This window comes from Prosopis cineraria, unplaced genomic scaffold (assembly GCF_029017545.1).
Source record: "Prosopis cineraria cultivar Desert tree isolate PC_DT_omini unplaced genomic scaffold, ASM2901754v1 PC9, whole genome shotgun sequence".
NCBI classification, from domain to species: Eukaryota; Viridiplantae; Streptophyta; class Magnoliopsida; order Fabales; family Fabaceae; genus Prosopis; species Prosopis cineraria.
In genome coordinates, this window is record NW_026555340.1 from 30,790,059 (window position 1) to 30,926,111 (window position 136,053).

General features: G+C 33.8%; 16 protein-coding genes, 2 long non-coding RNA genes and 1 pseudogene across 27 annotated transcripts; 8 read left to right on the forward strand and 11 right to left on the reverse strand.

Annotated features, from left to right (window-relative positions):
- Positions 1-1,670: 1,670 nt before the first annotated feature.
- On the reverse strand, positions 1,671-7,678 carry LOC129319230 (probable methyltransferase PMT26). The gene is made up of 9 exons (XM_054964230.1): positions 7,384-7,678; positions 5,220-6,184; positions 4,857-5,006; positions 3,815-4,085; positions 3,391-3,501; positions 3,132-3,306; positions 2,550-2,822; positions 2,263-2,457; positions 1,671-2,176 (listed from the first exon to the last, which is right to left on the reverse strand). Exons 2-9 carry the CDS (start codon positions 6,150-6,152, stop codon positions 1,900-1,902), a joined length of 2,385 nt encoding a protein of 794 aa, XP_054820205.1. The 5' UTR covers positions 6,153-6,184; positions 7,384-7,678; the 3' UTR covers positions 1,671-1,899.
- Positions 7,679-12,649: 4,971 nt separating this feature from the next.
- On the reverse strand, positions 12,650-15,491 carry LOC129321049 (uncharacterized). The gene is made up of 3 exons (XR_008595889.1): positions 15,287-15,491; positions 14,819-15,156; positions 12,650-12,788 (listed from the first exon to the last, which is right to left on the reverse strand). It is a non-coding gene; the product is annotated as an uncharacterized LOC129321049 (long non-coding RNA).
- Positions 13,113-16,192, forward strand: LOC129321048 (protein trichome birefringence-like 14). The gene is given in 6 exon segments (XM_054966774.1): positions 13,113-13,379; positions 13,906-13,959; positions 14,044-14,241; positions 14,970-15,165; positions 15,305-15,717; positions 15,720-16,192. Coding segments are annotated over 6 exon segments (1,440 nt in total). The 5' UTR covers positions 13,113-13,213; the 3' UTR covers positions 16,133-16,192.
- A 5,281-nt stretch (positions 16,193-21,473) lies between these two features.
- On the forward strand, positions 21,474-22,585 carry LOC129319249 (NAC domain-containing protein 104-like). Its single transcript, XM_054964250.1, has 3 exons — positions 21,474-21,680; positions 21,796-22,067; positions 22,168-22,585. The coding sequence occupies exons 1-3, from the start codon at positions 21,518-21,520 to the stop codon at positions 22,345-22,347; spliced, it is 615 nt and encodes a 204-aa protein (XP_054820225.1). The 5' UTR covers positions 21,474-21,517; the 3' UTR covers positions 22,348-22,585.
- Positions 22,586-26,861: 4,276 nt separating this feature from the next.
- Positions 26,862-31,460, forward strand: LOC129319469 (2-oxoisovalerate dehydrogenase subunit alpha 2, mitochondrial). 2 transcript variants are annotated; one of them, XM_054964543.1, is made up of 9 exons: positions 26,862-27,187; positions 28,529-28,666; positions 28,776-28,958; positions 29,138-29,295; positions 29,408-29,507; positions 30,161-30,272; positions 30,365-30,504; positions 30,594-30,779; positions 31,012-31,460. In XM_054964543.1, the coding sequence occupies exons 1-9, from the start codon at positions 26,966-26,968 to the stop codon at positions 31,177-31,179; spliced, it is 1,407 nt and encodes a 468-aa protein (XP_054820518.1). In that variant the 5' UTR covers positions 26,862-26,965; the 3' UTR covers positions 31,180-31,460. The 2 variants fall into 2 exon arrangements, with proteins under 2 accessions (XP_054820518.1, XP_054820519.1); XM_054964544.1 differs by lacking the exons at positions 28,529-28,666; positions 28,776-28,958.
- Positions 31,461-37,314: 5,854 nt separating this feature from the next.
- On the forward strand, positions 37,315-39,433 carry LOC129320533 (U-box domain-containing protein 26-like). Its single transcript, XM_054966038.1, has one exon. It carries the CDS (start codon positions 38,055-38,057, stop codon positions 39,255-39,257), a length of 1,203 nt encoding a protein of 400 aa, XP_054822013.1. The 5' UTR covers positions 37,315-38,054; the 3' UTR covers positions 39,258-39,433.
- Positions 39,434-47,125: 7,692 nt separating this feature from the next.
- LOC129319763 (ras-related protein RABC1-like) lies at positions 47,126-58,726 on the reverse strand (annotated as a pseudogene).
- Positions 58,727-61,105: 2,379 nt separating this feature from the next.
- LOC129319969 (probable polygalacturonase) lies at positions 61,106-64,999 on the forward strand. Of its 2 annotated transcripts, XM_054965085.1 has the most exons (6): positions 61,106-61,972; positions 62,868-62,988; positions 63,194-63,368; positions 63,695-63,765; positions 63,904-64,362; positions 64,435-64,999. In XM_054965085.1, exons 1-6 carry the CDS (start codon positions 61,559-61,561, stop codon positions 64,536-64,538), a joined length of 1,344 nt encoding a protein of 447 aa, XP_054821060.1. In that variant the 5' UTR covers positions 61,106-61,558; the 3' UTR covers positions 64,539-64,999. The 2 variants fall into 2 exon arrangements, with proteins under 2 accessions (XP_054821060.1, XP_054821058.1); XM_054965083.1 differs by having other exon boundaries at positions 63,904-64,999.
- A 337-nt stretch (positions 65,000-65,336) lies between these two features.
- On the forward strand, positions 65,337-66,657 carry LOC129319970 (germin-like protein subfamily 3 member 4). Its single transcript, XM_054965086.1, has one exon. The coding sequence runs from the start codon at positions 65,660-65,662 to the stop codon at positions 66,356-66,358; it is 699 nt and encodes a 232-aa protein (XP_054821061.1). The 5' UTR covers positions 65,337-65,659; the 3' UTR covers positions 66,359-66,657.
- A 402-nt stretch (positions 66,658-67,059) lies between these two features.
- On the reverse strand, positions 67,060-71,187 carry LOC129319968 (uncharacterized). 2 transcript variants are annotated; one of them, XR_008595572.1, is made up of 7 exons: positions 71,019-71,187; positions 70,413-70,730; positions 69,462-70,113; positions 69,167-69,366; positions 68,838-69,082; positions 67,497-68,639; positions 67,060-67,267 (listed from the first exon to the last, which is right to left on the reverse strand). XR_008595572.1 is itself a non-coding variant. In XM_054965082.1 (6 exons), exons 2-6 carry the CDS (start codon positions 70,679-70,681, stop codon positions 67,846-67,848), a joined length of 2,160 nt encoding a protein of 719 aa, XP_054821057.1. In that variant the 5' UTR covers positions 70,682-70,730; positions 71,019-71,187; the 3' UTR covers positions 67,060-67,845. The 2 variants fall into 2 exon arrangements, 1 of the variants encoding a protein (XP_054821057.1); XM_054965082.1 differs by having other exon boundaries at positions 67,060-68,639.
- A 3,934-nt stretch (positions 71,188-75,121) lies between these two features.
- On the reverse strand, positions 75,122-76,684 carry LOC129319253 (transcription factor MYB54). Its single transcript, XM_054964254.1, has 3 exons — positions 76,581-76,684; positions 76,231-76,396; positions 75,122-75,986 (listed from the first exon to the last, which is right to left on the reverse strand). The coding sequence occupies exons 2-3, from the start codon at positions 76,373-76,375 to the stop codon at positions 75,256-75,258; spliced, it is 876 nt and encodes a 291-aa protein (XP_054820229.1). The 5' UTR covers positions 76,376-76,396; positions 76,581-76,684; the 3' UTR covers positions 75,122-75,255.
- A 2,995-nt stretch (positions 76,685-79,679) lies between these two features.
- On the reverse strand, positions 79,680-82,554 carry LOC129319256 (probable gamma-secretase subunit PEN-2). Its single transcript, XM_054964261.1, has 2 exons — positions 82,156-82,554; positions 79,680-80,382 (listed from the first exon to the last, which is right to left on the reverse strand). Exons 1-2 carry the CDS (start codon positions 82,406-82,408, stop codon positions 80,222-80,224), a joined length of 414 nt encoding a protein of 137 aa, XP_054820236.1. The 5' UTR covers positions 82,409-82,554; the 3' UTR covers positions 79,680-80,221.
- A 1,879-nt stretch (positions 82,555-84,433) lies between these two features.
- Positions 84,434-88,754, reverse strand: LOC129319252 (GDP-mannose transporter GONST1-like). Its single transcript, XM_054964253.1, has 8 exons — positions 87,966-88,754; positions 87,739-87,878; positions 87,162-87,291; positions 86,430-86,528; positions 85,748-85,902; positions 85,418-85,534; positions 85,163-85,260; positions 84,434-85,068 (listed from the first exon to the last, which is right to left on the reverse strand). Exons 1-8 carry the CDS (start codon positions 88,182-88,184, stop codon positions 85,010-85,012), a joined length of 1,017 nt encoding a protein of 338 aa, XP_054820228.1. The 5' UTR covers positions 88,185-88,754; the 3' UTR covers positions 84,434-85,009.
- Positions 88,755-89,581: 827 nt separating this feature from the next.
- LOC129319254 (NAD(P)H-quinone oxidoreductase subunit O, chloroplastic) lies at positions 89,582-91,173 on the forward strand. Of its 5 annotated transcripts, none has more exons than XM_054964255.1 (7): positions 89,582-89,899; positions 90,004-90,059; positions 90,149-90,214; positions 90,306-90,358; positions 90,460-90,511; positions 90,613-90,672; positions 90,932-91,173. In XM_054964255.1, the coding sequence occupies exons 1-7, from the start codon at positions 89,668-89,670 to the stop codon at positions 90,959-90,961; spliced, it is 549 nt and encodes a 182-aa protein (XP_054820230.1). In that variant the 5' UTR covers positions 89,582-89,667; the 3' UTR covers positions 90,962-91,173. The 5 variants fall into 5 exon arrangements, with proteins under 5 accessions (XP_054820230.1, XP_054820234.1, XP_054820232.1 ...); XM_054964258.1 differs by having other exon boundaries at positions 89,641-89,899; positions 90,009-90,059; XM_054964259.1 differs by lacking the exon at positions 90,932-91,173 and having other exon boundaries at positions 90,306-90,347; positions 90,613-90,668.
- A 183-nt stretch (positions 91,174-91,356) lies between these two features.
- LOC129319251 (uncharacterized) lies at positions 91,357-95,327 on the reverse strand. The gene is made up of 4 exons (XM_054964252.1): positions 94,719-95,327; positions 94,517-94,622; positions 93,965-94,176; positions 91,357-92,957 (listed from the first exon to the last, which is right to left on the reverse strand). Exons 1-4 carry the CDS (start codon positions 94,905-94,907, stop codon positions 92,001-92,003), a joined length of 1,464 nt encoding a protein of 487 aa, XP_054820227.1. The 5' UTR covers positions 94,908-95,327; the 3' UTR covers positions 91,357-92,000.
- Positions 95,328-97,659: 2,332 nt separating this feature from the next.
- LOC129320293 (mitogen-activated protein kinase kinase kinase 3-like) lies at positions 97,660-103,559 on the reverse strand. Its single transcript, XM_054965668.1, is given in 12 exon segments — positions 97,660-98,253; positions 98,344-98,447; positions 99,465-99,701; positions 99,807-99,914; positions 100,019-100,078; positions 100,655-100,730; positions 100,952-101,112; positions 101,247-101,309; positions 101,469-101,556; positions 101,751-102,068; positions 103,000-103,312; positions 103,315-103,559. Coding segments are annotated over 12 exon segments (1,926 nt in total). The 5' UTR covers positions 103,451-103,559; the 3' UTR covers positions 97,660-97,991.
- An 8,771-nt stretch (positions 103,560-112,330) lies between these two features.
- Positions 112,331-114,087, reverse strand: LOC129319370 (uncharacterized). Its single transcript, XR_008595487.1, has 3 exons — positions 113,790-114,087; positions 113,062-113,127; positions 112,331-112,513 (listed from the first exon to the last, which is right to left on the reverse strand). It is a non-coding gene; the product is annotated as an uncharacterized LOC129319370 (long non-coding RNA).
- Positions 114,088-116,281: 2,194 nt separating this feature from the next.
- Positions 116,282-128,744, forward strand: LOC129320264 (callose synthase 5-like). 3 transcript variants are annotated; one of them, XM_054965614.1, is made up of 41 exons: positions 116,309-116,558; positions 116,632-116,732; positions 117,023-117,144; positions 117,238-117,334; positions 117,448-117,558; positions 117,647-117,775; positions 117,892-117,984; positions 118,077-118,168; positions 118,305-118,431; positions 118,563-118,700; positions 118,791-118,867; positions 118,969-119,047; positions 119,127-119,252; positions 119,589-119,703; positions 119,818-120,182; positions 121,272-121,324; positions 121,431-121,491; positions 121,567-121,648; positions 121,729-121,778; positions 121,873-121,959; positions 122,153-122,275; positions 122,353-122,646; positions 122,724-122,884; positions 123,219-123,342; positions 123,425-123,519; positions 123,618-123,735; positions 123,839-123,990; positions 124,290-124,399; positions 124,468-124,593; positions 124,676-124,744; positions 124,940-125,129; positions 125,210-125,321; positions 125,407-125,526; positions 125,610-125,725; positions 125,821-125,904; positions 126,272-126,384; positions 126,454-126,683; positions 126,906-127,700; positions 127,795-127,845; positions 127,944-128,129; positions 128,246-128,744. In XM_054965614.1, exons 1-41 carry the CDS (start codon positions 116,378-116,380, stop codon positions 128,474-128,476), a joined length of 5,886 nt encoding a protein of 1,961 aa, XP_054821589.1. In that variant the 5' UTR covers positions 116,309-116,377; the 3' UTR covers positions 128,477-128,744. The 3 variants fall into 3 exon arrangements, with proteins under 3 accessions (XP_054821590.1, XP_054821588.1, XP_054821589.1); XM_054965615.1 differs by having other exon boundaries at positions 116,282-116,558; positions 126,272-126,683; XM_054965613.1 differs by having other exon boundaries at positions 116,308-116,558; positions 117,023-117,334.
- Positions 128,745-129,915: 1,171 nt separating this feature from the next.
- LOC129319211 (uncharacterized) lies at positions 129,916-130,536 on the reverse strand. Its single transcript, XM_054964213.1, has 2 exons — positions 130,369-130,536; positions 129,916-130,281 (listed from the first exon to the last, which is right to left on the reverse strand). The coding sequence occupies exons 1-2, from the start codon at positions 130,519-130,521 to the stop codon at positions 130,147-130,149; spliced, it is 288 nt and encodes a 95-aa protein (XP_054820188.1). The 5' UTR covers positions 130,522-130,536; the 3' UTR covers positions 129,916-130,146.
- Positions 130,537-136,053: the final 5,517 nt, after the last annotated feature.

Here is a 136,053-nt window from a genome sequence, read left to right on the forward strand (position 1 = left end):
TTATCTATTTGTAATCTACTTTTGGAAAGTCTCTTGAGACATTTTATGGGTCTGTTCAATTCGTTGAGGGGTGAGGCAAGCCAACAAGTAACAATTGAGGGGCTATATATGATTTCTCTCTAATGTTGTCGGACACGATAACCACATCAGTAACCAAATCAGAAGACTATTTAAGTCGCATCCTAACGTCAGAATTAAACGTATTTAAGTTTTACAAGATTATGCAGAAATGTCATCACTTCATAGAAAGTTAATACTTCACTTGCTGAAGCAATTACATAACTGCGTCTTTATATTTCACAATTTGACTAAGAATCATCAAACATTGACGCTAGCAACATTGTTGAGTCCGGTTCATGCTGCCTAATGTGGCGTTGCTGATTCCTCATTGTAACTTACTAGTAGACTGGTAGTAAAAAATTATCATTATTAAAAGACCATTATAAGAAGAAACAACATTTGTAGACTAATAATAGGATATTAATAAGATATATAATTAAAATGACACAATTATGTCTTCTCTGAGTACTCCACCATTAACCTTGAAACTGATAAGGAAGAAATCCAATCTCTAAGGCTGAAAACAAACGAAGCATGTCACTACTGCGGTAATGCTGCCGCGTTGATACAAGAGGAACATGAGTATTATCTTCTTCTGATCATATATGATCATATGAGCATCAATTTTAAAAGTTTAAAAAAATATTGTCGTCGTATATACGTCTGACATTTGGAAAACCAGCAACAGTACAACATATAAACATATCGAAGAGTTTGCACTCGGACTGAATAAAGCTGATCAGGCTGCACATTCCAATCTGAGGCGGTACTAACGCCAGCTGGCTGATGCAACGGCTTGGGCCATCACATGTGAATGGTGATTGATTGAGATATGCTACGTCCATGTGACACCATATTATATCCCTGATTCCCTTCCCTACGTCCACATTAAATATAAATCAGATCGAAATAGTTTTCCTATTCATATTAAATATTAATGCTCATTCTTGAAATGAAATTTAAACCATTTAAATTTTAATTTAGATGGTTTAAATTTTAAATATCATTATATAATTTTATATTATATTTATTAAAATAAAAATTGTAAAAATTATAAAATAATTTTAATTTTGAGGATCCAATTTAATTTATAAAATAAATTTAATTCATATTATATTATATTTATAAATTTTTTATTTTTTATCTGATTTATATTTAATTTAGAGAGTCTAATTTGATATACATTAAATTATAAAATTTTGATTTTCACCAGTGTTATAAAAATTCTAATTTTCATCAGTGTTACTCTTTTTTAAGCCAAGACTTGTTTCATCAATCATCACACTTTAAAAAAGTGCATAGAATAAAAGCTTTGAAGCTTCATTTAAGATCTAAGAGCCAATAGGTGATGATTTCAATAATTTTTCTCTCGTATTAATACTTCAGCTGGTCTTTCAGATCCACTAATATCGCTCCGGCGCTACCTTTGCTTTCTTTAAAAAAAAATATTGAAGAAACCACAAGTCTAAGTATCTAACATGAAAACCACCACCCCGCTCTTTGAAAGGAACACGAAGTGCTCCAATTTGTACCAACAACATTAACATATAAACCTTCCAGCGTCTGAGGTATTTTTATCAGGGCATTGCTCGAGATTTGAATTCAAGTAATAAACCCTAACCAGTACCGAAGAATTTTACTAGGCTTCTAGCAACCAAAATGGGCTTTACAATTGCAAGAACGCAATCAAACTGACAGCAATACCAACAACGTTAACGAAAACAAGAAAATAACCCTCTAAATCGAGGAGATCCAAATCGACAAGCTTCTAACAATACTTATCCTACCAAATCTGCACCCAAAATAAAATTAAATAAATAAAACAAAAAAGTCACCCTCCTACGGTATCACCTTGTCGATATTTTGATCACGTTGAAGATCTTTAGGGAGAGCAAGAGCATATAGGATTGTCTCCCTCTTCTTAGGCCGCCACGTGGACTTCTGAGCGCATAAAAATCCATTCTTATTCTTAGAGTAACTAGTGAGGATCTCCCAATGCAAAGTCTTCACCATCCCCTCAATTTCCTTAATCATCACAGAATTGTCGCGAACAAGGAACTTTCCTCCTGGCCTCAGAATCCGATCAACCTCGGTGACGACACCTGTCAAATTACAACTGGACAGGACACCATATACAAGATTTATCAAAACTAGAGAAAACAAATTTGCTATTGATCTAAGAAATAAAGAAGCTCTACCCACCTCTTCTTAAGCTTCGAAAACAGATTATTGGCATGGAGGAGATCATAACTCCTAGGATAAGTGCTGAAAGATTCGCACCAATCATGATATATGCCAAAAAGGCCGCGTTCGTAGATAATAGGAAGAGTGTCAGCCGCGTCTATTGAAACCACATTCATGACCCAAACGTCTAAATCCCTTAAAGCTGCAGCGAAACTGCACGCGAAAAACAGTTAGGCAAGAATCAAAGGCAGGCTGTAGTGACAAGATATCGTGAAAAGGGAAAAGAAAAGAAAAGTCTTGCTTACCCTCCATAGACAGATCTCATATCCATGACATTCCTAACTTTTGACCAATTAACTCCAATCCCATTTAGATAAGACCCGGATACAATATTTTTCCAGTTTTCATAATCAGCGGTAAAATCTTCAGAGGCAGGCTTTCCATAAACTCCAACTTGGGAACTCAACAACCAGTAAGGTGGTTTGGACAGTCTGGCTGGCCATTCCTCTGGCCATTTATATCCACGCTCAGTTGAATTCTCAGGTGCTTTGTGCATGCAAGCCTGTAATGGAACGTTCCTGTCACATTAAAGGTAACAACATCTATTATAAACTGGTTAAATGAACTTTGGCAGATAAAAATTATAATGCAAACATTTTTCATTTCTGGCAGAAGGAAACATGTCTCATTTTTATAGGCATGTAAAAATGTCTCTTATAGTAGTACAAATGTTCCTAACGTTTAAAAAACCAAACAAGAAAAAAAACACCTGACAGTCTGTTTTACAAAGTTTTTTTCTGCTATTGCAACCAACGTATACTTCTTTTACCCCAATTGAGACCCGATCAAAAAACTACAAATATATCATTTAAAGAAAAGAAAATTACCATGCTGCATTAGGATCATCAAAGTCTGGACAGAGACTAGGCTCATCCTCTAAACGTTTCATGTAGCACTCATTAGATTTTGGCTTCCTGTAAATAGCTATACCCACCTTATTCAGTCTATCCCTTTGGATTGACACAACTTCCCAGCACATTCCTTTTGTTAGCACTTTCATGGCTATAAATAAATTAACAAGACAAAAATGTCAGAATAAATACACCTTCAAGCTAAAAGAGGCAGACAAAAGTTATTTTTACCTACCTTCCCATATTTCAACATCTTCAGCTTGCCTCTGATAAACAGGAGTAGCAGACCACAAAAACAAGCCACCAGGTCGCAATACTCGATTCAGCTCCAAGAGAAGCTTACCACCTGCAGTTGCACCAAAGGAAGAAAAATAAGCTTCCTAAATAAAAGCTGTCATGGACTTACCAACATAATTATCTATGCAAGGAAGTAATCCTAAAACTAAATACCGATATAAAGAGGATGAAAAATGCTATTGCTGTACCGAAACATTAAATTTGAATGAACATTCATCTGATTGCCACCATAAGCACATAAGAAGTAATCAAAATAAATGCCTAAATGAAGGTGATTAAGACAATTCTATACAGAAACCTCAAACTTGAATTGATATGAGTTCATCTAATAACTAAAAACAAAAATTAGGGCATTGAAATACCTTCTACATGCCATGGCACTCTACAGCGTGCGCAATGGACAGCATCGAATACTTTTCCAGGGAAGGGAAGCCTCTTTGTGCCCATGACAGCTGATATAGCGGGAACTCCTCTTTCAAGTGCAAATTGTACCTGAGCTTCATGTTCATCCTTTGGCGCAAATGACATAGTGAGTACATCCCTCTCAAAGAGAAAGCCTCCAAAGCTGGCAACACCACATCCAACATCCAATACCACACGTGTGTGTTTCCCCCACTCAACTTCAGGTACAGACTGCATCAAACTTCCTTATAGTTAGCAAAATGCACAAAAACACAAGAAAAAAAACTCAGAACTGTCCATGAAAGAAAGCAAAAAGATTTCTTACCATGATATGTTGCCTATTTTTTCTTATTGTATAAGAAGGTTTTGGAGATTCTATTTTAATATTTTCCTTTATTTTGTCACCACCAAATGTGCCACATATGTATACATAAGGCAGTAAAGGTGTCATTTCATTCTATCAGTTCCCAAAGAAATTCATTGCCTTTTCCACATCTTGTTTACTTAGCATCTGAAATTTTCTGGCTCTAGGAACGATATAAAATTAATAGAAAACATCAAAGAGTATTTCAAAAGGTGATAATAATACCAATGTTTTTCCACAGAGGTAGATAAATAGTCCAGGCTAAAAATTTTCCAAATAAATGGCCATAAAGTCTGTGCATCATGAATACTACAGCACATGATATATAAGGTCAGTTGGGGCATATATCCAGCACTAGCAACTCTGAACCTTTTCTTGTTTTTCCTTTATTTCTTTTACAACTAGATTTCAATTAGAAGATAGATATGAAGAGCAAGAAAGAAAAAGAAAAGAGTTGTGTAATGGGTGAGAAATTCGAGCAACAGATCAAATAAGAGGATGCGCCATTTGTTACTGAGCATGTGATATGGATTTATAGAACATGCAGCAAAATGCACTCCAGGTCTATATTGATGGATATTAACCTTTAAAAATGACAGAGTCAATGTTGACAAGAGACATGAACATGAATATATTACCTGTTGTATAAAGTCAATGTAATGAAGTGCCCCATGCTGGAACTGAGTTCCACCGCCAGGAAAAGTAAGGTACTCGCCAGCCATTTTTACCCAATTCTGGTGACCCTTGTATTGCGCAAGCATCGTATGCGGAACATTGTGATACCATATCTGCAGGAGCAGAACTTATTATTTCAGGGAGGTGTAAACAACCAAATAGAGAACAACAATGAACTAGGATTTGAGTAAATCCTGGCGCCCTTAAATTCAATGGGCAAAGTGCGTAGAATATGGGTGAACCCACAATTGAGGGGAGCTTATAACTTAATAGGAGAGTATGCCGTCAAACAAAATGATAAAACTGGCATATTAGTAAATTTATACCTTATCTCTGCTTCTAGGCCACTCAATCGGAGTTCTATATCCTTCAGGAAGAGGAACAAGGCAGGTAGGAGATTCTGCAGGACAATGTCTTTCTCGATGTTCATAGTGCTTGGTAGTCCGGAGATTTCTAATTGCTTGCCAATTGTCAAGGCATGGGATGAAGTCAGGACCAGAAGTGACATTGCAAAGTTTCCAATTGTATACACTAGAAGGCTGCTTAGATAAATTTTGAGACTCTTTTACACTCTTTGACTCTGATGCCTGAGTTGAAAAGGACCCAATTCTAGTGGTACTTTCATTCAAAAGTTCTGACTGCACTCCAGAAGGGTACACTGCCTTTGAACTCTGGCTCTGCACATAATCATCTGTTTTCTTCTCACTAGAACTTTCATCAGACTCATTGTTAGTCCTTTGTTCTACCTTCTCTTCTATCTTACTATCTGTTGTTTCACTTGGACCATATGATTGATTTTCATTTCCATCTGAATTGAACTTTCTATTATCAATAGAATCAGACTTATTCTCACCCTCATAGGAATCAGATTTCTTTTTAACTGTATTATCTTCAGCCTCTTCCATATTAGAAGTTTCCTTCTTATCTTTGTTGCTCACTGTGTATTCAGGGACATTAGAATTACTTTTAGAGACATCATCAACCATGGTTGTATCCACAGGCAAATCACTTTGATCATCTCGAAATTGTTGAGAATTGCCCTTGTTTCTGTCATTCACCTGTTTTTCAACCTCAGTCTTTTCGCTTACTTCATTCTTACTCTCATGAGTCGAATCTGCATTTTGGACAGGAACTACAGAGGATGATGTCATCATCCAAACTCCAACCAAGCATAAAGCCACAAACACAACAGTCACCGTCGACCAGTAACTTGATGATGATCTTCTATTGTCTATTCTCAAATATTTCCCCGAAGCCATTTGGAGTGCACTTATTCACTGATAATTTAGACCTAATCATGAAGAAAACATCAATTAAACACCTCTCACATTGTAGGCTCAACTGCAGGCATCACTTGGTTGTGAAAAATTTACACAATTAGCTGGCAAAGTGGTAAAAGAACATCACATGAAGTGCATTCAATAAGATTTGCATCAGATTTGCTTGAACAGAGACTCAAATAAGATCAAACACATAATGTTTTTAAATCTGAGATGGCTTGCTCTTCAGCTTGGCATAACATACGAATAATCTTATAATATCATTATATTAAAAGGTAGGTCTGAAAGATTTGCATCTCCCACAGAATGCTGTGGCTTTTCAAAAGTTATGTTGTAGAATTTCAGGCGTTGTGGAAGAACATATTGAATGTTGTTTGGAAGAAACGTTATGGAAAACTACAGCAAACTACTTTTTGCATTTTTGATTAATAATGACTTAGAGTAGATAATGTTAAAAACCGCCCTCGGTATCAAAGTTACTTAATGTATATATATTAATTGGTTGAAAAGATATGGTTTAAAATATGGTCAGGATCATAGTTAGAATTAGAATTTAGAAGAAATCAAAGTTTTTTCCCGTCAGGTCAACAGAAAGTGTAGCTTTTAAGTTGTTCTGGAATAAAACATGTTTAAAAATAAAAAAAGAAAAGAAAAGAAAGGACATTGTTTCGACGTTTATTGTCAATAAGCACTCTAACCCAAACGCCTCATAAATTAATTCCGTACAATTATTAAAAAAAAAAAACTAAAATTCGACGGAGATGCTGGAATCAAGCTTAGATACGAAGTCATCACGGAAACGTGATGAACTTTACAGATGAAACAATTTGCGAGTAGGGTAAGAAATTTCAGTTGGAAACGACAACAAGGATATACAAACGGCTCGAAAGAAAGTTTAACAGAGGCACCAACCTTATGCCGAAATGTCCACTATAGGTAGGATGTAAGACACATGAGAATCAACTCCAAAAAAAAATTAGAAAGACAGGACCAGTACCACATTGTATACCAACAGAAAATAAAAGTGTAAAAAAGTCCAATTCGGAGCACCAAAGCAGAGTTTAAACCAAGATATAGACATGACAAAGAAAAGAACAAAAGAAAAGCAAGATTAAATGACAACAGAAAAAGAAAAAAGAAAGGAAAGGCAAGCAAACAAGATAAGCGAGAAGTGAAGAAACAGAGGAAGAGAAAAAAGACTCCCACGAACCTTGGGTTGCTGGGTAGCACGCAGATGAATCCAAGTAGGATGAGAAACGGCAACGGCCGCTATATCTCCATTGCAAAGGATGCAAAGAGAGAAGGATATGAAAGGAAAGGATAGGCAGGAAACACGGGAAGGAACAGACAAAATGGCTGGGAAGATATGCGATTTTATAGCAAGAAGTAATTGCACCATATATGGTTGCGGGTAAGGACATAAAAAATGATACTCCAAAATACAAGCTTGAAATGGATGAGAGAGAGATGGAGGTGCGAGCGTACCTCTGCGACTGAAATTGAAAGTGGGACAATGAGAGAGAAGCGGCCCCCGTAAAGGAAAACCGAGGGTGCGGGTAAAATATTAGGGAACAGTAATTTTGCTCATCGTTCCGTCTTTGATTCTTCAGGGTTATGCAATAAGAGAGTTTTCTAATTTTTAAACATTTAAATAAGAATGACTTTTTTAGTACATGGACTAGAATTTTTTTGTCAACCAATGTCCTCGGATTCTCACTGCTGAAAGACACTACTGAAGAATATTAGAAGTCGCACTTGATTCACGTTAAAAATAGATTTCTCTGGTATTGTTTAAATAAGATGTAACCTGCCGACCACTGCCAGACCGAAGACGTCCTTATGAACAAGTATAAAATCAAGTGCGATCGTGTGATGGTGTGTTTAGTAAAGAAGAAGGAAGATTGTGTGATAGCGTGATTTCATATCATACCAGGATCGTTCTACTTCAAAACAAATTGGTGACTTCGTTGGAGGTATGTTTGATCGTTAACGTTGTTATGCCCAACAAAATTATACTTGTAGAAATCAAAACAAGTTGTTTACTGAACATGGTATTGTCAGATTAACTTTCTTCGGTGGCGCAAAAAGGGGAGGGAAATCACTTTCTTTTCATTTGATGGGTTCGGTCGTATTGGTAATGGCCCAAAAAAATCCGTCCTGTCTCGATCTGTCTTTTTGAATCTCGATGTTGACTACGGCAAACGACAAAGTAACGAGATTAGCCCCAACTTTTAACATTTAGACCCGAACCGAAATGTTAAGTGCTGCACCCGTGAGCCGTGACCTGAGGGGCCGGGCCACCCATGACAACAACTGCTTCAAGGGACACCACACCGTCGTTCATGAAATTAGGGCTGTGCAAAAGTTTTTCAGTCTTGTCTGATTCAATCCAACTCGAGATGGTTTCAGTCTTGTTGGTGTATAGTCACTGGTCCTTCAGAACCAAAAAAACTAAAAAGACCAGACTATTTTTTCAGGTTGGACTGGACAAGAGACCAGGCATCCGGACCACTGTCCGTCAGTCTATAATTTTTTTATTATAATTATAATTAATTATTTTTGACAAATGTTAAAGTGTAATTGATGCTAAGGAGATGATTGCATAAAGATATTAGTTTGTTTCTAATTGTTATTGTAATATAGTGTTATTAAATTTTGTTAAGTACTGTTTTGTTAAAGTTTATAAATTTAAATAATTAGACTATAACAAAAATATTTTTTTTCTTATTGTTAGAAATTATTATGGATTTATTATTATTATGTTTTTACTATCTTAATTGAGTTTATTTATTGGATGGGTTATTGCCTCTCATGGAATAAAAAGAGGGAAAAAAACTAAGTGAGTATTGGACTGACACCAGTCCTCCTTTAATCTTCGGGTTATCACTGAATAAGACTGGACTATGAGTTGCCTAACCCAATTTTTTTCATGAAAGAGACCAGACTTTAGGTTAGGGTGAAATCCAATACCATCCTGTCTTTTGTGCAGCGATACATGAAATGCCGTCGTTGGATTTATTCCTCACGTGTCCCCACATGTGATGTGGATTTAGGGCCCGGTGATTCAGGGTACATACCCTACATTTCTATTTATTAATTATAGACTGAATAGCTTTGTCCAGAGTTTTTGACTTTTAAAATTGACCGTGATTCTTATAAATAATTTTTAGAAAAATTCTATCATTAATCCATGTAGCTTCGTCAATTTTTTTTAATTTATTTAACATTTTCAAGCTTTATAATTTTAAAAAATTTTGGTGACCCTTTTTTTTAAGTTTTATAATTTTAATTTTTTAATATTTTTAATCTATATAAAATTTAAAAAAAAATTTCAAAAATTAAAAGTAGAAATAGATTTAGGGGGCTAGCAGGGGTGTTGACCCCCCACAAATACTCATCTCTTTATAAAAATTTATTATTGTGTTTTATAAATTGATTAAAAAAATTGTGTACATAAATCTTGCCCCCCCTTAAGTTGAAGTGAAAAATTGGCCACCAAAAAATAATCCCAGATCAAAAATTATATTTTTTTCATTATTTTTACCAACAGATTTTTTTATGAATTTTATTTTATACATATGGATAGATAAATATGTTCTTGGACGTTGAATTATACTGAAATAATAATGAGAATGGATAGAAATTTCAAAGTTAGACTTTTGGGATTTACAATACGGAATCTCAAGAACCCAACAGGGATTCAAGTGCAAAGGACATAAACGCGGGTGAGTTGGACGAAATGATGGACATGCACGAAACCACCAAGCTTGCGTCTCAGGCATTCACATGGCGGGAGCTTCACTTGCATCAATGATCAATCAAATTGCCTTTGAATTGGTCATTTAAACACTTCGTACTTTGTCATTATAATTCCTGCCATCGGCTTTAATTTTAAATATTGAAACGGCAAAAGTTATATGTTTAATCTTATATATTTAATGTATTTTTATTTTATCAATCAAATTAAAACAGTGGATTTTAATATGTTAATATGATATTAATAACAATTGAAAATGATATTAATAAATTTTTTTGTTATGGATTGAATGATCTATAGATAATATATATGTTTTAATTTAATTAAAAATAAATATTTTAAATATATAAGGTAAATATATAAATTTTTCCTAAATTAAAAATGCTTTAACCGCTACTAGTAGAATTTTCCTTGTTGTAAGCCTTTTGCTGCCTTTCAATTAGGCTGCAGGTAAAGAAACTGGTTACTTTTTCGTCAGCCAAAAGAAAAAAGTTACTTTTTCAGTCAATTTATAAATCAAATTTTTATATTTATATGTTAAATTTCTTATAAGTGAAGGAGACTTGTAATAGTTTTTTTTTTTTGGTCTATAACTTACATGTAAAATGCGTGATATTTTTTATGCAGAACACGAAAATTATGAATACAAACAAAGAAGACGAATGAGAAGTTAAGCTCTTGATGGCTCGAAGAATTAGCTACCCCAGATCCAATCAAATAGGCAGATTAAAAACTCTATATTGAGTTTAACCATTGATTGCAGCTATTTTAATGATAAAAATACTAAGACAAGGGAAAATCTCAATTTAACATAAACTTTAAGGTTAATTACAACAAAGCACTACTTTAAAACCCAGACAGCTAGAATAGTTAAACAATCACCCAGAGCAAAAAACAATTTAATTCAATCATTTAGCCTATTTTAATAGTTGATTCGGTTAGCTCATTTTGATCAAATAAAAAATCAAGACCCAGAACGGTTAAATTGCTTTAGCTCCTTTTTTTAATACGTGTGTGTATAAATTATTATTTTTATTTAATTATTATGTTAATAATTTAACCACTATCTAACTAATTAACCCATGAGACTTACAACCAACTGATATTTTTTGTTCATTATCTAGTCCAATTTTTAAAACATTGTTTATTAGAAAAGCAGAAAGTTGATCTACGAAATTCACTGAAGGTGCTGAAAATGCCTATTTGAAGTTCCAAGTAGCCATTCTGTTATTTTCTGGTCAAGGAAAATACAAAGGAAGCAAAGGTGACAAATAAAGAAATTAGTAACCTTTTCAGTGAATTTATAAATCAGATTTTTACATTTATATATTAAACTGAAAAAAAAACTTAAGGTGTTTGTTTTTAATTTAATTAAATAAAAACATGTATATCTATTGCATATTATTTAGTCTATAATAAAATCTTGTTATTAGTATTATCAACATAATAAAATCTATATGTCTTAATTTGATTGGATGAAAGTATATTAAATATATAAAAGTAAGTCTTATCCCACTAAATTTTAGTATCTATAAGTGAAAGAGTAAATTTTTTTTTAATCTATAACCTATATGTAAAATGTGTAATATTTTTTATGCAAACTATGAAAATCATGAATATATAAAAAAAATAGAACATATAAAAAAATAATATTATTAATCACGAGTGAGGCGGGCAGTATATATACTGCACATTTTTATTAAAGAAACCAACAAAATTTGTGTTTGTAGGTCCGTCCCTATATCAACAAATTAAACATGTAGGAGGACTTTTACATACATGGGAAGTATTTTTTTTAATCTCCTAATTTTAATATCATTAGTTTTAAATAATTTTTTTGTGTTAATTATTGTTATTTTAAAAAATAAATTTCATATGTCAATTTTTTAGAATGTTTTGCTAATATTGAGAAGTTTAATGTAAAATTTTTGTGCAATAAAATTAACGATATTAAGGTTAAAAGGCTGAATAAATTTTACAAAATTAAAGAATTAAAATAAAATATTATATAAAATTAAAAGATTAAACATATGCTTTAGCTAACAAAAAGTTGATATATGTTTTTTTTCCACACGTTTTATGAAAAATCTGAAAGATATTTTCATGGATTATAAATAATGTAATTCATTATAATAATAATAATAATAATATAGAAGACAAATGTGCATGTCAAGTGCAAAACAACTTTAATACAAATTTCTTATACGACTAAAATTAAACTCCATACAAAATAAAATTACTATTAAATCTTCTAATTTACCCTACAAAAGGACTAAAACCTACGTTTAAGAAGACAGTAATTTGCATGGAAAGGAAATTAAGTTCCATTTCTCTAAAGCGAATCGCGGAAGTACGTTGGAAACCAGAAAAAAATGGAAGGTTTTAATTTTGATAGTAATTTTTATCTTGAATACATAAATAAATGATTATAAAATGTGATTGAACATGAAAAAATTAAAATAACTACTAAAATCTCAGGACAGTTTCATATAGTGAAAACTTCATCGAAGATAAATTATCGATGAAAACAGTGATCACGTCCGAATTCCTTCTTGCATTATCAGTTACGCAACAAACTTTTAATACATCGGCGAGATATTTGATCATTTCAATAGATGCAAATAAATAAATAATCAGATCATGGCCTTGATCATTTCACTGCATGACCAACATATATTCCTGCTGATCAATAGGTCAAATTTTAATCGGCATGCCTGTTGCCTGATGAATCTGGACGCTCCGACGTTTACAAGAGAACCAGCCAACAAGGTGCATTCAGTTCTTCTCCTTCCGGCTAATTCCTTTTCCACTTATATGCTATGGATCGTTCTGTGATTACGAAAGCGGATTTACCTAAACTGAACCACCAACAAAACGATCAGGAGGCTACAAAAAAAATTCTGGCATTCACGCTTCTTAAATGTCTGGTCAAAGGAAAAAAAGCTTCTTAAATGTACATAGTCTTGTAGTTAATGTCGCATTTCCAAATTTCTAGCTCGTGGATGCGATTTTTAACCTTCATTGGTTTGAATTTTAGATTTTGTTCCAATCAGATGGCCACGACTATATATATTGTTTAATCTCGTCAGAATGCAAGAACAGAACAGAAACTTATTGCGCTACAGAAGTATGCTGATTAGAAATGTTTGCTATTAAATTTTCACTGAATTTATAATCAAGCTCCGGAAGGACCAGAAGAGCATCTAATGGTGATATTTCGTGGTGGCACTGATGAGCATTTTCTAGATTGCAAATACCAGTGGGTGCTGATGCAGTGGCAGAGATGACAGGAGCAGATATTTATGGCTTGAGAGGGAGGCTTATTTCTCTAGCTCTGGTTGCTCTTGTCCTTATCATCACGTTTCAGTGGACATATAAAAATCCATTCGCCAGAACGTCTCTGTCAGCCCAAGAGTGGTATAATATGCCTTCTGCAGGTTTGCCTTCAGGTTGGATTTGATCGCTACATGGGCACTTAATTTAATTGTTCATCCACTTTTGTTTTAAATAGGAAAAATATATATATTTGGAGGAGATACAAAACATGAGGATCATTAAGTGATCCTCCCTAATTCTTATAAGACAGAAAAATATTCCCTGCACCCGGAAATATATCTATATGCGCTAGTGGAATTCCTTCGAATAGTATGGATATCTGTTGCTTATATGTAAAGAAACTGTATCTATCTTGTGGAGAATGCTTACCTGGAGAGGCAGGAGAGCACAGACCTACACACTCCTACTCAACAACACATCAGGAAGGTTATTTCAGGCTCGTAACAAAACTTTTGCTAATTCTGTTGGCATTCAGTGATTTATAGAACGAAACACAATTTATAGAATAACCAGCGTCCTCGGACTTTCTTGTATCAATGAAGATGTTTATAAAAATTTGTTCATTGCATGAGTATGTATATGCTTATACTTTCCAAATTGACAACAAGGATTCAAAACTGCTATCATTCTTTCGCTTAGGATTGCTTGATGAAGCCCCAAATAATGCAATCAAAACTGCAAATTTGACAAAAGGTGAAGAAAGCTCTGCAAGTTCCGTCACAGAATTTGAAACTATTAACTTCGCTGAGAATGTTCTATAATACTACCGTTGCTTAGGATTGCCAGCTGAAGCCCCTGATAATCAAATGGGAACTGCAAAGCGTGCTCAGGGTGAAGAAAAATCTTCAAGTTCCGTCATCGATGTTGAAACCAAAGATCAACTTGATAATGTCAGTGCAGCAGTGGTGCCTATAGATTTTATAACAGCGGAATCTCCTCAAGTGCAACACGCTCGAAATATTTCCAGCGGCCAGGGTAGGTTCTTTTTATTACTTTTCAATTATTATAACGAACATTTGGAGGTCGCTGCATGAAGGGGTTTCTGTATCATTTGCAATTTACCTGTATTGGTCATTTATGCAAAAATAATTTCTGACAATGTACGTAGTTGGGATTGAATATTTGGCTATTTAAATTATTAGTAATGGCATAAATAGAACATCAAGTTGCCGAGGATTTAATTACATATTACTCTTTCGAAGATTTTCTTATTATTTAACTCCTTGTTGTGTTGGTATGCTGTTTCCTTGTCTGACTTCCTTTTTGTGTTGGTGTGTTGTTTCCTTGTCTGACTGTGTAGCAAGTTTGATATATTTTGTCTCTCTCTTTCTTAATTGAGCATTAAGTATCACTTCACTGTCACGTATTTTGTAAAAGACCTCCGCGAATTTTGATTCCTTTTAGCGACAAGCAAAGCGCGCAGTTCATCTACTTGATGTAATTTTGTTCCTCTATATATTGAACTAAAACTAACTCTATGAGTATTTTTATTTTTGAGATGCCAAAAGGACCAAAAAAAGGAAAAGCTTTTGGTGAGAATCATTTTGTATACCTTTCCAGAAACAAGAAACGAATACATAAGCATGGCCAATTTTCTGAGTGCTCCAAGCTGAAGCCCCCGGAAATCAACAAAATATTCTGCACTGCACAATTATTTCACATACCTGTGTATTGATTGAATCTGAATGTCATCACCTGTGCAGTCTGTAATTACGCCAAGGGTAGATGGATTGCAGACAGCAGGAGACCATTGTATTCTGGGTTTGGATGTAAACAGTGGTTGTCAACAATGTGGGCATGTAGAGTGACTCAGAGACCAGATTTCTCATATGAGGGATTCCGCTGGCAACCTCAAAATTGTGATATGCCAGAGTTCGACCGATCTGCATTCTTGAGAAAGTAGGTATAGTCATTTATTTCCCCGATCTAGTAGTTGTATATAGCTCAACAACATTAAGATATGGCTGTGTCCATGAATACCAATTTGTAATTGCTTTTTTTTTTTTTTAATTGTACTTACTGTTAGTTCGATCTCTAGAATGCAGGACAAAACAATTGCATTCATAGGAGATTCATTGGGGCGGCAACAATTTCAATCTCTGATGTGTATGGCCTCTGGGGGCAAACCGAGCCCTGAAGTTAAGAATGTAGGATATGAGTATGGTCTTGTTAAGCGCCGGGGATCTAGTCGCCCTGATGGCTGGGCTTACAGATTCCCCAAGACTAACACCACAATTCTGTATTATTGGTCATCCACCCTTTGTGATCTGCAACCCCTAAATATCAGTGACCCCTTCACCAATGTTGCCATGCATTTAGACCGCCCTCCAGACTTCATGACTCGTTTCCTTCATCACTTTGATGTTTTGATTCTCAATACAGGCCACCACTGGAACCCTGGGAAGCTTAATTCAAACAGGTGGGTTATATATGTTAATGGAAAGCCAAATGAGATGAAAAGCTAGCACAAATGGAAAATGCCAAGAACTTCACAGTCTTTAGTGTTGTGAAATGGCTTGATTCGCAACTCCCATCACATCCCGGACTCAGAGCTTTCTTGAGGACTGTATCACCCAGGCATTTCTTCAATGGGGATTGGAACACTGGAGGTAGCTGTGACAATAACATCCCATTATCTCACGGAAGTGAGGTTGGACAAGAAGGATCAATGGATGTAACCATCGAGGGTGCGCTAAAGGGTAGAAAGATTAGAATACTGGATATAACTGCTATTTCACAATTGAGGGATGAGGCTCACGTCTCGCGTTACAGTACGAGAGGAATCCTCAATGCAAGCGATTGCTTGCACTGGTGCTTGCCCGGAATTCCAGATACGTGGAATGAGATCCTTGTTGCTCAGATATAGGCCCACAACCTAAGCCCACCGGCCCAAACAAAACAGAGAGAGAGAGAGGGTATTATACCCAAAAAATAATACTTTTTTTTTTTTATGATCAATTCCATCGTATTTAGTATACGTCATATTTATTTTCTATTTTTTAAAAATTTGGTGGTACTTTGCAATGTAAAAAAATTTAAAATAAGTGGCAATTTATGATTTATAAAAAATGTAACTTGTCAATTTTTTAAAATTATTAGAACATTTTAAAATTTAAAGTATGAAATAAAATTTAAATAAAAATGTAAATATTTTTGAAATTAAATAAAATGATGATGATGATTTTATGATACACTCTTCATTAATTTTTTTATTTAAAATTTAAGATATGATAGTATGATATGAAACTCATGCTGGCATAGAACGCCAGTGGGCCTCATGAGAGACAACATTTGGTCATTGTCAGTTCATGCACAATAATACATGGAGTTGGATTTTCTCTTGTGTACCAAAAAAAAAAAAGCAGCGGAGGGATGAGTATGGATTTAAATTATTAAAAATATAAATTTAATTTAACCAATTTAAAATTTACAGTGGAAAGACAGTGAGAAAAAATAAAATAAAAGTGAGAAACCCACCTCGTAATACATAGGGCATACGTCACGACTGCATGAGTCACATGAATTATAAATGATCCCAAAATTTCAAAGTTTTTACATAGTTTAATTACCTTTTTGACTTGATGATGCAGGGGGAAAGTAAAGTCAATCGGTTCACTTTCTGTGTGTTAATTCTATGCATTTTTCACCCACGTTATATATCTCTGTCCAGAACCCAAATTGTTAACGTGGGGTCCTCTTCAGAATATCACGTACCTCGAACGTTCTATACTAATAACACCTTCTTGCTCCGATCTCACCCAACCACACTATATATACATCAATCGCAGTGCAATAATTTCATCATCGGATCATCACAAAGGGCAATGGCGGATACCAAATTGAGAGGTTCTTTGCAGCGCCACAATGGAGAAGAGAACGAAGAAGAGAAGTTGGAGTGATAGAGAAAGAGTAATGCCGCCTTCGAGAGAGTATCAAGCGTCGCATCTTTTCTCGTATCCTCCAAAAAGTGACTGTTATCCTTGACGAAATGTTTCACTTCGTCACTTGATCATGGCTTGCTTTATGCCCCAACCCTTCAAGCATTGATTATAGTTCATGTGTACGCATGGTGTGATGGTATTGATACTAATGAGAGCTGAGCTGGGTTCTAAGTTCGTTGCTGCTTAAGATAAGTTTGTGTTCAATTACAGTTTAGACACAGGTCGAGTTGTCGAGAGGAGCTTATGTTAGATATAGTTATTATTGTTAAGCTTAGCCACGTTACACCAGTTACGTAGTTGATAAGACACTTTGTTATGAAAGGTTGGCCTTAAACATCCCTATAACATGTATCATCCGTCTGTGAATCATTCTCCGCTTCCTATCTACTTCCTCTCTGATAGCGTTGTTCTTCTATTAATGGCAGCATTGATTCCTTATATATAGCATGCTCTAATTCGATCGTTATCGTATATTATTTTTGGCTCTTTCAGTATTTTATTTATCATTAGAAGATTGGCTATCAAAATCTGTTTTCATCAATGCGAGGGGAAAAAAGGAAACTGTTATTTACTTTCCCAAAAGTATTAATTATGGCGTCAAGAATATCATCAGGGAGTCTTTCATCGAAGCTATAACATGTTTGTCTAATATAATTTATTTCATGGCTTTTAGCAAAAGAAAGAAACGCGTTTGTGTATCACATGTCGCCACTGAGAATGAAGGCTTTTGTGTGTAACTGCACGCTTAAGTACTCATGTTGTTTGCAATGCAGACCTTCCCAGAGAGATTAGATGCAGCTAGTGAATTATGGGTTCCCAATCACGCCGACCGTGAATCCTTTGCATGGATTCCTAATAATGCAATTTAAAACAACAAAAAGAAAAGCTCAGTCATATAGACTGCTCATGCTGGTGCAAATCTACTTACCCTAATGTTATATTTCTTATATTAACTATGTTTAAGGATAATATACTTCATCAAAATAATTTAAGCCATTTAATTAAATATTTTTTAACTTATATACTTAAAATCTATTTTTAATATTTAAATGTGAGACTTTTTTTGTATTTTAATATTCTCTTTATTATTTTTTTCTCTTTTTTTTCATTTTTATTTTTTTTAATTGGGCTTGTACTTTTTTTTAAAGAGGCTTCAGATTATTTAATTTTTTCTTCTTCTCTCTCTCTTTTTTAATTCTTATTTTTTTCATCTTTCATTCTTTCATTCTCTCCCTCTCTTTTTGTTTTTTTTTTTGTTCTTGATCAAATGACTTTGATAGCATATTATATTTTTTTATATTAAGTATGTTCAAATATAATATATTTTATCAAAATAATTTAAACCATTTAACTAAATACTTTTGAAACTTATATACTTATTATGTATCTTTTAATTTACATATATGAGATTTCTTTTATGTTTGAATATTTGAGAGTTTCATGCTGCTTCAATTATTGGATGCAAACATGTAAATTTGGTCTTGCCATTCTCGTGAAGACCTTGTCTTTACTATGAACTGTTGCCAATCTAATAGTTGCACTGAGAATTTCATGATGCTTCGATGGTCAGCGATGATGGCCACGTGTTAAAATCCACTATCTAATTTACAATGACGACAAAAACAAGCTTGGATGGTTGTGTCCAATATTAAAGAATTGCCAGAAGATTGTGGTGGGGCCCATGCCGCGCTTTCGCATCCAGTGGCAGCCACCTTGCAAAGCTTGGCACCTGAATTTTTATATGAAGAACCATCACTAGGGCTAAGCAAGATGGCACCATAAGAAAAATTACACACCTACGTTTTTCAATTTCTTTTCGAACAAATCCAACGTCTTGCTTGCATGTAAACGTCGCTTGTATTATCATTTCCATTTGGTGTAACGACACGTGGGTATGGTCCCACTTAGCAGGCAGAAGCCACTGCAAAGGATTGCTCCTTGAAGACGAAATCTGGAAGCGAGTATTAGTGCTTTTGCAGCTGCATACATGTTCCTTTACCCAGAAAGCTGCCACAGCGAAGTAAAATCTTGTGCTTGCGTAAATGCTGCGTAAGATAACAAGTCATGACTAATAAGTAACGCTTCTCTGACAAGAATATGGGCATGGTTAAAAAACTTATAAATGGGTTTTTCTAGAACCATCATTATACAAACCAAACGAGAAGTAAACAAAAAACATGCATATGTTAAAAATTTGTTTAACCTAAGGTGCGTGCAGTATAATCCACAATTTATACTGATGTAAGTATCACAATCACAGGTTAAAAGACTGGAGCAGTCTGATAAAGACATCAATTTTGAAATTAAACAGGTCAAGGGACATGTTCATATAAAGAAAAAGCAAAAAAAAAAAAAAAGGTAAGGTTATCCTAAAAGTAATACAGATATAAAGGCTCACTTTTTTTTATTTTTTGGTTTAATGTCTAAACATTAAGGAAAAAAGCTTACGTTAAAACAGATGCCAAACGAACTAAAGTCTAAAAGAAAGAAGCAAAATAAAAAGGGGGAAAACGAAAATTTCCTCGCAGTTGAGAAAAGTTAAAAATGAGATTTAGTCATCAATCCCGAAATGAAAGGAAGACGAAATGATGACAAAGCAACCCAGCTAGGCTTGCAATTAGACAGGTTGGTGATGACCAGTACTCACAGAAACAGTTCATGTCAAAAGTCAAAACTTGACACGGTGATAGGTTAAAGTTTTGCCCTCCACCCCGGCGCATTTTTTTGAGGGTTTTTTCCCCCCACCTGTCCTAGCCAAGAGTTGCAGGAGCAAGGGATAAGCTTCAAAGAGCCACCTAAAAGCCAAAAAGCAAGCACCGTTAAAAGACTAGTCCAAGGATCAACTTAGCGCCGGCTAAAGGTGACCTCCCAACTACTTCATCATGGGAGAATGCATTAGTTTGCTTTTAGCCAAGCGTAATGATTTATTAAGCCATCAAGTCATCGACTATTATCGGTCAGTTGCTTACGTAATGCAGCAAATTCCTATTTGGGCTGCTTAATTTGTGTCTTTATCCATTTGTCTGATCATTAAGTGATAGAATCATTTTGCTGAAAACAGATTAGCAAGACCTAAACATGAACGAAGGCAGTCGAACAGCAGCACAATCGATCAATGATGTATGTGCAGCTGGCAAACTGAAAAACCCCCACTGGCATCTTCTATCGTCATGAGAAGGATAAATTCTGATTGTCTATTTGGTGTCTCATGGTTGAACAATGAAACCTCCCCCCCGGGTTTTTTTTTTTTTTTACCAACGTTGAATAACGAAACCTGAACTGGAAGAATTCAAACAAAGAAAGAAAACACAAGAACAGTTACGTCAATTGAATTGATTTCTTTTAAAGAGTTAGAACGATATGTCTCTGCTTTACCCACGCTCCTTTTACCCTCTGATTTGTCCAACGCTGCAGCAATAATGAAAATTCAAAATGGTTTGCTTTTAAATTTAATCTTTACAGTACCAACTTTATATCAACAGTTTGAGAGTTCTACATTTGCAGTTGATGAAGGACGGCGAAGGTTATTCATGCTTGCGAACATATGGCAAATGTGAACGAGAACACTTGTGGCCCATGTTATCCAAAAGAACCTTTTCAGGGTCAGAGTGCCATCATTTTTTGGATTTTTCCACACAATCGTACCATCATATAGACCGAACCTGAGAGTTCACCGATGATGATCTTTAATCTTATTGGTTCATGCAAAGAGTAAAAAGGTACAGAGATGCTCAAACAGCGACAAAAATGCTCTGTAAATCATCAAATTACCTGTGCTATACAGTAAATAAAATTCATTTTAATCGGCGGGGATGAGATGATAATGATAATATCACCTTAAGGGGAAACTTGATCATTACTTTAAACTGTTTTATGAGCAACTCTGTTTGCAATTTCCATGCAGCACACCGTTGGGACCCCTTAATGTTAAAGGTGAAAGAAGGCTAATGCCTTGCATTGCCTCATGAATTATGCTAACCCCAACTTAAAAAGGTGAAATAGAAAAGAAAGGATGGAAAATGTATCATTCAGACTAACTTAGATATGTTCATTAATTTAATATAACTTAAATGATCAACTTGCAGCTATCTTGTTTTAGTAGCATCCTTGGCCAGCTTCGTCCTTCTTGGCCCTACTTTCTTATGATGGTATTCCACGCACCGCCGTCTTTCTCTAACCAACTCAATTCTTATTTTGAATCACAATCAACCAAAACCCACCCCGCCCCCCCTCTCTCTATAGGTATATATAATACCTAAACTTGACCCAAATGCCAAAGTCCACCAAACATACTTAAAATATAAGAGATAATGGCAGATGGAAGCGTCAACCTTCCTCCTGGGTTTCACTTCTCTCCAACGGATGAAGAACTTGTCCTTCACTTTCTATACAGCAAAGTTTCTCTTTCACCATGCCATCCTAACATCATCCCTGATCTTGATATTTCTGTGTCTGATCCTTGGGAATTAAAGGGTATGTTTCTACCTCGCCAACGATTTCTATATTTCACAATCACAATTAGACACGACAAAAAAGGCGTAATTAACCATCAACATATGCATGGATGAAACTCTAATTCTATAAACAGGTAAGGCGTTGTCAAGTGGAAATCAATACTATTTCTTCACCAAAGTGAACGAGAACAGAACCACACAAAGTGGGTATTGGAGAGAGATAGGACTCGCGGAGTCTATTGTCTCGGCCGTCGACAAGAAAGTGGGAGTCAAGAAGTACCTTGTATTCGACATAGGAGAAGCTCCAGAAGGTACTGAAACCAGCTGGGTAATGCAAGAGTATCTTCTTTGCTCATCAGGGAGTAACACGACATCACATAGAAGTAACAGAGGAAGAAAAAAACAGGTAAGTGGTTTTTCCCCTATTAAACCATTTAGTTAGTAGTGGTATCACAAACGGCAAATTATTAGACTTCTAATTGATCTCTGCTAAATCTACGCCACAGGATCAGAGCCAGAGCAAATGGGCTTTATGCCGCGTTTATGAAAGAAACAGAGATTCTCAACAAGAAGTGAACTGCTATGATGACGATGATGAAGATGACAGCAGAACAGAGCTTTCATGGATGGACGAAGTTTTTTTGTCGTTGGATGATGATCTTGAGGACATAAACCTGACTTATTAATAGAATGACGGTATATTTAGTCTTTAGATTATAGAAAAGAAGTCCTTGCATGATCAAAGTTCTCAGTTACATGTGTTTGAGTGGGAATCTAGCTAAGGCTCCATAACCTGCAGAACCTCTAGGTTAAACTGTATCTTTTTAGGTAATGGCTTTGTTGTCGCCTTTCCAACTTCCTGGTAAACCCGCGAATATCAGCTTTGTCAAAATGCAGCTCATTTAATTTTCTATCTTTGTATGATACCATGACTTTACTAACTTCTACTTCAGCATTTTATTAGCACATGCAGAAGATGTTACGCAATCAAAGTTTAAACGAAGCAATCTTACCATTTGGCTTAACCAACTTTGAGAGAACAAGGATAAACCCTAACAAAAGTCTCTACTCTTGGTTGGTAAATTGGATCTGGTTGATGCTCTGCCTATGGATATTCACTTTTCACTTCACGCAACAAAGAGACAAAAGCTGATCAAATGAATATAATCTTATATAACAACAGAGATGTCAATTAAGCCCAGTCCTTGGAGTCCTCTAGGCTGGACACTGTTAATCTTGATTTCACTTTAACAGTTATATTTTGGGTGGCTAGCCTTTGTAACATCTCAATTTAAATTTTAATAGTTAATTTGGGTTAATAAAAATTTAAAAAAAATAAATAATAATATTTAGAGGTAAGAAAATTAATAGAAAATGATTATTAAATCTAATTTAGGATATAATTCTAAAAAAAATTTATTAAAAAATTTATTAAAAAAATAATAAAAAAATATTATTAAATTATTATTATAATAAAAAAGGGAAAAGGTATGCAAAAAAAAAGAGAGAAAGAAGAAGGAAGAAAACATGAATGCTTTCGGCCGCCTCAATAGTAACAATAGTAAAATAAAATAATAAAAAAAAGAAAAGAAGAAGAAAGAAGAGAGAGAAAAAATAAAAAAAATGTGTGGGACCCACTGAATTTTTATAAAAACTCACCCGTTTCTTTTCGTTTCTTCATTCTTCATGTGCGTGAGCTGAGACTGAAAGAGCGTCTAGTTTCACCGTGCGGGAGATCTGAGTTTTTAAGGTAAAGTTTTTAATAGGATATTTAGGATGTGATTTTAAGCTTTTTAAGACTAAGTAAGTGTTCTAAAATTTTTCTTAGTCATCTTTTTCTTTAGTTTCTGAGTTTGTAGTGGTAGAAAATTTAAGATCTGGAAGAGGGATGAATTTATGTTGAATAAATATGATTTTTAAGGTTGTCAGTAGTATAATAAATGTTCTAGAGTATAAATTTATTGATGATCTTTGAATCTGTGTCTTATGTATCAAATTCTAAACTAGATCTGAAAATATATGTTGATTTATTGAGGTTTAGATGATTATTTGGGATGATAAATGAATTATTATGGTTATAGGATTATGATTCTAAGCTAGAGACTTAATTTTTAATTTTTGGGTATTTTAGGTACGAATTTATAAAATAAAAAAAAATTTTGATAATAGAAATTAGTTTAAAATTTGATTTTTAGATTATTAATGTTTATTGATAATTAAAAGAGGAGTTAAAAATTTTACTTAATAGTATTAACTATAGATTTGTATTAAGATTGAGATTAGGAATTATGTTATATTTTTAATTCTATTATTAGAATTATTTTATTAGTTTCAAAAATTGAAACTAATATTTATAAATAATATGTTATTTGTAGATTGTATTACTGGTGAAGATTGTGGTGAGAGAGAAATTTTAAGGAATAATTTATTGAAAAAGCCACAAGGTAACCATGCTTTTAATTTGTGATTAGTGTTACTTCATGTTAATTGGGTGATTATTGAGAAAATTATGAATTTTGTAATATTGTATAATTGTGCAATATTATTATGAATTTGTTTAATTATTGTGGGAGGTGTTGGGAGACTTGCTATTATTGTTGTATTTATGTGCCACGTGGTACGCCCCTATTGGAGCTCAATAGGTGGCTTGTAAGGGCTCGAGCTAATCTACCTTTGGCCGGGTAATTTAGCACCGAGTGAGGGCTACGGCTCGAGGTTAATGGAGGGATATAAGGATGGTTGTTTGTGTTTATTATACTATTTCTTATATTTGTTGGAATTATATTATTTTTAATTCTCACTTAGTAAGCACACACTTAACTGTTTGTATACACTATCATAAATTGGCTTTGGTTACTGGGACTTTTGAGTCTCATTATGTGTTAACAATTTTCAGGAGAAGAGCCACGAGTGACACGTGGAGGAGTCCCAGAGGCTTAGTGGTATAGATCCACTGTCTCTTTTGGGTATTTAATTTATGATTTATAATGTGTTATATTGCCAATATTAGGGCTTTTTGTTTATTGTCAATTATATGAATATATAAATGTAATCATGCTTTTCAAACTATTTCTATTTTTGGTACAATTTAGATGACTGTAATTTTAATATTTGGTTTACTTTGGATTGGATTAAAATGGCATGATTATAAGACCAAATAACTGGCTTGTGTTGAAAATTGACTAAATTGCTTATTTTACTTGTTGGGAGTATAAGGATGGACAAATGTGATTTAGTTTACTTGTTGGGAGTATAAGGATGGACAATGTGATTTAGCCTAATGGCATGTGGGAGGTAAAAATTTATATGAAATGTTATAGTGTGTGAGTTGAAGCCAATTATAAAATATTTTATATCAAAATTATTGATATAAAAATGTGTTGGGTGGCTGTAACCCAACTATGGTTGAGTTAAATTATTTAAAAAAAAATTGGTGTGTTACAGCTTGTTTTTTTTTTCTTCAATTTTTTCAATTTAAAATTTTAAAAAACATATTTAAAATCTTAAAAAAGTTATTACGCATAACATTAAGTCTAGCATAATAAATTTAAGACAATACACACAATAATAAATTTAAATCTAATTAAAAGTATCAACATCACAAAATCAACACAGATAATAATTAAATTTTACTAACATCATTAGTTAAATTTGATAATTTTTATTAACATCAACATCAATATAATTTGATCCTTTTTTTTGTGAAACCTCATCAGCTTATTACATATAACATTTAGTTTTGTAAAATTTATTTTTATATTAATTTTTAAAGAAAATTATAAGAGGACTTAAAAAGGCTAGCCCTTTTATTTTTACACCTCAAAGAAGCAATCCGACTTTAGAATTTTTTGGCCTTAAAAGAGTTAGCCTGATGAACTCGATCCTAATTAACGACTCTATATAACAATGAGACCAAATGAATAGAGACGGTTTTACATATGTGAGATCCTTTAGCAAATGTATGCTTAGAGTAAAAATCAAAGCAAATCGGCACAATAATTTACGAGCCTCCTGCCTATTTGGGAAGACATTATAATTGATTATAAGGTCTAAATAATTAATTTTTAGAAAAAATTTCAAAACACAAAAAAAAGTTATTAATGAATTATTAAGTCAAATCATATTTTAAAATAAATTTTAAAAGGTTACTTATAAATTCAATTTTATTGTTAAATAATATATTTTACTTCTTAAATAAAGTTTAACAAATTTAATCATATTAAATATAACTTTATCAATAATTTAATTTTAAAAAATAATATCTTTTATGTTAATTTGTACAACTAAAATTAATTTTAATATCCAAACAGATTATGTTAGAATATAATTAATTATAATTATAACAAAATTAATTATAATTAAAATTAATCATATTAATTATTATTATTATCCTAATTAAAATCCAAGTGGCTCCAAAACCATCTCATCTAGTAGGTTATGTATCCTGCAAACCATCATCATCAACCGGGGAGAAAAGCATACAAAATGTGGCCCCGCTATCGAATACAGTAATACCAGTGGACTTGTATGATTCGACAAAAAATTTTGGCCGATTGATTCTTGATTTTCTTTTCTTTTCATTGTTCTTCTAAAATCACGTATGATTGCAAGATGGTCCTTGTCATTGATATAATAAAATATTGAAGAAATGGAAAAATTGAGACGATAGTCTTGCTGAATGCTGATGCTTGCAGCACAAACTTAAATATCATAGCATTCATAAATTATTATTTTATATCACGAGTCTATAGTATTTATTCTATATTAAATTATAATATATTTTTAAATAAAAATTCACATATCAAAAAAATATATTGAATATATTTAATAACTTTATGTTTTTAAAATAAAAATATAAATTTTTAAAAATATTTATTATTATAATATATTAAAAAGAGTAAAGATAAAAATTAATTATAGAAAGAGAAATGATAATATTAAAATTAATATATTTAATAAAATTTTAAAATTTATTTAAAATATTTTATATTTTAAAAATAATTTTTTAAAAAAATATTTTATAATTTAAAATAAAAAAGTATTTTTTAATTTCAGTAATTGATTATAAAAGGCAATTAAAGAATTTCATCACGCTTCGGGATGTTTCTTGGGCGGATCCTGAATGGCTCTATTTTTTTTACCCGACTATTTTCCCAATATTTATCAATTTTTAATTGGTAATGTAAATGAATCTGAAAGCAGATACTTGTACGAGTGATCTGACCACCCCCGAGGCGGCTAGACGCTCTTCCGCTTCATCTCCATCTTTGGCGTCCCCTCTGATTGGTGACCGGGTTATCGGTCATGGCTTTATACATGAAGAAATCAACGACCATCGTCGGCCATCTCAAATCAAAGATGGCCTTCATGGCTTCACCTCAACGAGGCTTTTGGAGTTCTTCGAACCCTCACTTTTACCGGAACGCCCAATATCAGCCAAATTTCAGCAACTTGAGTAATATTCGCCGATTTGAATCGACGATAGCACAAAATCGTTTGAGTTCTGTTTGTGCCGATGAGAATCAGGTACTCACTGCTAAACTCCCCGTAGGTGCAATGTATAGCAACGGAATTTGCATTCAGCATATTGCAGACTCCTGGAAAGATTTTTCATTTCAGCGAGTCTAGAAGACCATTTTGCGTCTTGAAAATTTTCATTTCAGCGGGTACTAAAGTTTTCTTCAATCGTTACCCTGACGAGAAAAATTCTTAATGTTGGTTAGTTATCAATTAATCTCACAATTTTTTTAATATTTTTTAATAAATTAGGGATCTTTTTATCACTTAATTTATGTTTGAAAGGTATTTTTACCTTTTAAATCAAATATTTTATAATAAAATATTAAAAAAATATAATATAGTTCCACTAACAATTAACTAATAATAAAAAAAAATGATACAGTAATGACGGAGGAAATATTTATAATTGAGAGAAAGAAGATTAAATCATAATTAAACTTAACTTAAGAATATTTGTGTCTTTTTCTTATAGAATTTAGATAAAAAAATACACTTAATCCTTATTATCATTATTTTTGGCGGCTGAGAATATTTATCCTTCTCCTTTTAAAAAACACAAAATCATTTCGTTAACTGCCCTCTTTTGTCTACGACAAAAAAGCCCTCATTTTTTTTTGGGTACAAGCCTCTTTTGACTATTTTGAAATTTTCTATATCTCTGGAGAGCCCAGACTCTAGAGTCCGCTCTGGACCTGTAGTTCGGTTGGGAAAAAAAAAAAAAAAGAACAGTGTTGGGGTGCCCCCCCTTTTTTTTCCTTTTGTCTCAATAGTCTATGGATTGAGTCTAAGAGGGCATTTTATGATGTTACGTGAAAACGAATTCTTAAGAGCAAGTTACTGAAGTTGACAAAGCTTTGGTTCAGTCAATCATCTTTATAAACTTACGAGATACGATCTGCCATTGTTTCTCACCTGAATTTGAATTTTTTTGCTGATCTTTCAGGCCCTTCTATCATTAGTATCTCTCTCTGAAATTTCAATGACAGCATTGATCGTCTTTAATATGACTTTAGCAATGCGAATATGTTAAGAACTACCATAATAAAAATGCTCTCTTGCTTAGCAAACGCGCTCTGTCCCAAAACCGTGTTTGACCCAGACTCGCCTATATGGTCCTTTTGGATTGGGGAACCAATACCATGTAGGACATATTGTTGGAGCACTAGCAAACTGGCAACTGCGTGATGAAGCGAAGTGCGACAAATATTATCATTCAAACCGTTAAAAAGAACCTGTTTTCGTTGCAATGCGTGGATAGTAAACAGTTCATGAGTTTCTCATGCACTCTCTGCATACAAAATCATCATGCCAAAGGGGAATGTTTTCACACTAACTGTATCTGGTCAGGTCTTGGATTTTCCCGGAGGATCAGTGAAATTCACACCTGAAATGAGGTTTATATTTGAATCTCCTGAGGAGAGAACACGCTGCTACCGGGTACTTGATGACAATGGACAGCCAATTCTGGGTTGTAACCTTGACCAGGTCTCTACATCCCCAACCAATCATAGGATCAGTATTTTCTTTGAAATTGCTACAAGTGAAGTAAAGGATAATATTATAGAAAGAAACTGATGGACGTCAATAATACTAGGTTAGCATGGAAATTGCTGTCAAAATGTATCATAACATGGCTACTCTTCAAACTATGGACACGCTCTTTTATGAAGCACAAAGACAAGGTAGAATTTCTTTTTATGCAACAACCATTGGAGAAGAGGCTATCAATATCGCATCAGCTGCAGCTCTCAGCATGGAAGACCTAATCTTCCCTCAGGTTACAAGTGCATTCATTGTACACATTAAAGGAGACCCTTTTTTTGCTTCAATCTATGTCTATAACTGGAATTTATTCTATACCCTTTTTGAGGATTTCTTTTATTAATTTACTGCCTTATCTAATTTGAGTAAGGATGGAAGTGATACAACAGTAATACTGATTTCGATTACATGCAGTATAGGGAACCTGGAGTCCTGCTATGGCGTGGTTTCACTTTGCAGGAATTTGCCAACCAATGTTTTTCCAATAAATATGATAATGGGAAAGGACGGCAAATGCCAATCCATTATGGGTCTAACCAACTCAATTACGTAACTGTAGCATCAACAATTGCGTAAGTATCTGAAGCTTCTTTACTTATGCATCGGTGCATAAAACTTTTTTTTAGCTCATCACTCCTCTGTATTGAAAGTTGCAAAAGTGCCTAACTCATATTGACGTTCCAGGTCACAACTTCCCCACGCTGTTGGAGCTGCATATTCCTTAAAAATGGACAAAAAGGATGCTTGTGTGGTCACTTATTTTGGTGATGGTGGCTCAAGCGAGGTAACTATATAATTTCTGTCGTGTAAGAGATGTATTTATTAAGAGAAAGGTTTAGGTGACTAATACACCACATGGAGTAAGAACTTGTATCTGGTTTTGTCAGCCCTTCCAAGGAATGTAGCCATAAATATCACTTGTGGGCTAAAACTCAGCAGCTTTAGTGCTTCCTAACCTTTTCTATACTATTAAATTGGGTAAAGGTGCATTTTTGTCCTTGAAGTATTTTTCAAGAAGCGTTCACCATCCTAATATTTTTGTTGGAGCAATTTTGTCCTTAACGTTATCAAAATGGAGCATCTTTACCCTTTCCGTCAAAATTCCAATGTTGACCTCAAACATTGCCTATTAAAAAGTCTGACGGAAACGGCAAAAATGCTCCGTTTTGATAACGTTAAGAGCAAAATTGTTTCAACAAAAATGTTAGGGTGTTCAGTACTCCTTGAAAAATACTTTAAGGACAAAAATGCAGGTTTACCTTGTTAAATTTTGCACTGATTTCTTCTTAAGTAAAACCTAGACAGAGAGGTGCAATAGTGTATGTGTGTGTGTGTGTGTGTATATATATTTTGTTGGCTTCTTTCAGCAATGAATGATCGTCAATAACTGAAGCGATTTGATCTTATTCAATATACTCTAATAGATTGCATTGTTAGGGAGATTTCCATGCTGCTTTAAATTTTTCAGCTGTTATGGAGGCTCCTGTTATTTTTATATGCCGGAATAATGGATGGGCTATTAGCACACCTACTTCGGATCAGTTTCGAAGTAATTTCCTTACCCTTTTTTAATTGTTGTGCTTTCTCTTTGGTCAAGTTGGTTCTAAATGCAATTGGTTTTTGTTTTCCCTATATGCTTAGGTGATGGTATTGTTGTGAGAGGGCAAGCATATGGAGTTCGCAGCATCCGTGTTGACGGTAATGATGCACTGGCGGTTTACACTGCTGTTAAAGCTGCTCGTCAAATGGCAGTCAGTGAGCAAAGACCAGTTCTAATTGAGGTAAGGTGGTAACTTTTTTGGCTGCAGCAGCATGTGATGTGAAGATATTTTAATGTCAGACCAATGATATGTTTGCTTTTCCTTCGAAGGCCCTAACATACAGAGTGGGACACCACTCCACATCGGATGATTCCACCAAGTATCGCCCAGCCAATGAGATTGAATTGTGGAGGTTGGCACGAGATCCTGTGGCTAGATTTAGAAAGTGGATTGAAATAAATGGCTGGTGGCATTGCGAAGCTGAATCAGAACTTAGGAACAGTGTGAGACAGCAGGTAATATTTGCTCCCCAAGAAACTTCGGCCAACTATTGATACCTGTTGTTATACTGATTTAAGTTTAACCCAATATCAGGTGTGATATCCTGCTTTACGTGGTGCAGTTTGTGCTTTCATTTTAAGATTTATGCCTTTATATATAAACACTCTAACAAGCCAGGCTATTCTTAAACCATAAACGATGTATTGGAGATGAAAAATTGCCTCATTATTGTTTTTCCTGCTGCAGCTACTGCAGGCAATTCAGGTGGCAGAGAAGGAAGAGAAACCTCCACTTGCAGAAATATTCTCTGATGTTTATGATGTCCCTCCATCCAACCTTCGCGAACAGGAGAAATGGCTGAGAGAGACTATTAAAAAACATCCACAGGATTACCCAGCAAATGTTTCATTGTAGTCATGGGCTTTTTGTTCATGACATTAATTGCTTCTTTCGATACTGAGCTTGGCCTCGAACTTATATTCTTCATGTTTGTACTGACCTGAATTTAGAATTTGGGAAAGTAATAACAACATGCCTTAAGCTAAGAAGCCAGCAAATATGGTAGTGAGTACCAAGTTTGCAAAATCAGATGTCCCAATTGGCGTGAACCACCATCACGACAAAACGAAACTCCTTTTTGGCTTCCTGTTAAGGTGGAAATTGATTCCTCAATGGCACGGTCTGTTCAAGATTTCTCTGCATTGAGTAAAATATTTACTCAAGTGCTGCACGTAGTGGTATATGACTTTTGAATCCTAGAACAAGTGGCTTATAATTACAGTTCAAAAACCACCGACATAGTGGACCCGTTCGTTGTTTCTTTCTTTTCTGAAACGAGGCGGAGGGAGGGATGCAATTGGCAAATTCAATGATGGAGGGAGCTTGTTATTGAAGTGTGTGAAGCACAAGAAAATGTATTGGAAACATGTAATGATTAAATTCTTTGAAAAACTTAAAAGACGGAATATGCAAAAGGTTCATAATTTGATCCTTGAATTGTTAATAAAAGCAAACTGACATAAGTTACATGAAACGGTCATCTTTTTTAAAAAATGAATACAGATGCACTGTCAATATGGCGTGTGAAATGCGCCACTAATATATTCTGGTTTTGCCTTCGTCTGTGTCCTTGGTGTTGTTATTCAAGTTATGCACGATTGCTGTCTCTGTCAGAACTCAGAATGTTCAAATGTTTCGTTTGACCATCTAGATTCAAGTTGCTTGGTCTGGAGGACTACGGATGGATTTTAAAAAAAAAAATAGTATAAATGTTTGTTTTTAATACAATCCACTTTTGCCAGTGGAGGTATATATAAAACAGAATAAGAAAACAACTAATAGAAAAGGTTCGAAAGAGAAACCTATTACACGGTTTTTAATGCAGTGACTTTTGACTTACATAGACGTTCAATGGAAACGTTATTTAAAAATGTGTCTAAATTTTTTCTGTACGAGCTTTACATATTGCGTGCGCATGTAAGCTTCAAAATGAATAATTGATTGGAGGGGTTTATAGATATGTTTTTCTTAACTGGCCAGAATTAAAAATAAATGGCATCGTCAACATTGGTATTAGCATTAGATAGTGGAGCTTGAAATAATATTCCAATGGCAGACAAAATAGTGTTCAAAAGCCCCATATTTCCTCGCCGAAATCTCTATTACTAATAAGTGAAAGCTTTTGTCATTTTGTTGTTTGGTCTCTTTCTCCATTCCGTTTTCTTCTTCCCTGCCGAACTTACCTGTTCTTCTGGGAACATTAATTTAGACTTCGTTTTCTTGCCTGCTCACTTGACAAAGATGTTTAATATTCCGTCTTTTTCTGTTCATAGGATAAAATTATTTAATTTTCATATATCAATTAAATTAAGGTTAAAGTATATTTTTAGTCTTCTAATTTTATATAAGATTTTAATTTAATCTTTTAATTTTATAAAGTATATTTTTAACCCCTTAACTATAATATTGTTAATTTTAAATAATTATTTTTTATGTCAATCATTATTATTTTAAAAGAATTAAACATAATATGTCAATATTTAAGAATATTTTGTCAATATTTAAAAATTTAATGTAAAAATTTGTTGGGATGAAACTAGTAATAATAGGGTTAAATAATTAAAAAAATATTTTATAAAAATAATAGATTAAAATAAAATTTTGTATAAAATTAAAGGACTACATATATAGTTTAGCCTTAAATTAATTTAACTATTCTATGTCTTGAGCCTGCGTTCATTTTGAAGTTCAATCCTTATTTAATGGCTACTTCATTTGTTAACTTTTAACGAAGAAAATAACATTTATAACAAGTCCTCTCATGCATTCAATAGAGATGTTTACGAAAAAAAAATATTAAATACTCCTCAAATTTATAATTTGTTTTATGAATTGAAACAAGTTATCCTCCAGACTTTTCTCACGTATAAATGAAAAACGGAAAGAGTACTAAGATTTGGATTGATCCGAAAGAAATGGACCAATAGTTAATTCTACAAAGGATGAAGCTTTCCCTTTATTGTAATTTTCTTTAATATATCCTTCCTCTCAAATTATAAAACTTTGTTAAAGAAATTTTTTTATCTCAAAATATAAGATAATGTAAAAAAAAAAGGTTTTATTAATAATATTTTTTTAATTACCCTTCAATTGGAAAAAAAATTAAAATGATATAAATTATAAACTAAGTGTGTTAGAACATTTTTAAAAGTTTATATTTTGTTAATTTTTTTTGTAAAGTATCATTATTATATTTTATTAATATGTGTAATTTTGTTTTGAATTGTCTTATAATTTATGACGAAGGGAACATTTTAAAGTTTAGTTATTTTTTTTAAATAACTCCTTTTGATCTCTATTATAAGACAAATTTAATGACTTCATTAGAAGTGATTAAGTCATTAATTTTATTTAAAATTAAATAATTTTTCAATTTTAACCTCATTTAAATAGAAAAATTTTAACTTTAGCAATTTTCATTACATTATCTCTTATAATTAATGAGTTTAAATATAGATAATGTTGAAAAAAGATATATATAATTAGCAACCATCAAATGCATTATATTAAAAAAATATTTCTAAATTAAATGACATCCTATAGTAGAAATCGAGAATATAATTCAGAATGAAGTGCACCTATCTATCCATGCATTGATGATTGGCTTGAACATGACATTGTTAGAACATCGTAATAATCACAATGGAAATATAATTATTCTTTAAAATATAAATTTTCGAAAAAATTTAAATAACAAATTAAAGTTGTGATTATATATTCCAACTAAAATGTTTATAACTTGTCCTGTCAGAATAATATGCATGGAAACAAAATTTTATAATCGAGTAGCTTTTTAATTTGGAGTTCAATTCTTGACTTAACAGCTAGCTAAGGTATAAAGTTATTTGGCAAACCGTATTTACATGTATGTTATTGAATATTTAAAATATTACAATTATATAATTATATAATTATATATCACAGGAATGAATTATGAATCTTAAAAATTTTCTATAACTATGATGTAGTTAAATACATAAAAATAATAGGATAAAATATAATTTACATTTTTATTATAAGGGAAAGTGTGAAAATGTGATGAGATGAGGAAACGATTGGCGATCGATTAGATTGAGGATGATGGATGGGTCAAGGGAATCGAAATGGTGGGAAGGCCCAGTAGATTGAATAATTGAAGAGTTTAAGACTTTGGGTAGATTGAATAAAGAAGAGGATGTATGTATACTGTACATGTGAGATGAAACGAAACAGTGGAATGGAAGTATTTGGATTGGAGGAGTCAAAATGTCAAACCATGCAAGCTAAGACAGGAAGACACGGACACACAAACAACATCGGATATTGTGTTTGTGAATGTGGGGAATCCATTTCAGATTGCCTCGAATGCTTTCCCCATCATCATTGATCACTATTATTATTATTGTTCCTCAGTCCTAATAAATTGCCTTAACTGCGTTGCCTGACTCATTTCTTCAAACCTCAGATTCTTCCAGAAAATTGCTTCACAGCCGCCTTTGTGCTTGTCTTTCTGCAACGTGACTTCCTTCCCCGCTTCCGGCCCCTTAATTCGCTGCCCAAGTTTTCAAATTTTATATTTTTTATGAGTAATGCATTATTTTCCCAGTGAATTACAGTTCCTTTGAATGTGATCTCTTTCTCTTTGTATAGATTATCATCATCTCGTTTAAAACACCCATGCTAATTAGTTAAAATGTTCCTCGGATGCTGGCCTCTTTTTTTTTTATTATTATTATAAAGGCTAGAGAAAAAACATGAAAAGGATATCTATCCTAAAACCTGGTGCTTAGCCGATATGTGGAGTATTAAAAGCAACGTAAGTGGAGTCAATTAATGTAATGAGCCTGGTGATAGTAGCACGCAAACCAAATCATCAACACATTTGTTGCAAGGATTTAAGAATAAGGGAGGTTAATGTTAAAAATATATATATATATACTACTATAAAGCTTTCATAAATTTTAGAGAGTTAGAAACATGTAATCTCTATATAATATTAAAAAAATTAAAAATTTGGGGGCGTGTCTCCTATCTTTTATGTCCTTATTTGTTTTTGTTTTGTTTTTTCAATACATGCTTAAAATTAATTAGCCTATCAAGCACGATGAAATCTTCAATTCTATCAATTGTGCTAGATATTGGATGGTTAGTGAAAATTCATATTGAACAAGCTTCAAAGCCTTTATGGCATCAGTGTGAACATTGACTTTTTCATAAATTTAAATCCAACAGAGATTTAATCCATTAATGACCTATGAGAGATAGCCTAATTTTTTTGAAAAATCCTTAATCCATGTCCCATAATTTTGAGTATTGCATTAGATCCCTACACGTAATAGATCTTTTCCGATTTATTAAACCTTTAACATTGAATTTGATCCAATTAAATTGAGATGAAATCCATTTTAAACATGTGTTCATTTGAGTTGACTCTAGAGTATTTACTATAGTTTCCAACTTGGCATGCTCCATCGCTTTTGGGTGTTGATCATAAATGTTCTATTTTGATTTTCCTTCATCGATATCAAGTAAAGCTTCGAGCACTAGATTTTCACAAGGACAGCAATTTTAAGCAAATTGAAGAGTCATCCTTGCCAAGATAGGATCCAATCTCTTGAGCTTCTTCTCTCGTTCCTAACATAACATTATTCAAAAGAATCTACAGTAATGAGAGGAAAGTGTCATGTTCAAATTGATTAACCTAACTTACCCAAACTTCTCTAGCTTCAACGCAGCCTCCGAAATGTGAAGAGAAACATATTTTACACAATCACATTAATTTTTCACACAAGCAGGTGTAAGATATATACAATGTTCTTATTACTCTTAGGTCCAGTTTGATTGTTATTAGGGAGGAAAGAAATATAATGAATTAAAAATTTAAAGGTAAAAAAAAATGTGAAGGGGATATATAGGTAAACTATATTTATATGGAAGAAATATAATTTAGTTTATAAAATTGAGAATCATAATTTATAATATTTTTAAAAAATGAGATAATTCTCACATTTTGTGATATATAATATTAAATTTTATTATGCTTACTATGAAGGGGAGGGTAATTCACTTTTATTTTATTTTTTTTAATTTCTTGCATTCCGATTCTTTATAATAACCAAATAAGACATTAGGTTAATTAATATATATTATATATTGAAAGTTCATTCTTTAAGGCCTGAGATAGGGCACGTTAACCGAAGGTTATGTTTTATCAATTGAGCATACAATTGGGATGAGAAGTGCAAGTAAAACCCGAATATAAAAGATAGAGAGACGATTGCATATGTGAATCGCTCATTTTATTTCCTATTCGTGTACTAGACAGTGGAATCGTGTGCGATTAAAAAAATAATAGGACACGTACGCCAACACCATAACATAAAGAAAAGAAGGGAAATCATTTTCTAAAAAGTGAGACGTCTTTAACTTATAATAATTATTGATTACTAGTAAAGGACGAAAGGAACTTGAGATGAAATGAGAAGGTGGCCATGGATGCGAAGCGATCTGAGTTGATAATAATTTGACAACGTGCAATGAGCCTGGTTAAGTTCTATTTGTCAATTATGAGGGTCCATATATACATATAGACGCATATGTATATCAATCACATTCACATACACAAATAATGTATATTTGGCAGTTATTAATCCTATAATTGATGTTTGGACCAAACGGATACACTAAGATTATGGCTTTCACGCAGCGACTTGTTATTTAATTATTATCAACGCACCAACCCATCACATAGTGATTTCCTTCCTATTACTGCCCCTCCCATGACCCTTATGACTACCATTAGTTTCACCTCATTCTTTTATTTTTTTGCCAACAATTGCATTTCATCCTTCTATTCATTAAACTGCACCAATCACAATTTCAAACTGTAAAATAGTATAGTACTATTAATTTATATATGTTACCGTCTATATATGTATATATTTTATTTAATAATTATAATTTTCATAAAACAAGAAAAATTCTTGGACCCAGCTGCTACTAAATTGCCCCTGAAATTTATATGTTTTTATTATTTAAAAAAAAGACCTGAAATTGATTCTCCTAAAATACAGGGTGGAGGCAAAAAACTAAACTTTTGGTTTTTCGGCAAGTCAAGTAATTGGTGGATTCAAACTTGAAGACATAATAAACAATGATTTTTATCTTTTGGTGGGTCAGTTTGACTGGACTGATGTGGAGTGAAGGAGAAAAGTGGGGACCATCCCCCACAATTATTCTGCATCATTAGCGGCCAACCCACGAGATGACGCCTGTTTGGCCTTCTCCATTTTCTTCTCTCTCTTTCTCTCCCCCTCGTTTCCCCAAACTAAACTGAACCCTCGCACTTTTTCTCTCTCTCGTGAGAAGAAAACGCTTATCTGCTCCTCCTACCATCACTTCCACTTCCCATTCTTCTTCTCTTTTCCTTCTTTAAAAAATGGCATGTTAACTGTTAAGTCCCTCCCCTGCTTCTTTAGTCTTCTCTGTCAAATACTTTTGTACTCCATCTCCTCTGTCTCTCGCCACCACTTTGTGCTTCTTCTGTCTCCTAGGCGTTATAGCTTAAGCAACCCCGAGATAAAAGTTCGCTATTTTCTGACACCCCTTCGAATGCTTGTCTCTTCTTGTATTGCCTCACTTGCTGCTTGTAAAGCTTTCAGCTTTCAGCTTTAAAAGCTCTGCCTGTTTCTGTCTGCACCATTTTCTTCTGTTCATACCCCAATACTGGCATAAATCTTCAGTTTTCTTCCATGAACGAAGCTGAAATGACGATTCCTCACTTGTTCAGGTGCCCAATCAGTCTAGACTTGTTTGAGGACCCAGTGACCTTGTGCACGGGCCAAACCTACGACAGGTCCAGCATAGAAAAATGGCTTGCTCAAGGTAATCTCACTTGCCCTGTCACAATGCAGAAGCTTCATGATCCATCCGTCGTCCCCAATCACACTCTTCGTCATTTGATCGATCAGTGGCTTCAATTGTACCCTCAATTTGACCAATTTGATAACTCTAAAACTGTTGATTCTCTAGCCTCTCTGAAACGAACCCTTCAATCTCAGGAATCCACCTTCCAGAACAAGCTCCAAGCGCTTGAAAACATCAGGCTCTTATCTGATGAGTATTGCTCTTTCAATAAATCTTGCTTCCTTCAATTAGGTTTCTTGCCTCTTCTTTTGGGACTGGTTTTTGGAGCTCAAATGTCCAGAGAGCATCATCACATGGAGTTCATAGAGCTTGCTCTTTCTTGCATTATGAAGTTGTTAACCCTTGACAGTACCTCAGAGCCTTTAAATATGCTCAGAGAAGAACCTAAGTTAGAATCGTTTCTTCTATTACTCGAAAAGGGCAGTCCCAATGTTAAAACCAGTCTGTGCAATCTGATAGATTCGGCGGCAGCATCACATTTAGAAGATGTATTGGTTATGCTCGGAAAATCCCAGAAACTAATCAATGAAATTGTTCATCTTGTAAGCCAAAATAACTGCGAGGCTTCCAGGGCTGCAATTAAAGCCATATCAGCGTTATGTTCCTTGCAAACAAACAGAGAGAATATGGTAATAGCAGGGGCAATAGATGGCATCATGAGGTACGTTTCAGGATGTGAAACAAGAGAGAAGAACTTGGCTCCATTGGGGATGGAGATAATAGAGAAGCTTCTGGTAATAGAGAGAGGCAAGGAAGCATTGGTTAATAGCCCAAATGGGATTCAAACTTTGGTGAAGATGGTCTTCAGAGTGAGTAATCAAGAGTGTAGCGAGAATGCAGTGGATCTACTGATGATGGTGTGCAGAGAAAGTGGGCGAGCAAGAGAGGAAGCCATTGAGGGAGGAGTTCTGACTCAGTTGCTTTTGCTTCTGCAGAGCCAATGTAATGCGAAGACGAAGGCGAAGGCAAGAATGCTTCTCAAGTTGTTAAGATCCAAGTGGGCTGAGAAAGTACCAAAACAGGCCTAGTTCATTTGTGAACATAAATCACAATGCGCTTGTTTATGTGTCAATATATGTTTGGCCGTCTTATCGTAGCTGTTCCATATTCGCTTGTTTCTATTCGCTTTATAATCTGTGAATTATTTTTCATTGCCCAAAAATTATTCATAAAATGATAATATCAAAATCCAGTTTTTACATCATTAATCTGTCATCAGTGCAGTCTGATGAATTCTTTAGTTTATACATGCCTAATTTTGTTAACACATAATTTTCCCTTTGAAAATCTTCTTTTAGAGGCGAGAATGAAGAGGGGAGGACCTGAAGCCTTTTTTTCAGCCGAATGAAATTGAGCCTTGCTTGACCACCCCAATTTTTTTTTTTTTTGTCCAAAGAATCGTGTAGGTTTTGGGACTGTTTAGAATTTCTGGTGCCTGAAAAGGACATTCGAGCCAGCAACTGTATCAAGTAGGGATTTTTTTAGCCTTGTAAAAAACTTAATAAATGATTTGTAGACGTCATCGCTTTCTAGATATTTTATGTTAATGTTGATATTGCCAATTTTTAGACCCTTACAAATTAATATGCGAGGGAATTTGACTTTGAAATATGTAAAACAAGACTAAAAAATGGAGCGGTGTTGATTAAGTTTTTTTTTTATTTTCTAAATAAAGATTTTTGGTAAGTATAAGGAATAAATTATGTTGAATAAAAAAATCTCTCTCAAAGATACTAAGAACAATGTACAAATCTCTTTCAATTAAATTATTAAATATGTAAGAGCTAGGGTTCGAACTTTTAATTATTCATTTAAGTGACAAGATGTGCTACAACATATTCTATCTGTTTTAAATTATAAAATATTTTTAGATAAATTTTACATATTAATAAATCTTATTAAATATACTTAACAACCTTATCTTTCCCAAATAAAAATATAAACTTTTAAAAATATTCATCATTTAATGTATTGAAAAGAGAAGAGACAAAAATTAATTATAAAAAGAGAAAGGGTAATATAAAAATTAATGCATTTAATAAAATTTTAATTTACTCAAAATGTTTTATGTTTTGGGATGGATAAATTCTTTTAAAAGTGTCCTATAATTTAGAATGGATGGAGTATATCAATTTTAATTGGTTTTTCTGAATAAAGTTGAGAAAAGTATTTTTTTTAATGCATGATAGCAAATTTTTGTTGACCAAGGACCTTGATCCAAATATCTCCCATTAAAATGAAAGAGGATCTTTTTTGTCAAGTTGGGAAAGTTAAACGCGACATGGTGACATTATCATATAAAATTGTCACTTTACCTTCAACTTTTCATATGCTTTCAAGATTAAGGAAAGGAGGAGACGGGAGAAAAAGGGAGGAGTCAAGTAAAGTATTGCCTTTCCTCTAAAGATACTTATATCAATATTAATTTATTTTTTTAAAGAATTGTGTTATTTTCAAATTATAAAGGTAAAAATAACTTTTGATCATTGTATTTTACTCGCATTTTACTTTTAGTCCTTATATTTTTTTGAATATTTTAGGTCCCTATATTTTTATTTTTTATTGTTTTGGATCTTTCTAAGGTTTCTATACTTTATTTATAGAGGGATTGAAAATAATAAAAAAATAAAAATATAAAGACTTAAAATATTAAAAAAATATAGGAAAAAAATTAAAACGCAAATAAAGTCTAGGGTTTAGAGTTTACCCAATTATAAAATACTTATGACTTTAGCTAAATATGCGGATCTGTCTAGTTTCGATGATATTCATTACTTCTAATGACATTTGAATCTTTATATTTATTTTAGATGGTCTGAATTTAAAGTTTTTTATTTTTATTTTATATTTATCAAAATAAAAATTTATACAAATTATTAAAAAAATTTAATAAATCTATTCACCATCTATTTTGATAGTACAAATTTAATTTGAATGATTCAATTTAATATTAAATTTTTTATAATTTTTATAAATTGATAATCAAGGTTTACTTTCAACTGTTTAATTCATTTTTTTTTTTACTTAAGTGTGACTCATATTTGCTTGTCTAACGTTGCATTCTTTTTCTTTAGATTTTCTAGTTCCTTTCTTGTGATACCGAGTTTTTCCTAACACAACTTTATCATTGCATTTAGCTTGGTTATTTCTTCCTCTTACTTCAACAACTCAGTAGCTTTATCACTTGTATGCTAATTTTTTGTGTGAAGAGTTTATGTTCTGAACGTTATCAATCATAGATAGAACCCTTTCATCCCCCCGCTTGCAATTCTCTTCCTCCAATTGGTATTCGTGAGTGCAATGTTTGCCACTAGTTCAGCTTCAAGTTCTTGGTTCTAAAAAAATTAACATTAAATTTGAACCACTTAAATTAAATCTTTACAAGCCTCCAAACAAGTGGTATTAGAATAGAACTTCACTCTGGTACCATTTAATAATTTGGTCTCATTATTTAGTGACACAATGTCATAGTCATCAATATAGGATATGATGTTAAGCTGCATCATGATTCTGTTTCGTGATAGCCACAAGACCTCCAGCATTTGCACATTAATTTACACTTGAATTTTAATGTCCTGTCACACCAAGTTTTCAAATAGACGCAGCAAATATTTGCATCTCCAGGGACACATGAAGTTCCTCTCAAATTGTTGTGGACATTTGTATTTTCATTACTTGTCTAGCTATTTTCCCATGTTGATGGAATACTTTTGGATAGAATATTTGAAAGGCCACAACTAAGTCAAAAAAATTTAATTCTAAGCTTTTCAAAGTAAATCTTGATTGTTAATATATACAAAATTACAAACAAATTTTAATATTGAATTTGGACCATCCAAGTTTAATTTCTTATCCTTGACTCTTGTAGCTATACTTTTTCTAACAAATGGTATCAAAATAGAACTTGGCCTTGATGTTATTTAACAATTTGGCCTCATTGTTTGGTGGAACAATTCCATAGTCATCAATATAATGTTCTAATATCATATTGTTATGTTATATCAATCCCATGATGTTGAGGTGTGTTATAATGTTATGTCTCGACAACGAGCTCCCATAAAGAATTACCCATTAATCTACACTTACATTTTAATTTCTTGCAACATGAAGATTTGGAACATTTTTAATTTCATTACTTGATTGACTATTGTACTAGTTTGATATAATACTCTTGGATTGAGTATTTGAAAGGTTACACTTGAGTCCAACAATTTTAATTCTAAGCCGTTCAAAGTAAATCTAAGATATCAATTTTTAAAATCTATAAAACATTTTAATATTCAATTTTGACTATCCAAATTAAATATGTGATTTTTGATTAAATTTTTTAACTATTGACTCCTAACGACTAATATTATAATAGAACTTAATAGAGCTATTAATTACGACCAAGGTTGTCAAATCGGCTTTTTTGAGCTTGAAAAAATTTAAGGTCAAGCTACTTATTTAAAGTGTAAAATGATAACTCAGGCATTAAAGGATTAGCTCTTTTAAGCTCTAAAATAAAAGGGCCAGCCATTTAAACCCTTTTACATTTTTTTTTAAATTTTAATATTAAAAAGATTAAATACTACACTAATTCTAAAACTTTAGCTTCATTTCACGAGGATGAAGAAAAAATATATAAAAAATTTAATATATTTGTCATTGATAATGCTCTACAATGAGAAGAATAAAACTATACTAATGTTGATTATAATGAAAATCATCAAGATTTAGTTGATGATGCTAAACAAGTCTAATTATTATTTGTGTTATTTTGTGATGTTGTATGTTTTATTAAACTTAGACTTGTTGTTATGTGTATTGATTTAAATTTATTTTTCTACACTTAATGTTATGTGTAATAACTTTTATGAGATTTTAAATATTTTTTTAATTTTTAAATTAAAAATAAAAAATATAAGGTCAATGCAAGGTTGACCAAAATGAAAACCTGAGGTATAATTGAATTTAATAAAGCCAGCCCTTTTAAGCCCAAACCCTTTATAACCAACCTGACCTTAATTGATAATTCTATAATTTATTATGATATTCTTTTAACAATTTGGTCTTATTAGTAGTTGAAGAACTATTTAGTCAACGAATATAAGATATGATATTATAAGGCGCTTAGTGATGTTGTATCCCAACAACCACAAGACTTCTCACGAGTGATGTTACCCATTAATCTGAACTTGCAATTTAATGTATTGCCATGTAAAGATCTCAAAAAGACGCGGCAAATATATGCTTCTCCAAATGCATTTGAAAGTCCTTTTATATTGTCTGGATGTTTTTAGTTTCATTATTTGGTTGATTATTCTCTCATGTTGATAGAATACAGTTGGATTGAATATTTGAAATGTTACACATGAGTAAAAAAATTAATTTTAAATCGTTTTGAGTAAACATGACTTGTCAATTTATAAAAATTATAAAAAAAATTAATATTAATTTTAAACAATCCAAATTAAATGTCTCGTCTTCAACTCTTACGATGATAAATCTTCGAGCAAGTGGTATTAGAACGTAACATACTTATGATACCATTTAGCAAATTGATGTCATTGTTTAGTGACTCAATGCGGTAGTCTTTGATATAAACTATGATATTGAGATCTCTCATGAGGTTTCTCTACTACCACAAGACCCCAAGCCCCCCCCCCCCAACAGTGTTGCCCATTGATCTACACTTGCATTTTAATGTACTGCAACATGAAGATCTTGAAACAGACACAACATATCTGCTTCTCCAGAGATGCCTAAAAGTCGCTTTAAACTGTCATGGACATTTTTATTTTCGTCGCTTGACTGACTGTTCTCCCGGGTTGTCGGAATACCTTTGTATGGAGTATTTGAAATGTCAAACTTGAGTTAAAAAAATAAAATTAAAATTAAAATTAAATTAGGACAGTCTATTTATCGCAAGGGTGATGAAATTCGTCTCTACTTTTGGAGATATATATATATATATATATATCTATATAGTCCCTCCATTATAAAAAAATATAAGTTTGTTTAATGGGACAAGGGGAAAAAAGTTAAACAAGTAAATCTGGTTTAGTTTGAATTTGAATGTTAAATCTGCTTCATTATAGAAAATGGATGGATGAATAAAAAGAGAGAATGAGGAAGCCCAAAGTAATGGGAAAGTAAAAGTTGGTGATTTATTTGCATTAACTGATGTGATGGAACTTGAAAGGTTTCATGGAATCTCTTCCTTCTTTTCCTTTCACTGGCAACTGGGAGAGCAATCCCCTAATCTTCCTCCCCACCACCACGGCCCCACCTTTCAACCTCATTTCCTTATTAATATTACTTTTAATTTCGTCCAATTGATGACTGACCAACATTATTCACTCTCAACGTGAGTTTGTTTCTATAATGTTAACATTTCCAATGAGCTTACGAGGCATTTGGCCTACTTGTCCACAAAGTGCGCTTCGTTGAACATGAAAGATCTTGGAGACGAGAGATTCCCTGAAGCCACAAGCATCCATCCAGTTCATGCATGGACGAAATTATTTTTTCAACAAAGAAAACGAATCTAGGATTTTGGAAAACCGTGTACTCATCAAATCAAAGCGGATCGATCATTATTAAAATTTTGCGAGGGGTGGTGTGGAGAGAGGAAAATTAGGGTTTCAGAAAAAATAAAACAAGAATGTATGAATGGAGTCCAGAATTGCGGCGAAGGAAGTGAAAGTTGAGAATAAAATAAATGGAAGAATGAAGGAAAGAGGGGAGAAGAGGAACCTTTTAGAGGAGTCAAAAGAAAAGGGAAGCACAGGAGCAAGCACTGAGTCCAACACATGGTGGTGGGGAGGGAAGTGGAGTGGCGTTAGCTGCATAAAAAGACAATCACAAAAAAAAAAAAAAAAAAGCTCGCTGCTCCTTCCAATCTGCTGAAAGGTATTTGATCAAATCTCTTTGATTTAACTGCTTTAACCTCCCCTCCCTATTTTCGCTCCTTCCCTTTACAATACGTGCACCCCCACACACTCTCTCTCATGCTTGCTTGAATTTGACCCCATCCTCCTGCCTGCCCTTTTTTTTTTTTTTTTATTTAGTAATGTAATTATATTACTTTGTTTTATGTCACGTATATTGGTCTTCAAGAATGAAAGCTTTTCCATGGTATACCCTTACGCAGCAGTGTAATTTTCGCTGCAGCACCAGCCATCGAATCTACAAAAAATTACGTGTAGAAATTCTTACTAGATTGGGTGTCTCACTTTATCTATAGTTTGTTCAATTAAAATGTCTCAAATTATTTTAATAAAATATGATATGATATCAAGTCTCGTATTATTTTAATTAATTTTGTTTTTACAATAGAGTACATATTTATAATTTTTTTGCCTCTTCTCTTCGAGTTATCATCAATATCATAATTAATTTATATTTAATATCGTCAGAATGTCATATTTTTATTGAATAAATGACACAACTGACTTAATTAAAAATTTCTCCAATTATGTGCTTGTTTGGACTTTCCATGCTATGGTTTATTTCGTTTGAAACCATGGTTTATATAAAAAAACATCCAAACACTCCCATTTATTTATAATCAGTTATTTAAGCTGTAATCATGTTTTAGTTGAAACCGGTCAATAATTGCTTATCAATTTCAATTTTTACTGTCATCTAAATTTATTGGGTGTCAGAATGTTAACATGCCAAATATATCCCTCTCACATGTCCTTCTCTCTATCCTATGCGTCTCTAGCTAGTCTCAACTCTCATGGGTGTTTCACTGTTTTGGGTGTTTCTTATGCGCTCCTGCTCCACTGCTCCTCCATCTGTCTCCTCCTCTCGCCAAATATATTTTTTTTTTACACAAATTAAATTATCAATATCAAAATATAATATAATTTAAATTTATAATTAATTAGTATATAATTAGATATGAAATGATTATATAAATATTAAATGGATCACTGTTATACATATTTCTTACAACATTATTATACATATTTTATTTGTTAACTAGAGTTGAACAAATTTAATAATATTATATGCAATTTTATTAATATTTAATTTTAAAAAGTAATGTCCTTTATGATAGTTCATACAATTAAAATTAATTTTGATTAAATTTATCTAAACATTTTCAATTTTCTCAAAAATCAATTTTATAAAATAATATTTAAACATTATCACATTATAACATAATCAATTACAATTAAAATTAATCATATTAATCAATCTTTTTCATAATTAATTACATCTAACTCAAATCAAAACAATCCCTATCACGTTCTACTCTTGTTCACTTTTCTTCTTGTGTTTTTCCATTTGTTTGTCATTGGTATCCTTACATATATAAATATAACACATCAATATTTCGTTGTTACTTGTTCATTCTTATCTTCTTTTACAATTTTTTTTACATTAAAATCTTTATAGTATTCAAATTTTGACATTCAAGTTTTAATAAAATTAATTTCTCCCAATTTTGAATTTAGAAAGCAAGTATCAAATCCCCACACGGATCTAGTCAGGTGAGGTTTAACCCAAAGCCTCCAGTTTGCATTTCAACTTCAGACCCAGTTTGAGATGAATAACCCGAGACAAGGTAAGACCGGATTGAACAGGGATGGGTGTGATTGGGTTAGATTAAGTCCAAAAACATGCCACCGCCAGCTTCACAATACATGAGAATGGAAAACAAGTCGGAATGATACTGCATGGGCGTTACATACAATATATGACTGCCTTCCTCCACAAACTATCAAATGATTATTTGCAGGTCGTTAAATGTGACAAAATGGTGATCAAAAGGTCCCCCCCCCCAACCAAAAAAAAAAAAAAAGCCATAAACCATCACCATCATATTACATCATCTAATATTCACAAAAGGAACCTGGAAATGGAAAAATAACGTCCATTGGTAAAAATAACTTGAAATCCATCAAATTTGAGTTCCATATCTGATTCTGAGTATATTTGCAGGGCCATTCTCGGAGGTCTTAATTAATACGTCAGTTGAATAGCCCCTCATTTTCAGCAACAACAACTCAGATGGCGGAGGTTTCTTAAAAATGTTCTTTTTGACTCCTTTAGATCCCTCCGCTAAGAGGCTAGGTGTATCCAGAATCTGAAAAAAAAAAGTTGTAATAATAATAACCATTGCCATTGTCACTTATGTTAATGTTCCCTGGACTAGCAAGAGTTTCAATGAGCTTTTCAGAAAGTTAAGGTATCAATTCAAGCAGCTCCAGAAGAGGGGCCGGGTGACTGGGTCCTTTCCAGGGGGATTGAGGGTGAAGGGTCGAAAAAGGAAAGAAACTTGTGTCTTCCTCATTTGCTAGTATCTATATATCAATATATAATATAAAAGTTTTAACAAGAACTGTTCATGAGCTCTGAATAATATGGTTCATTTCTTAGATTTTGTGTGGTGCACCAGAACCACACTAGTTATGTTAATGACATAAAATTGGTTGTTCACATTTGTTGACTCTTTTGCACCTTGAGGTAATTTTCTCAAGTGAGCAGTCGTACTGATTAGTTTTTTCATCAAATATGATTTAGATGAAGATTCACCCCAAAAAAATATTTTAATATGATCGCATGTAAATGACATGAAACATATGCAGCATAACTCCATTGCAGGCAAAATTCATGTTTATAGTTGGGCCAATATATTGCTTAACATACCTTCAAAACAAGTTCCTCAAAGCATTGCTGTACATTGACTCGAGTTTTAGCAGTGCATTCAATAAAAAGGCATCCATATTCCCTGGCAAAATGTATCCCCTCTTGTTCTTTCACAACCCTATCACTCTCCTGAAACTTAATCAAATGTTATCCACCAATATAAGTACATTTCAGAGATGATTTACAAGTCAGATTAAGAAGTAAATGTGATATGGACACGACTAGACACGTTCAAGAGTGGACACTAAGATTTTAAAGAGGGGACATAATAGAAATAGATCTACAATATGCAATGGAGATTCCAGGTGATTCAAGATTTATGTTCACTTAAATTCCTTGGGAACACCTGCATCTAGTCCTGCCTCCTTGTCTTATTTTTGTTGGCTTATATAGTATAGATGTTGGAAAACTCAAACATGGAACGTCAAGAAGAGATCATTGAAACAAAATCGTGAAAGCCTTTGATTTAGTGCATAAATTTTTGAAGTTATAACTTGGGTCGAGTGACATTTTTACTCCTTATCAACTATTTCCTCACAAGTGTTTAGTATTCTAAACTAACATATACAATTTCTCACTTCAACATTTAAAAATGGTACACCAAACACCGTATAGTTAAAAAAGTTATTTTTAACTGTTATTTGATTAAAAAAAATATAGAAAAGACCTAAAAATTAAAGAAAGTGACCCATAAAATTGAAAATAAATACTTTATAAGAAAATTAATATTGATTAAGTTTCTAAAAGAATGATTGGTCAAAATTATATTTTGACATTTTACATGGATAAGAAATAATATTTATATCTTGTTATTTATATATAATCTAAAAGACTTAATATTAATTTTCTCACAGAACACTTATATGTAATTTTATGGATTATTTTTTTTATAATTTTAAAATATTTTTTGCAATATTTAAATCAGTTAATAATTAAAATTAACTTTTTTAATGATAAGATGTTATAGCTAATGCCATTCAACCCTTGTAACTTTGTTGAAATCTTAATGTGATTGAAGAATACACAAAAGTGAACTTTTTTTGGGAACCCCCCTGCCCCGGGGGGGTATGACTGTGCATTTTGTTGGAGAGAAATCTACTTTGTTTCCAACAAGCACCTTGATGTAATCTTGATTCGTAGAGAAGGGGTCTATTTCCTTTGCCCGTACCTCAGATAGATTTGTAAATGTGTCTCGCCAAGTCACATCATAAACTACATAAGATAGTGGAGCAAAAAGGAGACATCATCAGTTAATTTACAAAATTTCAATATTACACTGACTGGGTCGGGAACAGTGGCACATGAACAGCCAACGTGGAAAACTCGACACCAATTTTCAGGCCATATTCTGCGGAATAGTTGCTCCCAATTTGGTCATTGAATTACCAAATCTCAGTTGGACAAATTAACTTGAAAACTCAAAGCTCATGATACATAGGAAAAAATTATTCCTGGAATTTACTTTTATTTTGAGCAGTATGTGAAAATTCAGCATCATCATGATAATCATTAGTAAAGATAAAATAAAATGTCTTGACATAAAGGCAAAGCATAAATGTGTATTGTAGATGCTTGAGGGCATCAATAACAGATTACTTTTAAGGTCCCTCCTGCTTCACTCATCTTTGACTATAGATATTTCCAGTTCTACATTAATGATCTTGGAAAGCCACCGTTAATTAAGCACCATATGCATCATCATTACTTTGGAAGGATTACTTTCACAAACGGTTTAATGATGGTTGAGTTCGAGTGTTTGACATGTAATTCCATAACTTAGCACGTAATGCAAGAGAAGGGGAGCAGTGCTTATTGATTTTTCATTATTTTAAAGTACTTAACAACAGACATTGGTTTTAGATATTTTATTGGATTGTTCTACGAAATTTTAATGCAACCATGATATAGCTAGAGTCCTATTAGAAAACTTGATGGCTTGGGAAAGTCCTTGAAGATTATGTACTGGTCAGTGCAGCTTAATTATGCTTATGGAAGGGCGTAAAATACTTTCAGTCATGAGTTAATTCCAAGGATTTTTCTTTAAGTCCTAGTAAATGCATACATTGTACCTATTAAATCATAGGCCATCTACTATAATCTATAATGATATACCTTACCCGCCTCCATTCCATATATCAGCATGAAATGAAAATTTGGCTTGAAATTCTCTTTCCCTCAAACCTGCAACCTCCGATCCGTTTCAAATTTTCAGGTAAGCTTCTTATTCATTGGCCTCCAGCCTTCCCACGCGAGGACACATCATTTTTTCCGCTGCAATGTATTTCTCTAAAAAGTCCATGTCTTCCATCATCTAATTCTGTTTTGGTCTTCTCAGTTTAAAGACTTCAACCATATAAATGAGCCAAGATTCCAAGAATGCAGCCCCAGTGGGTTTTCTAAACTTACTAGTTTTTGTTAATCTTTTAATTATGTGCACTGCATTTCAAATTAGCTGCTGCTATGAGTGAACTACGCACTCCAGAATTTTGAGGACCTTGGCACTAGCAATTGCACTATGCATTATAAATAATTAGTGTTTCGCCCGTGCAATGCAAGGAATATTTACCGTATCTCATAAATGATAAACATTTTAATATGATTGCTCACCACTTTTTGTGTGATAAACATGAAGTAATACCTTGCCTTAAAAAAATGAACTTGAGGCATCATTAATGATATTGATTATACAATTAAGAATTATGAGAATACATTACAGAGATGATGAGGATGATGTGGCATTATAACATAATTCTTGGCTAGCAAACCAATTTAACAAATTTAAGATGAATCAAATAGAGCTAATTCATAAGAAAAGGATCAAAAGATATGTAAACTAAGCAAATAATATTAGTAACAACAAAGCATTGCAAAAATCATTTTACAGCAATACTAATTGATTCCAAATGTGCGTGATTTTCCTAATCCTGAACATGACAGTACAATCAATCTCAAATACCACACGAAGCTCATCACTGCAAATAATTTTCCTTTTATTGATAAGAGTCTCGGAGTTTGCTCTTCCTTATGCAAGTCCACAGTTGCTGACCTGCTAATTCTACATCTACATTTGAACGCAATCTTCCACAATCACCTATATTTGACATATTTGATGACAATGACATTTTCGGAACGTTGATATTTCCAATTTTACTTCTTCCACGGGTAGATGGAGAAGTTGAATATATTGGGCTTTTGACTTGATGCCAACATGCTCAGCAATTTCATTCCAAATCTCATTGTAAATCTCCATTGCCTCAAGCAGCAGCAAGGTTTCTTGATCAGTCCAACTATCCCTGTCTAGATCACCATAATCTCTTAATCAACCCCTATGAATGACCAACGACAAATCTCTCATCATGGAAACAATCAGTACAGAGAAGAACATCGGCCTGTAATACGAGACCTTAATTACATAGCGACATAAGGGTGTTCTAAACTGCACAAGTGAATGATACTCATAATGACACTTGTTCACGAAAAAAGAAAATTCCAAGATTACAAGTTCCCAAAACAAAATCCAGTAGTTGCCATGTCTTCTAGATAGATGCTCTCATGACTCATGAAGCTGACAAAATCAAAATTATAAGCCACTGTACCTAATGGTGGAGCCAAGACCCTACAGTCAGGGGTGCGAAGTAATTTAAAAAAAAAATTAACATTTTTTTTAAAAAATAGTAATAATTATGCTAGGCTTAAAATTATAATAATATAAATAAATTTATCATCATTTTTCATTTTAAAAAATTATATTGAATAAGTTGATATGGTCTTTTATTATAGATATGCTCTTCATATCTTATTTAAATCATTAAAATATTATATATCTAATAAGTTTTTAAATCTAAATATTTTTTATTTAGTTCAAAGGGACAAAATATTAAACTAGGGGGTGTAAAGTTATAAATTTTACATGCCTCACTTGTAATTTTTCTCAAAGTGAGTTGCACCCCCTTACCCTAACGTGGCTCCGCCACTGATTGTACCTCACATTGCTGGTTAAAAAGAGAGTTTGTAGTAAAGAAACAAAGGGAGCGTCCCAAGTTCAACCACATGGATCAAAACATGTTCCCAAAGAAGAAATCACTCTAATTATCACATTGCCCCACGTGCAACTCCCCCGGGGTTCTTAAAAAATAAAGTGCAAAGATTACATAGACAATGGAACAAAAATGCAATCAACAGCTCCAAAATATCAAAAGTAACTACAGACCAAAAGTATACATAACATTAACATATTGTTGGCTGGCATCTTCTATCAAAGGAACAAAAAGGAACATGCAAGAAGTGGAAGAACAAAATAATAATAATAATAATAATAATAATAATAATAAGCAAACATGAAGAGAATTGTAATATGACTACTAAAAAGAAAATCACCATCTTCAAACAAACAAAAAATCATATGTGCTATTAATACATGTATAAAGTATCACACGTGAAGGGAGCTATTTTAATTTGAGATAATAATATAGCGTATATTAAAAGTGAAACTAATTGAATTTGTTATGCGAAGCATTCAGCCAAATCAAATTACTATAATAAATTAAAAATTATTGAAGGGATCTGTGCATGATAAAAATAAAAGTAGAAAGTAAGTAAATCTTAACCTAGTAATGTAACAAAAGAGAATAAGAATTTAGTCTAAGGGTAAAAAAAGCAAATACATCTAGAACAAATACAAATAAAATAAATCGCAGATCAAAGAGAGCCTTGTATACATAACCACATATCAATACAAAATTCCCATGAACAACATCAACACATAATAGTAAATTCACAAACCAAATCCTAGCCTTATATGACTTGGCTAAAGGGATGTTCACTCTTTATAGTCCTTGCAATCAAATTGATAGCTTGGACTTGGAGATGGTATGATATAACGTTAATTTGCCTAAATGCCTTGTCTCAACAAAGTCTTAATCCCATAGTAATTGCTTTAATTTTTTAGATCATTGGTAGAAGTGGCTCAATTTTTTGATAGAAACCCACAGCTCAGTCATTTTGTTAATCACTACCCCTCCACATGTACTATATACCTACTCCATTCACTTAACCATCAGTCTCTTATAAACAGATTCTATAGTAGAATCCTGTCACACATAAGAACTCTTCTCCCCACAACTCGAGTTCAAAGTTTCCTTCATTCAATAGTCCTACTGAGCTCTATAGGACTCTTCTCCCATACTGGTGCAACTCTGGTTTTCCAAACAAATTAATACTCACACCTTTAATAAGCGTCCCCTCTCCAAACCCTTCCTGAATCATTACATGTTCATGACATAAAATTTCAAAGAAGTGGAATCTTTTAACAAAGGTGCATCCAAAATTAATGAATTGGTACTGCAACAAAACAACAAAAGGTAGACAAGGAAACCTTAGTCAGACAAGGAAGCCCATGATTGAAAAAAAAAAAAAATTGTAATGTAGTCACGCATTTGCAATAAGTAAACATATATTTTTTCAAAATATTTTAATTCAACCTATCTAATATAAAGTTTTTCATTCTTGGGCCAATACGTGCCAGAAAATAAGTCCTCTTTGGTTGAATAATGAGTTCAGTCCGCAAACAATATTACAGAGCAGGAAATCATAAATAAAGTTAAACCAAGTAGACACATGGCAGCACAGAACAAAGAATTATGCGGGAAAATATGTACAAACTTAATATCACAGGAAGCCCCAATGGCCAAGACTATGAATAGTGTATATTTCAGTAGTTTATAGACATGCAGACACACACAACACAACAAACACTGATGATATTAATATTCTCAAGCAGACAACCCAGGAACAAAAGCAAATAGGGGGTGCTGAGAGGTAATGACTTGCAAAGGCAAAACTATAAACATAACACCACCATTTGTCACACGCTAATTCCTAGTTGTCTCCTCAATCCCTGAGGCCCTCACCATTTATCGTATTCTTGCATGTCTTGGTCAACAATCAACAAACAAATTGATTATATATATTGTTTATAGCATACAATATATGCACCTTGCTGCTTTGAATCTCTACTCCCTCTTCTTCTCATAACTCCTTTTGATCCCTAAATTCCTATTAAGACCCCATGACTTGTCTCAGAAACCCATTCCCATAAAATTCATCAGAAGATAAGTATTCCCTTGTAACATTGGAAACATTTCAGCACTAAGAAGATCTCTGCAAGAATTTTGGGCCGACTAGACATAATAATAATCTGGTATAGTAAAAGTTATGCCAATGACATGCATTTATGCACAATACCTAGAACATATATCAAGAAAGTCAAGCTCTGATGCTGAAACAATTTCTTGAGAAAATGGAAGGCTTGTGTGGGATTTAATGTTCTTCAACAGCTAAATTTAACTGTAATCAGAGAAAGCATAACGCTGAGGCCTGCATTTACATAATAATTTTTACTCTGAGGGATTAAAAATGCTGAAATTGGTCTCCTAATATTGCAACCAATATAACATCCTTTCACCTCACCTTTGCAAAAGATAATTAATTCTTTGTTCTTCTTCAATCTAAAAAATTTCTAATATCTCATTAAGTAGAGTTTAACTAACGACAGGATTAACAAGGATAACTTAACCTAGCCATATATGGACCATGTTCGTTCTACAGTAAAATCCTGTGCAATAGATAGGGTAATAGACTTGTACAAAATAAGATCTCTGAATTTCAGTAGCTAAATCTCTACTTCAATATTATATTAAAATTGGCAAGTTTATTGTGATAGGTTAATAATTGCCAAAGACCCATTTCTTCGAAACAAAGAGGTCCAAATAAAATTTGATCTAAATAACAATGAAAAAACAGTCATAAGAAAAGAAAATTGAAAATCAAATACCCATTAAATAATAAAAACATACAAATAGTCTGAGCAATGTTAGATGAAAGCTAAGCTAATTAAATTCCCTTGCTAAATCACGTATAGTTCAAAAATATAGGCTAAAAAAGAAAAAAAAAAGTCAACCCTGCTCTCTTTTACATACAAAACACTAAAGCAAAGAGGTCGAAATAGTTCAATTTTCAACAAAAACCAACAAAATCTTCAATGGATATATAAGTTTGAATTACCATGAGAATACATTATTATTACAAGTCAAGAAAGAGAAAAAAGGAACAAAAGATAAAAGAAGACTTATATATTATTTCTTTATTCAAGCACAGGCAATGAATATAAGTTGATATGTTCATAGTTTATTAATAATCTACACAAAATATAGATGCAAAACAACTTGTCAGGGTTTTTAATAAAAAAATTTGTTCGTGCAAGGACATCTATTGAAGCTGGGAAAGAAAAAAACACATCCTTACTTAGCTCATAGGTGAAGAAAATAAATATCAATTAAAGACCCGATGTAGCTAATGCTAACCAAATTGGGCAAAGCTTCTTCTCACCTCTTCATTCACCTTGTCAAAAAGCTCCAATTTTGACTCATGCAATTGGTCTTTAGCAATAGCAGTCGCAGAGAAAGTAAAAATGCCATCAGTCGAAGAAAAGAAGCAGTAAGGGTTTGAAGGATATTCAATACAAGATGTGAAATCCATAATACTAATCAGTGCAGTCAAAAGATAATAATGCAAAAAGAAATAAAACAAATATCACCCACAACTTTCTTCCTCCGATTTCACTCTCTAACCTACTCGACACCACTAAGATCGAAACAATCAGCTCCCACACCATCGTCTACCCCCTCCATTCTCTCCATGACGACTTCCGCTCACTCTTGACATCTCATCGAGTTAAAGCACAGCAGAATGAGTAAACAACGGCAGACGAACTGAGAACGGACCCAAGAGCGGTTAAAGGGGAGGAGATGAATGGAAACACCCAGGGCACTTACTAAACGTGAAAGCTTGAGGACTAAGATTGGGGGATCAAACAATGATAAAGCAAATGCGAACACTGAATACGGTGAAGACATGGAGAGGAAGAAAATGGGGCTCTAAGTAACGGACGGGCAATGTCGGTGAAAAATCAGGGGTAGTTTTGGTAATGCATTATTTATTTACTGTTCACATGAGCACCCCAAGTTAATATAGATATAGATATAGACTAGTACTAGACTTCCTTGTAATTTCATAGATTGACTCTTATAAGCAAGGCAAATAACTTCACACTTCTTTCTTGCTTGCAAAAGAAAAGGAATAGACAAAATTCCATCCAATTCAACAACTATATGATTTAGAGCAACGACTAAAAAAAGGAAGAATGGCAATGAGCACCTTGAACAACTGAAAAACTTTCCCATCATGATGCCTTGTCCCCCTCTGTAGTAAGAACTTGTTAGCATTCTAAATCTCTCTTGACCAGCTGCATGATCAAACAAGTAGAATCAACCAAATATGGCTAACCATTGTTACCAATGTGCAGTTAGGCCCAACTAGGCAAGGAGTTTGATTGAAATGTATGTAATTAAATATCGTGGGATCTAGAAATAACCCCCTCGAGGCGCAAGTACGCAACCCTGTATCCTAAATGGCAAGCTTCAGCCTTTTACCCTCGACTGTGACATACTTTACCATTAAATCAACACCTACATGAGAAGCCAAACAATACATGAAGCCAAAAAACTTAAACATGAGATAAGCTCGTCCATGGTTGTTGTTAAGGACATTTTTAAGCATGACATCCAAATCATAGTATCAAAAACAATCAGAATCATTACTGAGTAAGTAAAAAAGTAATATTAGAACTCATTGTGAAAAGAAATAGACACACCTTGTTCGGTTGAATCTAAAAATTGAAAACAACATACACTGACTGATTCCGAAAGATTGTCCTTATTAAATCAACACTTAATCTAATTTATTTTGGTAATTCTTTGATTAACTCAAACGGTTTACCCACTATGAAACTCATTAAAGTCAAAAATAATAAAAGTAGGATTTCAAGGTTTTATAACTTTAAAATATTTTATATTTAATTATAATAATTTCAAATCATAGTAAAAACACATACAAAAGTATATGATTTCATTTGATAGCCAAAACTCTTGAAAATCGATTGAGAAACTCCAAGTAGGCCAACATATAGGGATATGTCGAGACATGTGCATATAGCCTATCCCTCTCCATGTCACATACCACATAATGTTGCACAAAATTTGATAGCTCCTTATTGTCATTAGACAACACATAAGGATAATTTGTCTCATGCCTCATTTCTTCACCTGACGTTCAATTAAGGTGCTTTGGGTGTTTATTGAAAGCTTTATTTATATACTAGTTAGTGAAATGAACTTTATTTTCAAATAACTTCACATAAGAAAGTCAAGCACTTAAACATATTTTTATCACTATTTCATATTTTCACACAATAAGGGTGCTCAAAACCCAACACTTGTGCTAAAAACCACTCCCAACACTTATACCATTTTTAATGGATCTAGAACTCCTTATGCAACATACCATGATTACAATATAACACTTAATTATTATTTTTAACTTTTAACCCCTTAATATAAAAAAAACAATAAGGGGAGATTTGTCATTGCATAATTCAAATATTTTAATTATTGCAACATCATAATTTTCTTTATATTTGTATTAGTATTTTAGTTTTAACAAAAATAATTAAGTTTACATATAATAATTCCATGGCACAATTACTCTCACTTAGCTTGATTAATTAGGGTTAGATTTTTGAGAGGTTGCAAACTCTATATTATACAGCTGAGAAATTGGATCATAAAGCATTCGAATGGACTAAGCCTATACTAATCCTATAGCATTTTGTCAAATTCATAAGCCTTGATTCATCCTTAAGATGTAGGAATACACAAGAGGCACAAATTAAATCAATGGACAAGCCAAGAGAATTTAAATAAATATGCTTCCGCAAAGCAAAAGCCTCCCTATTATGGGATTGTGCTAATAACTACTGTAAAAGAATTTGGATCACAAAGCATAACTGATTTGTATGATGTCTCGTAAAGCTCTTAACGTGGTTTTCGAATGCCGAGAGGAAAAAAAAAAGCACTTACTAGCAACGCGGCGTTCACTTTCATAAATGAATAGAAAAAGATTGCTGATGTTTTTTCGACTTATCCAAAATAAACAAGAAAAATTTTATTTTAGGAACCAAATATGCTCATCGTTTATTCATTACAAATCAAAGATAGTGAAATAAAATTAAAATCTAAACAAAAATTACCCCGTTGTCTTTAGTGGCTTAAACACGTTAAAAGACACTTGCACATTTTCATATTTAAGTTGTTCATTTTTCATACTGAAATGGTTAATTTTTTTATTAGAGTTGTTTATACATATAACTTGATTTAATTTTATTCTTAATATTGTTGTCATGGTAAATGAAGTTATAAATTGCTTTTATTATAGTTGTTTATTGTCCATATCAAAGTAGTTATTTTTCTCACAAGAGTTGTTTATCTTCACTTGATTTTATTTTTGGTATTGTTATCATAGTAAAAAAAATTTGTAATTTTTTTTATTGTAGTTGTTCATTATCCATGCTGAAGCTATTATTTTTTTTATATGAATTTTTTATGCGCATAACTTTACTTAATTTTATTTTTTATTTTGTTATCATAATAAAAATAGTTGCAAATTTTTCATTTCTCATACTAAAGTGATTAATTTTTTTTACAAGAATTGTTGGTCTACATAACTTCACTTATTTTTATTTAAATTATTGTTGTCAGAGTAAATGAAGTTATAAATTTTTAACATTAAAATTAAAATTGTTCGCCCTCTGCAAATGATCAGTACTCACATGCATTAGTTCTCACTCTCACAAGTTGCATCTTAGGCAGTCATGCTCACCGTTCTCGGTCTCTCCATCTCTCAACATCGTTCTCAGTTTTCCATCTCCAACATTCAGTATGCTCACCATCGCCGCCATCTATGTTTGCGTTATGTTTGCGTCATTCGTTGTGTGGGTTTTGCGGTCAATTGAAGATTTTTCTAAAAAAATAAAATTAAAAGATAATTTTCTTAACATTTTAATTTCATTTCACTCACCTAGGGTATTCATAAGATAAGATGGGACAAGATTAGGATACTCATATCCCATTTATTATCTCAAAAAGTAATCAGAATTAAATTTTTATCTTATATCTCATCTTATTAAGAATTAGGATGGGACAAAAACAAGATTGAAATGTTCCAGAACATGAAAAAGACCCAAATAATAATATTTGTTAAAATATTAAATTGCATAATTTATTAAGTTTAAAACAAAAACAATATAAACATATAAACCACAATAATTTAAAGTCAATGTACATATAAGATACAATACATTATGATAGCGACTTAAGTAATCTCCAATCAAGAGACAAGCCAAGGATAATATTAGGTTATTATTTTCCTTCTTTAGTTAAAATATTTGAAACTATTAAAAAGTAAACAAGAAATATAATATAAATAAAAATTAAAATAAATTATATTAATATAATTAATATATTATAAAAATAAGAATGCTTTATGTGTCGTTAAAATTGTTAGTATCAAAACCTTTTAGTTGTAAATAGAGATTGCAAACATTAAAACATTAAAATTGCTTTATGTTTTGTCCCAAACTCTTTTTCATTTTGTCCTGCTTTTTTTTGGTTAGGAAAGACCCACCGTAATATAATCAGGATGGAGACAAGGTTAAACATACTTGGTTTGCAATGAAATTTTAGATTTTAAGGGATTATTTTTTTGTTATATTTGGTTGAGAAGTCTGGACTGAAAATTTTTCCTAAAATTAAACTCATCGATCAGACGCCTTTCCCATCGCCTGCTGGCCATTCTGCAAAACTCTTCCTTACTCTCGCCACTCATATACTCTGCTTCCCGCCATCGGCTCGCCGTCGTTCAGGGTCGTCTCTCTCCCACCGTCGTTTCTTATTTATTTCTCCACCGTTCACTTGCTTCATCTCTACCTTAAATGAAATTTTCTGTATTAAGAGAGCGATCTGATCCAAGTCCATGGTATTCTGAAGCCTAGGCTAAATTTCAAACACGATGAAAATGAGGATTCAAGCTAGTCTTCAAAACAGCAAGGAAGGCAATGATTCAAAACGAAACAACTAAATCACAATAAAGAATGAGAATAGGAAAGAGATGTATTCAAATATATACATGTATATACTTATAAATATATTACAGATAAATATCTAATAACATAATCATATATTTTCCAATCACCCATAACATCAGTAGAATAGTTTGTCTTGAGTTTTTGAAGTATTGTAAAGAGCTTCTATATATAGAATCATAAAAGAAATTGACTTTCCTTATTCTTTGGTCTCAACGTGTATAGAATCAAACCTTCCTAAATGCTTAACGTCTGAGTAACAATTTTTTCATGAACCCGCATCTCCAATTGCTGTTTTTCATCGTGTATCAGTCCTCCGAAAGTTGTTTATTTAGAAGATGATTGAGTTATCCACATTTAACCTCATCCACATCCTAGATCTGGTTTTCTCCAATTTATTTGCTAGCTGCCCACCTTGTTTTAAATGCTCAAGTCTTGCATTACGTGTGGTTTAACAAGCTATATCCCTCCCCATGTAATCCCCTCAACGAGAGCTTCACAGATAATTCAAGGAAATGAAGCTTCGATAAAAAGAAGGTAAATACATGTAATTTTTTAAAACAATGAACTCATTTATCCGGCTTTATGTAGCACGATATGATCAATCTAATTTTTTTTTAATCAAAAAGTAGGAGCCAGTAATCATGAATTAAATACTTGAGTGGGGACAAAAGTCATGTGGAGGTCATAACAGGTCATGATCTTATTTAGCGGCTCAGGTCTGATTAATGTACTAATATTCTATGATGGGCTTGCGCACTCACCCAAATCAAGTCACTATATAGAGCTATAGGGACCAGGCGGCAAAAGTATTTATTTATTTTTTAAAGGAGGAGTCGGCGACAATAATATAAAATATTGGTTGGCAAAAAAAAAAACACACACACAATAGAAAGAAGATATAAAATATTGTATTAATCAAATCATAAAAAATAAGAAATCAGGACGATCCCGTGATGAGCGGTTTCCCGTGATGCAAGGCAGCGAGCCAGCCGCTTGCCCGAAAAAGAAATTTAAATCTAAGGAAATATAAATATAAATAATAAAGATTTAAATAGATCGAATGGAAACTCGCCACGTAGAAACTAACAAGACTTAAAACCGAACGTATGGGACCCGCAAAAGAAATTCTTGAAAAGTTGCAATTTCTAGCTTTCCAATAAAACGCGCTCGGATGCTCAATACCGCAATAATTCGCGCTCTCTCTTTCAACTTCTTTCCTCTGCTCGGCCCCTCCCATCCTCGAGCTCTCCTCCACGTTGGCCTCACGTTCGCGGTTCGCGTATCACAAGCCGACAACACCATATGCGTTTACATGCTATTGCTCACTGTTTCATTTCCAAAGTCAAAAGCCTAACACCCTTTCCTTCGCCAAAGTTCGGCCACCACTCTTCAGTTTTCACGGCTTCGAAATGATGTACTGCAATTTTGATAAAGTTTATATGTCTTTCATGTGAGACGCAGTACTAAAACATAATAAATACAGTGGCGTTATGATAATAACTCTATTCTAGACATTCTCATCAAATCCGAGGTACTATTCAACGGGAGAGCAAGGGATGATCGCAGCATCGCGAACCCCGCCACATATATTTCTATGATTTTATTGACGTGATCAAGGAATCGGAAGAAGGGTGTTTTGGTGCTGCCATGTCGGGTATTTTCACGAGACCCTCATGGGCAGTGATGTTTCTATTGTTGGCTCTGGTAACGTTTGTCTCGCTCCAGCATCCCGAGATGACGGTTTTTTTAATGCGGTTACGTTCGAGTTCGTCGGAAGCCGAAACCGGCGCGTCAATGGATTCTCAGAGCTGCTCCAGGTTTTTTCAGGGTGTCACCGGAAGAAGGTTTGTTATGTCGATCAAGGATTTTGGCGGCGTTGGTGATGGGAAGATTTCGAATACCGAATCGTTTAGGAAGGCAATCCGATACATGCAGCGTTTCGGAGGTATGGGGGGGTCCCAGCTGAATATTCCCAGAGGAAGATGGCTCACTGGAAGTTTTAATCTCACCAGTAATTTCACGCTTTTTCTTGAAGAAGGAGCTGTTGTTTTGGGTTCTCAGGTGCGCAGGATTGTCTTTGTTCTTGACGTTCTTTATTTATTTTTTTTTTTTAACTCTTCTTTCAGTTTTCATCTGGCTCGGTTTTTGGTTAGATGTGTTTTATTCTTAAGCTGTAATTAATTATGTTCCAAATTTGCAACTTAAATTCAACAGCGTACGGACATTTGCCTTGGCTTCTTCATGCATACGTCTGCTTGTCATCTTAATTTGTCTTCCTGCTGAAAGATCAGATTCCCTCCTATCGCAGTAACTGAAAAATAAAAAGGAACATCTTCTAGAAAACTGTCTTTTATGGTTCTTTTCCGGTATTCACAGTTTTTGGTTGGTGAAGACTCCAAATTTTCTTGGCTACTTACTCATATTGTTTTATTCCTGTTCAATTGTGGCATATGATTATTGCTAACGAGGGCGAGCATTTTTCCTGAGTCCACGTTTCCGAGGGAAAAGAAACATTTGTTCTTTTGGTTTTCTGAAAAAGGCGAAAGGAAAAATAGAGAAGTCATGGCGAGCATTTGACTTCTTATGGGACAAATTTGTGCGACTATAAAGTCCTTTTACATACTCAGTTTTAAGCTTATACTTATAGTAGCTTTGACCATACTTTTGGAAACTTGATGGATCTATGATTCATAAGCGTAGGGCGGCACTTGCGGCCATATGGTGATGCAGACGAGTGATTTTCAACAAAGTGTTGAACGGGCGAGTTTGAATTTACATGTCCTGTTTACTTTCTTCTTCCAATGCTTAGACCCATGATTCTATGCTAAATCTAGACAAGCCCCTCAATGAGTTTATGAAATCAGACACTCACTCTGGCTAACCTGTTTATAGTACTTGAATAACTGTTATTTATTTATTTATTTATTTTTAATAATTTCAAAATTTTAATTCCTAGGATCCAAAAGAGTGGCCTGTAATTGAGCCTTTGCCATCCTACGGAAGAGGGAGAGAGAGGTTTGGAGGAAGACATATTAGCCTTATACATGGAAATGGCCTTCAAAATGTTGTCATCACAGGTACAAGAGCTTGTACTCGTTTGCATTCATTTATATCACTGGTCAAAAGTTTTTGAAGATAAAATGTGTGATTATGTTTTAAATGACTTCCATGAGGGGTCCAGATTCAGAAGAGGCAAAGATTACTCTTGTTGGTTAAACAATTAATATGGTTAACTATTGCTGGTGCCTTCAAGGGTATTTAGATAGTTATATGGTTTTGCAGGACAAAATGGGACAGTTGATGGTCAGGGAAACATTTGGTGGGAACTTTGGTGGAACAAAACACTGGAGCACACAAGAGGTCACCTCCTTGAGCTAATGAACTCGGAAAATGTTCTGGTCTCAAACCTCACCTTTCGAAATTCTCCCTTCTGGACCATCCATCCCATTTACTGCAGGTTTCATCTTCTTGACTTTTTGTCTTTTCAAGTGCCATAACATGACTTCAAAACTTCAAATGCATTTATGGTTCTTCCTTATCAACAAAGTATTTTCAAATTTTTCTACGCAACAGCCAGCTCTTGGTATTTTGTGAAATAGTTTAGTTCAAATTCACTGGGTGTCGTTTCGTACAACATTTCACATTACGTTAGCATTTGGTTCTAGGTGTAAAAGATATAGCTTGTTGAAACAAAAAGTGGACTCCTCTAAAATAAGTTTATGACTTGTCCGTCCTTAGCTTTGTAACTGCAGAAACATGATCAACAGCTATATTTTGTTTCAGAAATGTTGTTATCCAAGGGATGACAATCTTGGCTCCTTTCAATGCCCCGAATACTGATGGCATAGACCCAGGTTTGTTCCTTTTTAATTATTTATTACTTGCATTCTGTTTTCCTGCTTAGCTTTTGGCTTATCATGCATAAAATCAAGTAAAAAAAGGGCATACATGTTATATTCATTTGCTTGTGAATTTTCCATCTGACTATGCAGACTCAAGTACCAACGTGTGCATTGAAGATAACTACATAGAAAGTGGAGATGATCTTGTAGCCATCAAAAGTGGATGGGATCAATACGGAATCACCATGGCCCGTCCAAGTACCTATATTGTAGTGAGGAGAGTTTCAGGCACGACGCCAACTTGTTCTGGTGTAGGAATAGGCAGTGAGATGTCTGGTGGAATTTCAAATATAACAATTCAGGATTTGCATGTTTGGAATTCTGCAGCTGGTGTGCGTATAAAATCTGATTATGGTAGAGGAGGTTATATAGCAAATGTCACCATTAGTGACATTAGAATGGAGAGAGTCAAGATACCCATCAAGTTTAGCAGGGGTTCAAATGACCATCCGGATGATGGGTGGGATCCTAAAGCAGTTCCCAAGTTTAAGGGCATTTTAATCAGTAACGTGACAAGTGTAGTTTCAGCAAAAGCTGCACTTTTGGAAGGTATAAAGGATGCTTCATATGAAGATTTGTGCTTCAAAAATATTTCACTGATTGGTGTGCGCTCATCTGCAGCATGGCATTGCGAGTATATTTCAGGCTTTGCCAGCGAGGTGTTTCCTGTGCCGTGTCCTGAGTTGCATAACAATGGCACTTCATCCTGGTGTTTACCTTCATGATTTCCCGTGAAATGATAATAAATGTTTCCAACATGCACCGGAAAATCAGAGGGCCTCCGTTGTTACACCTTGAGAAGTTGACTCCTGCTTAAGCCAGATTATTTGAGGTTTCGAACCACTAAAAAATGTGACTGAATTGACCTTAAGCCCGAATGAAAACTGATCTCCTAGCCCTGGTTGGCGCGGATGAATTGCTGGTGGGTTTATGATTGCAACACGCAAAGTTTCATTGGATTGGTATCATGCTCTCTTACTCCTCACGGTAGCTAAAGATGTATGCAAGTGCGCCTTAATGTGCTGAGGTGTATAGGATGATCCAACTTGTCATTATATACTGAATTACTGATGTATAAGGATTTTTGCATATTTGGGAGAGAGGGAGGAGTTGAATATACAGGGACACTATACAATGTAGAAAAAATAAATTTGATTAACAGGAAAGCTCATTCTTTTTAGCTCAAGATGGTTTATCTGTTTCCATTATAGCGTTTCTTAACATGTTCATTTACTTTTAAAGCGAGCGGGGAATTGATGTGTCAACATGATCCTAGATAACTTGAAATATTTTTACAGTGCAATGACCCAGCTATGACAATTCTGTATTTAGATTTTATATTTTTATACTTTATTGAACCAAGTGTATACTGTAACATAATTCTGCCGAAACAAGGTGAGGAGACAATTCCCAAGGGAATGGAAGTTTCATCTTATCTCTATTTCTCTTTTCATTTTTCTATTATTTCACTCTAAGAACTTCATACTACCAACAGATTGCCTGGGTCTTGTGTTGATTAATTGAAGTTTCAAAAATAACGAGCATGCCTTCAAAAATAACGAGCATGCCTTCCAGGAGCAATCTTGGAATTTCAGGTATTAATGGCCCCATAGAACATTGAGGATTGAGCTGAGCCAAGATTCTGCGTTGTGTTTCTTTCAAGCAACGCACTTGTTTGTTCTTCCATCACACTTTATTGCAAAGGCAGTAGTGAACTCCAAGACAGTTGTAACTTGCATTTCTTGCAAACGCTATATATAATGGTAATATTAATATTAAAATTGATTCCCATATAAATACTGAAGAAGATTGTACATTATTCATTTGGAACAAGAAGAGAAGGAAAATGTTAACTAAGTGGAGATTTGAGATGACTTCCGTTGCTTCCCATTGTTTTATGATCTTCTTTGTTGTGTTAACAAGCATAAAAGTTTGCGTCGCAGACTGTGATAATTTGCAGGACACTTGCCCAGCAGCTTCACTTGCAGAACAGACCATCTTCATCAATGGCCTTTCCTGCAAGAACCCAGCAGAAATAGCTCCTCATGATTTCAAGAACATGGATTTCGGCAAGGCCGGTTCTACAAGCAACATTGTTCGTTCCTCCATGAAAATCATCACTGCGTCAGAATTTCCTGGTCTGAACACTCTTGGCCTCTCAATTGGTAGAACCGACATTGGTGTCGACGGCGTGGTGCAACCCCATCACCATCCAAGAGCGACTGAGATGATCTTTGTGGTCGAAGGGATGTTGGTCGTCGGATTTCTTGACACACACAGCAAACTTTTCCAGAAGTTGCTCAACGTCGGTGACGTATTCGTTTTCCCCAAGGGTTTGTTTCATTTCTGTGTGAATCGTGGTCGTGGGGATGCCATACTCTTGTCTGTGTTCAATAGTCAAAGTCCAGGGATGGGATCTGTCGCTTCCCCACCTTTGGATACAGCCATAGATTCATTGCACGAACTGATCCCACTTTCTGCTTCACAGATTCATGATTTTGACAATTTTACTTGGACGGGATCCGACAGCATTTTCAGTTATTAGCTATTTCACATGACCTCCTAAAATATATAGTCAAACTGGAATGTGTCAGTTTCGTTCTTCTTATTGAAACATGCTACATATGTTATGTCGGTGATTGCATGAGTTCAACTAGTATCTTCAAACTGGAATTTAGCATACCGTTTAGCCTCGAGCATATTTGAAGGATCCAGAACCGTGTAAGGGTTGCAATATCATGTGGGATATCAATTGACCAAAATTTGCATTAAATCCATTCAATTCGCCTGTAAACTCACTCTTACCATTGATGAATGTGACAAATGTAATCCAACTTTTAACAAGCCCTCTTGACAACTCATGTGCTTAGATGCCTAGTTGCCTATCGTCACAACGCATAGCTCGCAAATGAATCGAATAAATATATTCAGAGATCTATGCGAATATCAAAACCTCTGCGTTAGCGACTGCGCGTAAGCTGCTGAAAGAAGTCACATTATCTACATACAGAGTTGTTAACAGACAGATGGATCTTATACTCTTCGTGCCAAAAAAAAAGGATGGATCTTTCCTCATAAATAGGCTGTGATCGTATTAGATTTTCTTTTCTGTTCTTTTCTTTTTTTAAAAAAAAAAAACTCACTAAATTCTAAAATGGGTCAAGCAAGAAACTCACGAGAATAAGAAATTAGCTATTACAATGTCGGAGGTATAGATGGAAACTCTTGATAAATAGACGAAATATATGAAATTAACTGAAAATTGGGGCATTAAAAAAATTCGAATACAATGGTGTCAAACTTTACAGATGTGCTTGGTTCCAGTGAAAATAGAAGGGCAATAAAATAAAACATGTTTACACTTAATTGGTGTCTAAATGGCTAAATTCGTTACCGTTTTTCTCGCAGCAGCATGCTTTGAAGCTGATGCAGTGTTATTGTACTTGTTCAGAAACTGAAAATTACCAAAGCCACCATCAGCAGCACATGTATGGATGGATTATGGATATATCAAAAGAATTAATCTCAAACCTATCACCACTAAAAACCATGGAATCTTTCTTACCAAAAAGAAGGCATGAATCTTCCAATTTATTTCAACCAAGCAAACAATCAGTCTATATACATATTCCTCGTGTATAAATCAATAACAATATTTCGTCCTCAGCGAACTTTGCACTTACAGATTTGAAAAACTGCAGACTGAAAAAGAGGTGCAGGAATGCCTTCCCATGCACAAGATATCTTGACAGCTACTCTACCTTTGGCGATCACCTGAAAGTACTTCCTAGTCTGATGGCTCAACAAAAATATACAGTTTCCTTTAGTTTTCTCCATTTATCTGTGAGTATTGGTCATGTTCTTGTATATTTATAGCAACAACTGAATCCTGGTAAATGCTACAACTTTGAAGACAAAATCCAACAGCTAGGAAGTCTGATAGTTGAAAGCTGTAAAATATTCTTAGGATGAAATCTGGTTAATTGGCCAGGGTTATCCCAGAACAAATTTTATATGGTCCAACCAAAGTGATCATCTTATTCGTGACAATCTTTTTCGTTTCCGACTCTTCCTACGAGTAACACCAATTTCTGCAATATTGCTACTAGGAGGAAGAGCCAAAGGTAATGATCGTTTGCCTTGGTAGGTTCTACCTTTTTTGGAAACCCATTTCAAAGGCATATTTTTCACCACCACACCAATATCATTAGAGTTATTCAGTTCAACAAGTTTTTGGATTTGATCTAGCATTTGGTGGGTCCAAGCCATTGACAGATCCAATGCAACTGAATCGTCCCTTGGTTTTGTCCATAGATCCATCAAAACCTCTTTAAATGATAGAAAAGACAGGGATGGTTGAGAACCTTGGCCATTTTCACACATTATGTTCACCTTGATTACATGCTTGCAAAGGTTACCTTGCAGTGACCAAGAGCAATCGCAAAATGCAAATTCTGATCCAGGATTCCACACCAAATGTCTTAAAGTGCTGTCTTTCTGACTTACAACACTTGCAAACAGGCCATCCTTATCATCCAACGTAACAGCAGAGTCAGGAATTTGTAATGCTCGATGCCACGATGTGGAAGCAATATATTCCTCCTTTACATTCAGGAAAGAATCACTTTCATCAGCATATCGGTCAAGCCAGTAGCTTGAATGGAGTTCAGTTGTTAACTTGTGCACCAACCAATCGACTCTTTGAAGTGCTCCAAGGTGTGAATCATCAAAAAGTTTGGCCTTCAGTTTCATATGATATGCTTCTATGGCACCAGAAGCTTCTTGACTTGCTAGTGGAAGAGTTCTCATCATTGAAAGCCACATTCCTGTTTAAAACAGAATTAGGGGAGGGGAAAGCAAAGTATTAAATTAATGAACCATCCCATAAATTTCTAAGACAATTTCATTTCATTTGTAATTTACGGTTGTTAAGCATGCATGCCACATTGCCAACATGTTCAGCCAGATCAGCATTTTTGAAGTGATACAGTGAATGCAAGAAAGTAGGAAGAACGTCAACTAACCAATCTTGGGTAGCCAGGAGGCTTTGAAATATTCAATGAAAGCAGTTTGATCAACAAAATCCATGATGAATTGTTCCAAGGCGACAGATGTATTAACTCCACTCCATATGCTGTATACGATAGTCCCAAGACGTTTGAAAATCTCTCGCTGAACCTCAATGCTACTGCATTTCTTGACAATATTTCTTAGCCATGATCTCCGAACACGCCAAAGTGAAAATAAGATAGGGCAGCAAAATATATCTCTGTTAAAAGCAGAAAATCCAAATAAGGCATTTATATATAATAAAGAAGTTTTAAAATTCAGCTATTCACGCAGTAAGTCCTGCCTCAAAAGATCTATATCAGCAGCTGCATCATCAATTAAAAGTCCACTGACTTTCCAGCCAGGTTCAACACTTTGAGCTCGAGCAATCAATGCTTTCAGCCACTTTGACACATCAGGCTTCGCAAAGCTACGTGTGATGACCCATGCAACAGGCAGTGCATGATGTCTTGAATCAAAAACAAGTAGTGTGAACAAAGGATACTGCAATCAAGAAAAGCAAGCTAGCTCAGTGCAATGCACAAAGCTCTCTTTTATATCATCCAGAAAATAAAAGGCCAAGAACAAAAACTAATTACTTTAAGTCTTTTAATGCCAAAGGTTGAGTCAGCTGCAACAATACTACGGTGACCAAACCGGATCATTTGCTGCAACTGCCATTCTGTTTGGATTCCCAAGATAAAAGGATCTGACTCTGAAGTGTCCTGGTTAAAAAATACAAACTTCTTATTTCGTTCAATCCACAAGCGAATGCTGGCCTGATCATCAAGGTCCAGCTCATGGGTAGACCTTTTGATAATCATTCCTAGTTTGTGGACATACTGAGAGGCAAGGTTATTGACTTTTGCATTAGAACCACAATAACGTTGAATTCCTTCAATGTGTTTCTCCAATATATTTTCTTCAGGAATGCCCAGATAAATCATAGACATTGTTTGCTGCTGAATCTCATTACATATATAAGGAACTTTTATGGCACCAGGTCCAATGGCATCTCTGTCAAGTGGCCCATGGCAGACAAAACCTGACTTGTTAACATGGCGCCTCTCATTGTATATGATAAGTGCAAGTGATGGACGAGCATAAAGACGTTTAACAACAAAGTGACAGGTACAACCCCGCATTGATTGAGGTCTAGCGGCACGATTTCGAGTATTAAGCCGATATCTTCTACTAGGTAATATACCCCCACCTTCCCCATAATTTTCCGGACCAAAGGAGCACCAGTACCTTCATAAATAGCAAGATTCAAACTCAATAACACAAGTATTGTAAATCTCAATGTGAATACAGACATGTCTCAGCAAATCAGCTATGTTAAAGATATTCAGTTGCCATTCTGCTGTTGGATGCAACCCCCAAATAATAGCTGGAGCAAAGAGAAAAAATTGGGGGCAACTAAGAAAGCAAGAAAAGACTTGAAAAATAAAGCATATGTTCTGAAGGCAAACTATCTGCTCGTCACTGGACCCAAAAAAAAAACTCAACGTTATTTGAACAAGGGATAACAGAACATGGTGGACACTTACAGCCTGTACTCCAGATATTCATCATCCTTGTACTCTTTCAAGCTGCCCAATGATCGCCTTCTTGCTCTCTCAATATGAAATTGCGTCGGGCATTCTACATTCGAGCATTCACCAATCATAAAAGAATCAACTCGCTCGTAAGGAATAAGGGCAACATCATCATGGTGCTCAGCGTTGCCAAACTTCGTCCAAGTCAAGTCAGCAGAACAGAATTCCTCCTTAAGCGGGTCTTGAAAAGGAATATTTGCAATTGATTCAATTATGGCCATGTTCTCCCCGGTATTATCCCCTAAATAACTTAAATTTTCATAACCACATCTGCAGAACAAAAATTATCGAAGAGTCTCAATACAAAATGCTGAGCGGCGTCGTGTGTTATAACAATATATGATACAGGATTGAAAACCTAAGTGTCCGCCACAGAATTAATACAGTTTCAATACAAATCACAAACCTTGATGATGCATATTATATCCCATAAATTCCTAAAGAACTCGTTTCATAAAGAGAGTTAAATAGTAGATTTGGCAGAGTTTTTGAAGTAGCTAAGCAAAGAAGAAAATTCACGCCAAACATGCCAAGCCAGGGACGGGTTAGAAAACAAACCTCTTTTCTCGCAGAGTGAAATGACGATGACTCTGTCTGTAACTCACCCAATAAGCTCTTGTCACAAAAGTTCAATACTCAGCCTTTGGAGACAGCTCAGTGGAAGAAGGTTTAGGGGATATTGAAAGGAGGGGTTTAAGAAAAAAGGCGAGTTTTGGACTCCTAAAAAAATGAGAGAGCGGAAATGTGAATGTGTCGCCTGGCGGTGGCAAGGTAGTAATATATTAACAGATGAAAAGACAAGAACCTTAGGCATTTTCTCCTGGAAGAATTTCATTAAAGACCTCTTACGTGATTTATTTTAAAAAAAAAATCAGGTCCAAATATCATAATAAGATTCTAAATTTGAATTGAAATTAAATTAAGAAATAAAATGACTAAAATATCTTGTTTCAGTTAAATTAGATGAGACACATAATAGACTTAATAAGTAATAATAAGATATTAATAAATAATATTACACGTTTAACAAATCAATCAATCACATTACTTAAAAACAGTAACTTGACAAAAATATTTATTAATGTTAGACGTGAACAAGTAATATGATGGACTTAATAAATAATAATAGGGATTTAACAACTAATATTATACATCAAACAAGTCAAACATTATTTAATAACTAACATAATGGATTTAACAAGTAAGAACAAAGAATTAATAAGTAATATTAATCATTGAACATTTAACATGTAATAAATATTAATTTCTCATGCAAATAAAAACAGAGTAGTAATTAACTAGTTACATGTAATGTTACTCGTTGATATCTTGTTGTTAGAATTATTATGTATCTTGTACTGTGTTTCAATTTAACTAAAGAATAATATTCTGGTCATTTTATTTTTTAATTTAATTTCAATGACCTAGAATCCTGCAGTCATATTTTAGATTATTTTGGATCTGATTTGTAAATAATTCCTATCATTGGCCATAGGATGAAACTCCCCCTTTTCTTTTTCTATTTTAGCAGGGCAAACGGCACCAAATACCATGCCGTTTAAACTTCAAGCGGCTTATCTCCAGTCCAGCGGAGCGGAAAAATGCACCCATTAATAAATTACATGTCTCTTCTATGGGGCCTCAAATGGATATCTCCAATTAACAATAGGTCTTGTCTGGCAACATGTATTATGAAGTGTGGAAAAACTAATTTCACTTGTTTGGGTTAAAATGTAATTTTTGCTTTAAGTGTGACTATTTGAGCTAAAAATAATAATGAAAGAATAATAGAGAAATTTTAAAAAGATTAATTAATTCAACCTAGGTCCAAATTCCATAAACTTACAAGTTCAGGTCTCAATTTTGCAACTTTGCTATGATAAATTTACAATTTATTTTTTAAAATTTTAACATAGTTGAATAATAAATAAATTCATTTTTTCTGTTAAAATTTAAAATACAAATTTTAAATTCATCATAACAAAGTTATAAAATTAAAACCTGAACTTCCAAATTCTTAGAGTTTAGTATTTGAGACCTAAGTTAAATTAATTGATTCTTTTGGGACCTCTCTATCATTCTTTCAAAAATAATTTTAGCCCTTGCTTACATAAATCTTCTAGAAGAGAGGTTATTACTTGCTAAGAAGAAGAACTGACATATCAATGCAATTTACTGGGCTATCAAAATGAAGCTAGTGGCCCTTAAAAATTGAAGCATGAAGCCAAGGAAAAACCACAACTTTAATTTGTGCCAATAAGCCACCACACACATATGCCATCAATACACAATCCCTTTGACTTCTTTAACAACTCAACTCAGAAATCCACTTGCATAGTATAAAAACTTAACTTTATATCATCTTTTACTTCACCCAACACAACTCCTTTTATTTTTTACCAAATTCAACATAGTGCCCTTAGTACGTCACACATTCAATAGAGAGTATTAAAGTTCTTCAGCAATTAGTAGAGCGCCAACTCCTAGCAAAACAATAGTAACAATGTGCCACTGCTTTTCTTTTTAGTTTTTCATATTTTATTTCTTGTAATTTCACTTTTATCACTATTAATACCATGGCTACAATTACCATAGAAATATTGCATGTATTTCTATCTTTATTTCTTCATTCATTTTACTTCTAAGCACTTGTATTTATGAAAATTTTATTAAAGGACGTAGGACCTTTATATTTGGTTTAGAAGTTAGGTAAATCGCACCTTTTGAAGACATGTTCACTTGGCACACTCACAAAAGCTGCCAAAACAACTTTTTATGTATTTATAATTTTAAAAAATTATAACTTTTAATCCTTATACTTTACTCTTATTTTATTATAGGTTTCTATACTTTTTTTAATTTTTTAAGTCTCTACACTTTCATTTTTTTAATGTTATAAGGACCTAAAATACTAAAAAAATAAAAGTGTAGGGACTCAAAATACCAAAAATAAAAAATAAAAACCTATAGTAAAACATGAACAAAGTGTAGGGATTAAAAGTCATGTTTTCCTTAATTTTTAATACAAATGTATATAGAATTTTTTTTCTAATGACTCATTTAAAAATAATGCAAATATGATATTTTTATTATGAAAGTTTTAGTTACGAGTGCTAAAATTTTTACCTAAATTAGTTTCAATATACAGTGTATTAGTATAATAAAATGTATGTAGCATGTTATGAATATGGTTCTTCATTTCTCATACTCCATATGTTATATGCACAAAAAATATATCAAATTTAATTTATATTACAATGGAACAACTCTTTTCAATAACTTAAAAATATATGAAATCCTATTCCAAATATGAGAATTTTGTTAATAGGTGATATGCAAATATTCTTGTCAACGTTCATTGAATCTAAAAGTATGCCCTAACCTGGTGAAACCTTAAAATCCAACTTACTAACTTTTTATGAGCAATAAAAATATTATAATTAAGATAAACTAAATTTTTGTTGTCATGTTGTTCTACAAAAGCTCATATTAGGTGCAATAAGCTATGACGATGAAAATATAATAACACACAACATTTGCTTTTTAAAAAAAAATTGTGTATTATATAGGAAACATGATAATAAAATTTCTCTGAAATGTATAAATAACAAGTTAATTCCTCAAAATGTAATAACTTCCTTGAAGTCTTTATTTTCTATCATTAATAAATTTATATAAATTATCAAATTGCCTCTGTTGAAAATAAATGGTTCACAAATTTTGTTTAAATATTCATAACTTTTTTTCTTATATTCACAATAATGTAGCATCAAATAAGGAATTAACATGCGATACCAAATCGTAACAATACAATAGCAGATCATAACTTTACATATTAATTCTTTATTTGCTATTACATTATTGTGAATATAAGAAGAAAAGCTGTGAATATTTAAACAAAACTTGTGAATTGTTTATTTTCAACAAGGACAATTTAATAATTTATATAAATTTATTAATGAAACAAAAGTCTTTAGAAACTTTAGGAAAATTATGGCATTTCAAGGAACCAAATTATCATTTATGCATTTTAGAGAAATTTTATTATTATTTTCCCTATTATATAAAGAACATTTCATTTTCTGTGGATGAAAAAAAACTCACACTAGAAAAGCTACCCATTGGAATATGAAAATACTCAAATTTAAATTGATTGATACCATATCAGATTATATTCTAGATAACTGTTAAAAATGATTTTTAAAATAATTATATTAATGATGGCGCCCTTTTAAATTCGAATAATTTAAAATGAAAAAACACAATAAATCAATGGTGAAAGAAATATGAGGGTAGTAAATAATCACACAATAATAATGCAAATTTTGATCTTTCTTTTTTTTTTCCTTGTCTAATTTTCTTTTTTTTTCACAAGTTTTGATGTGTGAGCTATAAATATTAAATAATACATGCACTTTTATAAGTTCCTTCCACGCACGCAAATGATGCCCTCTATGGTAGAATCGTAACATTGCAAATGCAGATGCTTGAACTTGATTGATTCACTCCCCGCAACATGCATGAAATCATGACAAACAGGGATCCTAAGGCACAGTGCAATAAGAAATGGAAGTCTTTCCCTAATAGAGCATTAATGGAATCAGAACCCAGGAAAGATAAAATCAACAACTTAATTAAAAAAATTACGACTATTATTCGCTAAGTACGCCTAGAAAAGACAACAGAAAAGTGACCATATAAATCAGAAGCTAGACTCTCATATGCTATATTGCAGTTCCCTCTTGAAACAGATTTAGCAAATAACTATGTATATGGAAGCTTATCATCATCATGGTCAACTGTCGCTGGCAGAACAACTTCCCACACCGAGAAAGTCTATAAAGGAAACTCCCTTAAGCTTTTCGACTTGTTCTTCCAGAGTTATCTTGTCTGCCATGCCTTTGATGGAAAAATCGTCAGTTCTTTGAGCATTATTATAGGATTTTGAGAACCTATGAGGAAGAGGAACGACCTTACCAATACTAGGAATTCCTGGTGCAGTAAAACTAATATAACTGCTAAGCGAGCAAGAAGCAGGACTTGAAGCACTAGAATGATCATTGTGAGGCTTAGCAGAACCTGAAGGTTCAAAGTTCACTAACTCTGATGTAATGGTCGAAGTACCGCTTTGAGTATTCCAAGGATTCAGTAGCAATGAACATGAGGAAGACATATCGAAGATGCCCATGTTTCTGTTGTTTTGGAAGGTAAAGTTATTAATCCCTGAGGCAGGCCTACGTGTGGTTGAGTCAAGCATGGGAATATGATTATGATTAATAACAGTGTGGCTGCTGCTTCTGTCACCAAGGAGTGCGTAACGTTCTCTCTTTCTCCTTGCCATAAGGACATGGAAGTGATTCTTGACAGCATTATCAGTTCTTCCAGGTAAGAACCTTGAAATTGCAGCCCATTTATTTCCCTTTACCTTGTGAAGAGCTAGCAGTATTTCTTCCTCCTCCTCTGTGAATGGTCTTTTCACTATGTTTGGGTCTAGTTGGTTGTACCACCTCAGTCTGCAACTTTTCCCTATGAAATAATATAATCCATATTTCAAGTACTCATTTCTTATTAGTTGAGAATTATGCAGAAGGTGAAAAGGTAAAATAAAGTAAAGACATTGTAAGTTTGACAGAAAAGGGATGGGGTTGAAAACTGAGTAACCTCTTCTATTGAAAAGAACATAATTCGATGATTGGATTTTTTGCGAGGTTACGAATAGTTCTGTTATTATCTATAAACAAAAAAGTTATAAATGATGTCACGCATTTACCTGATCTCCCATCAAGATGTTCTGCAACGAAATTCCAGTTCTGGGGACCATACTGCTCCACAAGCTGTTTCAGCCTCTCATCTTCAGCTGGTCTCCAATGGCCTCTGTTACAACTCTTACTCTCACTGCTACTGCTTCTGGACATTCTTCCCTGACCAAGACAAACCTAGATGGAAAATTACAAGAGGAATAAAACAGAAGAAAAAGAAGGATGAAGAAAAAGAGAAAGGAGAAGAGCCTAGAAAAAGAGGTTCGGTGTTGGGTTATATAGATAGAAAAATCCCTTTAGCTGTGCCTGCAAGATATGGAAAGCAAGTGTAAGAATTAGCCAGCTTGCCTCGTTTCCTCACCTCTCAAAGATCCGAAAAAGGACATGTGCTTATTGTATCTGACGAGGAAAATCCCACTTTCAAACATCTTCCTTACTTTGTGACTCTTCAAGTATGGAAGTTTTTTGTTTCATGCAGTTTATTAGGGGCTACATATATGGAAGTTCATTAATGTCTGTTAAAGAGTGAGTGGTTGTCCAAAACCAACTTGAGGGTATGTAAATGGAAAATTCTTTGAGCACTTAAAGGTGTACAACTGTACTCTTAGCAGACTTGGGAAGAAAACAAGAAGCATTTTCCCACAAGCTTCCATGATTTGGTATGGTGTGGGACTTACATACTTCATGGACCATCTTAAACATGATCATAACAAGAAATCCTAAAATTAAACCAGCAAAGTCAATTTATACTGCCATGATATTGCATTATTTAATCCAACCTGTTTTAAAGCAAGTGCTGTAAAAGTGTGTTTCTTAAGTTCTCACCCGAAGCTGTTGCAGTAATCACTATTAATTAATTCATCTAAATCAAAATCTGTTGGGTTTGAATAGAGAACCAATGAAATGATATTATAATAGAGGCAAAAAAAAATTGAGGATGGAACTTCAAAGTTTAACAGATAAATGGCATTCATCATTCCACACATATGTAATTAAATATTCATTAGTGCTGTATGACCCCTATAATACTTTGCTTTTTTCTTGCTCATTCTTTCAAGTTATAAATTTGAAAGGGGGAAGATGAAGAAAGGAAAACTCATGAGTGATCTCCAGATTTAAAAAAAAAAATTAGTAACTTCTAATGCTAAAAGATTTAAAACTACACCCTTCACTCATATTTATAAAGCAAGAGAGAAAATATTTTTTTTTATTATATTTATAAAGCATGTCATTTATTTTTTATCACAAGTTCTTTCTTTTATTCTCCTTACATGTTGATGAGAAAGAGTATATTTCAAAGTCCATGTAGTTAACGGAACAAAGTTAAAAATTTAATAAATTTTTTAAAAGTATTAATGAGTTTTAATTTTTTTTTAATTTCAGTAAAATATGTTAAAAGTACTTTACAAAAGATAGGTAGGAATATTTATGCATTTTGCACACACGTAAGACTATACATGTGTTTGTATGTATATTATGCTTCTTTCGTGATAAATTATTACCCGTGAAGGTGTTGGAGATTCTAGACATAAAATGTATTCTCAATTTCTCAACTGATTGAGATTCTATGTCCTACAGTATCAAAAAAAAAAAAAAAACTTAGTGCACAAGCCATTTTTTCCCATATAGGAAATGACCACTGCCATACGGTTACTCACAAATAATCTCTACCATTATAATATAAACTTGAACCAAGCAGTGTTTTGCGTTCAATTGGGTGATTAATGCTCTTCTTTTGAGTTTTGAAACTTCAAATCAGATGAAGATCCTTTCATTTTTGGAACTGTAATGACCTTATCTTTCAGCTATACATAGAGGTCAACGTCATGAGTCCCAAGTCCCAATGAAACACAAAGCTTCAGATGCTTGAGAATTCTTCTCCACATGAACTACTGGAGCTGTTTATATTTGTCTTTTAATGGTTTCAGACTAATCCATGTGTGCAGTTAATAAACTCAATAGTTTATGGCTGCAGTTAAACAATTTTTGGCCAGATGGAAGCAGTTACTCCCTTCAATATAACAATATGGCACTTTGTAAAATTAGTGTTTGGTTTAAAATATTAGTTAGTACTATCTTATAATGTTAACCATTCCCTCCGTCTCTTTTTAGTTTTTAATATCTAGTTTTCTAATGCCCTTGTCCCTTTTTTTTAAATATTTTTCTCAATTCTATTTTTTTTTATAGACTCATATTCAATGATTTTTTAACCCCTAATAAAACATTTAACCTTTTTTACATTTAATTGGAGCAGATTTAGAAAGAATAAAATTTTCTTAGTTTTCGTGAACTTGACAACTATATACCATATCAAGGGCCGGGAGTAATGCTTTTCTAATTTTACCTATATATAATTTAACGTGGAGTAACAAATGTAGTTGGCTTTAATCAAGCAACAAGGATAGTTAGTAAGGGTGAAATTGAAACAATTGGCAATTTTTAAAAGATTAGACATAAAATTATATCTTTTCTTGAGATATGTGAATTGGAATGGTTAGAACAGATTTAAATTCTGGATCCGAGCGAATAAAACTTAAATCTTCATGGAGGTAAAATTGATAGGTAAATTGTCAAATCATTGTGTCCCCAGTAAAACTGAGAAACTTATATTTGATCATAAATTGACTGGGAAAAGAAGTGAGCAAGCGAATGAGAGAGCCTTCAGTCAGGATAAAATTAGCAGTTTCCACTTTGGCGATTAAGAAAAATACTCCAAGCTTTTGCCCTTTTCCTTATTTCGTTATTCTCCGATATTTCGTTATTCTTACTTCATAAACCGCAGAAGTACAAACCTTATTCTCTTACCCAGCGATTGGCATTTATAGAGTTTACAACGCTGTTGGTCCAACTCATGATTGCGTACATCATTATACGCTATGCTAGTGCTCTGCACATACCCGGGTGTATTGTTTCATTTTTGTGGACATCATCCCAGCCCAGGCGAAAGATTGAGTTGGTTTGTGTGATAGTAGAAGATACGTCAAACGAAAATGAGCTCCATTACATGGCATTGGATAATTAATAATGTGAACGAATCTATCATTGACCGTTTCAGAGTGATATGAGATAACAGCTACTGGCCGGTGAGTACAAAAAAGGTAGCAAGCGACAGTCTAAAACTAGCTGGTAGCTGATACTCTGCACAGGAGATGAAACTATGAAAAGTTTCTTGCCGTTCGAGCGCTAAAGCAAATAGGCGCCAGCAACATTCCATATACGGTCGTTGAAATAAAAATTTGGCTGGCAGGTCATTAATTTTTATTAGTTCAGTAACATTTGACAACCGACATACCCATTCTTTGTTTGCCAACCAAGTGATCTTTTTTGCCTTGGGAAAGCGACATGTGAGCCACTCCCCAGCTACCATTTTTTTTTTTTTTTAACTCCCAAGGGGGAACAAAACTTTTCCAATATTCGGCGAAAAAAGAAGATCTGAGATGGAGTGTACGTACAGAGAAAATTTACAAGGGGGCGTCAATGTTACGAGCTGCGCCTAATACACAAAACGATGGGATCAACTCTTCATAACGAGAAGGTCACACCGTAAACCATTGTCTTACAAAGAAACGCCCAATAGATTGCTTTTGCCTTCTCAGCGGTCACCTCATGTCAACGAATCCAACGCATGGAGACGGTCACTGATATGTAATGATACGATGACGTTTTTTTTTTTTTTCCGTTCTAGTTTCATTTCCAATCTAGTTTTTTTTTTTTTTTAATATGGTACAATACATCCTCAAATGTATAGTAATGAACATCCATGTAAAAGCCAGTGTAAAAAAAAAAAAAAGCAACTAGTAAAGAAAAAGCATCATATCTTTTTGGATTAGACTACCCAATACTCTGGTTCCACCCCACGACGCCTATAGGACTTAATGGCTCAAACTAATCAAGATCAAGTCGAATAGAACCACAAATGGCGACAGAGCTCCCCCTCAAATCTAGGTTTTTCCCCCAAGAAAAAAGCACCATATTATTTCCACATGGCTCTTCAATGATCAGCTAGCTCCAGCCGGTCAAGCCTAACTTGTCAGCAAGATTGTACATAACCAATTCATTCCAAACAGGACCAAAGAGGCGTTCTCCCCCCATGGCAAATGTTAGAGCCCACGAACAGAGAAGGGCAGCAAATATAGAAAACCCAACCGCTGATGCAACAATGTCTGCGCAAAAAATGTCCAAGAAATTAGATCAACTGCGTACAGGAAAAGTGGCTTCAAATATATGAAAGAGATTCACAAAAACAATTAAATCTACTCACAAAAAGCTAATTCTACTAGTAAATGCAGAATTCTTAATTTATGTGATTGAAACAAATTAGTGCCCATGCTCCTTGCCCCTATAATGAGAATTGAAGTAGCCCTGCGCGAGAAGATATTCCATGCTTCACAGACACATTTAATAGAGAGAGATTTGTTCATAACGTTCAAAGGAAGTATGGAATTTTCTGTTAGAAAAATAGGGTATATGGTCCAACTTCCAAAAAATTACTCAGTGAGTATGGGTATTTTCTCCTCAACAGCGAGAAGGGTTGGCCTTTGTCAATCGCCTATCTTTATACCTTAATTTATAATACAAGTTAAAAAAGGAAATTCTAAGGCATTCGATAATTTTCTACAGAGTCCCACCTTTACCACTTAACCAAATTACCACTTTCCAACCGTGCAAAATGATAAAAAGACAAATCTGCTCATAGCAACAGCAGGGAGTATGGTATTCAACCATCTTACACCGAGAGGTGTAGACAGTTACTATAAGCAGTGAGAGTTACCGGGAATCCACACATAATCCAACAGATTGTCGGATTGGGTCCTCAGTCTATTGCAGTTGATAAACAATAATACATATGGTATAGTTCAGAATAAAAAGTAATTTAGCTCGAGTACATATTCTTTTATTAACATTTCCCGTTTCATTTCCGGTTTATTAACACCAAAACAGCAAGCCTATTTTCCTCATTAATGATTAATGACAAAACACCAACTGGCAAGCACTTTTCCGGACTCAAAATGGGGGGGAAAAAAAACCCAAGCATTTTTATAAACAAATAATTTCAACGCCAATTTTTTGTAAAAAAGCCATTTCTGCTGAGTGCTAAAGCAGACCTAAAATACGATTACAGAGTAGGTGGGAGAGCCACAGTTTTAAACCTAACATGATGACTTCAAAAACTAGTAAAAGGGTGAAGAAGATGGCACTCTTTAGTATTAGACTCAAACATGACACCGATACTCTTTACACATCAGAAATTTAGCACAGAACACAACCTCTGGTCTGAAAGAAAAGAGCAAGGAAACAAAAGTGATACAAATGAAAATCAGTAATGAATTAATACATGTATCATATCTAGATTCTAGACTCAATGTCAATTTTAATCCCTTTTATTTCCTTTTCCTACTCTTTCATTTTCTCCAAAACAAGATTTATAGGCTGTATGTATCGCGAATGGTGCACAGCTCAATTAGCCAGCTCTTTACTCTAATGACGCAACAAAATTTTGGAAAGGTTCCACATCAAGGAAACAGATGAAATATTTAAAAGTGTATATACATACATATATATATATATATATATAAAGGAAAGGCATAAGCCAGATATGAACCTAAAAGGTCAAAAGTCAAGGCCATTATGGCCGTGGCACGTATCAAGACGGAGTAAATACTAGCAGTCTTCAGCCGGCTCAAACATGATCATGAAATCAGTATTTATATTATGAGAGGATTGAGTGAGCCAGTCAGCGCTGAAATCTTACTTTTTAGAAGCAAAATCCTCAAAATTGAAACTCAAACTATGAAATGACAGCCCGAAAGAAAATACAAACCCCTAGAAGCCCAAAGCAAGAACAACAAAGCAAAAGCACCAAACTTGTAATAAAATCAGAAGAAGAATCACCAAGAATTTGATAAAAAAACCAGAAAGAGAAAAAAGGAACATACAGCGGCGAATGCGAGGGAAGGAGTGTGCGTGGCGGAGAACAGGCCAGAAGTAAAAGCAATTGACGGCCCAAAGCAAGGGAAGCAGTGCGAAACCGAACTTGTAGAATTTGCGGGCGTAGCTGAGTGCATCTTCCTCGGAGAGGCCAAGTGGCCCATCGACAGTCGGCCAGAGGGGCACTGAAGACGATAAAGAATTCCCAATTGGAGTAGGGCTTGGACTAAAATTGTGATTGTCGCTTTGTGACGCTTCCATTATCGCGATCACAGTTCAGAAAATGGCTCCCTGAATCTCAGAAATTCAACATCTGAGAACGACGAATCTGCGCTTCTATGGAACACAAAATGGCACACTGGAACGAGTTGTCAAACCTCAAAACCGCACCGTCGTTTGACACCGTGAATAGGGTCAAAACTGGCAAATTAATCAATAATCTGCGGACAAAAACTGTTACTTGGAACTAAATTTATTTATTATAAGGAAAAATAAATTTATACAAACAATTTGTGTCATATAATATAACAATTAATCTTTAACAAATTAAACCATAAAAACCAATATTATAAATAATTTCGACCAAACTAAAATCAACTTATTTTTGGCCAAACTATACTTTACTATTTAAGTAACATATTCTGTTAAATTAAATATAGAATTGCCTTGAATAAACAAATATTAATAAAAAACAAAAATAGCTCCCTATATTGGATAAAATTTAAAGAGAGAATTGCGCAATTCTTAGTTTTAAACATCTATTAATTTTTGAATAAAATACTCTCACTTCCCTGTTATTTTATCTTAATTATATATAACTCTATTATATTTTTAAAATTTATACGATCTTCTTTTAATATAAATAGTTATAAAACAAAAATATTTCTTCTATTTATAATATTTTATTTCTATTCATTTAATTATTAGTTAACTGTTAAGGTGTATATGTTTGATTAAAACACCCTTATTTTATATTATCTAAAAATCATTCAAATTACTAAAAAAGTTAAAACATACCCTTCGTTTAAAAATATAAAATATTTTTAATTAAATTTTATATCTAAAAAAATAGTTATTTATTTTCAAATTAACTCTATATTTTTATATTTTATCCTTATTTAATAGGATATTTTACTTTAAAATAAATATAAAGTGATTCATTTAATAGGGATACTTTTAAAAAAAAGACAATAATTACACTTTAAAAGATTTAAAATATTTTATATTTTTTAATATCTAATCTCTTAAAAAATGCCCTACATTTCATTTTATTATGTAAATTTTTTTATTTAGTAATTTTTTAAAATATTAAATACAGTTCAAAAAATTTAAGAACTACTTTTGTAAAAAAATTATGAAATAAGAATTTAATATAATAAAGGAAAAGTAAATTATTTAATTCTTGTAGTTTTGACCTAATTATAATTCAGTCCTTGAACTTTAACTCGTTATAAATCAGTCCTTATAGTTTTAGTTCAGTTGTAACTCAATTCTTGAACTTTGTCTCTGACAATTTAATCCCTATACTTTCAACTATTTAAATATTAATATTTATATTTTAAAAAATAAAATTATAAAAATTAAAAATATTTTAAATTTTTAATATTTATAAAGGCTAAAAAGGTTTAGAAATTTAAAATATTAATAAAAAATTTTAACATATTTTTAAGTTTTATGATTTTATTTTTTAAAATATATAGACCCATATTCTGTAATTGAAATTATAACGATTAAATTATAAAAGTTACAGTTTAGGAATTGAGTCACAATTAAATTAAAATTTCAAGAATTGAATTATAATGAGTTAGAGTTTAAAAATTAAATTATAATTCAGTCAAAACTACAAAAATTAAATGATTAATTTTTTTATAATAAATTGCTCAATACATTTATACTTATTTTTTATAATTTCATTAATTTTAACAAAAAAATTTAAATTATTTATTTAAATATTGACAATGTTAATTGTTTAAAGTTTTTTTAAAATTGGGAGAGAGGATAGACAATCATATGATAAGAATAAATTAATAATTTTAAAAATTTTAACATAATTACAAATAAAAAATTAAATATTTTAGAAAAATATTCTCAACAGTGCTATATGATTGAATTAAAATGTAAATTTTGCAAATAGATGGAGGCTCTCTATAATTTTAGCAAAACAGAAAAGAGCTTACTATATTTTAAAATACTCGTAATTTTCTGTTTCAAAGACAACAAGCATCATTGTTATCATATTGAGAATTTTAAATTCGTATTTTGCCAAACATAAAGCCAGAGTAATAGTGTAAATGGGATAAAATAACAAGTTTCTTCCATGCCCATCATGAACTCACATTCAACTAGTTCATCAAACGCTAGGGGGAAAAAATTCATCCAACATGTCTGACCCTAAACACAAGATTCAGATTTTCATTCTTTCACAAGAGAATGTTCGTATTAAACCAATCTTAATGATACATGGATACAAATTACTTTATACAGAGACAAACCGAAAGAAACTGTGGCAACATTTTCCTCCCAACGTGTCATTGCGATCCGTCGCAGCAGCTGCTCCCCCAGATGGTCCATAAAAACATGGACCAGAAACTTGTCCACCCCATATTTTCGCACGGTAAAAAAAGAAGAGTTAAACCACAGTCCCCTACCTGTATGAACAAGGGTGCATCAACCAACCCCATATAGCTGATTGCATTTTATAGGGGGCATCAATTACTTCTCAATGGTGCTCCCTCAGGGCCAATTATCTCAGAGACAGAGATTCAACTTCCTCTTCTTTCAGAAATATAATTCCCATAAATGAGGATGGGCTCCCTCTGGTGCAAACTTTATCATGTAAAGCACCATGCAATTTAGGGTTCTTCAGGATTGAGATTTCTCCCTCAATTTGGCCCTAGCAAAAAATACTCCAGCCAGAAGACCTACAAGTTGCAATAAAATGTGGCCCAAATTTTGAGTTGATGTGCTCTATGCAGCGATGATACAATTTCAGGCCAGTTGATGTAGAGAACTAACCGAAGAATATGCTAGCAGAGTTCTCCAAACTAGTAGGAACCCTGAACAGAAGGATGCCAACAACTGACAGGGGAATCTTATTTAGCGAACCAACAAGGCTGCAGATTATAGACCAGTGATTAGATAATGAAACACTTGCACTTCTTCTCTAACATAGCATGGCGTTGAAAACTATAATTACAGAAACATAGTACCAAAATTAGTCCTTGATTAAATTGCGTTAAATAAAAATAATGAAGTTACTTTTGACCGAACCTGTAAGTTGTAGCCCCAGTCTGATGAAGAAACCACATGGATGTGAAGCTGATCGCAAGACCCAAACATCCACTTAAGGTCATCACTAGCCAAAAGCTAGGCAATCTCAGAAGTGGCCTGCCAACATCAAGAATCATGGAGAAAAAATGAATAGATTTTCTAGCCATTAACATAACCTGATGAATCAACGACAATAACACATTTCTGGAGACTGCAGATTAGAGGAGTATAATTGTGTTACACAGGCAGAAACACGGAATATGACTGCCTGTTCAGAATATAAAGCTGTGCAAGGCACATAATATTCCATTTATAAAAAGTAGAGCTTACGTTCTCGTGAGATAATCCGCCTCATTGAAAACAAAAATCAGAAGAATTCCCGAAGGCAAGGAAAGAGTGTTGTTCAACAAGACCATTGAAAACTCATTCAAATTTCCAGATGTTGTAACTTGCTTTGCAGTATCCATGACCTTACGCAGAGTCAGCTGCAGCAACAAAATAAAACAGCCAAACAATCAATCAACTTAAAGTAAAAACCAATAGTTGCCATCCATCTACATAAATGCACCATAACATAGTAAATTATCCTTTAATACCAAAACCGAGCTAAATTCTTCCCAGTCTAGAACACTGATGCGCTAAAGTAAAATAACAACTGAGCCTAGAAATCCTTCCCAGGCAATTACCCTGTCAAACTTCAAACACTGTGAAACGATTGTCACCAAGGATGAGTAAATGGAGTAGAAGTGAAGCCAGATTCATGTTATTATTAAATCTATGTAAATGGATTAGAAGTATATATGCAACACATCATTATAAACAGAAAATGAAACCAACAAATAATTGATAGTTCCATATTGCGACATGATGTTGGAATTTCAGAGAAAAGGAATAAAAAATGGATAAAAAGAAAAAATAATGTACAAAGGAAAGAGACTCAGTATATGTTAAAAGCTTCAAAAGAGAATACAATATATATATGCACAAATGTGCGTGAATATAATAAACTCACAGAATATGATGCAGTCAAGAAACAATTAACTATCTGCCACGTGTAACCGATTGCATGGAAAGTGAGGTCAGTTATCCCTCCAGTTACTGCTGAAATGATCTGCACACAAAAGGGAAACTCATAAATATAATATCAAATATTGCACATCAATTGAGTCTAGCAACTCAAACATGTATAAGGTATGTAGCTATATTTTAAGAATATAAAAAATGACAATCTACCCAATCATGTAGGAATAGCAGCACCTCTGTAAAACACGACAAACATGGGAGACAAGAGCAGCGGCAGTCCAGCAACTACATCATACTGAACATGAGTCACTAACTTGCCAGCATCCTAAGCTCTAAAACCAAACCCACTTGAGCAGCCAACAAAGGGGGAAGCGAAGAGGAGGAGGAGCTAATAATTAATAATATATGGTAAGACAGGACCGGTTGTTTTCTCTGGCTAAGGAGTAACGCATGAACACACTTTTGTGTTTGAAAAAAAAAAAAATTATTCTGTATATTTGCTGCCTCATTTCACCACTACAAGGAAACAATATGTTTACAAGTCTAACGCAAAACATAAAAGGGAGAAAAATAGAAAGGTATAGGAGGATACAAGCAACAAACTAAAACTTAAACAAAAATAAGATGGAATCCTTGATTCTATGAAAAAATGGCATCTCAAATAACCAAAAATCCAGTGACCACAAGATTCATAAGACAACTAACAAGATCTTCAACATACCATTAAAAAAAGAGCAGCCCAAACTCTGCTGTCATGGTGCTTCTTGAATAAATACATTTCACCAACGGCAGTTATGACATTTGTAACATTCTTCAGAACAGTCACCATAGCTACATTAATATATTTCAAACTGCACAAAATTAAGAAAAAAATAAGCAAAACTATCCAAACAGGAATGATAGAGTGCCTACTTACTCTACTGCAAGCTATAGTAATCTATTTAACGGCATCTGAGTAGGCTAACGCTTATGCAGGTGGCAGATGTCCGGCTAATACACTTCATGTTTGATAGTAAATTATTAGCTTAACATTCTTTATGGTTTACCTGCTCCCCTAATAAGAGCAAGTTTTGCTGAAGTTTAAATATTGCTTTCCTTTCATATTGTGCTAGATTGCTCATACAAAAACAAAATTTCTCACATTTCACAAATTATTCAGATTTCAACAATCGGAACAACAGCAAGAAATTTTACAAATTCAACTTTCATATCTAACTGTTGGCAATAAATAGAAGAAAACACACACGAGAAGCATTTGGTATTTAATGGTAGAAACCCAAAACTTGGAAACTGCATACCTGTACATGCTTGTGATGAGCATTCCAACAAATATAACGTTTACTGGAAACCAGACCTTCACCAATCTCCACGTTAGGGGTTCTGTTGATATTAGACCCAGAAGTCTCAACACACAAACAATAATCACTGAAATGAAATTCTGCATTTACAAAACAATTGTCAGAAGCCAGCATCATCAACATCTACATCATTATACCAATAAAACAGAAGTATTAAAGCAAATTACCTGGTACAACATCAACGATATCCCAGCACTGAAATCATAACTAGAAAGCACAAACTTGTTAATCAATATCATGCTGCACGAGGAGAAGCAATATGCAAACCCAGACAGTAAGGCTTGATTGTGAACTTTAACTACCCTGCCACTAGGAAGAGTTCTCTCTCTGTTCTTATCCAACTTACCACTTTCCAAATCAAGTTCATTATTGGAAATATGCTTCATTTTACGTGAGAAGAAGGATGGCCAAGGAAGAGAAGTTATGAAGAATAGGATCTGGCCTGACTTCGCAAGCAATCTAATGGATTGTCAAGGGCAAAACACCGCAGAATTCGACAGATTTCAAGATAAGGATTTCAGGATCGACAGAACCTGAGAAATACGAAATGAAGACTAAAGAGCATCGCACATCTTCACTGACTAAATTTTATTTTTGATGAAGAATAACCCATGAAAGCTCTCAGCAGTAACCACCAAAAAATAGCGAGAATCAGAAAACCAAGGAAACGAAGAGCCAATAATAAAATTCAGTGGATGAACCCACAAACGGAGGAGCTCAAAGAATGAAATAAAGCAAACAAAGGAAGGAATGCACGGAGAAAAGTTGAGTAAAAGGACTTGTAGATTCGAAAGGAAATTTCGTTACAGTTTGAGAATCCAACTTTTAAGGTCGTTGAGCTTGGAGGGAGCTACCAGCTTTTGTTGTCTTTCGTGATTCTAAGTTTCACGCCTCCTTGATGACAAGAAGATCCGCTGTTGATTGGCTTGTGTTCAAAATGGAGCGTTGGATAATACTAGTCATTTGTTCCGACCATGCTCCTCGTGTTATTCACTTATTCCATTTCCCGGAATGCCCCAACGAGTCGACTTTGTGGATCCATTAATGCATTTTATGATTAAAAAAAATATCTACTGCACATGTATATTTAGTAAGATAACACATATTTATATTTGTTATTAAATCACATATAGTAGGAGTAGCTATTTCTATTAGTTCTCATTTATATATTACATGTAAATTTTATTTGTAGCTACAAAAAGTCAAGAACCATATTCTTAAATAGCCATGATATTCAATTATTTAATTAAATTAAATTATAAGTCTTACAAAATGTGAGATGGTGGGCACTATTTATGATTTATGAATATTATCATTTTATGTGAGTCTTCTTACATTGTAATATATTATTTATTTATTAATTAATTGACTCGTGAGATTTGTGATTTGTAGATACATTTATACTAAAAAAATTCAAATAATAACATTTATTAGAGGCAATAATTTATGTAAGTAGTGTAATATTTATGCATGTATTACTTAGTTATTATTCTATCACCTAAATTTATATAATCAATTTCACTTAGTGAAATAAGGTTTGTTGTTATTGTTTAATCAAATAGACCGTAAGAAAACTAATTTTCTTAAACCAGGAAATTCATATTTTTTTAATTAGGAAAAAAAGAAGCATTTGAAACAATTACTAAACCATGCCTAAAACGGTGAAAATAAGTACTTATACATTCCCTTTATATTTTTTTGACGTGGCAAAATTGTGTTTGAGGGGGCTAAATGAGGTAAAGTGAGACTGAGCCAACAAATATTTTGGCATGCAAATCTGGCCATTGGGAATGGAGTATTACTATTATCCTCATCTCTTTCCCATTCTCTTATCTCTGAACTGTAAGACACAAGAATAGTGTCTATCCCATGGCTTTCAATGGAACCCTATGGCACAAGTCCTTCTCACCTTGCGTTCATTTTCCACACACCCTAAGAAGTAAACCTCTTCATTTGCAATCCCCATCGATTATTATTCGAGCACAGCAAGATGCTGCAGCAGACAAGCCAAACACTTCTCAGGCCAAGACTGCTGAAGGATCCTCCAATGCTCAACCTTCTACCGCCGTTCCGAAAACTCCCAAAAAGCCTGTCTATTCCAGTGAGCCTAGCCTTTGTTCAAGTTTTTTTCTTCTTTCCATTGAATTTCATCAAGTATTAACGGGTCTGAGACGTTCCCCTAAATCATTCTGTGTTTTTGGGCAGTGAAGAAAGGTCAGATTGTGAGGGTGGACAAGGAGAAGTATCTCAATAGCATCAATGTAAGTAGGAGAACCATTTTCCCTCTTTTATCAATAGATTAAACTGTCACAGTTTTGCCCGTTTACGTGGATGAATTTGACTATTTCAGTACCTCTCTGTTGGGCACCCACCTTATTACAAAGGATTAGACTACATTTATGAAGACCGGGGCGAGGTAAATAGCAAACTGTGTTGAACGCTATAAGAAGTATGGACCAATTCGTGTCATACACAATTACACATTACAATTCTCTTGTGTCATGTAGGTCTTGGACCTTCGTATATTTGAAACAGGAGAATATGCACTTGTAAGTGACTTGTATGTGACTTCAGATGTTATTTTGCGTCCATAATGCCATTTCTTTTTTGTTTTGGGTTAAATGCAACCACAGAAGCTGCAATAATTGATTGAACCTGCAGCTTCTTTACCGTACCAATGAATAATGATTATATGTGGGTTGAGCAAAGTCAGGTTTGACTCGTGAAACTGATGGCATCCCAGATAAAGTACTCTGTTAACAGAATTGTGAGGTGCTGAGATTTCTTCTGATAGAACTCTTGCTTCATTGATAGATCGCATGGGTAGGAATCCCCACAGCTCCAGCCTGGCTTCCTACAGACATGCTTATCAAGGTACGTTTTCTTTTGTTTTCTTTTTTTTTGGGTTACAATATCAAGGCACGTTTTCACATATGCCAATGGTCAACATTTAAGGTCGATATTATTGCTTGGCTTGTTCTGTATCTAGACATGATTCTTATAAACACCTCAACAGCAGATGATTCACATCCCAAACCCAATTCTAATAGCATTAAAAATCTGAAGCGAATAGGCTATCTTTCTACGCAAATGCATTATTAATTGAGTTGACCTGATTCTGTGTCCCTTACAGTCAGAGAAGCTCAACTATGATAGACTGTGACCTTGGCTTGGAGAACGAAATTATGCTAAAAAGGGGAGAATTCACATTGTTTTTCTGAAGTTGCAAGATAGAAGGACTATAATTGATTGGTTTAGAACACCATTGCCACTTCATACAGCATCTTCGATGAAGAATTATGTAATCATTTCAAATGAGTTGTAAACCATTTGAGATAATCATAATCGCCAGCCAGCAAAAGTTTTTAGTAATAATTGAACTGTCATTTTACAAGTCTTCAAAATAAAATAAGGATCAAATTTCATTCACAGTAAGTGGAGTCATCAGAAATTCAACAAGAATGAATGAATCAACATGCAAATAATATTCGTCTTCATTTGCATTTATAAGATTGGTAAAACAAGCCAAAAGGAAGGAAAAGTATTCGCTAGTATAAATGACAAAAAAGCAACTCTCTTGATTAGGTGGTTAGGCGATAAATGTAGAGCGGGATTTTAGTGATACAAGGGTAATACATTCAATGTGATATTTAAAAATAAATGAACTTATTGTGCACATCAATAACGAACAAATGTAGTCGTCCAACAATGCCGTGTAACTACTAAGCACCCTTTCAATGACCATAAAGGCTTGCTACTTTTGGTATATGATTCACCTTATGTAAAGGGAGACTCATATGATACTTCTGCATATGATTCCCTCCGCCTTCTGCATCAAAATCCCGAACAGACGAAGCAAACATGATCATAGCAAACACCTTATGTATGATACTTCTGCATATGATTCCCTCCGCCTTCTGCTTATTCTTGTAAAGTATCCCAGCAATGGAGATGCTAGTTTGACAAATAACAAGAAAAGCTCTCTCACAATCTATAAAGAATATACCTCTAAACAAGCAAATATAAATGATTTAGCCCCTCTTGGGACGTTTATCGGGATTCAGAAGTCCCACCAATGAGGGAAGGGGTTCAGGCACAGGAACGTTCATTAACCTATACATCTTTTTGACACCTGCACTAAAGCCTGAAGATCCAATGTTTAAATAGGAGGGAGTCTTGTGAATTCTTGTCTCCAGCTCCTGTCATTGCAGATATGGTATTTTATGTAATTTGCTTTTGCTTTCTACTGACTCGTCCAATTGTACTTCAGCATCTTCCTGTTGGTACAAGGATTCGTGTCCTGCATTGCTTGAAGCAGTTTGTGAAAGGCCACTCGTGGGTACAATATTACACCCTCCATGTGAAAAATTAACATCTTGAAAACCAAGTCTCGCTCTGCCAAATAATGTAACAGGCAACTTGCCTGGAAGAGACAACTCTACGAGTGCCTTTATCTCAGGGCTCTGTTTAACAGGTGATTGAGTTTGAGCACAAGGCTGAGGGATCTTTTCAAGCACATGTTTGTTGTTCACAGATTTAACCAATGTATCAGCATCTGAACTAGTCTCCACAGTCATATCCAGAATCTTACAGAGAGATTTATTCAGAGCTATGTTTGAGTTGAAACAATGCTGCTTAACATAACCTAGCTCCATGGCCCTGCAGCTGGGGGTTGTTGAAACAACCCACCTAGGTGAAAGAAGTTGAAGTGCCCATTCTAATTCTTCTTTAGATGAGTGAATTGAGTAACAGACATGCCAAACACCAAACTGATCCTTAACTGCTTCATGCATTCTCTTTTTCCTGGCGTTCTCAAATTCAGAGAACTCGTCTTCACAAGCATACCACTGTGAAGAAGGGCGCATAATGAGAGGCTCAGGCTTGTGATTACGCCTGGCCTCCACAAGCTTTCCTTTTGCTCTTTCATATAGTCCTGGAGATCCATCAAATATATGGAACCGAGAAGATGGATCTTGACTAAGGATTTCAGGTGCTACAAGATTCAGATTCTGGAAACATTCTGGGTTTTCGGATTTATCAACATATATCTTGGCTCCAAATGTTTTAGACACATTAACAAGAATTTCTTCCTGACCAAGGAGGTCACAGATTAGATACACTGTCAATGCATTGTGATGCTTCCAAATACAATTAATAACCTGCTTCACAGTGCCATAAGTTAAACCGTGAGAATCATCACTAAAATATGCACCCACTTATAAATTGGAATTGCCAGTTTGCTGCGTGTAAAAAAAAAAACAAAAACAAAAACAAGGACACTGCTAAATTCCAGCATATGTAAATGGTTTGTGGGTAAGGGAAGACTGCCAGTTGAAGCCGTTAACATCAAGAAGAGATTTACCGGAATTTGGGAAAAATCTGCCAATTATTCATCTGAAATAAACTTTATATAAGAATTTTACCATACATGTACAATGAACACCTGAATTATTTCACGTTTTGAATCAAGTCATTCAATTATTATGATGCAACCCTGCTGTTCAACAACTAAGAATGCAGAAATAATAACAACAAACAACCAACAAATCAAGGGAAATGCTAAGGTTTGATATTAATGATTCCAAAAGACTAAATCAGTGTTACAAAGGTACTTTACTGATTCAGAACAAACCCTATTCCCTGCTACAACTAAAATACTCAAACAGCAACCATGGAACAAGAACAAATGCAATGCTATCTAAGCATGCCCTCTGTTTTTCGAAGGCCAGTCTCTCCTCTTAGCAAAAATACAAAAAATCACTTGAATCTCCAAAATGACACTAACAACTACTATAACCCAAAAGCAACTTGCACAGTTTCCCACACCTCTTTCTGCTAAGGCAGACCTAAAACCACCCTGAGTCAACACTAACTCTGCCTAGCTTTCTCCTCAAGAGTAAGGAGAGCAAGAAGGTCAACATTCTGCCCTTAGAAAGATGCTTTCCCTTTTCATGTATTTTCCTATATTTCCCCTTGTAGGTTTTTCCAGCAGAGTCTATCATATTATTACAAAAAAAAAAAAAACAATGATGCCATTAAAATGCTTCTTTGAGCTCAATAAAGTATATGCAAATTGCAAAGTTGGGACTCTCAAAGATGCTTGTCATACCACATAACTATTTCGTTGAAAAGGCCAAAATAAATTGGCTGTTGCATCAAAATGTACCTCTTGAATTGCAGAATGCTTGCTAGGCATCCCCTGGGAGAAACTTCCAAAAGTACAGTCTAAAAAGACACAATCCAGTTGACAACGTGGATCTTTTCCCTTCTTCCCTGTATACTTTTCAGGTAAATTCTGTAGGCACTCAGGACTAAGTCTGCAATCTCCAGTGTGTAAAATATTACCAAACTTGCCTTCAAATAAGAACATTACGGCTCCTGAAAATTGATGAAATTCACACCAAATAAAGGAAAAAAAAGATAATTAAACCCCGTCCAAATATTTCTTCATTCTCATACAACCACTAAGTTTGCACTCAAAATCAAACTCCCTTCATACAAAAATCAAATCACGAATCATCCACATAGTTTAAATATAAACGAACAATGATATTAAATCTTAATGATTCCGTGCAACTCATACCAGTTAAATTATCTAATTTGAAGACATAAAAATAACTCATTTTTTACCGAAGAAGAAAACGAAGAAATAACTCAATCGATTACTGGAAACAACAGAATTCACTGCAATATGACCCAACACTACTAAAAAAATTACCTGGACAGTGATTCGCATCAAAAACTGTAACAGCGAAGGCCCCATCAGGATCATCAATAACAATGGATTGGCCCACCTCAATACCGACAAACAACGAATCTTCAAGCTGCGAAAACAGAGGAAAATTAAATTCAAACAGAGACACCTCGAGAGACCAGTAAACATACGAATAGGCGGGGGGAAAAATAGAACAAATAATAACCTGGGGGTAATGTTGAAGAACAAGGGTTTTGGTAAAGTGAGTACAATAAATTGGGAATGAGGCGTGGGAAGAAATGCCAGAAGAGTGGTCTTTGTGGGCATGTGTGAGGAAATGGTACCTCTTTCTCATGGACGATGGAGTCCATGTGTCCACTGAGAAAGGCAATCCTTTGGGCATTTCTATTGGCATTTTTTCCTCTTTCTCTTTCGCTTATGGAAAAGAGAAAGACGAACGAACCCCAGAGACACGCAAGTCCGAAGGAGAAAATCTTTTATTTAAGAAATCTCATCTCGGTCCAGGGATGGAGGCTCTATCAAACCGACCACGGATGACGAAGGAACTGAGGCTTTGATGTGAGGCGCAATTTTGGAGCCAATTAGCCAAAGCGCGAATCAACGAAATGTGTAATTGAAGAAAAGGAAGAGGCGGGCGGTGGGACTCGTCACCCGTGAGAGCAAGGGAAGAGAATGATGAAATAATTCAAATTAATCAACTACCCCTGAAATCTTCACTCTTTTTTCCCTTTATAGTTTGGCCAAACTGAAGATTATGTCATGCTTTTTAAAAAGCACTAAATTATCACGGTATCATTGTGTTCCCAAGCCACATTTTCTTTTCTTTTTTTTTTTCCTTGCCTCCCAAACCATATTTCATCGCTATGGAATTAAGCAAATAATAAACATTATTGTATTATACTTTCTTCTGCATATTACATCAATTAAATCAGCCATCTATTCAAACTTCTATAAAAATGGCTTTCAAAAAAATATACAAAGTAAAACAGGAGACACAGAGATAATTTCTTATCTTGACATGTTTGGCATACATTATTTAAGTTATCAATAATAATAATAAAAAAAGGCTGCCTTCACAAAAGGGACCTAGGGATATAAAGGACGTACATAAGCCTCCTTCACTATTAAGAAAAGTTGTTTCCTTCCAAAAATTATATGAAAATGTGATCCTTATATGAGTAGAGATTAATGTTAAACCTTAGTTCTGATAATTATAAAATAAAAAAAAAATTTGTATAGATCTTAATTTGTATTTAATGACAATTAAGGGTAATTGGCTTATATACCCAATCCCTATCATCTTACATGAAGCTCTAGGTGTCTTTAAATTTACTGTTGGGATAAGTATTTGATTTATCTTAAATTCTTTTGTGAATCTATCTTAGGTTTTGAAAAAGTGTAGCTTGAATTTAATTATGCTTTTAACACTTGGAGTTTATATTTTGAGTTAAGAGTTTTTGAAATATTTGGTTTTGACTTTTATTCAATATTTTCCCTATATTTCTTTATATACAAATATGTTTAGTATGAAACTTATTTCATTTGAAATTAGACTAGTAAAGCTTTCTAAAGAACTTTGATTCATTCAAAATATATTTTATATGAGATTTACATAACAAAATTTGTGATTGTTTAAATAAAAATTGTAATTAAGATAATAAAACTAGACCCGTTATTTTTATTTTAAACAAGAGAAAATTTAATTATTTAACCTAAAATCATTAATGTCAAAAAAGCACTCACTCAGTTAAAAAATGTAAGGTATTTTTTGAGGAGTTGGATGTTAAAAAATATAAAACATTTTTAGTTTTTTGAGATGTAATCATTATCTTTTTTTTAAAAGTATCCCTATTGATAATAATTTTATATTTATTATAAGATAAATATGAAAAGATAGAATTAGTTTGAAAATAAGTAATTACTTTATTGAAAGGTGAGATTTAATTAAAAATACTTTATATACTTAAATGAAGGGAATATTAGATAACTTCAGAGAAATTAAAATATTTCAATAGACCTGGTTGTTATTTATATATTTTTATAAAATTTTATTTCATTTTTCCATTTGGTTATTGTATAATTTTGGTGGAACGCTAGTGGGCAGTGGCTAGTAGTTGAATGCATAAGGATCCATAGTAATGGTTTATCCTGTCGTGAGAAGTGAGAACTCTTAATTTTTGAGATATCATGATGGTAATTTTAGACTTAAAATAAATAATGATGACAATCTAGTTAATGTAAATTTATTTTATAAATTATAAAAATTAAATAAAAATTATAACTTCGTATATAAAATTTGTTTTATCATTAAAATTCAAGTTCTAAAAGTAACCATTTACAATTTTTATTTAAACAATCACACCTTTTATTTTATAAATAATAAAATTTGAATAAAAAATTACAATTTTTTATTTAAATTTATTAATTTTTTTTAATTTCAAACGAGAGGTAATTTAATCATTTAATTCAAAATCATTAATGTCAAAAGGTGCCTAAATTTTAGAAAAATTATTGTATCTTGAGAAACATGATTATTATTTATATATTTTGATAAAATTTTATTATTTTTCCTAACCAAATTATCCCCCATGTATTTTCTTTGAAAACAATTATCGCATACAGAAGTTCTCTTATTCAAGAAAATAAAATTTGAACATGATTAGTTACTTATTTTCTTAATTTCATAATTAGCTTTGAATATATAAAATTTTTTTGCCAAGGACATTACCTTGTCACGAAAAGACGGCAATAATTTTTTTCAAATTTCAATACATTGTAATAAAAATATTCTAGTTCACGTTAAGTTATATTATATTGATAAATACTTTAACATTAATCACTTAATCCTATCAAAAATTATAATAAATAAAACACAAGATTTAAATACTATAACTAATAACTTACGTGAAAATTGTTAATATTCCTTGAACAAAAGAAAAATGAATTGTAATATAATCAATTTAATTTAAAAAGATATATTTGACAAAATTTAATTAATTAATTAATTATTACTCCCCTTCTCTTCCAGACTAAACAAAGCAACACTACAATTCCTTCTGTTTCCCCACAATTATAACCTTTGCGCTGGCTCAGCCAAACACCAAAACCAACAGTTTTGCCAACCAGAAAACCCTGAAAGAAAAGGATTGTTATGGAAAAATTGCTTTTTCTTTCCTTTCCGCTTCTGCCATAAACTAATATACAACATAAAGTGTACTGTATAGGCAGTTAGCACTTGGCACCTTGCATTTACAATACTCAAGTATTTGCTACAGGCAGCCAAGGTCTCCGCAGTCCCTATGCATTGAACGCTTAAGGTCATTGCCTTCTCCCTTTGTCTGCTTCTCATGTTTAAAGAATCAATTAGAATCTTTAATAGGGAGTCTCTGCTTCAGATTGAAGTTCAACCCAGAGCCCACCACGCATGCAAGGGAGGGAGACCAAGAAAGATTTAGTTCTAATGGTATTTACACTCGGTTCAAATGAGTCTCCGTCTTGGGGACCCACCAGGCGTATGGGCGTTATATAGGGATCTCTCATTCCAAGGGTCTAGATTAAAGGTAGCGTTTGATCTCACTGGATGTGAACAGATATCGCTAAAATTGTAGGTATTTTGTCCCATCGTGCTGTAAGTTGGATGTGGAGGAGAAAGCATACAGCTCTTGTATGCTGATCCATGTTGTCGCAACGGACTTGAGCAGGGAGATACCGGTAAAGATGTAATCATTCTTGTGTTATCTCTGAACAAGGGAATTGCAATCACCAGGTCAGTCTACATGATAGATAAACCAGGTCATTACAATAAATTAAAAAAAGATGCAATATCTTACCTTGGGCTCCTTAATCCTCGAGAAGCCGCAAAAGTTGGCTTTGTTGCATAATCTCCATCCACTGAAGTCATATTCGTTCTACTGGAATGAAGCTCTACATGTGGCTGCAATCCAATCCAAATAACGAGTTAGATCCAGCTCACATATCCTCACAACTAAGCAACTATAAATCTCAACTTGTGACTTTACATTAATCTGATAATTCCTGTTCGACATTAGTTGCGTATCAAATATTATACTAATTTAACTGAAGAAATGAAAAACAAACTTTAGTGTCAAAGCCCAAAAAAAATATATATATACATTCCTTACCTAACATTAAGGGGGATAATAAGCTCTTAATAAAGCTAGATACTCTAAACCACGGTAAAGTTGTATCTGTATATTATTCTCATCATTCTTACGGCAACCCCTTTAGTTGTATAAATATCTTATCACTATTATGGCACCCCTTTTAGTCTATTATTCAGCCTCAATTTTCTCACATCCATGTCTATATTAACTTCATCGTGTGGCATCCCAAGAATAAACTAAGGTAAAAGAGGGTTAGAATTAGACAAGCACAGCGACCAACCAATAGACATGACAATCAATCAACTTTTTTCCCTTGCGATGGACAAGTAATGCCTCACTTCAGAATCAAAATGAAATTAGAAATCATATTTCAAATTCTTGATCACTGATTCATAAAGAACACTTAATGGATATAGTTAACACTCCTTAAATCTTTGCATTATTTGGTATTCTGAAGTCTGATAGTGTTAACACAATACATACAAGTTCGGATATATAACACATTTACATGCATATTAAACAAATCTAGTAAATATTGCAACCACCATGACATAATAAGAATACAGTGCCCCTGCATATGAATTCTGGTATAGCATGTTCTCATGAAAGTATTTCCCAATTATTATTGCATTTTTTATGTTATTGTAGTAATTGCCTAACTCCAAATGATCCTTTCATCCAAACTCATAAACATTAGCAACAAGCTAATACTATGAAAATAGCGCATACTGTATATTGTTTAAGTTCCCGTGAGTCGAGATTGGCACCCATTAAATCAAGGCAAATTTATCCTTGCAAATAAAATAAATAACAATCAAATACAATACCGGTGTCCGGCTTCCATCAAACATGTAGGGGAAAGCATCCCTGGTTAAGCTGACATTTGCAGCTCTTGTTGCAGATTGATCACGAATAAAGGGATGCTCTAGCAACCTTTGAGCAGCTGGGCGAGCTGATGGATCTCTTTGTAAGCATAGCTGTATGAAGGACTTAGCATCATTCGAAAGATGCTCTGGAATTTCAGGCATATCTTTGCTGTTCCCAATTTTAAATATAGCAGCTACCTGTTTAATCCGACATAAGAAATCACATCGGGCCTTCATATTATGTCATAGGGTCATAAGAAATATGACAATACAGGCCAGTTTCTAAAATATCCAAAATCGCACCCCTTCATACTGACTCCATGGAGGCTTTGATGTCGCCATTTCCAGAATTGTGCATCCCAAGCTCCATACATCCACAGCAAGATTGTAGCCATTTGTATTCATAACAACCTAAAACAGAAATTATAAGGATTCAGCACCACTTACAGTGGAAGAGAGAATAATATATTTGTTTCTAAAGGAATTGCACAATCTCAAGGGAGGGGGGATTTTACCTCAGGTGCCATCCAATATGGACTTCCCTTGAAAGAAAGCATGGAGGTAGAAGAATTTATCTGTCCAAAACAATTGAAACTCAGATGATTGTCATCATAAATCAGAAGCCAAATAAATAGAAACTATTTGTTTTTTAGCTCCCCAAGCTAGATTCGCTTTCTACAAGCAAATTCCATGCCCTATTGTTCTAAAGACCAGTGTGGGAGAGAGACAATGCAGGACTCAGGTAAGTCATACTTGGGCTATTCATATTAAGTACGGATGTTACATGAGATTAGCGGAGAAAATAGCTAGTCAGAAGTATATCAGCTAGTAATAATCTATTAGTAGTTTAAACAGGGCATATATAGAGATGAAACTAGTGTGAATGAATTGAATATAAATGTGTTTATGTTTTCCTTCGTACCAACAAGAGTGATTGAAGCATGCGCATTTGACTGTTTGAAGTGGGGAGGGAGTGGATGCATTTAGATAATAAGTATAAATGAGAACTTTAACCTTTTATCAGGAAAAGCATATTTAAGCAGTCACTCATGGATAACTTCCACAGCATGTCAATTATTTGGTTATTTTGCTGCACCAGAAGCAATACATAAACACTCCTGTTTGTCATTTATAGCTTAAAATGAACTCACATGTTTAGCCATTCCAAAATCCGCCAACTTAATTTCGCCATTAGGATCAACTAGTATGTTTGCCCCTTTGATATCCCTGCAAAAGGAAAACAAGAAAGTAATTTGAGAAAGGGTGTAGAAGCTTCAATTTAATGCAAAATATTAAGAATAACCAAATAGTTTCAATTTGAGCCACTATCGTTCAAAACTCCACCCAGCATCATGCTGTAAGTTTTGAGTTTGTTTTAATACAGTTCACTAATAGAGAGAAGGTCCTTGCACTGGTAGAAGGTCAAAATTAAACCCAAAATGAATTACCGGTGCACCGTGTTTCTTCCATGCAGATAGGCAAGTCCAGAGACAATCTGCCTGACATAATTCTGAATAACAGGCTCCTTAAATGGACCATATTCCTGAAGTAGTTTATGGATGGAACCACCAGAGACATATTCTAAATAAACAGAAAGTGTGTCTTCTCCCTGCAAAAATGGCATATATAGTCACACACTAATAAATGAATCCTATCTTATTCCATTTCTCTTGGGTGTTCATTGCACACATAGCCAGTGGTACATGTTACAAATGACTCCAAAATATGAATATTTAGCCATACCAGTTCACTCCCGTAGTATTCAACAATATTAGGATGGGAAAGCGAACTAAGCAGATTTATCTCCTGCAATAAAATGAACAAAACATTATAGTTTTAAGACAACTGAATGATACTTTAACATATTAAAGCAAACTTCATCACAACTGTGCGAAGAATTGCAAAACTGCCAGAGTATGTGATAAAGAATCCTTAGCATAGATCCTCAGGGCATGATGGAATTACCTGGTTAAGCTGTTTGAGGCATTCTTTTGATGTTTGATCATCAGAGAAAACTCTGACTTCTTTTATTGCACACATTTGTCCACTTTCACTATCAATGTTGCCGGAAAAAAGAAAAATCAGAGTGGTAGAGCAAACATAGAAAGCAGAATAGTTTCAGCAATTTGTCCAGTCTATGGAATCGTGAATAAAAGAATTGCAATAGTTACTCTTAAGGAATAAAACAGATACATGATATAGCAGAATATCAGAAAATTGACAGGACAACAAAATTAACAGAATTACCTATTAAATCCCATGTAAACATGACCAAATGTGCCTCGTCCTAAAAGCTTTCCTTTCTTCCACTTGGACAGATTATTGGTAGTGTTTTCCAGAAGACTATTTGCTCTTGCATTGGAAAGAGCAGAAGGGCTAGTCGGTGAACCTGGTGGTAGGGGCAATGGATGACATTCACTCCTTCCATCATCTTGTTTGCCTGTAGGAGAGTCTATACTTAGAGCATGCAATCTTGGATGAAGTGGTGAAGTCGGGCTGGTGGGTCCTCTAGACCCAGGACCTGGGCTTTTTGACCTCATATTAATCTTCATATCACCTCGTCCCCTATCATAAGATATGAAATGAATTAGTTCAGAAGTAGATTGGAGGAGACTGAAAAACTTGTACAGGAAAATTCAAAAATTCATGTCTCATTTCCGTTTGTTGCTAACATAGAACAAAAAGGAGTATAGAGACAATCAGCCTCAGAACTAAAAGGAGTATATAGACAATCAACTCCCTCCTTTTAAAATGTAACCACATCATGTGAGAGTTCATGGAAGCCACTATGATGGATATATGTTGCATAAACGCCATCTAGAACCAATGATCTCAAGTCCTAACTACGAAGCCAGAGGCAGAGAGTCGAGAGGATATCTTAGTAGTCAACTTCCTACAGAAAAGGGATAAGACTGAACATTTGAACATAACAGTTCGTGTCTTCGTGAAGGCTGTTCGGAACTGCCAATTAGGACTTTCTAGCAGGTTTGCGGCCAGTGATAGGCGTACTTAGCACTTACACAGAGTACTAAAAAGACCCCTTTATTGCGAAATTGGCTGTCTTGACCAGAACTAAGAGAACGGAGGGAAAAAGGCTGGCAGCGAGAGGGAAAAGGAGAAGCGGAAATTGGAGAGGGAACAGAAAGTGTAGAAACGGAATAATAGCTAGAAAGCCTTCTCAAGGTTAAGGATATTGGTTGTAATAATGGGGAACACTAAAAGGGAATCCCACAAGCTAAGTAAATACTGTATACAATTATAGTCCAGCTACACAATCATCGATGAAGAGAAAAGGAGACAGAGGTCGAAGTTAAAGCCTCTTTATTTGATCGATGATTACGGCTCAGCTTTCTACAAAATTTACCCTCCCCCCCCCCCAAAAAAAAAAAGGTGACTGCAAAGCTAACCTAGAGCCCAAAAAACAAAAAAGAGGAAATCATATCCGAAATCCCAAAAGAGGAATAAATAGGGGGATGGAAATTTCCGCAAACCCAACCTGACGCTTTCCAATTGAGAGATCGGATGATGGTCGCAGGACCCAGAAGAACTCACGCTTGAACCAGAGATCGACGCAGATCCCAAGCCATCTCCATCTCCTTGATCATTCCCCAAGCTCTGCGGGGACGAAATCGATGGTCGAGGCAAGGGAAGGCCTATCTTCTCGCCGCCATCGGAATCGAAACCCGAAAACCCCGAGGAGGAACCACCACCAGGAGCAGCACCGATGGGAGTAAAATCCCTGCTGGTTCTGGGTGAACTCCGAGAAAGCATCACGGTCGAGACCTCATCAAAGCTCTTGGGTTTGTCCTTCCTTTCTTGGCACCATTCCTGATCGGAGATTTGATGAAATTAAACTGAAGGCCACCATGTGATTCAGGCTGGGGAAGCTGCTGTTGCCGCTGCTCCTCCTTGTTCTTGCTGGACTTTCTTCCCCACCAGGCGGGCATTCTATAAGAGAGAGAGAGAGAGAGAGAGAGAGGGGTAGAGAGAGGGGAAAATTCAGGGAGAAAGAGTAGTTGAAGAAGAAATAGCCAAAGAGAGAGAAAGAGGAAAGGTGAGACTAGTTGTGTGGAGTGCTTTGTAAGGGGGAAGAAACGACGAAAGAGGGTGAAGGGACCCAAAAGGCTACAGTGAAGGACAGCTAAGAAGGTTGAGATTGGGGGGGGGGGGGGTAGGAGAGAGACGGCGACGGTGGTTGGATTAAGCGAGGAAATGACATGGCAATTTCTTAGGGAGCGAGAGAGAAGCCCATGTGTGCTCTCCCAAGTCCCGCGCATGCCAGTTAAGTGTGAAAGTGCCGGCAGTTAAAAAAAAATTGTTGAAAAATAATCTCTCTATTTTTATATATAAAATATTTTAATCAAATTAAATAAATCAATAAAAATTATTTATTTAATTAAAAATACAATAATATTTTAATTATGCCGTTAATTATTATAAAAAATATTTTTTAAATAAATTAATAAAAATATTTATTTTTTCTCTTTTCAAGTTAATAAGAATGTAATTGTTTATTTTATTAAAAAATATTAATAATTACTTATATTTAAGAATAAAAAAATTTTAAAAAAATTTTTATGCATAGAAATGGGAGGAATATCTTTTAGGGTTTTAATTAATTTAAAAAAATGTCTTGATAATAAATAAATGTAGCACGAATTTTTTTAAAATTTGTACGTACTTTTTTATTTTTTAATTCCGCCCTGTAACTTGTTGAAAACTTGAAATTCATGCGATCTATGTAGATAAGAAACTCTAAAGAAGCCCCCTCGCAATAATTTGACGTCTTGTAATCCCAGGAAAAAAAACTAATAAGTTGCGTTTGGTTTGGTGGGTTAGTTACCATACATGTCGGTTTAGGGTGTCCTTAAGCAAATTGAAAACAAACCCCAATCGCAATGCACTGATCAGGCCTTCTGCCGTCACTACAGGTAGTTCTAAAACAGATAAGAAGACTACTTTGCCAGGAGTAATTTTCATTCTTTTTACTTTACCAAAGCAAATTTTCATTTGTCAAAAAATACGGGATATTAAAAATTAGAAATTGTTTAAAAAATTGATTAAATATAATAATTATATCTAAAAATTTAAAAACTGGACCATATTATTCCTATAATTAATGAAACAAATCGACCTAGAGGAAATAAATATTAACTGTATAATGGATATTTTAAAAAAGTATGATAAATATTTTTAAAAATTTATAATTTTATTTAGAAATAAAAATATTTGAAAACGGAGTAGTACTTCAATAAGTTCAGTAGGCTGACAACTTTTTGGTATAAAAATAGTAGGCATTTTGATGATTGACGCCGGACTGATCTTGTTTCGTTTGAGTTCGTCAATGTTTTTGACCGGGGTTTGAGATAAACTGGCAATGCACCCATAAAAACATGATATTCTCGATTTTTACCCAAATTAATATTAGATGAACATAAATATATTGTACAATATTTTAGTACATGAGTAATCATTGAATAGTGAATTTTGCACTGTATAATTGGGATGACGATTTGCGTTCTGACATTCTGAACGCAATTTCTGATGCAAAATTTAAATTAAAGGCTACATAATTATAGTTTTCAGCCGATAAAGTAGATACTTCTAATAAAAAAATTATTTTTTATAATTTTAATTTTTTTAAATATAAGATCACAGCTAAACCATACAAAAAGACTAAAATTTAATCATATCTAAAGTTAAAAGACTTTTATAATTTTATAGAGGAACATCATAGATTGTAGCAATAAAATTACCATGAGGTGTTCATTGCACTAAATGATCTGCTCATATATTCATTTTTTTGTGCATTTATAATTTAAGTTTGTACGAGTTTAGCTTATATGGGTTAGCCTAACAAAACTTGAATATAAAAGAGGCAAGACAACGGAGAGGGTCTTGAATGATTCAATAAACGAAATAGTTCAAACTATTTTCCCCCTTTTTTATTTTTGCTGCATCTGCTTGTCGGTGTACTTGGGAGTGGAGAAGAAGCAATGTGGCAATAAGAATGTACAGTGATAAAGTAGAAATGCTTTCAAGTTTGAAGCCAGTTACACAAATCCGAGTTAAAAAATGTTTATATGAATCCATAGAGAGGGTGGAGTTAAGCTACGAGAAATGTACGAGTTGTCACTTTACTGGGGAAAAACCACTGTATTAATGATGTGAGAATATTGAGAATTCATGCTTCACTGCTTAAAGGAAAATAAATACTGTATTGATGATGTGGGAACATTAAGGCCATGTTTGGTATGATGGAAGAGTTTATAATGAAATCGGAATTAGAATTGGAATAGAATTGGATTTAAAAGTGTGTTTGGTATGATAATGGAATCCTGATATAATTTTAATAAAATATAAGTACTTAAAATAAGAAAAGACTAAAGTGTCTTTTTTAAAATTAAAAAAAGATATATTGGAGAGAGAGAAGGGGCAAACTGGAGAAAGGGAACTATGGAATCGGATTCCATGGTGCATGTGATGGAATTGAATTCTGCCAAATTTCCTTGAATCCAGATTCCAAAGAATCATAATTATTGCATACCAAATAAAAATGTTAACAGATTTCATGTCCAATTCCATTTTTTTCTCCATGATTTCAAAGCTACCAAACGGGGCCTAAGAAAACTCACCTTCCGCGCTAGCTGGTTTCGCTCAATCCACGGGTCTATTTTGGCGGGGGAGGGGGGGGGGAGAGAGAGAGAGAGAGAGGGAGAGAGGGAGGAGTTGAAATATTTTAATTAATTTTCCTTGATGTTTATATATTCTATTCATTACTTATTTATAACCCCGCTTACTCAGTTTCTTTAAATCAAGCTTGTTAAGATTCCACCTGAAGGGAAGATTTTTTCCTTTTGGCCAGCATATTTCTTCGGCGAGAATATTCTATCGTTGGCAGTAGTTGCCTACCATGTCTCTCATCTATTCTCTCATCCATCTAGTCTTATTAAGTTTCACATCACCCTTCCATTCAATTATTCCGTTCAATTATTTTTCTTTGCCTTTTTCATTTAAGCATGCCATGCCAAATAGACATAAGATGGAGAAATTTTCCCTCTCCTTCCTCCTTCCAGTTTAACTCTAAATGAAAGAAATGAGAATAACTTTGTGGTCGTCGTTTATTTTTTTTTTAAATGTAAATTGTAATTTTAATCAAACACATTAATCATATTTATACTATTTTATTAATCTATATAAAATATACTTTATTCATTCAGCATTATTAAACACTTTTTCTAAAATATTATGTTGAAAATAGAAGACATTTTGAGTATTTCAAAATGTGTCTAATATGGTTTTTTCTTCTTCCCTCTCTTTTTTTTTGACCGAATATATAATTTTTTTTTCTTTTGAATGCCCTTAATTAGAAGTATAGCTAACAATTTTTTTTAACCGAGAAGACTAATTAAATAAGAATAAATATAAAAATAATGTGTAATGTTGACTATATTATTAAAAGGTGTGTTGTTAAAAATGTCTTGTGTAACAGCCCTCCTGAGTCACTACTGCCTCTCCAGGGTCTTTTCCCAGGCGCTGGACAACACACATGTCACCACATGATTGCCGGCTTTCCCACTGGTGTTACAGTGGTTATTCCTCACCCCACCCTCACGGGAGTCTTTTGGAACCTCCCCAAACTCGAACCTCCAACCTCTACCACCTTAACGAAGTTGAGGCGAAGTCTGGTACCATTGAGTCAAGTATGTAACAGTACGGAGCCACCCCTTGGGCCTCGACTCGGTACTGGACTCTGGCCCATCACTGGACCAAAGCCGACTTTCCCACAGGTGGTACTGTGGTTATTCCTCACCACTGCCTCTCCAGGGTCTTTTGGAACCTCCCCAGACTCGAACCTCCAACCTCTACCACCTTAACAAAGTTAAGGCTAAGTCTGGTACCATTGAGTTCAATGGTACCAGACTTAGCCTTAACTTTGTTAAGGTGGTAGAGGTTGGAGGTTCGAGTCTGGGGAGGTTCCAAAAGACCCTGGAGAGGCAGTGGTGAGGAATAACCACAGTACCACCTGTGGGAAAGTCGGCTTTGGTCCAGTGATGGGCCAGAGTCCAGTACCGAGTCGAGGCCCAAGGAGTGGCTTCGTACTGTTACATAAAAGGCGCCTTTTTAATGTAATAGCCCTCCGCTCACCCCGCCTCCCCGAGGTCTTTTGCGGCGCTGGACACTCTCCCCCTAGGCCCCACAACAGGGCGACCCCACCCCTTACGGTGAGCATCAGGAGACAAAGGCTTCCCCGCAGTAGTGTGCGGATTATTCCCCTTGCGGAGAGCCTCCCCAGGTTCGATCCTCCAACCTCTCCTACATAACAAATTTAGGTTTTGAGAAAAAAATGATAATAATAGGAATTTATATTATTTGAGGTTATTTAGAAATAATATTATGGTTAGGTATTTAATTATGAATTTAAAATTTAAATTTAAAACCACATAAGCAATGTTAGTTAAGATATAATACATAAATAATTTTTTTTTATGTATGTGTTGAAAAAAAAAGAGAGAGAGAAGGTAGAAGGAACAAAAAAAAGGGGGTGGAAGGTTGTTGTTTTTAAGTCCCACATTGGTTAGATGAGGGAAGAGAAGAGGTGCCTTCATGTATAAAAAGGAAGGGGTGTGTGCATTAGGAAGCATGAGAGGCTAAGATGCAATTTAGAAAAAATTGCAACTTTTGGCCCAAAGGTTTGAATAATTAAATTCAAACCTATAGTTTTTTTTTAATATAATTTTGGGACTCACAATCCCATTTTTATATTATTTTTCTCTCTTCCTCTCACGTTGCTCGGCGTTTTCTCACAAGGGGGATTATTTTCTTTTTCTTCAGGTATGTTCTAACTTTCCTGTTTAGATTAGCATTTAAAAATTTATTTAATTACAAAATTAATTTTATAGTTATTTTCTAAATAATATTAGCTTTCTAGTGATATGATTATTTTGTAGGATAGAGTAAATATTTTGATTAGGATTTTTCTATAGGATAGTTAATCTGATGATATGATGGATTAAAAATATAGGTTAAAACTCTTAGGGATATAATAAATATTATAGAATATTTTCTTGAGGTTGAAACTCATGTTTAAGAATTTTTGAGTTAAAATCTAGATCTATATGGTTGAATTTATGTGGAATCTGAGATGTAGGGATGAACCTATGATTATTAAATATTTATTTAAGTATGAATAGGTATTTTTGAGGTTATAAAAAGGTGATTTGAGGTTTCAGGATAATTTTAAAATTTTTAATTTATTTTTGGACGAATTTTTAGAATATAAAAGGATGAAATTGTGATACTAGAAGTGATTTGAGATAAAAAAAATAGTTTATTAGGGTACGAGAATTTTAGAAAAAGAATTTGGGAAGTTAAATGAGGCATAAATCTTAAATTAGTATTAATATGGATTATAGATCTAAGACTTTCTAATTCTTTAAATTAGAGTTATTTATTTTAATGTAAAATTAATATATAGTATTGTGAAATAATTATGTAGATTATATTGACAAAGATAGTGGTAAAAAAGGAGTTGTGAAGGGGAACTTGTTATTCAAGACACAAGGTAACCATTATTAATGTGTTGTGATGAGTGTGTTTGTGAATGGTTATGTGTTGACTTGTTGTTTGGAAAAACTATGAATTATTGAAAATAAATACTGTTATATACTTGTTTGAAATTATTGCCAAGTGGGTTACAAATTTATTTTTGTTTATCATGATGAGATATTATTGTTCGGATATATTCTTGCTTGGATATTTGAATGATGCATGACTTGTCAGGGTATTTTAATGTATGGTGTTAATGGGAATTTCTGTTCGGTTAATTATTACCACGTGGTAAGCCTCATTGGACCCAATGAGTGACGTGTCGCTTGGTCCAACTCACCTTTGGCCGGGTGATTTGGCGTCCGAGCATGGCGAAAGGAGGATATAAGTGCAGTCATGCAAATTAAATACTTATTCGGTTTGTTTGAAAGTATTGTTCGGTTAAATGTTTTGTGTGCCCACTTAGCAATCGCATGATTAGTTACATCTGCATGCATCATTACATATTATTTTTGGTTACTGGGACTTTTAAGTCTCATTCCCTGTGATTAACATTTTTTTTATGTAACAGCCCTCCTGGGTCACCACTGCCTCTCCAGGGTCTTTTCCCAGGCGCTGGACAACACACATGTCACCACATGATTGCCGGCTTCCCACTGGCGGTACAGTGGTTATTCCTCACCCCACCCTCACGGGGGTCTTTTGGAACCTCCCCAGACTCGAACCTCCAACCTCTACCACCTTAACGAAGTTGAGGCGAAGTCTGGTACCATTGAGTCACTTGGTGGGGTGAGGAATAACCACTGTACCGCCAGTGGGAAAGCCGGCAATCATGTGGTGACATGTGTGTTGTCCAGCGCCTGGGAAAAGACCCTGGAGAGGTAGTGGTGACCCAGGAGGGCTGTTACATCTTGTGGCAGCACTCTATTCAATTATTATTACTATTAGAATTTTGGAATTAATCTCCACCCTTGATGAGTCATAACTTTAATCATAATGAGTTACCTAAAATCTAATATTAATGTGTGATTAATAACTAAAAAAGAAAATAATTTTTTGTCTTAATTGTGATTATTTCGATCAGCATATTTTCTTTATAATGAAGTGAATTAATGCTGATTGAATATTCTTTTTATGCGGAAGCCTTCCTTCACTATAAATAGTGATTAGAGGCTGGAGGTAGGATCATTTCAGGGCAAACAATTCTCTAGTCCACTCCTCCTCTCCCTCTCTTTCTCTTTAGTGCATCTGCTGTGTGCTGTAATATGATAGATTCTAGTAGTCTAAACTTGTGTGGATAGTTGGGTAAATTCTATAATGTCTGGATCTAGTAAAACTCTAATATAACTCCTTTATTTTATTTATTATTTATTTTAATATTCCTTCAATTACTTTAACAAAAAAAAAACACTGCCACAATGCATATTCTTAGAGCATTATTTGATTCTTAATATAAAATACTTGATGAAATATTAATTATATTTTTTTACTATTGTTTCTATTTAAATTCATCAATGTTAAGAAAGAATATATGTATTGTAAATTTTATTTTTTTCATTTAAATAGAAATAAAAATAAAAAATTATTATATTTTCAAACAAACAAAGTTGTTGCTTCAACCAATATCATTGATTTTTGTGAAATGATTAGAGATATAACAGGTACAACAAACAATAAAGGGAGTAAAAAATCTAACAAGACATACTATTATTTCTTAAAGTTTGCCCTGCGTGAGTACATAAATTAGTTAACGAGTAAGGGAGAACAATAATAAAGTTTCAAAACCAAAAATTTATACTCCATTCATTAAAAAATATTTTTTAAGAAATTAAATGTTTAAAAATATAAGATATTTTTAATCTTTTGAAGTGTAATAATTATCTTTTTTTCAAAAGTGTCCCTATTGAAAATGACTTTATATTTACTACAGATATTTAATGGAGATAAATATAACAAGATAAAATTAGTTTAAAAATATATAACAATTTTATTAGGGTGAAGTTTGATTAAAAATGCCTTAAATTTTTTAACGGAGGGAGTAATGGCTAAGTCTTTGATGAAAAAATTTAAAAATTAAGTTACAAATATTAATCTAAATATTACAAAGGGTAAACCCAACTGCAAATTAAGAGATATATTCAGAATTTAAATATTTTATTTACAATTAAAATTTTTAAATTTACACCCACCTAAATTAACATTTATAAATGATTTTTCAATAAATTTTATGCATGAGAACTTAATTGCAATGAATTTATTATTTTAAAACTTTATTATTATTCTCCCACGAAATCATAGCGGGTCCAATTCGAATAACCTGTTTTAAAATGGTTAATTAATAATTAATGAGAAAAAAAATTATCGTGGTGCAATAAGTAATGTATTGATAGGCGCTGAAGAATGAAGAGCACGAGCGGCGTTTGCTCGGACTTTTCATAATTGTCGACTGCTGGCATTGCAGCCTCTGTCAAGCTACAGCACTGCGGCAACACCATCCACCCTCTTCACATTGGTCGTCGCGGGCCAACACAAAATATGTCAACTCAATTGATATTTTCTCATTTACTTCGATTGAAAATAGAATTTTTTAAATAATAATTTTATTATTATAAAAATATACTCCCTTCAATTTAAATTATAAAACACTTTTTTCAACTCATCTTAATTTAAAATATAAGATACTTAATAGATGTTGATTTTTTTTTAATTTATCATTATACGTATAATTTCATTAATATTTATTACATTTTTCTCATTTTTTATGATAGCTAAAATTTTTTTGGTCTGCAAGAAAATTCATATTTTCTCATGTTATAGTACTTCGTTGAAAAAATATTACCTCTCTCATTTAATTTATTATTGACAATTGAAAAAAAAAAGACAAAAGAAAAAACTTATTATATTTGTAACTAGGTTATAGGTGAATTTTATTGGTATTGAAATTATAATTAAATATGTTTTATATTTTGAACTGAAGGAAGTATATTATTTTTTTATTTTTAAACTCAATTACCAGTACATTTTACAACGAGCAAGATAAATTCTTATACCTTAATTCATGTTAATAAATACAATAGGCAGAGTGTAACACCCTCAAAAAATACAAACCGATTTTTCGCAAATTATTAAAACCATTATTATGGTAGAAAATGATACATCCAAGACAATATACCACAGGTCTTAAAATATCTCAAAAAAAGCAATTAGAACCATAAGGGACAGACAGGATCCTCATGTCATGATATTCAAATCAGATCATAAATCAAGAGGGACAGATATAATCCTCTTGGTCATATAAATACTTTTAATAAAAAGGATTAGAGTTTACATGCTTCACAAAAAAACATATGTCCTAAGTTAGCACAAGATACATTATATAATCTAAAATAAGAGGCAACGTAAAAGATGGTGTCTCATACACCATAGTTACACCTCTGGTGCTTTCTTGGCCGGACTCGCTCCTGTAAAAATATTAACCACGGGGAATGAGACTTAAAAGTCCCAGTAACCAAAAATTAATATGTAATGATGCATGCGGATGTAACTAATCATGCGATTGCTAAGTGGGTACACAAAAACATTTAATCAAACAATATTTCCAAACAAACCGAACAAGTATTTAATTGCATGACTGCACCTTATATCCTCCTTTCGCCATGCTCGGACGCCAAATCACCCGGCCAAAGGTGAGTTGGACCAAGCGACACGCCATCATTGGGTCCAATGAGAGCTTACCACGTGGTAATAATTAACCAAACAGAAATTTCCATTAACACCATACATTAAAATACCCTGACAAGTCATGCATCATTCAAATATCCAAACAGGAATATATCCGAACAATAATATCTCATCATGATAAACAAAAATAAATTTTTAACCCACTTGGCAATAATTTCAAACAAGTATATACAGTATTTATTTTCAATATTTCATAATTTTTCCAAACAACAAAACAACACATAACCATTCACAAACACACCCATCACAACACATTAATAATGGTTACCTTGTGTCTTGAATAACAAGTTCCCCTTCACAACTCCTTTTTCACCACTATCTTTGTCAATATAATCTACATAATTATTTCACAATACTATATATTAATTTTATATTAAAATAAATAACTCTAATTTAAAGAGTTAGAAAGTCTTAAATCTATAGTCCATATTAACACTAATTTAAGATTTATGCCTCATTTAACTTCCCAAATTCTTTTCTAAAATTCTCGTACCCAATGAACTTTTTTTTTATCCTCAATTCACTTCTAGTATCACAATTTCATCCTTCTACATTCTAAAAATTCATCCAAAAATAAATTAAAAATTTTAGAATTATCCTGAAGCCTCAAATCACCTTTCTATAACCTCAAAAATACCTATTCATACTTAAATAAATATTTAATAATCATAGGTTTATCCCTACGTCTCAGATTCCACATAAATTCAACCATATAGATCTAGATTTTAACTCAAAAATTCTTAAACATGAGTTTCAACCTCAAGAAAATATTTTATAATATTTATTATATCCCTAAGAATTTTAACTTATATTTTTAATCCATCATATCATCAGATTAACTATCCTATAGAAAAATCCTAATCAAAATATTTACTCTATCCTACAAAATAATCATATCACTAGAAAGCTAATATTATTTAGAAAATAACTATAAAATTAATTTTGTAATTAAATAAATTTTTAAATGCTAATCTAAACAGGAAAGTTAGAACATACCTGAAGAAAAAGAAAATAATCCCCCCTTGTGAGAAAACGCCGAGCAACGTGAGAGGAAGAGAGAAAAATAATATAAAAATGGGATTGTGAGTCCCAAAATTATATTAAAAAAAAACTATAGGTTTGAATTTAATTATTCAAACCTTTGGGCCAAAAGTTGCAATTTTCTCTAAATTGCATCTTAGCCTCTCATGCTTCCTAATGCACACACCCCCTCCTTTTTATACATGAAGGCACCTCTTCTCTTCCCTCATCTAACCAATATGGGACTTAGAAACAACAACCTTCCACCCCCTTTTTTTTGTTCCTTCTACCTTCTCTCTCTCTTTTTTTTCAACACATACATAAAAAAATATTTATGTATTATATCTTAACTAAATATTGCTTATGTGGTTTTAAATTTAAATTTTTAAATTCATAATTAAATACCTAACCATAATATTATTTCTAAATAACCTCAAATAATATAAATTCCTATTATTATCATTTTTTTTTTCAAAACCTAAATTCCACAATTTCTTTATTATATAAAAAATCAGGATGTTACACAGAGTGATTTTTTTTTATTTACATATACTAGATTTACATTTTAATATTAACTTTGAGAAATATCTATATTTTACACTGTAGGAAGTAACGTCTTTCTTTTTCCCTTTTCTATTATCATTTCTCATGCTCCACTTCATCCTTTCAACTTGAACCAGTGGCAGAGTTTATTGTATTATACATCACACTTTTCATTTTATTTTTCCAACCAAATCGTACTATGCTAAATCATTTTGCATTTAATATGTATCTGAAAAAAATAAAATTGTTTTAGTATTAATTGTTTGATCCAACCACTGCAATGTGTAATCCGCACATACTATATATTAAAAAATTCCAACATCTTTTTCCCTTGCATGAAAATATTCATTAAGAAATGACACTTGTATAAAATAGTGTTCAGTTTATATGTATCTTGATTGACTCAATTTTATTTCAATCATATTAAAATAGGTGTCATTCCTGTTCGAAAACATTTAGAATAAGATAAGAAAGAGATTTGAAACGGGACAAGATATAAGATTACTTTTGGTACGTCCCGTCCCCTCTCTAATATTATATATATATATATATATATTAAAATATATATTAAATATATTAATATAATTTATATTTATATTAATTATATCAATTATAATTTTAATATGTATACTTTTTTTTCAAAAATTAAAAGTTTTTTATGCTACGTAGCATAGCTGACACGGGCTTCTGGAAAATTGAAAACTAATAGTAGAAGCAGTAGGGCTGACTTCCAATTTCTTAGAAGTAACCCATCTGTTTCAAGCGAAAGACAAAGGACCAATAAATTTTTTATTTATCATCAGGGGCAAGAAAATAATTGAAGCAATTTTTAGAATACGGCTGCCTCAGCACAGCCTTGTCAATCCATATCCACAATATAAAATTTCAATACAGGAAACAATAATGACTTCCGTACCCTATACGATCAGATCGACGCGCAGATGAATCATATTCATATATTGAATAATAACATACCACTAGTGGACATCTCCGTGGTTGGGTGTATGGATAAAATCATGAGCAATTAAATACAAACACGATTCTCCTTGTATATATAAAATTACGAAAACACACGGCCGTTGAATTTCCCAAGCGTCTGCTCAATTTTGAAATAATCTAATTAATTAATAGTCCCAAGGTGTTGAATAGCGCACGTGCGATCCCCAAGAATCACCAATGCTGAGCTAGAGTCAAGTTGACTTGTGGAATTGACTTAGGTTGGTTATTCATTTATTTATCTTACAACCAGGTCAGAATATGAAAAGCAAAAGAAACGAAAGAGAAAAGCGGACCTCCATTGAACTGACAACTGAGGGCTTGAAGCGTTCAAAAGCCACGTCAACAGGACTATTTCGCCCACTAGACCATTTCCCCCCTCTTTCCTTTCTTTCTTTCTTTCTTATTTATTTATTTATTTTTTATTTTCGAATCTTGCCCTCAGCCCTCCTCCCGGGAGTGGCGCCCTTCCAGTCATTCCCTCACACTAACATCTGATAACTCAGCTCTCCTGTTGCCACGTGTCATGTCCTTTTTCAACTGCTCTTGTTTTCTCTTACCCTTCCCTCTCCCGCCTTCCTTCATTCCCTCTCGTTTGCTCTTCGTTTGCAGCGCTCACATTGTGCCACTCCAGCATCTCTTGTCCTTTTCCTTCATTTGTTTTTATTCAATTTTACGCAGCGAGCCTTCAATAATCTCATGCACTTACACACGTACACAACATATATTTCTGGTAGATTTTCCATACTCCTCTGTTTTTATTTGAATTTCAAGTGAATTGCATTGAGATTTGACATTTATCATACTGTCCGTTTGGTTTCCGGGAAAACTGTCTGAATCGCGCCTGTTAAGTTCTTTCCTGTGTAATTCTAAGCTGCCAAGCCTGTTGACGTCCATTTCAATTTGGTTTTCCTGCATTGATGACACGCGTGACTTAATTCGTTTAATCGGTCATGGATCATCTGGAAATTAGACTGCAGAGTGAGATGGAGAGTTGAATCACACCCTTGGAGTGTTCGGCAACAATGTCGAATCCAGAGCCGGGACAGCAGCTGGCGAGGCGACCTTCGAGAAGTGCCGCCTCCTCAACGTTTTCCACCGAAGTCTTCGACAATGAAGTTGTTCCCTCCTCACTCGCTTCCATCGCTCCCATTCTTCGAGTAGCCAATGAGATCGAAAGCGAGCGCCCCCGGGTTTCTTACCTTTGTACGTCCCCAAACTATAGACCAATCGATTCAATTTCATAAATTCTAATTGTGTTTTCCCCCATTATTTTAAGGTCGGTTCTATGCGTTCGAGAAAGCGCACAGGTTAGATCAAAGCTCCAGTGGTCGTGGTGTAAGGCAGTTTAAGACGTTATTGCTTCAGCGGTTAGAGAGGGTAAAGATGAACATTTCCTTTTCCCACTCATGTTTTATTTAATTCGTGATTACGATAGCACACGTAATACTAAAAACGAACTCTTATTAAATCTATTCAGCGAGGGCAACGAGATTATGTTAAAAAAAAAAATGGAGTTACCGCTTAACAAAGAATTCATCAGAGGCAGATGTTGGGCTGACGATAATATTGGAAATCAGCACACTACACTTTGCGTTACTTCGTCGAGGAATCTGTATTAAATTTGACCTTTTACTCCTACATCAACTTAAATAATTTATCGAACGCAGGACAATGCATCCAGTTTGGCCTCTCGGGTTAAGAAGACAGATGCAAGAGAAATCCAGGCTTATTATAAGCAATACTATGAACAATACGTCAGAGCTCTTGCCCAGGGTGAGCAAGCAGACAGGTACATACATGAATTCTCGCTTTCGTCCACTTATTGCTTTCATTGTATGCATACTAAACATACTTTTCCTTTGTTCCTGAAATCCTTTTCTAGAGCCCAGCTCGGCAAAGCTTACCAAACTGCTGGGGTGCTTTTTGAAGTGCTTTGTGCTGTTAACAAGTCCGAACAGGTCGAGGAAGTATCTCCTGAGGTTAGTTCTCAATCATATATCCTATTGTACCCCCTTTGGTAATGTAAATTCCTCTTTCATTCAATTCATTTCAAATTCTTGAGTCGTAATAGCAATAAATTTTGTGTAAGCAGATCATCGAGGCTGCAAGAGATGTCCAGGAGAAGACAGGGATATACACACCTTATAACATCCTTCCTCTGGATTCTGCGGGGGCTTCTCAGCCTATCATGCAGCTTGAAGAAGTATTACTTCTGCAACGATTTATTGGTGCTGAACTTATAGTTTTACTTAGAATTACACCGAGTTTTTTTGGCTTTCTTTCTATAACAGATCAAGGCTTCTGTTTCGGCGCTTGGTAACACTCGTGGCTTGAACTGGCCTCCTTCGTTCGAGCAGAAGAGGCAGAAAGCTGGAGAGCTAGACCTTCTTGATTGGCTTAGAGCCATGTTCGGGTTCCAGGCATGTTTTGGCACCCGACCCAATGAAGGGGCGCGGAGTGAAGATTTTTGTATATTTAGATGTTTTTCTACAAATTGCAAAAATCATTTCGATTCATTTGGTTTATTTGGACACAGAGGGACAACGTCAGGAACCAGAGGGAGCACTTGATTCTGCTTATTTCTAACTCTCACATAAGGCTTCATCCCAAACCTGAACATCTCAATAAGGCACGTAGAGGCCTGTTCCTGCCCTTTTTTTTGGCTATTGGTAACTAGTCACAGCTTCATGTTTTTGGTTTTCTTGTTTTGGTCTATTGCAGCTTGATGATCGTGCTGTTGATGCAGTGATGAAAAGTCTCTTTAAGAATTACAAACAGTGGTGCAAATTTATGGGACGAAGACATAGTTTACGGTGAGAAAAAGCAAAATCTGGATTATAGCTAACATTTATAGCATCGACCTTCTTTAACTTCTTCATTGATTAACTTTTGTTGTTGAGAACAAAAATCCTAAATTTCTCACGATGAAAGCGCGCATTGATTTTTCAGACTCCCTCAAGGTCAGCAGGATATACAACAAAGGAAGCTACTTTACATGGGTTTGTATCTTCTCATCTGGGGTGAGGCATCTAATGTTCGCTTCATGCCAGAATGCCTTTGCTATATATTTCACAATGTGAGTACATATTTTCTGGGCTGCAACACGTCTTATGCCAGAATGCCTTTCAACAAGTGTTCTGTTAAAAAAATGCTGTAGAACTTACTTCTAATGTTGAGTGTGCCAACAATGGCAAATTATAACCTCAGATGGCATATGAGCTCCATGGCTTATTGGCTGGAAATGTCAGCATCGTTACCGGTGAAAATATCAAGCCCTCATATGGCGGTGATGATGAGGCATTCCTTCGTAAGGTTATCTCTCCCCTGTACCGAGTAATTGAAAAGGTATGTTATCGTCTGACAATGGACCCTGTCGTTCTGCCCAAATACCACTGTCCTATGACGACTGATGAGTTACACGTATATGATATGCAGGAAGCCGAGAAGAGCATGAATGGAACAGCTCCTCATTCAAGTTGGTGTAACTATGATGATCTGAATGAGTATTTCTGGTCTGTTGGGCTTTAGGATTATCCTGAACATGACTTTGATGTTGCCTTGTTTCATTTTTCATTAATTTAAAAAATGGTTTATCATTAAGTTTCTTTTACAGGTCATCTGATTGTTTCTCTCTTGGATGGCCCATGCGTGATGATGGTGATTTTTTTAAATCAATACGTGACCAATCACAGGTACCTGCACTGGAGAATTTTGTGCCCCAGACTGTAGAAAAGTATCCTGGTTAAAAGCTTACGAAAAATTTTGTACCAGGGAAGGAAGGATGCCCCTAAAAAACCTCGAAGCACTGGCAAATCTAATTTTGTCGAGACCCGGACATTTTGGCACATCTTCCATAGCTTTGACCGTCTCTGGACCTTCTATTTTCTGGCTTTGCAGGTACTCCCCAGCTGTTTTTGATCGCATGTCAATAAAAAATTTATTATTTAATTGAAATCTTATTAAATCACACTAAATTTTTAATTTTATCTCTAATAATATTGATTAATATTATGGTGGTGGTGGGTAGAGCACACAATTAATATATTTTTTTAATATAAGAAAAAAATTATCTAATTACTTAAAAATATCATGACACTTTTTATATTTAGAAATAAAATAAATTTAAAAGAATTTATATATATAGGGACGGAGGGAGGGAGTATTCAATAAAGAAATGCTTATATCATCATGTGTCTTTAAACTTGCCATGACACGGCCTGAACACCATGACAGGTAATGTTTGTTATAGCATGGGAAGATGTTGCGCTGGTGGAAGTATTTCAGAAGAACGTCTTGTATAGTCTATCTAGTATATTCATTACAGCAGCCATTCTACGCTTACTTCAAAGTATGATACCTTCACTAACCTGGCACTACGTTATTGTTTGCTTTTCACTTTTTTTACTTCCTCGCTGACTACAATTTTCCATTAACATTTTTATTCTTTTCTATTTTGATTCAGGCATCTTGGACCTTAGCATGAACTTTCCTGGCTATCATCGATGGAAATTCAGTGCTGTGCTAAGAAACATTCTCAAGCTAATTGTTAGTCTTGCGTGGGCTGTCATTCTTCCAGTCTGCTACATACATTCCTTCAACGGTTTACCTCATGGCCTCGAGAAGCTGTTTGACTCTCTTAATCAAGTAAAGGACATTTCGAAAATCTCACCAAAAAACGAGGGCATTCCAGCATTGTATGCTGCGGTTGTGGTGTTATATCTACTTCCAAATTTACTAGGAGCTTTTCTCTTTCTTTTCCCGATGCTCCGGCGTTGGATTGAAAACTCGGATTGGCACATAGTTAGATTCCTCTTATGGTGGTCACAGGTATTTTACGCATTGCTATCGTTTCTCAATATCTTGTTCACTTGATAAATTAACAACTTCTCTTCATGGCCTTAAACTAAAATTCTTCTTCTGACTAGAAGTTTATTTGCAAATATGCAATTGAGTTTAGAACCAAAACATTGAGGAACAACTTCTAGGTCAATTTAATTTGAATGGAAAAATTGATCTGTCGTATGAAGAGTGTATTTGGCTAATATTACCTAGTGAGAACTTTCGAGGTGAGCACAAAACTTCAAGTCATATTTGCCTTATTATTTACTTTTCATTCATAATATTAAAAATCAAAGTATATATTTAATTTTAACGGTTGATTTATAATCTAACAATGATCATATCCTCCTTGACTGTACTCATGAGATAAAATTACTCTCTTCATTTGTGTATGTGCACACATGTCCAAACACATGCCCCACCTGTTGTACTCTTAAAAGTATTAAAATTTAAGTGCTACTGCCCTTTGTAATTCAAAAAATTGATAATCATTACCAAAAATTTAAGATCTAACTTGACCCTGATCTAAAATTAAATTATAAGGTACTGTTTAAATGGTAACTATTGAAATTTACGTTACATGGTTTTGGCCATAAAATTATACTGCTTTGTGTGTGCGTAGCTAGCAGAGGTACTAATAATGCCCCCTCCCCGAAGTTGCTTTTAAACAACTTGCAAAATCAAAGTTGAACCTCAGATATATTTCCTCGGAGCCAATATATGTTAAATTCAAAGAATTACGTTTGGAGATTGTTCAAATTCCAATCTTTTGATGTTGCATTTTTTCTTGCTGTACAAGGTATCCACTGCAAGAAAACTTTTTGGGGCAACGAATTTATCTAAAATCATACTTTTGTATCATTTCTGGCAATTTTTTTTTTGGTAAATATTTTGGGGCAATATTTATTTGAGAGAGCGTTGATTGACTTACCACGTTCTTTTGCTTGCTAAGATTAATTATCAAGTCATTCTTCTTCACCGAAAGTTTCAAATTATCAAAGAAAAATTAGTGCTTATCAATCTTAAAAAATTTAAGTAGTTTTCATTTTCTAAATGAGATTTTCCCTTTTTACGTAGCCACGAATCTATATTGGGAGGGGAATGCATGAGAGCCAATTTTCTCTCCTAAAGTAAGTTGCCCCAGGCATTTTTGGCTCTGAAATTATATTATGGTCCTTTTCTTCTGCTAAAATTTGAAATTTGTGTGATCATCCATATTTTTTCTTTTAATTTTAGGTACACTATTTTCTGGTTGCTGCTCCTGGCATCTAAGTTTATATTCAGCTTTTTCATCCAGGTGACTGCTGCATGTGTAGTTCGTTGGCCCATGCTAACTACCGAGCCTCGTTTGCTAAATCTTCTGTGTCTGCAGATAAAACCTCTAATTCGTCCCACGAAGGACATAATGAGGATCAAACATATCAACTATACTTGGCATGAATTTTTTCCTGAGGGTACTCTCTTCTTTCCCATGATTTTAATGTAATCAATTGTTGCTTTATTAGTTGATCAAACTACTCTTCTGTTGGCGCAGCTCGTCATAACTACAGCGCGGTTGTGGCGCTCTGGGTTCCTGTACTTTTGGTTTGAACACTATCTTTTCTTGGATATGTTTGCATGTGTAGTCTTCTTGGTTGGGGCATCAATCATGTCATCTCATCTTACATTGTCGATGCAGGTTTATTTCATGGATACTCAAATTTGGTATTCTGTTTTCTCAACCATTTATGGAGGTGTTTATGGAGCCTTCGATCGTCTGGGAGAGGTTATCATCAATTTTATCTTGTTTTTGTCTTGTAAAGACTGGAGAAAAATTAGGATGATAATATTGGCTGTTTACTTTTGTGAAATACACACGCACCCACAGAAACTCAAACCTACTGTGTCAAGAAATTAGTGTTTATGATGTCGAAGTTGTTTACAGCCAAATGATGTTGATACCTTCTTACTTTCAACAGGTTCGCACTTTGGGCATGCTAAGATCGCGTTTTCAGTCATTGCCTGGTGCATTCAATACATGCTTGGTGCCTACGGATCAGAAACAAAAGAAGAGATTTACACTTTCGAAGAAATTTGCTGAGGTTGCTATAGTTTTTTCATAGCTAAATAGTGAAGGCAAACATAGTTATTGATCTTGTGCTTTTATGTGGTTGTATAGATTAGTGCGAGCCGAAGAAGTGAAGCTGCCAAATTTTCTCAATTATGGAATGAAATTATTTGCAGTTTTCGTGAGGAAGATCTCTTAAGTGATAGGAAAGGGCTTAGAGCTAAACTCTTTGATTTCTTGCTTTTGTTTATGCGCGTAGCTTCTCTTCCATCTCTTGACTGTTGTGCATCACTTATTTTTTGCTTACTTTACTCCAGGGAGATGGACCTTCTGCTGGTTCCTTACTCGTTATCAGATCCTAGCCTGAAAATAATTCAGTGGCCGCCCTTTCTGCTTGCAAGCAAGGTCAGTGTAACTGATTTGATTGTCATATTCTTATGGTTGTTAACAATTTACGTAGTTGACCCAATTTACATTTGCAGATTCCTGTAGCACTGGATATGGCTGCTCAATTTCGTGGAAGAGACTCTGATCTTTGGAAGCGTATATGTGCAGATGAATATATGAAATGTGCCGTGATTGAATGCTATGAAGCTTTCAAAAATATCCTGAATACTTTGGTGGTAGGAGAAAATGAAAAAAGGTAGCTTTTGGTATTGAGTCGAAAACATTAATGTTCAATTGTGAGTCCATTTTAAATTACACTTCTAGCTGGAAAAATTATATAAAAACAATTTGACTTTTTAATTCCCTCCAAGTCTATGCATAGCAAATCGATTCTTGTCTGTTTTTCTTTTTCTTGATTTGCTTTAAATTTCATTTGTCTTCCTCAATCTTTTTTCAAAAAAGATAAAAGAAAAAGAAGTGGAGCAAGTGGTAACATGCCTAATTCATTTTGGTTTGAAGCACATGAATTCATATTCATATTGCAGTATCATTGGTTAACCAATACATCTGAAATCATTGTTGTCGAACAGGATAATATCCATCATCATCAAAGAAGTTGAAAGCAACATCGCAAAGAATACACTTCTCACAAATTTCCGATTAGGATTTTTGCCCTCCCTTTGTAAGAAGTTTCTGGAGCTTGTAGAAATTCTGGTAATTCAAAAAAATTATGTTCCAAATGGCTCTTGTCTAGATGTATTCAATCTGAAATTAGCACTTTCCTTTCACATTATAGAAAGAAGCAGATCCATCCAAGCGACATGCTGTGGTACTCTTGCTGCAAGACATGCTAGAAGTGGTTACCAGTGATATGATGGTGAATGAAAGCAAGTTGGTGACATTCATGGAACTAAATTTGTACTAGAATATGTTTGGCGTATGGCGCTGTATTTGGCTCTGACTTCTATGTTTGTGATGATGTTCATAAGTGAATTGGTGGAGCTCGGTCATAGTAAGGATTTTGGAAGGCAACTTTTTGCTGATGGTACTGATGCAAAACCTGCTATACTATTTCCACCTGCTGTTACAGCACAATCGGCAGAACAGGTACTTGATAAATTTATTGTGATTGTTATAGTTGATACCATTGTGATGATTCAGGAGGCTGCTATAATTAATGAAATATAATGGTGCCTTGGTGCAATTTCAGATAAGACGTCTTTATCTTCTCTTGACAATGAAGGAATCTGCAATTGATGTGCCAACCAACCTTGAAGCCCGCAGAAGGATTGCTTTCTTTACCAATTCATTGTTTATGGATATGCCACTTGCACCACGCGTTCGTAAAATGCTCTCATTCAGGTCTGATGAAGATATATGCCAATGTCATACTTTCCAGAATCACGGCATCATGCTTTTTCTCATACACATTCCTCATTTATCACAGCTAAAACAAAGTCCTAGGGGTCACATTCTGGTTTTTCCCTTGTTTTATGATGACAAATTGTCCCACAATTACCTTTCTTTGTATGTTAAGTGACGGTTTGTTTGTGTGCGTGGTTTTGTGTGTGTAAATTAGAGTATCTATTGCACTGCTATTTTAGCTTCCCTGCATCCTGCAACTGTGTGTGCTTCATGTATAGAATTTGGCTTGTTTGCAGTGTCCTAACTCCATACTACAGTGAAGAGACTATCTATTCAAAGAATGACCTTGAGATTGAAAATGAGGATGGTGTGTCAATCATATATTACTTGCAAAAGATCTATCCTGGTTCGTAATGACTAACTTAGCTTTGCTTTTTAATGATAAAGACTGGCTAAAATGTTATAACTTTTCAGATGAGTGGAATAACTTCATGGAGCGACTTAATTGTAAAAAATACAGTGACATAATGGAGAAAGATGAGAATGTATTGCAGCTTAGACTCTGGGCTTCCTTAAGGGGACAGACTCTATGCAGGACAGGTATAAGATGAATTAGGTCAATTATTAATTAGTAATGATTCTCTTATAGCTGCAAATCTCCTGTATTTATAAACTACTGCAGTTAGGGGAATGATGTACTACCGGCGTGCTCTGAAACTCCAGGCTTTTCTCGATATGGCCAATGAGAAAGGTAAAAGATGTTTTGTTAAATCCTCATATATAGAGCTAAATCTTATCACTTGTCAGCACTTTTCTCCTCCATTATAAATAACTTGCAATGTATGATGAAATGAATTGTCATGTTCATCATGGAAATGACTAAAGAATTTATTTTCCAAAATGATTAATTTGTATAATAATCTTTTTACTCTCTTGTGGTCGTTAGAGATACTGGATGGATATAAAGCCCTCACAGATCCCTCGGATGAAGATAATAAGAGCCAGAGATCCTTGTATGCTAGTCTAGAGTCTGTGGCTGACATGAAATTCACATATGTTGCTACCTGTCAGAACTATGGGAATCAAAAGCGGAGTGGAGATCGTCGTGCAACAGATATCCTGAATTTGATGGTTAAGTACGTTCTTCGGCTGATATTCTAAATTGGGTCCTTTCATTTGCATTTATGTTTTATCCTGAATTGCACTTCATTTGTAGCAATGCCACGCTTCGTGTGGCATATATCGATGAAGTTGAAGAAAGAGAAGGTGGAAAATCTCAGAAAGTTTATTATTCTGTACTGATTAAAGCTGCGGACCATCTTGACCAAGTAAATTCATAGCTAACTCAACAAGAGAAGTGCTAATTTACTATTCCTCTTTTCATAATTGATTGTTTTTTTATCTGATTTGAAGGAAGTGTATCGAATAAAACTGCCGGGGCCGGCAAAGCTAGGAGAAGGGAAGCCTGAAAATCAGAATCATGCCATCATTTTTACTCGAGGGGAAGCCCTTCAGACTATAGACATGAACCAGGTAAAAGTTAATTAAAAATTGTACAAATGTAACAATTTGATAATGGGAAATTTTTCTTGGTAAGATGATCAACTTTGTTCCAGGATAATTACTTGGAAGAAGCTCTGAAAATGCGTAACCTTCTGGAAGAATTTGGTGAGGATCATGGAGTCCGCCCACCTACTATATTAGGTGTCCGCGAACATATCTTCACTGGCAGGTCTGATGAAGCTTCTTACACATGGAACTGATATTTTTCTGTGATGTTTATTATTCTGGCAAGAAATTATTGATTACTTTGGTCACTTGTTACAGTGTTTCTTCCTTGGCTTGGTTTATGTCAAATCAAGAAACAAGTTTTGTTACAATTGGTCAAAGAGTCCTGGCAAGACCCCTAAAGTAAGTTCTTTTTCTAGCGATCTTACTAGATGGTTGACTTAGAAGTGTTTATTTTGTTTGTACGACAAAGCATGAAGTTCTTGTTAAAAAAAAAAAGAAAAGAAAAGAAAAAAAGACAAAGACAAGGATGGATCTCAAGCAAAGGCAGCCTTCTTCTTCGGTAAGGAGGAAAGGCAACCTTTTTAAATTTAGATTGTATTACATGTCCTCGATATAAAATAATAGTAAGTTACAATATCTTTTAATTATACGGTCTGGGTTTTGCTTACCCATTTTTGTGGTTTAAGAAAAGAAATGAAAATTTTTAGAGTAGATGGTGTATTATATATTCCTTCTCTGGCTTATGATAAGGTTTGTTCAATGACAGAATTCGATTCCACTATGGCCATCCAGACGTTTTTGATAGAATTTTCCACATCACACGAGGAGGAATAAGCAAGGCTTCTCGTGGCATCAATCTGAGCGAGGACATTTTTGCCGGTAAATTCGCAAAACATCTTTCTAAACCGCTTTTCCCTCTGCTTCATATGAGGCCTTTCGCCTATGTAGGTTTCAACTCAACGCTAAGACGCGGAAATATCACACACCATGAATATATCCAAGTTGGAAAGGGCAGAGATGTGGGGCTTAACCAAATCTCACTCTTTGAAGCAAAAGTGGCTTGTGGTAATGGAGAGCAGATACTAAGTAGGGATATCTACCGGCTGGGGCATCGTTTTGACTTTTTCCGCATGTTGTCATGCTATTTTACCACTGTTGGATTTTACATCAGCTCAATGGTAATGCTTATAATGCATGTAGAATTAAGCAGACAATATCTGGATTTGAAATTTTGTACCAAAAATGAGTCCAGTTATTTTTTCATGACTGAGCATTGCTACCCTGGGAATCAACATTTTTCGCTATCTCGCTATATAGTTGTTAAATTTGCTTGTGTGCTTGATTAATTGCCGACTTTCCACCTGCATTTAGCAATATCGCTTTCGTTTTCTAACTTGCAGGCTGTGGTCATCACAGTTTATGCTTTCCTATATGGAAGACTTTACCTGTCATTGAGTGGATTGGAGGAATCCATAATGAAAATAGCCAAGAAAAGTAAAGACGATCCCTTAAAGGCTGCGATGGCTTCACAATCCCTCGTTCAGATAGGTCTCTTGATGATTTTGCCTATGGTCATGGAAATTGGACTCGAGAGAGGGTTCAGAACTGCCTTGACTGATGTCATAATTATGCAGTTACAACTAGCTCCGGTTTTCTTCACTTTCTCACTAGGAACAAGGATGCATTATTTTGGGCGCACTCTCCTGCATGGTGGTGCAAAGTACAGAGCCACTGGACGTGGCTTTGTGGTCCGTCATGAGAAGTTTGCGGAGAACTACCGGTTGTATTCTAGAAGTCACTTTGTAAAAGGGCTAGAGCTCGCTATATTGCTTATATGCTACATGATTTATGGATATACAAAAGGTCCGATAGCATATGTCCTTGTGGCGGGCTCAATGTGGTTTATGGTGTGTTCTTGGCTGTTTGCTCCGTTCCTCTTTAATCCTTCCGGTTTTGAGTGGCAGAAGATAGTGGAGGATTGGGACGATTGGTCTAAATGGATCCATAGTCACGGGGGTATTGGTGTTCCTGCGAACAAGAGCTGGGAATCTTGGTGGGGTGAGGAACAAGAGCATCTGCAGCACACTGGGTTTCTTGGGCGGTTTTTGGAGGTGGTTCTTTCCTTGCGCTTCTTTGTCTATCAGTACGGGATTGTGTATCACCTAAATGTAGTTGAAGGAGTAAAGAGCATCATGGTAATTATTAAAAGTTCTCTCTCTTTCTATTTTGTCTGTCAAACTGTTGAATCTGCACTCAGCATTTTCTGATCTGTGTAGTAATTCTCTCCAGGTTTACGCCCTGTCGTGGATAGTCATACTAATTGTCATGGTCATCCTAAAGGTCGGTATGCACGTTATCAAACATTCATTCTAAGTAAGTTATTAACTCAGCCACGTTTAAATCAGCGTTTTGTTTAATGCTCGCATCTGATACTGCAGATAGTGTCTATGGGTAGAAAGAAATTCAGTGCAGATTTCCAGCTGATGTTCCGCCTCTTGAAATCGTTTCTATTTATTGGGTGCATTGTTGGTCTGGCCTTAATGTTCACTCTTATGAATCTCACAGTTGGTGATATATTCGCGAGTCTACTAGCGTTTTTACCAACAGGATGGGCACTCGTCATGGTATTCGTAGGATTTCTTTATATATCTCTTTCCATATGAAAAAGCTTTAGTTAATTAAACATTAATAAAGAAAATCACTATTTAATTAGCTGCTAATGAGTGTGTTGCATAAGCAGATAGCACAAGCATCCAGACCTATGGTGAAGGGCATTGGAATGTGGTCGTCAGTTAGAGCACTAGCAAGAGGGTACGATTACCTGATGGGGGTAGTTATATTTGCACCAATTGCAATATTGGCTTGGTTCCCATTTGTTTCGGAATTCCAGACCAGGCTGTTATACAACCAAGCATTCAGCAGAGGGCTTCAGATCCAGCGCATTCTTGCGGGTGGCAAGAAGAACAAGTAACACGAAACTGAATGGATGGATTGAGGATGATAGCAGGATATTATGCAGGCAGAGTTTAGGAGTACGGATATAGGCTCAGAGTGATTTTAGCAGAAATTATCAGATGGTGAACTAAGTATCAGTTGGGCGTAGGCCAAACTCCTAATTCTTTGCAGCTTTCAGGGTGTAGTGTTGTACCTGTGGGATGGATTCTGTAACCAGTTTAAAATTGTTGGAGCTCTTGCTCATATGCCTTCAATTCCAATAATGAATTCTAGATATGCAAGTAGCATTTTATCTTTTGCTGAATTCTTTTAACCAAAGTCCTTTCATAAGTTTCGAAATCCGCAAATTCCCCTCTAATCCCTAACATTTCGCCGCCTGATACGTGTCATTCCCTCCTCGCGCCACCTTCCCCTGTCTCTTTAGAAGAAGGTAGATGTGGATCCAATATGCACGTAACTATCGTTAATATATATATATATATATATATATATTGGCCAGGCTATTGTTAATATTTTAAGAGAGGCCAACCCTTCAATTATTAAACTTTACCATGGCGTTTCAATATGACGATGGTACGCATGAGGAGATGCGCAGAATAACATTTAAAGTCTTCTCAAATTAACATTTAGCTTTTAATAACAATATATATTTTATATTTTTTCATAAGATAATAATGATTACGATTTAACTTTTAATAATAATATATATATATATATACAGGAAGCCAGGGCAGGGGGTGCAGATTAATTTTAAAAATAATTATTTAAAAATAATTATTTAGTATTTTTTAAAAATAATCATATATTTTATAATTATCCCCTACTTATTATAAAATGCTATTAAAAAATAATATTATTTTTATATAAAAAATCTATAAGTATATAATCATTAAGCAGGAACTTAAAAATAAAATAAATAAGCACACTTTTTTCTAAAAATCATATTAAAATTTTAGATTTAGTGGATTCAAAATTAAGCTTCAGTTAAAATTTACAAAAAAAATATCTGAATTTTAAGGGATACAAACTTTTAAAACTAAAGAGAATGAAATAGCAAACTCTATACTACTTATTTATAATTTTCTTTTAATTATGAGGTGCATATGCCCCTCAAATATATTGGCTCCGCCACTATATATATATATATATATATATTTTCATAAGATAATATGAATTTTTATTGGGATAAATTCCTGCCTTAAATATCGTTCTTCCAAAGCAAGGGGCACATATGTACGGTCCCAGTACCTTTGTTTGTCTTTTCAACGATGAAAAAGAAAATATGCTCACCCCTTTATTGAAATTGAGACTAGCTAGAACAGGATAGCAATAATGTGAAGAATTCGTATTTTATTACTCTGAGAAATAGCAGCCATTTAAAATTGTATTAACAATCACCTCGAACCTAACGGTGCCGACTTGATTAATGTGGTTCCCTGGCCCTGCACCGCGTAGTTGACGAAAGAAATCTCGAAACATTCAGATAAACTGTGGCAAACACCATTAATTATTTCTCCCTCCGATCGATGATAGCATGGAATTAATAATCAACCCAATGCTTCATCCCATGTGCTGTACTATATGACACACACACGCGCACACGTGTATATATACAAGGTAAGTATAAGTAGAATGGGCAGCCGTATTGATGATTTGTTGTATTTACAATAAGAGTGAATTAATTGACTAGAACGGAGCAGATGCCATGTCTCTGAATGCTGCAACTACTGCTTCTGCATCTTCTAACATCGCCGCTTCCTCCTCCTCGTCCATGTTCATCATCCTCACATCACAGGCCGCGCTGACAATGGGCTTCAATCCCTGCCGGAGCCATCAACACAAGAATTCACTCGATCATAAAATTCAATTGATTCGCTCCAGAAATATATACTATGATTGACGTCGTACCTCGGTGAATATTCTGGAAGCTTCTTCGAACGTCTTGGTGTTCAAGATGCAAATGGCTAGATCCCTGGCCGACTGCATTTGCTGCATGCTCAGAGTCCTCGGCTCTCTCTCGATCGAAGACGTCCTCTCGATCTGTAACATCGACGCATCCATTTTCCCCCCGAAATTGGAAGGTTCGGTGATGATTTTATAGCAGAGAGTGCGGGGGGACCATGGCGGTGAGAGGTGGCTGACACGCAACCGGGACACGTGGCCGAGGTATCCTAGGCGATGCCCTTAATGGGACAGGTGGCGCGTGATGGTGACGTCGTAGCATTTGAGAATGTCGAAAAGGAAGAGGACCGAAGAATTTTGTCCTGACGGAGGCCTACGTGTTAGGGTTGGGTACGCCAGAAGGAACCAGAGAGAAACACGAGTTCGGTGCCTTGACAATTTAGTCGCGCGTTGTTGATCCCGAGGTGGGTAACAATCGTGTACGGCGTTACTAGATCTCATCCCATTGGAGTGGCGCCGAATAAGAGAGAGAAAATTGCATACATATATTTCGTCCATTTTTATATATAAAATATTTTTAATCAAATCATATATATTAATAAAAATTTATTATTTAATTAAATTTACATAAAAAATAATAATTTTTTAATTTTATTTTTAGTAATATCATAATTAATATTATAATAATAATAAAAAATTATAATTAATAATTTATTTTATTTTTTAAAATAAAAATAAATTTATTTAATTATTTAAAATATTATTATCATCTCTTATATTTAAAAATAAAATAAAATTTTAAAAAATATTTTATATAGACAATTAATTACTAATTTATTATCATTTTTTTAAGCTTTAATTAATTGTCAATTGATTGTTTTCAGAGAACTTTAAAGCAATTCTCCTGACAAAAATCTTCGCCTGATTATGCGCAGTCATGTCATAGTCCAGTCACTCCATTTTTATATATAAAATATTTTTAATTAAATTATATAAATTAATAAAAATTAATTATATAATAAAAACAACGATAATATTTTAACTTTATCCCTAATTATTATAAATAAAAAATAAATATATTTTTAAAATAAATTAATAAAAGTATTTATTTTTTTAAATTTAATAAAAATATAATGAATTATTTATTAAAAAAATATATTAATAACATTTTATATTTAAGAATAAAAAAATTTTAAATTTTTTTTATATATAGGGATGAGGAGGATATCATTCACTATGAATTATCATTATACTACACTATTTTTCCGTAAGAGATATTTTCATGATATTTCAGTCCTGTGAAAAAAAAAAAGAAAAAACGTACATTTTGGTATTTATATTTTGCTCGTTTTGTTATAAATTTTTGTATTTTTTTAATATTTTAATATTGACACTTTTATTTTTTGAATATTTTACTTTCATTTAAAATCCTTACATTTTGTTCATTTTATTTATTTACAAACCTAAAACACCAGACAATAAAAGTGTAAGGACTTAAGATATAAAAAAAAATACAAAAATCTATAACAAAATACGAGTTAAATATAAAGATCAAAATATATGTTTTTCCCCCCCTTCCCCCCCAAAAAAAAAAAAAATTGGTCGTATGCGTACACACCGAGGTTAGGACGACCTCACGTCAAACTCGGTGGATTCCTACAAGTCTGCAAATAATTTATCGTGTTTGATGTAGATTATGCAATCCATCGTAGATTTGTAGAGTGCAATTTTATCTAATTTATTTCTATATGTATTTAGAAAATAACCAAGAAGTGGGTAATTAATTGTGATTAATTTAATCTTGTCAATTACTCCCTCTAATCCTATAAACCTATTTATAGGATAGAAAGAGAAAATTTTTTTAATCATATTTATAAATCACCTCATTAAATTCTTAACACAAATTTACCCATTTGCTCTCTAATAAATGTCAAAAAGAAAAAATATGTTATTAATGTTTTTGTATTTAATAGAGATAGGATTGAAAATTTATTAAATTTTTAAATAAAGTTAATAAATTTTAAAATTTTTTTATTTTAATAAAAATTATTAAAAATAACTTATAAATGAATCATATATAAAATCCAATGTTAGAGTGGACGGGTTTCAATATAAAAGGGTGCTAAAACAAAAATGACAACAGGTAACTGTCCTTTACAAGGCATTCGGTTTCTGTACTCATCCTGTACTCAACACCAAAATGCTTCTGTTGCAGTTATTATTATTATAATAAATAAATGCTTTTAAAATTATTATTTTAATATTTTAATAAATAAATTTAACATGTTAAATTTTGACCTAAATAGTTCAAATATAAATTTTAATCTAAACAGTTTGAAACTATACTAAAAAATTAAAACTGCAACTAAAAATATTTTATAAAGTATTTTTTTATTTTGCACATTTGTTCATCTATGTGAGGTAATATCATTCAAGATACAGTCGTACATTAAATATAAACACTTCTCTTAAAATAAATTTAAACATTACTTTGTTACATCATGAGAAACTAATTTATTTTGCTAGACTACTCAACCTTTATGTTAAACTCTTCAAGTCTTTTATTTTTAATTTTTTCAATACAATTATAAACTATTCACACCAAAATCTATATCTAAATGTCAAATTTTAATAATTTAATATTTATTTTTTATTTATTAAATATTAAAATAATAATTTTATAATATTCATTTATTATTATAATAATGATTTTGTAGTTTAAAAAGTTAGCACTGCAACAGCAGAGTTTTGGTGCACAACACCACAGAGCTCATCGGATAAAAAATAAATTTAAATATAAAAATATTTCGAATTAAACCATCTTCACATAACATGCAATTAAAAGAGACAATTATTATTAAATAATAATAACAAGTATTACTTTCATTCAAATCTCAACCTTAATAAAGTAATTACTTATTTTTAAATTAATTTTATATTTTTATATTTACCTTTATTTAATAGGGTATTTCACCCTAAAAAAATATAAAATAATCTATTTAATAGGGACACTTTAAAAAAAGAATCATAATTATACCTTAAAAAATTAAAAATAATTAATGTTTTTTTATGTTCAATATCTTAAAAAATACTTTATATTTTTAAACGGAGGGAGTGTGTGTGTATATATAATAGATCATGTACTTTTTTTTATATCTTGTTTTTCGTTCAAGGGAGAGAAATTTACAATCCCTTTGTCTCTCGTATCAATTAAATAATTTGGATTTTCTTTAAATTTTGTCATCCTCTCATCATTTAAGGAATTCTAATTAGTAGCCAGTTTTTGGAAAGTTATTGTTGAGGAAACTTCCTTAAAATTAGATAATAACTTAAAAATAGCAACGACGCTAGCTCTACTATAAAATTTAGTAGCTTGTAATTTTCACATTTTCAAAAACGATTATAATCTTCAAGATCCTTTTTTTTTTGTGTGTGGTTAAGTTTGAGTTCTTAGATATTGTTATCCAAGAAGACTTCTAATTTAAAGCCAAACAAGGGAAGTAACATTTAACAGGCGAGACTTGAACTCAGAATATCTGTGTGTGTGAAGAACACAAACTCAGATACACGACAACAACCAAAACATAGTAAAAAAAAACATGCGGACAATGAGAGGCCAAAAGACAAAATGCAAGGACAATACAATATTAACGCATGGAGAAAATAGGAAACATCTGATACGTAACAAAAGACACAGATACATGAAGAAAATCATACCTGGATTCCACAATAAAATAGAACACAAGCACTGGGTACATGCACTGGAAACAGAAATATTCAAATATATGGCATTACCCACCTCGATATGGTCGCCTCCTTGTAGAGACAAAGCCAATATGCTCCATTCTTCTTCTGTGAAACAATCCAACAAGCAGACACTTCATCATCATCAACTGAAACTCGAGAAGCGTCATCCCTATTCACTACTGAATTAATGAGTCGCCCCTGACGACAAAGTTGACTTTGAGGGCGACCAAATGCATTCACTGGGTACGTGGAGCCATACTATTACTACTATTACTATTATTATTACGTGCAATAGGCTGAATGCGAAGCGATTCAGAGATAGAAACAGAATCTACGCCTTCAATTTTATCCTCCTCATCGTCGACGTCCCAGATTTCCTCGTCAAATTGTACACCACGCCTAGGACCAAGACCGTCCGTCTTGAGCACCCTACAAAGCACAGTGGAGTCCTGCAACACAAATAGAACAGAACTATACTGATAATTGAAACAAATTCATTAGCATACAAATCAGCAGAATATATATAAATATATATATACATCCTTGTTACTAATTCAGCCGCAGCTACAGAATATTCAATCGATATCGTAAAGATTTAACAATACAATAAGAATATTCAAGCAACAATATTATCTCGCCTTTGTCAGCGAGATCCTTAGTTTCAAGCTAAGTCTGAATTCATGCACAACCCAGTCAGTTCGAGATCCTTGAGGCGGTCGACCCATTTGAAACACTCGGGTTTTCATGGTCCCCACAATTTGATTATTGTGACAATTAGGTTTATCTTCCCTTCCCGTGGGTTTTCCAATATCCTACATCCGCGCCTGATTCCTTCTAGCTCCAATGGCTTATTTCTTTGCTCTAGGGCAAAAGGAATACCATTTCAAATCCTCAGAGCTCAATAAAGATCGATTTATCTGATATATTAAAAAACCCTTATTAATTAACATAAAAACAAACAAACCTAGTACTTCACCCAAGAACAAAAATTTGTCGGCCAAAAACCTGGGATATCCCATGGAGCGTACTTGTAAAACAGGAAACTTTTTTCCAATGACCTTCCTCTTCAGAAAGTACTTAGCCAGGTCCACGTCAGTCGTATGAGGCCGAAATCCCGGGATCAATTTCGTCTTGTTAGATATTTGATTTGATTTGAACCTAATATTCAGAATATCATTAAGTAATAAGATATCATCCGTATAATAAAATATCCTGATTGTAGCCCGAAGATAATTAGTTAATCATATTAAGATTATTATTTAATAGAGATCGATGTATAGACTGAGCTGAATCCCTACACCGCTTATCTTTGCTGTATTGTTTCCTCACTTTTCCTAGCTTACCAAGGAAGCAAGCGAGTGTAACAGACCAAGCCGTATGTAGTAGAGGCATTTCAGCGCTCAGGCCAACAGGAAATAGGAAGTTCCCATGTTGGCATGTTCTAACGTCGGGCGCAATTATGGATATTGCTCAAGTGATGATCTTTCCCTAAGAGCAGAGATGCACTTTCGGATTTTTTTTTTTTAACGGTATATGCGTTCTTTAAAAAAAAAATTAAAACAAAATCTCCTCAATATCCCCTTTTTTTTGGGCCAACTCAATATCGTTAATACTTTAAAAATAAATTAACAAAAATAAATCAGTAGCTTCATATTATACTCTAACGTTTAATTCATTGTGTTTGAAAAGTTTGCGATACAAAATCAGTTTTATGTTGTCTAAAATCTTAACTCAATTTATGTAACGGTCACTCAGCCAGTTATGCATCAATGACATCTGAACCGAGTAGAAATGGCTTGATTATTTTTTTAAGCAACGTCAAAAAAAAAATGTCGTGGATAAAAAACTACCGCTCAATAAAAAATAATTCTCCCGCTTGAGCCTAACGATATTTTGTTGGAATAAAAGATAGCTGTTAAAAAAAAAAGTAATGTAAATATCAAT

Excerpts from the sequence above, each read along its gene's own strand:
- LOC129319230 (XM_054964230.1), bottom strand. The coding sequence starts at position 6,152 with ATGGCTTCGGGGAAATATTTGAGAATAGACAATAGAAGATCATCATCA. Across the intron at positions 3,307-3,390 it reads AGATGTTGAAATATGGGAAG|CCATGAAAGTGCTAACAAAA; the intron begins GTAGGTAAAAAT and ends ATTTATTTATAG. Across the intron at positions 2,823-3,131 it reads GATGATCCTAATGCAGCATG|GAACGTTCCATTACAGGCTT; the intron begins GTAATTTTCTTT and ends TTAATGTGACAG.
- LOC129319249 (XM_054964250.1), top strand. The coding sequence starts at position 21,518 with ATGGCAGATGGAAGCGTCAACCTTCCTCCTGGGTTTCACTTCTCTCCA. Across the intron at positions 21,681-21,795 it reads TGATCCTTGGGAATTAAAGG|GTAAGGCGTTGTCAAGTGGA; the intron begins GTATGTTTCTAC and ends TTCTATAAACAG. Across the intron at positions 22,068-22,167 it reads ACAGAGGAAGAAAAAAACAG|GATCAGAGCCAGAGCAAATG; the intron begins GTAAGTGGTTTT and ends TCTACGCCACAG.
- LOC129319469 (XM_054964543.1), top strand. The coding sequence starts at position 26,966 with ATGGCTTTATACATGAAGAAATCAACGACCATCGTCGGCCATCTCAAA. Across the intron at positions 28,959-29,137 it reads AAGACCTAATCTTCCCTCAG|TATAGGGAACCTGGAGTCCT; the intron begins GTTACAAGTGCA and ends GATTACATGCAG. Across the intron at positions 29,296-29,407 it reads ACTGTAGCATCAACAATTGC|GTCACAACTTCCCCACGCTG; the intron begins GTAAGTATCTGA and ends TTGACGTTCCAG.
- LOC129320533 (XM_054966038.1), top strand. The coding sequence starts at position 38,055 with ATGAACGAAGCTGAAATGACGATTCCTCACTTGTTCAGGTGCCCAATC.
- LOC129319969 (XM_054965083.1), top strand. The coding sequence starts at position 61,559 with ATGTCGGGTATTTTCACGAGACCCTCATGGGCAGTGATGTTTCTATTG. Across the intron at positions 61,973-62,867 it reads CTGTTGTTTTGGGTTCTCAG|GATCCAAAAGAGTGGCCTGT; the intron begins GTGCGCAGGATT and ends TTTAATTCCTAG. Across the intron at positions 62,989-63,193 it reads TCAAAATGTTGTCATCACAG|GACAAAATGGGACAGTTGAT; the intron begins GTACAAGAGCTT and ends ATGGTTTTGCAG.
- LOC129319970 (XM_054965086.1), top strand. The coding sequence starts at position 65,660 with ATGTTAACTAAGTGGAGATTTGAGATGACTTCCGTTGCTTCCCATTGT.
- LOC129319968 (XM_054965082.1), bottom strand. The coding sequence starts at position 70,681 with ATGGCCATAATTGAATCAATTGCAAATATTCCTTTTCAAGACCCGCTT. Across the intron at positions 69,367-69,461 it reads TTGGCATTAAAAGACTTAAA|TATCCTTTGTTCACACTACT; the intron begins GTAATTAGTTTT and ends TCTTGATTGCAG. Across the intron at positions 69,083-69,166 it reads GCTGATATAGATCTTTTGAG|AGATATATTTTGCTGCCCTA; the intron begins GCAGGACTTACT and ends TGCTTTTAACAG.
- LOC129319253 (XM_054964254.1), bottom strand. The coding sequence starts at position 76,375 with ATGTCCAGAAGCAGTAGCAGTGAGAGTAAGAGTTGTAACAGAGGCCAT. Across the intron at positions 75,987-76,230 it reads ACATCTTGATGGGAGATCAG|GGAAAAGTTGCAGACTGAGG; the intron begins GTAAATGCGTGA and ends ATTATTTCATAG.
- LOC129319256 (XM_054964261.1), bottom strand. The coding sequence starts at position 82,408 with ATGGAAGCGTCACAAAGCGACAATCACAATTTTAGTCCAAGCCCTACT. Across the intron at positions 80,383-82,155 it reads CTTCCCTCGCATTCGCCGCT|ACATTGTTGCATCAGCGGTT; the intron begins GTATGTTCCTTT and ends TTTTTTGCGCAG.
- LOC129319252 (XM_054964253.1), bottom strand. The coding sequence starts at position 88,184 with ATGAAGCATATTTCCAATAATGAACTTGATTTGGAAAGTGGTAAGTTG. Across the intron at positions 87,879-87,965 it reads TATCGTTGATGTTGTACCAG|AATTTCATTTCAGTGATTAT; the intron begins GTAATTTGCTTT and ends TTGTAAATGCAG. Across the intron at positions 85,069-85,162 it reads CTCTGCTAGCATATTCTTCG|GTCTTCTGGCTGGAGTATTT; the intron begins GTTAGTTCTCTA and ends TGCAACTTGTAG.
- LOC129319254 (XM_054964255.1), top strand. The coding sequence starts at position 89,668 with ATGGCTTTCAATGGAACCCTATGGCACAAGTCCTTCTCACCTTGCGTT. Across the intron at positions 89,900-90,003 it reads CAAAAAGCCTGTCTATTCCA|TGAAGAAAGGTCAGATTGTG; the intron begins GTGAGCCTAGCC and ends GTTTTTGGGCAG. Across the intron at positions 90,359-90,459 it reads TATGCACTTGTAAGTGACTT|CTTCTTTACCGTACCAATGA; the intron begins GTATGTGACTTC and ends TTGAACCTGCAG.
- LOC129319251 (XM_054964252.1), bottom strand. The coding sequence starts at position 94,907 with ATGCCAATAGAAATGCCCAAAGGATTGCCTTTCTCAGTGGACACATGG. Across the intron at positions 94,177-94,516 it reads TGATGCGAATCACTGTCCAG|GAGCCGTAATGTTCTTATTT; the intron begins GTAATTTTTTTA and ends ATCAATTTTCAG. Across the intron at positions 92,958-93,964 it reads AGCATTCTGCAATTCAAGAG|GTTATTAATTGTATTTGGAA; the intron begins GTACATTTTGAT and ends ACTGTGAAGCAG.
- LOC129320264 (XM_054965613.1), top strand. The coding sequence starts at position 116,378 with ATGTCGAATCCAGAGCCGGGACAGCAGCTGGCGAGGCGACCTTCGAGA. Across the intron at positions 122,647-122,723 it reads CCTTTCTGCTTGCAAGCAAG|ATTCCTGTAGCACTGGATAT; the intron begins GTCAGTGTAACT and ends TTACATTTGCAG. Across the intron at positions 125,527-125,609 it reads AGACTATAGACATGAACCAG|GATAATTACTTGGAAGAAGC; the intron begins GTAAAAGTTAAT and ends ACTTTGTTCCAG.
- LOC129319211 (XM_054964213.1), bottom strand. The coding sequence starts at position 130,521 with ATGGATGCGTCGATGTTACAGATCGAGAGGACGTCTTCGATCGAGAGA. Across the intron at positions 130,282-130,368 it reads CTTCCAGAATATTCACCGAG|GGATTGAAGCCCATTGTCAG; the intron begins GTACGACGTCAA and ends TGGCTCCGGCAG.